Source organism: Lissotriton vulgaris, chromosome 2_1, assembly GCF_964263255.1.
Source record: "Lissotriton vulgaris chromosome 2_1, aLisVul1.2, whole genome shotgun sequence".
Taxonomy (NCBI): Eukaryota; Metazoa; Chordata; class Amphibia; order Caudata; family Salamandridae; genus Lissotriton; species Lissotriton vulgaris.
This window is the reverse complement of record NC_141687.1, coordinates 1,105,683,731-1,105,827,909: the sequence shown is the minus strand read 5'-3', so window position 1 is coordinate 1,105,827,909 and position 144,179 is coordinate 1,105,683,731.

Genomic DNA, 144,179 nt, shown 5'->3' with positions numbered 1-144,179 from the left:
GGCCCCATTCCCGAAAGCGTCCTCTCTTTTGACTGATTGTTCTTGTTGCCTATCTCTTCTGTTGTCATTTAACTGAACCTTTTTGGACTGCCGAAAGGGGTTCTGGTCCCACCGCTGGTTGGTGGAGACATTTTGACTATATCCTGGACCTGCCCAGCCTCATCCAAAATGGCGCCGGTATAAATGGGACTCGTAACTCCTTGTTGTGTACTGGTTGCCCAACGTTGATATCACAAGATACGTATGCAGTTTTGAAGCACATGGCGGGTGGGGACGAGTACTGATTGAACATTTGGACATCCCTATTGCTATTAGTTCTGATGTGTTATTGATTACTGTACTATTGAAAGTTCGAATTAACGTCACCCATGGTACTTGCCAGCAAATGTATATCTAGATAATTTTATTGTAACTGGCCCTGTCGTACTTTAATTATAAAATGTACGTCCATCGATTCCGCAACTGTTAGACACCTTAGTTCTTGCAACCTAATGGCCCGCCCGTTACCTTCTTCTACAGTGTAAATGTCCCCTCATCATATACGATTACAGTTTGCTCCGTGGCCGGCCCACGTGGTTATAGGCCCGTATTTGTATACTGACATTTTCACAATAAAGGTTTTTAAAACAAAACATGGTAGTAGTACTTAGATTGGTAAAGTTTTGAAAAATAGCCACTGTTTTTGAATCAGTAAAAGGCAAGTGAAATAAAGCAGCCCGATTACATGACGGTTAAAAGGTATAATACGCAGGAAAGCAGTAAAGATAAATGGTCAAGGGCTGTTGTATTTTCCACTCCTGCAACATAAAGTGATCGATAAGAATCCCATATTCATGCCTATCAGCGACTAAGACAGCAGGTCGAGCCTCTTTTGTTCAACGGCTCCCTCATGGGACAAAGAAACGCCCTTTTTCTCGAAATAGGAATATTTTACTTGCAGGACAGTTGTAAATTTCCCGGGAAAATACATTAGCCTGGAACATTGTTAGTGATAAACTGTAAATGCATCTGGGTCCTTTGCTTTACAAGTCAGAGTGAGAAAAAAAAAAGGTGGTGCTTTCATCATTTGGGGAAAAAAAAATGCTCGAAACCAATGAAAAGTGTTATTTTTAGGTCATATGACCAAGCCTTCCATCATTAGAAAAACAAAAGTAAAATGAACCAATGAAAAGTTTTATTAACAAGTCACATGACCTGTTATGCTTACGTTACGCGCAGCACGCCGTGCCCTGGATCGCTTCCGGGAAGCTGCACCTCGCGCATCGGAGCACTTCCGGGTGCGTTAACGCGGCACGTCATATGACGCATTACGAGACAACGCAGGTCCACAATATAGTCAAAATGTCTCCACCAACCAGCGGTCGGAACACAACCCCTTTCAGCAGTCCAAAAAGTTCTGTTAAATGACAACAGAAGGGACAGGCAACAAGAACCATCAGTCAAAGAGGGGAGGGCAAGTTCTTCTCTACCGGGTCACGTTGGGGCTCCACCGGAACTGATCGAATTGGTAGTCTACAGTGTTTCTGGATGTTTCAGACTGAAGCTGGCGTCAGCATGAGAGCACCACCATCTCGTGGCTACGTCGTGGCCATTCCGCGAGCAATCATGGCAGTCGCTCCCCACCGGAAGTTTACGGGAGTCGGGGGTCCCGGTGACTGTTGTAGAATCTTCAAGGCTGAGGGGACTCTTTTGGGAATGGGGCCCATGCCCTAGCAGTCAAGCGTCCGAGTTCCACGGTTGCCCAGTGCCATCCTTGTAGGCCAGGCCCAAGTCTGTGGAGCCGACCGCCATTTCGTGAGCTCCGTAGCAGCCGCCTGTCGCTGTACCGCAAGATTGGGTGCAATTCCGTTGGATGGCGGGTGAGACGTTGTAATAGCAAGAGCAGGCGCAATTCAGCTGGCCGAGCGAGGCACTGTGTCGCAAGAGCGGGCGCAAGTCAGCTGGTCGAGTGAAGCGCTGGGGTGTAGCTGAGAAACCTCCACCTGGGGAGGTGGGGGAGGCTCGATCATGCCGCCTCTCCCTTCTAGTGCACCCCACGCCGTCTCCTGGCGCAGGAATATGTGATGGTTGGACCAGGGCACCGCAGGACGTGTCTTCAGGTCAAACGGATTGTGGGACAAGGTGTGGAGCAGGCGCAATTATCTCGGGGGCCTCCGTCAAGCGGTTCAGGGAGGCACCGCATCACATTGTTTTCCAATGCAGTCAGGTCCACAAATAGCCCCCACTTACTTTGAGAATAGTGAAGCTGCAGCAGGTGCAAATAAGCTTCAGACAGTGTTACAAGCGCTGCTCGAAACCCTCAACTATGGCACCCAACATCCAGGACTTATGCCATTTGTGCAAGGCAGTGACATCGAAGCATCTCAGGGACCAAGCAACATACCATATCCAGAGTCCTTCCCACAACCTCTGCCTTCCTTCTTACCTAGTTATTGTTCTTTCACTCCCACTCCAGGCTTTTAGTCTGTGGATGGAAAACCATGAACCTACACTCACCTATGAAAATCTTACTATTGATGGTTGATTTTGAGCCACAAACACAAAGGCTTGTTTGGATCGATGTTGCAGCAGGCTGCCATGTAAATAGATATTTAATAAAACGTTTTACCCTGTTACTTGTTGATTTTGAGCCCCAAATACAAAGGCTTGTTTGGATCGATGTTGCAGCAGGCTGCCATGTAAATAGTTATTTAATAAAACATTTTACCCTGTTACTTTGCTGGTGTGTTGTATATATTTATAATTTTTGCATAGGGTTTGTCGTTATTTTGGGTGGGGTGGGCGGCGGAGCCGAGCTGTCTTGAGGCCATCATGGTGTCGAGCTCAGTTCCTCTCACTAGTTTCGTATTTCTCATGAGGGGTTGTTCATAAAGTTTCTATTTTAGCGAGGTCAAAAAGAGATCCCATTAGTGGCCTACTGATTTTGCTTGATTCCTTTTGTTTTTTTAACGATTTTTCACTATCTGCAAAGACTAAACAGAGTATTGCGACTCTGTGCTTGTTTGTAAATAGAGAATGAACTAAAGAGAACCAATTCCAAAACAATAAATGCTAGGATAACAATCAATCAAATGGAGAGGGAAGCAGGCACGACGGATTACAACGGGGGCAAAGGCCTGCGTTACCTACCCTTCACTATCTGCAAAGAGAGAATACTCCTAAAAGAAAAGAGGAGGGGGGGGCAGCGTTCAAAGCACATCAGCGTGCATAAACACGAAAATGTTTTTACCTACTATGTACTTGACATTTTAAAGCTTTTGATATTTGCTATTAAAAAACCATTGAAATTCACTGAAAAAACCATAGGTTATAGACCATATATAGTTAGGAATTAGCATTTACAAAACCTTGAAAATTCACTGAAAAAACCATGGGTTATAGACCATATATAGTTAGGAATTAGCATTTACAAAACCTTATTTTACTCACACAAAACCATTGAAATTTCATATATAGTTAGTTGCACTAACTATATATATCGCGCACCCGCAATCCACTGCTGATCATGTCACATATTACATCATTCATGACATGATCAGTGACATCACTGATGACATCACTGAAGACATCACTGATGACATCTCAAATGACATCACTGATGACAACATCCAGTGTATGTATATATATATAACCTACTGGCGATTGCCAGTAGGTAGTTATAGTTAGGACCTATTTTCCATAGCAAATCTGCAACATTCTATTTGGAATAACTTTGGCGCTGGTTGACGAATGTTCGCGAAATTTTCAAAACCTGTGGGACGCGCTTGTCCGCCCCTATCCTGAGAGTCTTGGGGTGATTTGTGAAGTGGGGACTGAGAAAAAAGGGGGGTCCCAAAACGTGTTTTCCCTATGCAATTTTCCATAGGCACCATTCATTGAGGCTACAGCCCGAACGGCTGAACAGAATTACACCAAATTTGGCAAAGTTGTAGTCCTTGGTTCAGACTCGTTCCTTTTGCTTATATGGTGTAAATCTGTTAAGTAGTTCCTGAGAAAATTACAATTAAAAGTACATATATATCTATGACCTCGGTGGATACGCGCATCCTATGCAGATTATAAGCGCACCGTCCCGATGAAGCGCAGAATGCTGATTGATTGTCCAGTGACTGTCAACATCCGAAACCAGGAAGTGTTGGCAGCCATTTTGTGCCTCGGTATAAGCGAGGATCTAGAAATTAGAGGAACAAGTGTTCAAAACGTAGAAAGGGGGCAGGTAAGAAATATTTTGACCCTCTAGACCTGCTTAGGGGGTCCCACAAGGACCCATGGGGCCCAACATTATTTTATTTTTTTTGTTGAAAACATGGAGAAATGTGCGGCGGGTGCATGGATCCTCTGTAAAAAAAAATTAAAACGAAGCGCGTGCTCCTGTGCTTCTTTAAAAATTAACTACGTGAGAAGGAGAAATCCCGGGGTTTTAAATATTGCATTTGAAGCAGGGGCGGAGAAAAAAGGGGGGTCCCAAAACGTATTTTCCATAGGAAACATTTATCGTGGCTACAGCCCGAATGGCTGAACGGAATTACACCAAATTTGGCAAAGTGGTAGTCTTTAGTTCAGACTTGTGCCTTTTGCTTAAATGGTATAAATCCGTTCAGTAGTTCCAGAGAAAACTACAATTAAAAGTTCATATATATCTTTGGCCTCGGTGGATCTGCGCCTCTTGCTCGCACTCTAAGCGCACCGTCCCGATCACACGCTAATAGTCTGTCAAGTGGTTGTCAACATTCGAAAACAAGAAGTGTTGGCAGCCATTTTGTGCCTTGGTAGAAGCGAGGATCTAGAAAATAGTGGGTTAAGTGTTCAACACGTATAAAGCGGCATGTAAGAAATATTTTGATTATCTGGACCTGCTTAGGGGGTCCCACAAGGACCCTTAGGGTCCAATTTTTTTAATTTTTTGGGGGGAAAAACAGAGAAATGTGCGTTGGGTGCATGAATCTGCTGTAATAAAAATAAAAACGAAGCAGGGCTCCTGTGCTTGTTTAAAAATTAGCTACCTGGGAGGGCCAAATCCCGGGGTAAAAAATATTACATTTGATGGGGGTACATAGGGGCCATGTAGTTCGGGGACCGCCATTCTTCGGTGCTACAAAATAAATGGGTGAGGGTGCTCAACGGTCCGTCTAAGCCCGAGGATTGCCACCCTTTGGGGCTTTTTATATTTTGAGGGGGCCACGTGGTCTCCATTCTGAAGCAGTTGAAAGCCTTGGGGAACACCACCCCCCAGGAGTGGCTCCTGCTGTGTCTCGGGGTGTCTACCCCTGGGACACTGCTGTATGCTATGGCAGGGCGGGAGTCGAGGTTCCCACTGTGTCATAGCAAACTTGAGGGCATATTAACAATTGCCATTTCGCTACAATTATTTTCCTTGCTAAGGGCTCGCCTCGTATCTCTAATGAGTTGCAATGTAGGTGTTCTCAGTGGCAAGGTAGGTGTTTCTATGAGAATATAAAAAGGAAGAGGGAGGTATGACAATAGCGTTGTATTTACAAGGCGGCCCTGGATTTGAGGACCGATAGGAAAAGTCTCGTTAATTGTGGTTTATTTCGGATCCTAACATCTGTTCTGAAGTAGAGTTAAGCATGTTTAATAAGCAAGGTGGATTGATATGTTAAGTCCACAACCTTATATTAATAAGCTTTTCACTTGCGAACATAATTGTCGCTGTATTTCTCGTGATATTGGGGGCATATTTACAAGGACAGCGTTAAAATTATCATCGCTTTAGCGTTAGGAAAGTGTTATTAAAGCGCCCATAATGACTTAATAATAGGCTTTTGCGAATTCGTCAGAATTCCAATAGAAGCCGAGGTTTATACCAGAACATTTTAACCCTGTCCTTGAGATTATTCCCCCCATGTTTGCTATGGCAGGGCAAGAGCCTCAGCTCCCACTCTTGCATAGCAAACAGCAATGTTAAAAAAATCTTCCGGTAAGATAACACGGATTTTGAAGTCCATTATCGCCGTTTTAGTTGTAGTTTGCTGCTGTTAAAGCAGCGATAATTTTAACGCCGTCCTTGTAAATATGCTCCTAAGTTTTGTAATGTCGACAATCCCGTCTCACATTTAAGTAGGCACGAAGTATTTAGTGAAGTGCATTGTGAATCGTGAACCAACACTGTCTAATTGTGATCGATAAAGAATTCGAAGAGTTGTGTACTTCTTTTGCTCGTAATGTACATAGGGGCAGATTTACAAGTCCCTGGCGCCAATATTGCATCACTTTTAACATTGGAAAAGTGACGTGAAAGTGGTGCAAATGGGGCTTGTAAATCTGCGACACAGTGTTCTGTCTTAGTTTGCTTTCCTCTCTGTCATGTTGAGGATCCTGGGTAAATATAATGTTTTCTGTACAGCCAGTACCTTTCAACCCTATCCCCAAACTGCTTACTGCCTGTTACCATAGTAACAGTTCATGGAACACTTAAGTGAGCACACAGGTTACAAGTTCACCACATAATGTTGCTAATCTAAACAGTTACTGTGCTGGAGTATTTAAAATTTTCCATAGGAACCGTTAATCGAAGCTACAGACTCTGGTAAAGAGTTAGCCTCAGTGTTATACTTCTAGTTATAAACATCATTTCTATTTTTAATTGCTTAATTTTTTCTAAGCATATGATTATCACACTTAATAATAGTGAAATGTTGTCAGAAAAAGAAGACGTATATACTTTTTTAAAATTAACTTTAATTAAAACACCAATAAATAACTAGAAATGTAACTTTAAGATAACAATATATTAAAATACTAGAAACGTAACTTTAACATACCAATATAATTAAAAAAATGTGAGATGGACTCCAATGGAAGGACTGTAGGTAACCTGCAAAACAAAATGAAAATAAGTGTTTAAAATTAGATCAATGTGTCTGAATGAGGTCAAAGATCACAAATTAAGGTAACAATTGGCAATATTTGGTTATTTGCACGTCTGCAGTGTGCCTGATACATTCCACCTCTCTTATAGGTCCGCGTTGAAGAGGTGTCTGTAGGGAAGTGCCTACTGCGTCAGATTTACAGTATGGACCAACAGGTCTTTAAAATGATTCACAGATGAGACAGAATTAGGTGAGAGATCATGTCATTATGCAGGACAATATAGTTTATTTCGAATGCATTTAATTGGAGGCATTGTGTATCTAGGCGGTTCTGCTTACCTTGTGTAAACACTGTGGCGAACAGAGTTCACAACTTGAATTTTGCTTTGGTTCTACACTGCAGACTGCATTAAATGCAGCCTTGATTGTTATATCGGCAGAGTGGACAGCAGCGTCCATAACTTTAAAAGAGAAAGAGAAACAATGTGAGAGAGAGAAAGAGAGGCAAAACAACATTAAACGTGTGAGAGAGAGAAAGTAATAGATGGAGAAGGAGAGGTAGTGTTAATACTGGAGAAAATCTTCATAGCTCACCTTTTTGCCTCCGTTGTGTGTCCAAGCACATGCAGGTTCATAGTGCACCCTCAAGTATAGTGATCTGAAAGATAGTATAGAGTTAGTAAAAGTAGAGTACATACAACTGCACAAGTATATTTCTCCTTTACGTCTTTGGACATTCAGGATACTGTATTACATCAACTTTCACTGCAAGGTGGTGTCTGTGCGCTCTTTTTCTCCAAGAGTACTATACCCCATGCACTCCCACTGCATAGTGGTGAGTTCTCATTACTGCATCCCCAGACTTTTGCACCCCATTGACTCCCAGAGTACGGAGGTGAGTGCTTTTCTTGGATACTCAGACTGTTGCAACCTATCCATTCTCACTGCCCGGAGGTAATAGTACATCCTACGAAGTCAATTAGCTGCACAGTACCCACTCTCTCCGCACACAGGTGACTTCTGGTTGCTTCGGAAACAAGCTTCTTTGCTCACCTTGTGCCATTGGGGTGATTCAAAGAGGGTGCTCCACGTGTGGAAGCAGCCTTCTCAGACGATGTTACGATGGCCACGCATCATGGCAGAATCCTCGAATGTTTAGTTTGGATGTGTTGGGGGGTGAAACACAACCTGTTAGATAAAAGGAAGATAACATAGTGCGTCATTTCTTTATCAAAGGAGAGAGGAAGTGAGAGAGTAACTGAAAAGAATATTTGCAGCTCACCTTTCTGTGCCGGGACATAATGCACCCTGAAGCTCTACATCTAAAAGATAATAAAAGACAAAGGTTATCATTGTTAATTGTTACTTTCATAATGTGGAGTAGAATTACATCACCCTTTCACACACCTTCCCTCCCGTCTTAGAAATACAACTATTTGTACGGTTCCAACTTGTTTAATAGGTTTCGATTTATGAACAATTAGTATAGTAGTAATATTTTCAATCTGGTTGTGAAAGCAAGTGGTGCGCAGTGATACACGTGGTTTCAATCATCACATTCACAAGCGACAGACATTTAACCGATTATAAAAACTTTCCTGCTATTGGAAAAAATATATAAATGCAATAAGATATGGTATATAGGACTGCGTACGCCTAAATCACTGCATCGCCTTTTTGTATGCAGTCTGCTGCACCCCACCTACTCCCTCCCCTGCACACCCAGGCCTCACTGCTCACCTTTTTGTGGACAGAGGCACCTTTTACATCATGCAGTCCCACTCTGCCACCAAGAAGTCTCACATATGGTGCTTAGTTTTGCTATCACTATGGCTAAGGACATACTTGTGCTCCCATCATCATTGCAGGCTGCTCACCCTCTCAGTCCTTGTGGTACCACTAACTCAGTGACCAAAGAGGCCATGCAGGTAGTGGTGGGCCCCCCTGCTCGGTGGTTTGGTCCAAACCACTAGGATGGGCCATCACAGCGCTTGAGATGGGAGCAACTCTAAAATGGCGTAGAGTACCTGCGCCCCGTCTTTTTCATCAGTGATGTCATTTGAGATGTCATCAGTGATGTCACTGACCATGTCATGAATGATGTAATATGTGACATCATCACCAGTGGATTGCGGGCGCGAGAGTTACAGTTAGTACAACTAACTATAACGGAGGAATTTCAATGGTTTTGTATGAGTTAAATGTCCAGCTACCTATAACACCCCTGAAACCTATGGTTTTTTCAATGAATTTTTAAGGTTTTTAAATGATAATTCCTAACTATAAGCAGCCTGAAACCTACTTTTTTTCAGTGAATTTATATATGTCTATATATATATATATATATCTCTGTCCATATCACATCTTCCGAACATGGAGCCCCCGACCCTTCAGGGCGGCCTCTCAACAACGGGCACGTAGAAGCCCGTCACTTCACCTCTTGTGAGTACAAACCACAGAGGCCCGTTTCGGGTGACAGCTGCTTTAATCAAGGAGTATGCAGCACCAATACTTCCATTCTCCTACTTGTTTTGGCGCTCTGCCTTGATAACGGACAGGAAGCAGTAAGCAAAGTGCATATGTGCATGCGTTTTTAAAAGCATCATAAGTCACATGTCTGATGGGGCATACATCTCCCTGAATGCATCAGGGAATACAGGTAAGTTCTGGTGTTTCATGAAAAGTTCTTAATTTGCTGGCACAGATCTCACAATTCCCTTTTCTGTTTCCCGATGCACTGGATAGTTAAATGACATCCATATATACGGTAAACATCACTTACAACGCAAGCATTACAGCGCACTACCATTACATCGCAACCATTACAACGCAAACCATTACAACGCATTGCGCTGTGGGGTGCTCTAGGATAGGGAATATATTTAATTTACTATCCAACACCTTCCCTACTATCCACGGGGACTGGAGTTGGAATAGCAAATTAAATAATTCACTATCCAGCGCCTAAAAGCATTATGCGTTGTGATGGTATGCGATGTAAAAACCGTGTTGTAACAGCAGGCGTTGTAATAGCCTGCGTTGTAACGTCATAGATCCATATATACACACATATCTATATAACCACACACACACACACACACACACACATATACACACAGACACACACACACTCTGAACTAAACAGTAAGGCTCAGCATGCATTGCTTTTAAAAGACTGAGGATGGTGAGGTGTGTGTACATTTAATTTTTAAGACTTGGGCGACTGGCTCAACTTCTAACACTGGAAATACAGTGTCAACCTGGTGATACCGATAATATTGAATAGTAAAAACAAGTGCAAAATACTAACAAAACATGTCTTCTGAAACTAAGCACAAACAAGCATTGTCAACCCTACGTAAGGAGGTTGATTGTTTCAAGCCAAATAATATGTCTACTTAGGCTTTTGTTTGGGGTCTTCAAGATGTAGCTTTACAATGGAATTTGTCTTTATTGAGAATTTACATTTCATATTGATATCTTGATTGCTGTGAATATGAACCTCTACTGAAACATAGAAAAGCGTATTTACCCTTTAGAAATAAGGAAATATTTACCATCAACACACATTAAGCCTTTGGTTGTTGGAAAGGTCAGTTGCCATGATACATTTCAGGAAATGAGCTAAACAATATTTCTAAACTTTCAAAACCTGTGGCCTTTAATGAAAGTGTGTATGTTTTACTGGTATTTACCATTTTGTTTTAAATAATAACCGTGTTGACACAGCTTGGAAGAAGGTATGCAGATCAGGAGTTTCTGTTCCAAAGCTGTAGTCCAGTCCTGCTCATGGACTCATACATCTTGTCCTGTAATAAATGACACAGCCATTTGTTCCTTAAATTGGAAAGTATAGACAGAAATGCCACTGCAGAAAATACAATGCTCCCTAATACACAGGAAGCTACACTCTGCTGTTGATGAGTGGCTTTTAGGATTGTCGTTTTAATTATATGTCCCCGTTGGTAAGAAGTTGATGTGGGCACAGTGTCTCTTTATTATGATGAGGGCCCCGTTCTTGAGAGATATATTCAGGCCTTCAGTTGGAAACTGTGGGGCTTCCTGTTATTTGCATTGTTAATAGGGTAAAAGTGAATTTATTTGGAGGTTAGCTGGGGAGAATACATCTTGTAAAAAGTTCTCCTCTGCTTTATCAGTTTCAAAGTCCCCCATGATCAACATGTTTAGAAGGTTTTAGCTCTGTTCAGCGGTACGCCTGGGTGTGCATCTCAGTATACAGTCTACTAAGACACCAGGCCGGAAACAAAACTGCCACAGCATGTCCCCAATCAAATGGGTACTTTAAAGACAAGTAAAGTGAACGAAATTGCTGGAGCTGCCATGGCATGGGTGGATGTCATGCTGTACTTCTTGTGAACTCTTGTTTCTAGCTTTCCACTTCCTATAAATCTCCCCTTATGCTAAATTTAATTCTCCCTGCTTGCAGGATGGAGCACTGAATAGGCCACAAGAATAGACCTTGTTCAATAACAGTTATTGGGCTGCACTCAGCAGCTATTAAAGCTCTCTTGCTGGAGCTACTTTTGAACTCAGTTTATTCAATTTAAAACTAAGCACTCCACACCAGTCAAACTCTACCATTTGCAGTGCGATAGAAGAAGGGCTCTCTTTTTAGCAGTTGAACCCCACTGCAGCAAACAATCACTCATATAGCGTGAATCCTATGACTATTTAATATCATCTATCTAAGGAGAAGCAAATCTATGCCACCTCTTGCTCCCATTCCTATTTTTAGTAACAATTTTACATGGTGTATACTTATAAGTCCATTATAAAGTGGTATACCTATGCCCAGGGCCTGTAAATTAAATGCTACTAGTGGGCTGTGTTGGACCCGGGATACCTGGTTGGCTGAGGTAGGCACCTTATGCCAAGTAGGGACCTGGCTATATGCAAATCAGTCTGACCCTGTGCCTCATGGGAACAGTCCAGTCCGAACTGCCAAGCCATGTCTTCCCTGGACCGGAAACAAGCTTCAGAGGACCGGTTTCTGGCATTCCAGCCATCTTCAGCCCGGCTTGCTTGAATCCAGTGGCAAAGTGAGCAAGGGACTCACGTCTGAGCATACCCTGCCACACTTATGGCGGCCAAAAGCGGTACAAAAGGGGGTGGTGATGGACGGAAGCTTGTTTCCGGTCCAGGGAAGACATGCCTTGGCAGTTCGGGCTGAAGTGTTCCCATGAGGCACAGGGTCAGACTGATTTGCATATAGCCATGTCTGAACTGGGGTGGCAGAGTGGGCTAAAGAACGGTGATGGATTAAACCCAGATCTTTTGACTAGGTGTAAGTGTTTGATTGATTCAGATGCTCCATCCATCACCACCCCCTTTTGTGCCGCTTTTGGCCGCCATAAGTGTGGCAGGGTATGCTCAGACGTGAGTCCCTTGCTCACTTTGCCACTGGATTCAAGCAAGCCGGGCTGAAGACGGCTGGAATGCCAGAAACCGGTCCTCGGAAGCTTGTTTCCGGTCCAGGGAAGACATGCCTTGGCAGTTCGGGCTGGACTGTTCCCATGAGGCACAGGGTCAGACTGATTTGCATATAGCCATGTCTGAACTGGGGTGGCAGAGTGGGCTGAAGAACGGTGATTAATTAAACCCAGATCTTTTGACTGGGTGTGAGTGTTTGATTGATTCAGATGCTCCGTCCATCACCACCCCCTTTTGTACCGCTTTTGGCTGCCATAAGTGTGGCAGGGTATGCTCAGACGTGAGTCCCCTTGCTCACTTTGCCACTGGATTCAAGCAAGCCCGGCTGAAGACGGCTGGAATGCCAGAAACTGGTCCTCTGAAGCTTGTTTCCGGTCCATGGAGGACATGCCTTGGCAGTTTGGGCTGGACTGTTCCCATGAGGCACAGGGTCAGACGGATTTGCATATAGCCATGTCTGAACTGGGGTGGCAGAGTGGGCTAAAGAACGGTGATGGATTAAAACCAGATCTTTTGACTAGGAGTTAGTGTTTGATTGATTCAGATGCTCGGTCCATCACCACCCCCTTTTGTAACGTAGCAATCAAACACTCTGCAATGAAGAAAATGAAATGCGTAATGCAACAATCGGGCACTTTGCAGGATAAAGTTATGCAATACACAATACAACCACCAGATATGTCATTCCACAAAAATAAAGCAATGCGTATCCACTAATCAGGTAGTTCGTTTTGCAGGAATAATGCTACGCACAATACGCTAATCAGCTACTTTGTTATGCAGAAACAAGCCAATGCATCATACGGCAATCAGGTAGTTCGTTATACAAAAATTATGCAGTGTGTAATATGTCAGTTGGGTACTCCGTTCTGCAGAAATGGAAAACTTCACAGTACACTCAGGCCCCGATCACCGGGTCTTAGGTTGTCTCTCCGCAACTCCTTCTGACCTTCCGTCAGCCTCTCACAGTTGCCCCCAACACAGTACGATGTAATCCCAAAGTGCAGCTTTGCACTCCGGCTCCTGTACCACCACTCCCTTGGTAATACGGGCCGTAATACGAGTGAAGCTCCTCTAGGACTGCTGGTCTGGGCCACTTCACTTACGAAGATCTCAGGCTGCCACAAAGCACAAGCACACAGCGTTGATGAGTCTTCCTACACTCCTGGTGCACGATCACTGGGCACTCCACAGTCAGGTCTCAGGCTGCATGAAGATCACACGCACAGCGTTGCTGAGACTCACTTTACTCCGTTGCACACAATAACAAGGCAAATCCTCACAAAAGTCTCCTGGTGCACAATGCACTCGCACACAGTGGCAATGAGACTCACTTGGGTTCCAGTTCACACAATAACAAGGCAAATTCTCATGAAGGTCTCACAGTGCTCAAGGCACACACTCACAGCGTCGATGAGACTCACTTGGATTCTGGTGCACACGATAACAAGGCAAATCTTCACAAAGGTCTCCCGTGCAGAATGCACCCTACACAGCAGCAATGGGACTCACTCGGATTCCGGTGCACATGATCACTGGACAATTCTCACAATGGGGTTCAGGTTGCACAAAGCACATCCACACAGCGTCGCTGATCCTTGCTTGGATTCCAGGTGCCCCTGATCACAGGTCGCTCCTCCTGAAGGTCTCAGGCTGCACAAAGCACACAGACACAGCATCACTAAGACTCACTTAGACATCAGGCGCCCACCATCATAGGGCAGTTCTTATGAGAGTCTAAGACTGCAAGAGGCATGCTCAAGCTGTGCTGCTGAGACTCTCCTGGAAACGTTTGTGTTCCTGTGTTTCTAAACAGGGAGCCAGCTCACCTCAGGCCCTTGGGGATAAGTTACTTCAGGACACAGCACATAGCAAAGTCCTTCAAGCAGGGGAACACAGCACACAGCAAAGTCATTTTAGCCTTTCCTTGGTTAAAACAGCAAACTGCAGGCCAGCCCCAGAACACACAGCAAGGGTCAGTCCTATCGTTTATTTTCTTCAGTTGTTTCTTCCTTGGCAAAGGTCCTCTTGACCACGAAGAAGATCCAGTCTTGTTCACACTTGATCAAACCATTCTCCAAAGTTCAGGGGCTTTAGCTCTCATAGTTATACCCCTCAATGGCTTTAAAGTCTTTGTGTTTCAGGGGGCACTGACCCCTGTTCAAACAGTTCTGGGTGCCTCCCTGACAGTGACACCTTTCTTCCTTTGATTAGTTGGGGTCTGGATTCTCAATCACTCGGCAGGAGATGAGCCAATTGTGTTATAGCAGCAACCCAGGTCTCTTCACCTCTAAGGGTTTCTGCTCCCCCTACACTACAGATGCAGGTCAGCCTGTTGCTGTCTCACCTCCTCCCCTGGGTCAAGACATTCCCCAGATCCTATCGCTTTCAAATCCAGACAGTCAATCCACAGCCAGGCAGAGACACACAGAAATGTAAGAGCACAAAAACTCAGCCTCTTCTAAAAGAGTGGCTTCTGGACACACAATGCAAAAACCACCTTCATAAAAAGATGTGGTATTACATTGTGAGTTCAGGCATACTAAACTTCACCTTTCCATCCTAAGCCTTTGGGAAGATAGGCTGGAAACATATTACACAGTCTTCCCACTCTATCCTATGGGCAAAATGGCCTTTCAACAGTGAAAAACAAAATGGAGATTATTTCACTGTCAGGACATGACACACACCTTAGTAAGTGTCCTACCTTTCACATGCACTGCACCCTGTTCAGAGGGTACCCTAGACCTACCATAGGGGTGTCTAATGTGCATAGAAAGGGAAGGATAAGGTTTGGCAAGTGAGTGCACTTGACAGAACAACATGGCAGTTTAACAAACTGTGTACAGGCCCTACAATGGCTGGCCTGAGTTCCCTTTTTAAGGCTACTTGTGTGGGTGGCACAAATAGTGCTGCAGGCCCAGGAGTAGCAGTCGCATTACCGGCCTTGGCACACATAGTGCACTTTACTACGGACTTTACTTGGTAAGGCAAACACACAAATCATGGACAACCAATTACCATTACTTTATACAAGGAACACTTACACTTTGATACTGTTTAGCAGTGGCAAAGTGTCCCAAGCATCTAGGTTGGCAACACCATGTCAGAAAAAACGTCTAGGTGACAGCAAAAATTTAAGGGACTTAAGCCAAAAAGGGCCAAGTCCTTCAGGCTGCTGTTTGTGCAGTTTACAGGGCACAGTGCTAAATAAACAAAAGATGGGGCATGTACTTTTAAGTTTTACATGTCCTGGTAGTGTCAAAAACATAAATTAGTTTTTCACTACTGTGAGGCCTTCTTCTCTCATATTGAGTGGCTCTTTACAGGTAAAGTTAATTTTAACATTACTATTTTATAAACGTCACTTCTATACCTACTCTGACAGTTCTGTGTTAACACAGCTTGTCTCCAATACACATCTAGGCTAGATGTCAATTGCACCTAGTGCCTTCCCTCTCCCTGTCCACACTAGATTGCTAACTATTTTACATATTTTAAACAATTTGTTTCTTCCATACCTTAAGCTGCAGGTCTATCTGGTGATAATTTTCAAACCTTTCTCTCCACGTAGCTGTGTAAACAACTTTCTATCGGGCTTTCCCCCTTTCTGATTCCTCAAAGATCCAGTCCTGTGAAATGTGCTTTTTACTCACAATATACACTTACACAATGAAAGATAAACACAACAAAAAGTTTCCTGCAAGGAAAAAATGTTATGCAGTGTAAGAAGAGAAAGAAATCACCAGCTGTTGACACTTTTACATATTACTCAAAGAAACAGCGATCTATGCAAGAATGTACCAAAACAGATCTGCACATCACCATCTTTCAACATATAATTCAAAACACATATATTGATCAATTACTTGCTACATTTGTGTACATTTCAAAATCATTTCCCTTTGTTCTGGTACAACCTGCCAACCAGATGTTCCCCTCACTACACTCAGGGAGGATTTTCTCCTGGAGTTCTTTAAGAAAATAAATCCTCTCTGGCACAGGTTCTTCTGCCTGGGTTATGACCCTTCATAAGGATCAGCCACAATGATCTAAATTAATGATACAGAGAACTCACAGTTAGCTCCTCAGTCCCTGGTTCAATTGGCAGCTATATTATAAGGATTGAAGGGCCATGGCGGCAAAGTATTTAATTTTTACTTACCGGTGTGACATTTCATGCTATCCGAGTCACACTCACCATTTTGTCAGGGAAACACTTTTGCAACCTCCCAGGGGCAATGAATGAAACACACAATACGCATCAGTTGCTCAGGAGCAAAATAAAAGGCATTTGTTGATACTAATGCTTGTTGGCCAGCAAGGAAGGACTCAGTGCACACAATGGTGCTCTCAGTCTGCTTCTTCCCTCAGTGACTAGTCTTTGGGCATATATACAATATAGCAACGAAACCTCAGCAGAACCAGAAAATGACACAATGCCAAACATGGGCAGCAGGGAAATGTAAGACAGGCACTAAGGCAAATACAATACAGACATATAGAGTAGAAGCGGAAATGAAAAACCAGATGAGGAAACTAACGTGGAAGTCAGGTAAAGCAAAGTGAACTCTGATTGGGCTCTGAACAGCTGTAGAAGCATGTCCAGGCACGGTCAGATTGGAACCCTAAGCAGCTCTAAGCAGCTTGTTACAGTGCGAAGTGAGACAGTTCAGTAGGTTTGAGATAGTGTGGGTGAAAACTAGAACTAAGTATGATATCTTTGTAGTGCATACATATGGTTATATATATTTTATCGCACAGTCTGGGGCACCACAACAGGGGCATGTTGTGAACCTGATGGCACATGTGAGAGGGGTTCGCCTATCTTCATCTTTAGCAGCCCAATCTGCTAATGCATTACCCTGTGATACAAAATCCTGTCCATCAGTATGTGCTGCACATTTCACAAATGCCACTGCCTGTGGCAATGTGAGTGCCTCTCTTAGAACTTCCAAGAGATTCCAGTGCAGAACAGAACTCCCATTTGACTTGAGGAAACCTCTCTTCCTCCGTCCCACAATGCTGAAATGTAAAGAGACAGTCACATAAGCTGAATCTGAATAAATAACTATGACTTTTCCTGCTCTGTGCTTAAGAGTAGCTATCTAGGCTATCAATCAACAAAATAGCCAAAGGTGCCTGGTAAAGGGTCCTCTGTTGATTGACTAGATTAATTAAGAATGTAAGTTGCACAGTCATGTGCATCATCCTCTGAATCCAATATAGAATGAGCAAGGAATGTCACAGGATTCAAAGTACCCTTCACAACCCTCAAAGATGGTAGTGACAGTATCACCTCATATCCTGGCACTGTATAGTTAGAGTAGTCTTAGCCTTCAGAATGATAGCAAACACTGCATGCTCTGCATAGAGCATTAAAGACACCCCATAACTAAGCCTGGGCGGAGTTAGTGGAGTTTTGCTCAGCGGAATTCCGTGGAGTTACTGGCAAAGTCTGCCAAATTCCACGGAGTTCCATGAGCGGGTGGAGTTAGCAAAGCAATTATTATTCCATGCTGGGACTGGTGTGTGAGAGGGAGGCCACATAGAGTGCAAAGGGACATGCACAGATAGATGTGCATGCTCTTCAGTGGCAGAACATGGCATATGGAGGTAATGAAAGGGACTAGGATAGGTACCCAGGGGTCACCCATACGGATGCCGAAATCTAGAATAGTGCCTCCCTAGTCAGCCCCAGCATGTGAACCTGACACCATGAACACACCCACACTGCAGTGGAGGAGATCATTCACCACAGTTAATTTTCTGAGGCATAGTAGTGGAACAAACCAGCCTAATTCAAGTTACTTTGGTCAGGTCTCAACAACACCAGACAACAGGACCCATTGAGTACCCATAAAAGGCCTGCTAGCAAGTGTGGCAGGCAGCCCTGCAATATACTGACATAAAACACAACACAGAATACAGAAAGCCACTGACCAACTGCAGACGGTCAACAGGAAGCACCACAATCCCTGACCAACCCTGCAATTACTAATAAGCAGAGGGGAGCACAATTAAAGCCAAAAGTCAGCTGGGAGCCCACACAGTTTATGTTTTAAGAAAGAGCAAGAGACACAGGCAGGGAACCCCATCTGCAACCCACATGCTACCTCCCAGAGGTCCTGTGCTCTGTGCACTCACCTGTCCCCAAGCACGCATTCTGGCCCTACCTGCACACGGCAGCTGGAGCAGAAGGCTCAACGTGGGCAGCATGTGCAACCCCAACATGATGGGGGAATTGTGGTGTGGCAGACTTATCCTGCAGGAAGCAGTCACTACTTTCTGCTGCGTGCCAGAGAGGCACTCCCAGTCTGCTTGCCATTCCTGGATCCAGACTCTTCCATCGTTGGGGATATCAGCAATGGAAGCACAGCTCCGTCCCTTTGCTGCAACCAGACCCACAAAAGAGAATCCCAGCTATTTGCTATTGGCATGCCCATAACTGGAATAGAGGTCCCTTGTGTACGCCCAGAAAGGGACTCTTGGATGCCAATGCACCAGCACAGGCACCCTTGCGTCATGTTGCATGAGGGTGTCTGCGTTGCGAGGATGATTGTTTTTGTGCAGGAAGGGACACCTTTGATGGCAATTGATGGCATTTTCCTGTTTCTATGTGTGCTTCAGAATGCAGCACACTTTGAAAGGACGAAAAAAAAGAGTATTTCTCCTTGTTGCAGCAATCTTACGTCTCCCCTGGGAAGGTGTTGGATTCTGACACATTCCCAGGTTTACAACACTTTGTAAATCTGGGAATGTGTCAGGTTCCATGGATGTTGCGTGGGAACACCCAGAGCAACACCCATGGAACGCCCCTTTCAAGCAGAGTAATGCATTAAACGGGCACATATTTACAAGGTCATGAAAAGTTACTTAGGGTGACTTTACGTGGTCTTGTAAATATGTGGAAGTGCACTTCGTCAAAAAAAAGTAATGCACTGGCGGTGCAATGGCCTTGTACATGAGGCCCCTTGCCTTAAAGGGTCAAGTGGGGAGCTGGAGAAAAAATTGGCCCAGGTTTCAATGCTGCTTTTTCCCAGTGTGATTTTACTGCCTCTTTCTTCTGCCTGCTGCTCTAAAGAAATCCTGGATTAGGACCACCCACCAAATGATAACTGTACAGAGCGAAATTTCACGAAGGAATTCCATTTCACACAACTTGTAATCAGGACCCAAATAGTATTTCATAAATGATAATCAACAGGTTTCACCTTCCCTGCTTATTTTAAAATCAGTTTTAAAAAAATGGAGAAGGTAATTCACTTTATCCCCTGCGATTTTTTTTCATCTCATTTTCACCGCCCTCATATTAAAATTTTACTGGTTGTTTAAGTCGTTTTTGGCTTCGTTATTTCAACTTTCACCTCTTTTTCGCTTTACTATTCACATTTGCCGATGCATCTGACAGGTGTACATTTTATCATCGGCCTCTGGAGCTTTCTGCAGTCCTGTGCACATGTTTCACTTTACTCTTTAAAAGTGGAAACTAGAAAGCCGCCAGCTAAATCCATTGACTCACAGAGCTCATTAAATGAAGACGCACATTGAGATAATCAGAGAACGTGTGGGTGTTTTTAAACCACATCTGTGGCGTTCTTCAATTATAAGAAGGCTGAACAAAAGGGGGAAAACGACCAAAGCCGTTCTCTGATGCCCACATGACAGTGATAAAGTAAGTTCTCAAACTGAAATACATAACAACATGGCGAGGTGGGGGAGGACAAGAATGAACCCTCCTCATGCACCTTTGTTGCGAGCTGGCACTAGCATAAAAAAACACACACAGCAATTGAGAAAGATTTAAGTAAAAAAAAAAAAACGTCTCTTCATGGCCATGCATTGTATATAGCTAAAATTCAAGAAAGATTTAATATCCTCAAAACTGCATGCTAAAATATAAAGAAAAGTGTATCCTGACATTAATAGACAAAACCTGGAGGAAGCAGTAGAATTAAGGGATAATAGAAAATTCATCTAAAAACGTAAGATTTACCATGCCAGGATATTGTGACCAGGATAATGAAGAAAACAATTTCATAGGCAAAAGTGTAAATTTGATGGTAGGTGTGAGATGCTGGCCTGGTATATTCTGTCAACTAGTTATAGTGGCCACCTTGTACCAGTCCAAACAACCCTTATGGATTATTTTTTTTTAAACATATTTTATTGGGTTTTACAACTTCACATCAAATGTTCCACATATATTAACTTATTTGAAATGTATCAGCACATCCTATGTTCTAGGCACATTTATTCTTATGACAAAATCGCAATATATGATCATGTCCCGTATCTTTGCTTTACTTAGAAACCAACACCCAACCCCCCCGCCCCCCCCCCTCCTCCCCGCTATTTCCCGGTCTCAAACTGTTCGCAACTAATTTGCTTGAATCCATTTCTGGTAACTCTTATTCGTGAATATGGCATACATATTTACACAGCTTCTCCTGATATGCAATTCCCTAGGGGGGAGGGGGGGGGGGGGGGGGGGGGTTTGGGCACTTCACATTTCAGTATCGTACCTTAACTTAACTTTCACAATCTGGATCTAGCAATTTCATCTCTTCTAACATAACCTCTCAATCCATGGCTATTGGCGTTTTTCGCAGCCCTCTTACTTCTTCCCTTCGCAATGCAGCACCTTCTGCACAACTCCATCGCAGCATTTTTGTGTACCAGCTGTGTATATCTGGGGATTTATGTGACTTCCATCTCATGGTGATGGTTCTAATAGCTAGTATTAATTTAAGATCTATGAACATGCATTGTACTTTGTGTTTGGAAAATTGAGCATGGAGGCCCAAAATACATTCCTCTACTGTGTTGTTAATGACACGGTGTGCGGACGTCCCAGTTATACGCCTAACGGCGTCCCAGTATCCACTCACCTTTGGGCACTCCCACATCATATCGATTAACTTCGCCCCTTCTGACATACATCTCGGACATGAGTGTTGTGTCTGGGGGAACATTTTGTTTTAGCCTGCTCGGCGTCAGGTAAGCTCGATGTAGGACCATTGTCTGTATAAACTTGAATTCGGCATTCCTCGAGGCTTTCCTAGGGTGCTCGAGCGCTGCCGACCATTCCTTGTCAGTCAAGTCTTTACCTATGTCCTCCGTCCACACTGCCCTCAGTGCGTCCAAGGAGATTCGCGTATGGGAGCAAATGCCGGCATATAACCATCTAATTAAGTGGCTTCCCCGCCCCATGTAGTGCACCATTTTTTACCAATTCATTATCGGAGGGTACTCTCCGCTGTGGAGTCCAATGTGTTTTTATGTATGTATCGGATCAGTGCAGCATGTGTTGAATATAGTTGTGCTGGGGCTCTCGTTGCATTCATGAAGGTATCATGATCAAGTAGAGTCGCGTTGCCAAATAGATCCGCCACTGTACAAATGCATACTTCCGTCCAAGGGGCTAGTATGCGTTTAGTGAACCTGCCACTCGCCAATGGGATACCTAGTAAAGGGACATTGCTCGCGTATGCACTAGGTGTATTTGTGTACTGTATCGGCGCTTTCCAACATCTGAGCGCTGTGTTTAATAAAGGGGGGAGATCGTTGGGGGTTCTATTCCCAGGTAACAACAGGGTGTGTAGCCTCCCATAGTCTATATCCGTGTCTGTGTAGTCTAATTCCTGCAAGTTACGTCCCGCCGTCCAAAATAACCACCATTGCAGTTGACAGGCGTAATAGTAGGCTCGGAAGTCCGGAACACCCAGGCCCCCCGCACGAGTACCAACTTGTAGTTTTTTCAAACTAATACGTCTCCTACCCTTCCCCCATATAAGGTCTGTGACCAAAGTATTTAGCAATTTAAAAGTGGCCTGCGGCACTATCAGTGGTCGGTTAGTAAAATAATATAACAATCTGGGCAATACAACCTTTTTTATTATTGCTGCCCGTTCCATAATCGAAAGCAGTAGCGCCGTCCAAAAAATGACGCTAGAACGTAGAGCCCTAACGGCTCTATTTAAATTGCCTTCTAGCATATCCTCGTGTGTCCTATATATTTGAATATCCATATATTTGAACTTGGATGGCGTTACTTGGATCCTAGTATCCCCAAATTCTGTGTCGGTGACATCTGCATGGGCCACAAAAAAGAATACGTGTGTTTTTGTGGTGTTCAAAGCCAGGCCAGATAACAGTTCAGAGTGGCAAAATGTCTCATATATCGGGGTCATGGGACAACGGAGGTCATGTATATACAGAAGAATATCATCAGCATAGGCCGAGAATAAGTGAGTCATGTTCCCTATCGGTATCCCCCACCCCAGGAAATCTTGCCTTAGTTGTATGTTCTAACGGTTCTAATGCTAAGATAAAGATGGGAGGTGATAGTGGGCATCCCTGTCTGGTCCCCTTGTGTATGGTGTATTCGCTTGAAATGTGGACCCTCATTCTAGTACGCGCTGTTGGGGCGTTATATAATAAGCGCAGCCAGGTTATGTATCTGTTCGGTATTCCAAATTTTCTTAGTGCCTGAAACATGTGCTCCCATTTAATAGAGTCGAATGATTGCCGTAAGTCGGACGAAACGCAGCCCGCATGAGGGTATTGTTTCGGGGCCTCTGTCATCAAGTAATGTAGTTTCCTAATGTTTAACGAGGTGCTGTGTGCTGGCAGAAAACCGGTTTGGTCTATATATACCAGTTTCAATAGATGTGGCTGAAATCTATTAGCCAGTACTTTGCTCAGTTTTTTATATTATGTGGGTAACAGTGAGAGCGGGGGTAATTAGCCATGTCGGTGTGGTCCCTGCCTGGCTTGGGCAATGATATAACAAGTGCCGTGGTGAGGGGTAGGGCGCCCTTGTCCCATATCGCTTTAAACAGCTCCGCTAGTTGGGGCACCAGGGCTTCCGCATATGTGGCGTAGAACTCAACGGGAAGCCCGTCTATTCTGGGAGTTTTGTTACGCAGCAGCCCCTTTATATCGACCTTAATCTCGTGTTGTGTGACATGGCCTGTGAGTTCCTTCTGTGCAGATGTCGGCAGTTCTGGGAATGTTAAGGTGGATAGGAAAGCTTCAGTTTGTTCCTTCGTGGCGTATTCTGTTGCCCGGTATAGTGTGGCATAGTAGTCTCTAAATGCTGCATTAATGGCACCCTGGCTGGTCACCGCAGTCCTGTTCCCGGTGTTAATTTCATGTATGACCACTGTTGGGGGAGCGTCTCGAATTATCCTAGCAAGTAGCGCCCCTGCCTTGTCCGTTTCAGTATGTGCGCGTTGTGTATATGCCTTGTAATCTATAACCCTTAGTGACTCCAAAAGCTCAGCGTGTCTGATCCGCATCTCCTTGAAAGGGCCTTTTCACTCTATATTTGTCGCTGCTTCTTGCTCTAATTTACCCATTCCCTCTTCCACCTCTATGAGAGTTTTAAGCAGTTCCTGTCGCGCACCCACTGTTGCACTGATTGCTTTCCCCCTTATTACTGCCTTAAAGGCTTCCCATTCCATGAGTCAGCTTGTGGCCATATCATTGTTTTCTGCAAAATAACAATTGATGGTGTCAGAGAGATCCGTGCAAAACACTAGGTCCTCAAGCAACTACGGCCAGAGCCGCCATGTAGGTACCAGGGTGGGCATTCTGCCCGATGTGAGTACTATCTCTAGTGGGTTATGATCTGAGAAAGTTTTGGACAGATATGTGGACTGTAGCACTTGCATAGTTATGCTGTTTGAACTGAATATCCTGTCCAGTCTAGTGTGCAGATCGTGTACTGAGGAATAGTAGGAGTATTCCCTGTATGTGGGGTGTCTCATTCGCCAAACATCACAGAGTCCCCATCCGTCCGCCCATCTTCTCAATGCCTCAGCCTGATTAACCACCCCACTGCCTCGCAAGGGTGGGTGCGATCTATCCAGAGTTACATCCATTATTGTGTTACAGTCTCCTCCCACTATCCACGGTATGCTACCCAGCCCGCCAGTGCCTCGCTCACTACATCCCAGTATTTGTCTTGATCAAAGTTGGGTGCATACATTGTACCCAGTACTACTAACTGTCCATTCAGTGTCCCTTTTACAAATACATATCTGCCTAGTTTGACAATCCTCTCTTCTTCCGCCACAAAAGGCACTCCATGCCGTATCCAAATTGTGGCTCCCCTTGCATAGTTAGAGTAAAGGGTCAAAAATATATGACCCCTCGATTTCTTTTGAAGTTTCACAACCTCGCTTTCAACCATATGCGACTCTTGAAGGTACGCAATCTGTGCCTTACGGCGTTGCATGTGAGCATGTATCCTGTGACGCTTTTGTATTGTGCCCATCCCCCGTATGTTCCATTTTATGACAATGTATTTACCCACTGTATGCATCGCCACGTGGTCTGTATCAGATAATTGACCAGAGTGGTACCCAGGTAGGTTTTCGAATCTCTAATACTGTGCGAGTTGAGACCATTCTTCCCTCCAACGTCCCCAATACGCGGTCTGGTTGTCAAACTGTACCAGACCATAATACATAACTGAACCAATAAAAACATAACAGTTACTAAAGGAGTCTTCGCCATGTGGGGGACCATGCTTGCGCTACTTGTGAGGTGGATTCGTTCTCCTAGCAGTACTCTTGAAGCATCTGCGGCACCCTGGGCCACAGTATTATTGCGCCTTTTGCTATGGGTCTGCTAGCACCACCTATAGATCGATCAGTAAGACATATTACAGTTACAACGGGGGAAAAAAGTATACTTGCACGGGTCCAGTTAACCAAACATATTGTTTATCAACTGTGGGGTGGCCGAAGGGAACAGGGCCACACTGCCCTCTGAATCTGAGTCATGAGGCGTATCTTCTCCAGTGGAGGATTTAGTGTCTAGCCGTGGGGTGTTCGTGAATGTGGCTGTAGCAATATTCGCTTGGGATTTGTTTTGCTGCATCTGCTGCAAGGTAACATATTTGCGTGCCGATGTGCGGCACGGTCGTCCGCCCCTGCGTCCCACTGCTTTGCCGACAGGAGACCGGCTCCTGTTCTTGTTTTGTGTGGAAGTCTCTGCCGCATTTGACAGCTCCGTTACCTCCAACCAGTCTTCTACGTCCCCAGGACTTTCAAAGAAGTATGACTTCTGTTCGTGCATTATTTTCAGTTGTGCCGGAAAGAGTAGAGCATACTTCAGGCCCAGATCTCTAAGTCTCCGTTTGACTGCCATAAAGGAGGATCGCTGCCACTGCACCAGCATTGTGTAATCAGGGAACAGTCAGATTTGCGCATTCTCAAAGGTATTGGGGCTGACTCCCTTGCTTTTTGTAAAAGGGTATCTCTGTACCGGAAATTCAGCAGCTTGATGATAAGTGGTTGTGGCAGAGCCCCCGGTTTCGGCCTCCCCACCGGTATTCTGTGTGCGCGTTTGACACAGTATTGCTCCGAGAGGCCCTCCATCGCAACGTGTTCCTGAAGCCATTGCTCCATGTATCATGGTGCGTCGCTTCCTTCGTTTTTCTCGGGCATTCCTATCATGCGGCTGTTGCTTCTTATTGCCCTGCCTTCGCTTCCTCCACATGGTCAAGTAAGGTGGCCACTTGCGTCTGCAGTTGTTTCACATCTGTTTCGGTCTGTTTCGGCACCACTTCAGCCAATGTTGTTGCATGTTCCTTTACCTTTTCGAACGTCTTGGCATGATCCGCCCGGAGTAGAGGGAGGCCAGTTGTCAGGGTCCCAATCTGTAGCTCGTGCGCTTTCCTGGTATTACGCACTTCCTGCAAGATAAGGTCCAACTTATCCACCGGTGCAATTATGGCCATTGGCGGAACACAACCGGAGGCAAGCGTGCTGTCCACACTGTCTGTTCCATCCGGCACAGGGTCTGTGCGGTCCTGCTCTTGCTGCCTCGCCCTGTTGTGCCCCATTGATTCTGATGAATGATCCGCTAGGCAGTGGGGTCAGTGTACCCCAAGGAGGTCAATCCCCAGTGTGCCCGTCCGTATCCCTGCAAAAGTCTCAGGCTCTTCCACAATGCGGCCACCCTACAGTACGCTCTGCCTGCGCTGTGCCTATCTCATGTGGATCGTCCCAGGTGGGTCACTGCTACCCCAACAGCACTGCGTCCCAGCCCACCAGGCACACCAGACGTCCCACCTTTACCAGTGCCTCAGTGGTAAGGCCGCAAGGCGTCTAGTGCTGTGACAGGTTAACCAGCATAAGTTCCAGGCGGGCAACACCACACCGTATCCAGTCTGCGCAGGTCCACCAGCCACCGGCAGGAACAGTCGGGCAGGCCTCACTTTCCACCACAGCCCAGTTTACTTGGAGTCTACGTTTCTCGACAAATCCCAAGAGTCGCCTGCTTCCTGTAGTACACACAGTCTCCAGAGGTAGGCCTTAGCTCCGCAAGCAGCGAGCTCACCGCAGGCGTCACAACGGATCTACCCATAGCACCAGAGTTCAACACAGTCACACCCGCCGGCATTCTGATCCAGGGGTACAGCCACGGGCACAGGACGGCGCTCCTTCAGCGCAGTGGGGGGGCACAGCTCCAGCGATGCGATGCGGGCTCGCCGTGGCCGCAGCACAGGATGGCTCCCCCATTACAGGCACTACAAATGCACCAGCATCAACGCCGTCTCCCTCCACCGGGGGCGGGCACGGCAGACAAAGGCACTCCGCAGCTGCAACCACATGCCCACCAAGGAAAGGATAAGAGGTATGCAGTTTACTTGTCCGCACCTCTGCGCTGCAGCCCAATGTACCGCCACAGAAGTGAGTGGAGACGGAAGGTGAAGAAGGCCGCACCGCAGCCCGGGTCCAGCGTGGCTCTGCCAGCCATCTCCTGAGTCTGCTCGTTCTTGCATGCATCAGCCCTCGGCCTCTTCTCGGCCAAGCCCGCCTCTCTGCACCGATCTTTCATCTGCATACAAGTAGCGGTAGCAAGCACGGTCCTGCAGCGGTCAGCAGCGCTCTCACAGGGCCCTGGCCATGGGCTCAAAATGGCGCCTTCCTCGGTGACTCCAGGTCTGCACCTCCGAGATCCAGATCACAGAGATTTTACTGGTCTTTGACAGTGGAAACCGGCCCGTTGTTCCCGTGATGACTAGAAAGTCCAGTGCGGAATTTTGGCACGGTTTAGGCGGATCTTGTCAGGATGTTGGAGGCCCGGGTCCGGAGCTCCTGTAAAAGATGACCGCCATGTTCAGTGCATAGCCACGCCCCCCAAAAACCCTAATGGATGATTAGGTTTAAGACAACCTTTATTGAAAGCTATCCCAGTGGTAGCTATGGAGAGCAGCCGTCGGGCTAAGTCTTGAAGGAGTGTAAAGCAGCTTGGTTTACCTGATTATAACCTCTTGAATAACCAAATGAAAGGAGAACCAAAAAAGGAATATATAAAATATATGTATTTATTACTAAACACTTCCTACTAACCTCTTTATGAGATTAGAGAAGCAAGGTACACAATATTAAAACACTAGAACGCAAGTAAATAGCACAATATACAATGGGCCCCAGGGGGAGACCAAACCATATATTAAGAAAGTGGTATAACAACCCAGACTTGACTAGACACAGTGCCTAGAGCACGTAGAAGCGCTGGGACCCCAAGGAACCACCCAAGGTAGGGACCCACGGGGACACGTGCAGTGTGAGAACACAGCCCCGAGCTCCGTACAATCCTATGGGAAAGTCACAGTTGGAATTTCAAGAGTTTAAGGACACTTCGACGAGAACTTAGAGCAAACCCTTTTAGACTTAGAAGTTTCTAAGGCCAGCACCCATGTGAGCACCAGAGTACTCGTATTACCTCAGCCAGGGAAGCCGGATGGTGTCAGGAATCTTTGCTGTTTTCAATGGCAAGTTGCTGCAAAGTGCTGCTGCCGCGGAAAGGAAAAGTGTTCGGTGTGATCCAAGCCTGGATCGGAGATGTGAAGAACCTGAAAGCTGAGGGGACAGAGTCTGGGTCACTTGCCAGTGACCAGGGGCTCGGTAGACGAATACCCACCGATGTTGGGTGCCTTAAGTGCAAAGAGGTGAAGTTTGACTCCGCTGCCACGGGGACCAGGAGACGTTGACGATGACAAGAGTCTGCAGGCAAGCAATCCCACAAAGGATGTCAAGTGTTGGGGGGGCAGTGTCTGGATTAGATACCAACAAGCCTTGGTAACGGCAACGCACGCGGTGGAAGTAAAAAGGCTTCGGTGTGGACCAGCAAAGTCCTGGTAACTCCCCAAGTGATGGAGAGTCAGGGCATGTCTGGAGCAACCAGGTAAGTCCATTGAAAGTTACAGTACCCTTGTTAGGGACCCACAAGTCGACATACATGGGATTAAGAAGGGACCTCAAGAGGAAACACTAAATACCAGCCCACAGGTCACTGTTGGAGTGTAGGCCAGTAATCTTCAGTGGAATCACTACTTGGGGTCTGGACTATAAGTAGCCCAAAGCACAGCCTCAGGGATTGCCAAAAAGCATATGCTGCTGCAAATGTGCATGGTGTCCAGGGTTACGCTGAGATTGCTGAGAGCACAGATCGGCCTCGGGGAAGCTTGAAACCTACCTCCTGTGTTGCAAAGTATTCTGAGTCCTTCAGAAGCTGCGTATTTGCAAACCAGACAGATGTGTCTCTGGTGCCTGCCTTGCAGGGGAGTAACTCCTTTACTCCAAAGGAGATTCTTTGGTCATCCAACTAAGTGCAGATAGTTGAAGTTCTCAGATTCTGTAGCAGAGCTTCATGCAGTAAAAGCTAAAGTCCTGTAGTCAGGGGTTCCTACTTTATACCCAAGGAAGGGGTGGGAAAAACAAAGGGGCCCCACCTATGGGAGAGTCAGAACAGAGGGGTGGCTACACCCATGTCCTTTGTCCAGTTTCGTGCCAGAGCAGGGCCTACGTGCCCCTGCAACTAGTTTGAGCTGGACTACGCACAGGGACACCAAATGTGCCCCCAGTGCAGACATCAAAGCACTCTTGGAGTGCACCCACCCAGCCCCAATACTCTAAAGCCTGTCTGGGAGGTGGTCACACCTCCCTGTCACAGGAAACCTATTGTCCAGCATCTCCTGCCGGAGTTTCGTCCAGTAGCAGGAGGGCAGACGTGTGTCTGTGGCTGGCAGCATCCATCTTGTGATGCCGGGGTCGAAAAAGCTCGTAACTAGTGTACTGGTTATGTCATATTTCTCCCTCTAGGAGGGTGGAATCATACATCCCCCTCCAGTACTGGCGGGGAGGTATGATTCCAAGGGGTTTGACACCAAACACAATATGTTTCCTTGCAGCAATTTCAAAGTTAGCATTTACCGAGAGGTTATAATGCAATTAAGAGTGTATGGGTGGCTGCATCACAGAACAACCCTGGAGAATAGATTCCGAAGGCTGCAGAGGGGCCCTGCTCATGCATGGGCACCTTCTCACACAAAACCCTGCACCCTGCCTTCAGGATTGATAAGGCCTGCCATAGGGGTGACTGATAGGTTTGTATGTGCAGTGATATAAGGTGGATATAGGGAACCTATGACTAAGTAAGGGGTGTATACACCACCTTACACAAGCTGCTGCAGCAGACCTGTGGTGTCATTTTGAATGGTCTCCCAGGGGTGGCATAATACATGCTAAAGCGCCTGAGAGGCCTCTAGGGTACCTATGCCCTGGGTATATAGTATACCATATACTAGGGACTTATAGGGGTACCCCAGAATCCAATCTGGAGTGTACCTAAAGTACATCCAATCAATTTAGAGTAGAAAGCAGCTAGACTGCGTTCTTGGATAGCAGGATCCCAGCCAGACTAAGTCGAAAAACAGTGAAACAACAGCAAAAAGTGGGGGTGACTATAAGAACCAGATCCTACTCTTACAGTAAGGATTTTTTATTCTTAACTCCACATCTACATACCTCGAAGATATATATATATATGAATATGATCAAGGTCTTTCTAGGGCCGAAACACGTCATGGCGGTGCGTGGTGCTACTCTGGGATATAATTATTTTTGCACAAAGCTTACTGGGGCCGTGTTCGTCCTTCCTGGAGTCTGGATACTAAAAGGCGGAGTTTTCTGCATCAATGGGGGGGTCCCAATTTCCCTCACACTGCCCCAGGGACCGCCACCCCCTGGGGCTCTAATTTATTATATGCAGGGCAGCCCGGGGACCGCCACCCCCCGGGGCTTTAAAATGTTAACTGGGGGGCTCTGAGGCCCCCCTAGCCCCAGGGACCGCCACCGCCTGGGGCTCGATTGTAATGTATATGGGGAAGCTCTTAGGCCCCCCCAGCCCCGGGGACCACCACCCCCAGGGCAGGAATTAAATGTATGCAGGGAGGCTCACAGGCCCCCACAGCAGCCCCGGGGACTGACACTTCTGGGGCTTTAAACAAATGGGTGGGAGGCTCTCTGGCCCCCCCAGCCGCGGGGACCACCAACCCCGGGGCAAGAATTAAATGTATGCGGGAGCTCACCGGGCCCCACGCAGCCCCGGGGACCGACACCCCCGGGGCTTTAAACTAATGGGTGGGGGGCTATCAGACCCCCCCAGCCCCGGACACCACCATCGCTCGGGGCTTAAGAAAATTGGGTGGGGGGCTCTGAGGCCCCCAGCCCCGGGGACAGCCACCCTCCGGGGCTTCTGAAAAATGTGGGAGGGGAGCCACGCGTCCCCCGTCCTGGAGCCTTGTGCAAGCCCTGGGGACCGCCACCCCCCAGGGCTGGCTCCTGCAGTGTCCAGGGGTGCCCACCCCCGGGACACTGCTGTTTGCAATGGCAGGGCGGGAGCCATGTGGTTCCCACCGTGTCATTGCAAACTGCTTTGCTTCATTGAAGTGAGAGCAGGGAAACCTGCTCTTGCTTCAATGAAGCAAGGGGCTTGGCCTCCGAACACCTCTCAGCAACGTAGCTCTGTGGCACTTACTGGAGGTAGCTGGTGGGCTAGTTGCACCCCAGGGACCCTCAGTATTCAAGGGGAGTTAATCCCCCAAATAAAAACGTGCCACGGGCACATTTGCACAGTGAAGAAGGGAGGGGGCGAGGCCTGAGTTCACATGTGTGCAAACACGCCCTTTGGTTTGGGGAATTAATTCCTTGTCAATACTGAGGGTCCCTGGGGGCCAACTATCCCACCAGCTACCTCCAGTAAGCGCCACGGAGCTGCGTTGCAGAGTAATGTAAAAAGGAGCTTGGCCTCCGAACACCTCTCTGCAATGCAGCCTCCTGGTGCATACTGGTGGTACCTGGTGGGCCAGTTGGCCCCCAGGAGACCTCAGGATTCAAGGGCACTTAATCACCCAACTTAAAACGTGCCACAGGGCGTGTTTGCATACATGTCACCTCAGGCCCCGACCCTTCCTTCGCCATTGTAGAAATATTCCTCTAAAATCAGCTGAACTACGAATTCCGATTTACTCACCTGTTATCAGGAGTGACCTCAGTGCTGCATCTTTTAGCCAGGCATACTTACAAGTAACTTGTATTTCCTTCCATAGGAATCCATTGTCTGGTTTTCACCAGAAAAGTTTTTAAGTGTCTATTTTTACAAACTAAAAATATTCCTTAAAAATCGCCTGTATGACTTAAACGCATTCTGTCAACTGTTTACAGGAGATGTACAAGTGCTGGATCCAGGATCCACCACTGAGTAAGAAAAAGTGACAACAGCACTACTTACCTGCTAAAGGAATTTCCTGCTATAGGATAACATTGGTAATTCTATGTGAAAAAAATTCTAAGTGTCAACTTTTTAAATACAATAATATTCCTTAAAAATCACTACTGTAACTAAAACACTTTTACTCAACCGTTTACAGGAGATGTCCAAGGACTAAATCTAGGATGCAGTCCTGTGGTTAGATAAGTAATCCATAAAGTAACTAATTGCATTTAACAAGAAATTCATATTGAGGTCAATGTTGCATTGTGTTTGAAATTGTGATGCCCATTGCAACAACTGTAACTACTGTACTTAAAATTCTATTGCCTATTTGCAAAATATTTAAACTAAAGTAATTCATTCTAAGAAAGTATATTTTGTAATGTAATTTAAAAAAACATTAAAAAATAAATAGTTTAAAAAATGTAGTAAATCAGAATCAAAAAAAAATATATAACAATTATTACATTTAAAAATTGTCATTTACAATACCTTCGAAATTCCATGAAAAAACCATAGGTTTCAGGCCTGATATAGTTTGGAATTAGCATTTAAAAAACCTTTGAAATTCATTGAAAAAACCATAGGTTACAGGCCTGATATAGTTAGGAATTAGCATTTAAAAAACCTTAGAAATTCCCTGAAAAACTATGAGTTTTAGGGGTGTTATAGTTAGCTGGACATTTCACTCGTACAAAACCATTGAAATTTCTCTGATATAGTTAGTTGTACTCACTATATCTTGATGACATCTCAAATGACATCACTGATGACATCATCCAGTAATTGTGGTTTGCTTAGTTATTTAAATATGTATTATATATATATATATATATATATATATAGCAATCTGCATTGAAGAATGAGTGGATATATAAATATAAATATCTGGATGGAGGATTTAGTAGCAGTGTGAATGACTGTTTACTTGACTAATTTAAAGTGTCTCACTAATTATATTAGATAGTGACTAAACCACACACGAGTTTACAGTCCTACTCACACAGTCACTCATAGCAACACACACGCACAGCACTCACCATCTGTACTGTCAGTCCCTAAAAGCAACCGATGGAACGCGTGCGCACTTTGCACAGCCTACTAGCAATCAAATTGCCGGGCTGACGATCTCAGAGCACTATCGCCCGTGTGGTCATCAGCCTGGCAAAACTTTATCCATTTGTGTTGGACTCCTCCTCTTGATGACATTCTGTAAAAGTTTACCCTGGGCGCTTCAGGTTAAAGCCCTGAAGCACCAGAGCTTCGCGTCAATCAAGGACTGAATCCTCGCTACTCCACCCTTCCCTAATTTGACATAGAGTTGGGTGGAGTCCGGGATCCTCACTGACCCCACCCCACTCTCTGCGTAGTTGGGCATGGGTGGGGTTAGAGGCTGGAAGCAAGAAGCTGATCACTGGATTCTGCGCAGTGTGTCCACCTTAGTTTCATGAAATCCACCGCGCAGATTCAAGTTCACGGATTGTTTCGTGATTATCAACCAGCCTCAATAGATCGCGCTGCACAATTTAACTTTCACTCCAGAGTCCGTCATATCGTATGACTCTTCCTTCCAGAAACTGGGAATGAAGTGCAGGCAATTGCCACTGAAATAAGCATAAGAGACAGGCATCTCAGGCAAGGCTATTTTTATGGTTGGCACTTCCTTGCACGAGGGCAAGGACATGCCAAATACTACAACATTCCGAGCAAAAGGACTGGTTCTAGGGGAGGGACACATAGGATACTGCAAGACTGCACCTCTTGCTCAGCCCGAGCGCGCAGTGTTATGCTTAGCAGGTTTGGGTTGCTGCACATATATACATAACATTTGTATAAATTAAGCACCGCAATCCCCTACAAGTCAGTGCGATCTGGTAAAATTATTAAAAAAACATCTTCTGCCACTTGGCCTCAGGACTAAAGTGCACTTCTTTCCCGAACCAGTAGTGCAACAAGAGGCATGTTTGCAGAGTGGTGGAGTAAGGGGACGTGGCCTCCAACAACCTCTTAGCAATCCAGCTGTGTGAGACTTACTTGAGGTAACAGGAAGGCTAGTTTGCCCCCATGGACCCTCAAGAGCCAAGGGGACTTTTCCCCCAGCTATAAGTACACCAGTAGGTGTGTTTGCAGAGTGGTGGAGAAAGGGGGCATGACCACCAAAAACCTCTCAGCAGTCCCACTGTGTGGGACTTAGTGGAGGTAACAGGAGGGGTAGTTGGCCGCCAAGAACCCTCAAAAGCCAATGGGACTTCATCCCTCGATTAATAGTACTCTAGGAGGCACATTTGCAGAGTGGTTGACAAAGTGGGCATGGCCTCCGCACAACCTCTCAGAAATCCTGCGGGTTGGGACTTACTGGAGGAAACAGGAGGGGTAATTTGGGAGACAACTACCCCTCCTGTTACCTCCAATAAGTCCCACACAGCTGTATTGCCATGAGTTCTTCGGAGACCTCGCTCCCTTTCTCTCTGCAAACGTGGCCCCTGGCACAATACTGATTGGAGGATGAAATCCACTTTATTCTTAAGGGACCCTGGGGGCCAAGAAGCCCTCCTGGGACCTCCTGTAAGTCCTACACAGCGGGATTCCTGAGAGCAGTTCAGACGCCCCGCCCCCTTTCTCCACCATTCTGCATACTCAACTACAACTTAAAAATAACATAGAAATTACCTGAAAAAAAACACATTTTACAGAGATGGTATAGTTAGGAATAAGCATACAAAAAACCATGGAAATTCACTGAAAAAAACAAAGGTTACAGGAACATAATAGGCGGGAAATGGAATTTTTTTTAACCATCGAAATTCACTGCACTTTAATTTTACCTCCTGGGATAATACGTGGCCTAATACTTGATAGCGTTTGGTGTATTTGTAGGAACTTAAAACCTTGATTAACTTGGATTTCAAATTTCCGATAAATCTTGTCACAATTTATCAGAATATTTCCATCAAATAAATCCTCCACTCTTCTAATTCCTTGACGCTCCCACGATCTCCACAACCTATCGGTGCTGAGATGTGGATGTCTACCATCCCTACCATACCATACCATATCTACCATCCCGTTTTATAATATTATTTGAGCAAATTATCTGGGTCTTTGTTTTATTAAGATGATACCCTGAATACTGAGCAAATTCTGTGGTTATCCTTAAAAGAGCAGCTATGACCGACTCTGGCTCTGTTGTAGTTAGGGCCAAATTGTCCGCCCAAGCCAGCAATTCAGTCTCAAACCTGTTACCGACCACTGGCTTAATGCCCTCACACCCTAACATCCTTCGTACTAATGGATTGTTGTACAAGGCAAATAAGATTGGCGAGCAGGGGCACCCCTGCCGAGTCCCCCGAGAGATGACAATTTCCTCTGAACTACCGCTCATTAATTGAATTCTAGGTACTGGCTCAACATACAAGGCTTTTATAGCCCTCATTATATTAGGGCCAAAGCCCCTCCGTTCCAATTTCCCCCACAAATATTTCCACGTAAAGCGGTCAAAGGCCTTTTCTGCGTCTAAAAGGATCATGGCGATCCATCCCCCGCAACAGCCTGCACATCAAATAGCATGATGGCCAGCCTGATGTCATCTGTTGTGCCTCGACCCGGGATAAACCTGTGCTGCCACGGGGAGACTAGACCGCCGATGATCCTTCCTAAACTTTTGGCCAAGACCTTCGCATAGATGTTATTGTTCGTTTTTATGAGGTATATTGGACGATATGAGCCCAGGTCTTCCTTAGTCTTAACTTTTTTATGGAAAGCAATATTATTTTGTTTGGTTCCAGGAGTTTGGAATTTTTCCAGAACAAATTACGCCACTAAATAAATCCAGCAGCAAAGGAGCTAGCACACCCTGTAGGCATTTATATACCTCAATTGGAATCCTGTCAGACCCTGTAACCTTCCCTGCTGTTAATTCCTGTAAAGCTTCTACCAATTCACTTAGAGTCAGATCATTATCGAGTGCCACTCGGATATATGACGTTACAACGCGTACTATTACAACGCATACCATTACAACGCATTTTTTACAACGCAAAAGCTATTACAACACATGTTTTTACAACGAGTACTATAACAACGCAATATAGTAAAGTAAATGTAAAAATAGCATTACAACGCAACAAATAACATCGCATACCATTACAACGCAAAATATATAATTATATTTTTTTATTTTGTATAATAAAACCTGGCACGGGATGCAGGGAAAATAGGGGTTTTGGGTGGGGAAGTGTATTAAAAAATGTGAAAAAAACTACAACATTATAAACAAATCAGCGCGGAAAAAACATTAATACTCGAGTATGAAAATTAATACTCTGGTACTTAAATTAATACTCTTACTGCTAAAAATTCTCTTATTTCACTAGACAACATTCCGAAATCGAAAAAAATGAAACATATACTTATATATTTAAATAATTTACATCATATTTAACACATAACAAATTCATACATATATGGAATTAAAACTAGCCGCCATTTTGAAACAGTATCTCATAGAATAGTCCTACTACTATTTTTATCAATTAATACCACAACACAACATTCAAAATGGATGCCAAAACGGCAGAATAAACGCAAAGAACATATCTTTTACCTAAGTTTTAAAATAAACGTTTACAGAGAAATAAAAAAAAAAAAGCAATTCTAACACATATTTTAAAAATAAAAACGGAGTCAATAACCCAAACTTATAAATACGAGGCAGACACCATTTTAGAACCAGTTGATCCTCAACTACCAGAGTGACCAGAAGCCAAACCTGACTCTCTGACCTTTTCACCTTTTGTAATTCGTTATCACAACTGAGAAGAAGTATTAATCGATTTATAAGTGAGTAACGTTATTAGTTGACGACATATTGAAAATAATATTTTATTTTAAACGAATTTACGAAAATGTTAAACATTATTAATATTATTATTTATAAATGTAATTACTTTAAAACATATATTTTAGAATAATGTAAACAGATAAACGAACTGAAAAGCCAATATTTATTAAAACGAAAAATATATTTTTTCAAAATGCGATTATTTAACTAAACAAGAAATTAATAAAGCAAAAATATATTTTTCTATAACATGTGGTAAAAATGTATTTAATTTATTAGTCGAGGGACTCACGACTTGGAGGAAAAAGACGTGTAACCACAGACAATATACTTCAAAACACTACCAACAGTACTGTGCTTAAAAAAATAGAAGGTACATTTTCACATTTATTTTGAGTACTCTAAAATAAACAAGCCGAAATAAATCACTTAATACATCCCTGTTTTTTTTACTTTGACAGAAAACATCACTTCATAAATAAATACAATTATATTTCTGACTGAATAAAGTGAACCGACATCTTAAGCAAAAGGTAAATAAATTTATTTTTAATAAGAACTAGTGCGGAAATTAGATCGAACATTCCTAGTGTAATTACTGACCCATATTTTGAAATGTGGCAACCATTTCCAAAGTGTTGTAAATAATAACAGTAAAATATTTATATATATTTTTTTCACAAATAACGTTTTTTTATATTAATAAAAAAAACCTGAACATTTCCAAAAGGAAAAAATCATATAAACTAAAAACATTAAAACTAATGTTATTTTTTCCATGTTTTAGATACGTAAACAGAGCTTTGGACACAATAAAGCAAAAACCAGCCATTTAAACGAAAATCTGAAAGCCAAGCTTCGTTTCAAAGGTAAATAAATTGAAAAGCAGATTAATGAAATTTTTTAACAATGTATATCAATTTGTGTAGAGTATAGTAATTACGAGTGTTTTTAAGGATATTTCTAGGACATATAACAAACATAAGTAGAATAGTGAAAAAATAAATTACTAATAAAAATCAATATAAATGCATCTGTAGGAAATATGCATGATAATAATGAAGTATAAATTAATAGTATATGAAACTCAAATTAAGTGGTGCCAATGATAAAATGCTGAAGTGTGTAGTGGTATTAATTAGTATTTTAACTCGAGGTAAATGCTGCAGGACAAAAAGTGCTTGATAATATAGAAAAATGATTTACTATTTAAAGTGCAACAACATTTCGGAATAGATAAAACATTTATTAATAAAGAGGTATTAATATTTATTCAAAATAAAGGTAAGTGTTGCAGTAGGGAAAGTGCTTAATAGTACAGAGTTATAAAATTCTATCCCAACTTTAAGTAACTACTGCAGTAGAGAAAGTGCAGGATAGTATAGATATATAAATTACTATTCTAACTTCAGGTAAGTGATGAAATAGGGAAAGTGCTGGATACTGTAGGGGTATTACTTCCAATTCTAACTTCTACAAAGTGCTGCAGTAGAAAAGTGTTGGATAGTATAGAGGTATAAATTACTATTCCAACTCCAGGTAAGTGCTGCAGTAGGGAAAGTGCTGGATAATATAGAGATATAAAACAGTATTCAAACTCCAGGAAAGTGCTGCAATAATGAAAGTGCTGGATAGTATCAGGGTATTACTTTCAATTCTTACTCTGGGTAAGTGCTGGAATAGGGAAAGTGCTGGATAGTGTGAGGGTATTATTTGCTATTCTAACTCCTGTTAAGTGATACAGTAGGGAAAGTGTTTATTAGTATAGAGGTATTAATTTCTATTCCAACTCCATAGAAGAGCTACAATAGTGAACTTGTGGTGAAATGTAAGAGTGTCAACAATTTTTTATAACTCTATTACTGTACAAGAATGAATACAATAAAAAATAGGTATACATAATAATATTATCATTTAAAATGCTCTCACATTTATCGAAAATCATAATAAACATTTTAATATGTATATTTTTTTTCCAGAATCTTATCAAAAACTTCCCACATCTTGTCAATCAACAGCCAAAGAAACCATTTATCCTAAAACAACCTTTCCACTAATAAAATCTGCAATCTTTGAGGTAAATAAATTCCAAGAAACTTGACACACATTATAAAACTGGATTAAAAAAAAATTATTTGCTAAAGTACCTGTAAATATGTGCTGCTGTGCAGAAAGTGTTCAATAATGTATAGATTTTTCCAAATATTATAAGTCGAGTTAAGTGCTGTAGTAGAGAAAGTGTTGGATAGTATAGAGGTAAAAATTACTATTCCATCTCCAAGTAAGTGCTGAAGTAGGAAAGGGCTGGATAGTACATAGATATAAATTACTATTCCAACTCCAGTTAAGTGGTGCAGTAGTCAAAGTGCTGGATAATACAGAGCTATAAATTACTATTCCAACTCCAGGTAAGTGCTGCAGTAGGGAAAGTGCTGGATAGTACAGTGGTATAAATTACTATTCCAACTCGAGGTAAGTGCTGCAGTGGGGGAAGTGCTGGATAGTATAGAGGTATAAATTACTATTCCAACTCGAGGTAAGTGCTGCAGTAGGGAAAGTGCTGGATAGTACAGAGGTATAAATTACTATTCCCACTCCAGTTAAGTGCTGCAGTAGGGTAAGTGCAGGATAGTACAGAGGTATAAATTACTATTCCAACTCCAGGTAAGTGCTGCAGTAGGGAAAGTGTTAGATAGTATAGAGGTATAAATTACTATTCCAAATCCAGGTAAGTGCAGCAGTAGAGAAAGTGCTGGATAGTACAAAGGTATAAATTACTATTCCCACTCCAGTTAAGTGCTGCAGTAGGGTAAGTGCAGTATAGTACAGAGGTATAAATTACTATTCCAACTCCAGGTGAGTACTGCAGTAGGGAAAGTGCTGGATAGTACAGAGGAATAAATTACTATTCCAACTCCGGGTAAGTGCAACAGTAGGGAAAGTGCTGGATAGTATAGAGGTATAAATTACTATTCCAACTCAGGGTAAGTGCTGCAGTAGGGAAAGTGCTGGAAAGTATGGAGATATAAAACACTATTCAAACTCCCAGAAAGTGCTGCAATAATGAAAGTGCTGGATAGTATATGGGTATGACTTACTATTCTAACTCTGGGTAAGTGCTCGAATATGTAAAGTACTGGATAGTGTGAGGGTATTACTTGCTATTCTAACTCCAGGTAAGTGATACAGCAGAGAAAGTGCAGGATTGAATAGAGGTATAAAATACTATTCCAAAACAAAGGAAGTGCTACAATAGTGAACTATTGATAACATTTAAAAGTGTCTACCATTTTTAAAAACTATATTACTATACAACAATGAAAGCAATATTCAATAGGTATACATAAAAACATTTTCAATTAAAAAGCTCTCAGATTGTTCGATAATCATTTTAAACATTTTTATTTGCATTATTTTTTTCCAGATTCCTAACAAAAACGTACCACATCTTGACAATCAACAACCAAAGAATCATCTATCCCAATACAACCTTTCCACTAATATAATCTGCAATCTTTGAGGTAAATAAATTCCATTAAACTTGATACACATTATAAAAGTGGATCAAAAACAAAAATTATTTTCTAAAGTAACTGTAAATAAGTGCGGCTGTGCGGAAAGTGCTCAATTACATAGAGATTATACCAAATATTATAAGTTGAGTTAAGTGCTGAAGAAGAGAAAGTGTTGGATAGTGTAGAGGTAAAAATTACTATTCCAAATCCAGAAAAGTGCTGCAGTAGTGAAAGTGCTGGATATAAAGAGGTATAAATAACTATTCCAACTCCAGATAAGTGGTGCAGTAAGGAAAATGCTGGATTCTACAGAAGAATAAATTACTATTCTAACTCCAAGTAAGTGCTGCAGTAGGGAAAGTGCTGGATACTACAGAGGTATAAAACAGTATTCCAACTCAGGGTAAGTGCTACAGTAGGGAAAGTGCTGGATAGTATAGAGGTATAAATTTCTATTTCAACTCCAAGTAAGTGCTGCAGTAGGGAAAGTGCTGGATAGTACAGAAGTATAAATTAGTATTCCAACTCCAAGTTAGTGCTGCAGTAGGGAAAGTGCTGGTTAGTACAGAGGTATAAGTTACTATTCCAACTCAGGGTAAGTGCTACAGTAGGGAAAGTGCTGGTTAGTATAGAAGTATAAAGTACTATTCCAACTCCAAGTAAGTGCTGCAGTAGGGAAAGTGCTGGATAGTATAGAGGTATAAAACACTATTCCAACTCCAAGTAAGTGCCGCATTCAGAAAAGTGCTGGATAGTACAGAAGCATAAATTACTATTCCAACTCCAAGTTAGTGCTGCAGTAGGAAAAGTGCTGGATAGTATAGAGGTATAAATTACTATTCCAAATCCAGGTAAGTGCAGCAGTATGGAAAGTGCTGGATAGTACAGAAGTATAAATTACTATTCCAACTCCAAGTTAGTGCTGCAGTAGGGAAAGTGCTGGATAGTATAGAGGTATAAATTACTATTCCAACTTCAAGTAAGTTCTACAGTATGGAAAGTGCTGGTTAGTATAGAGGTATAAATTACTATTCAAAATCAGGGTAAGTGCTACTGGTTGGAAAGTGCTCGATAGTACAGAATTATAAATTACTATTCCAACTCAGGGTAAGTGCTGCAGTAGGGAAAGTGCTGGATAGTATAGAGGTATAAATTACTATTCCAACTTAAGGTAAGTGCTACAGTATGGAAAGTGCTGGTTAGTATAGAGGTATAAATTACTATTCCATCTCTGGGTAAATGCTGCAGTAGGGAAAGTGCTGGATAGTATAGAGGTATAAATTAGTATTCCAACTCCAAGTTAGTGCTGCAATAGGGAAAGTGCTGGATAGTATAGAGGTATAAATTACTATTCCAACTCCAGTTAAGTGCTACAGTATGGAAAGTGTTGGTTAGTATAGAGGAATACATTCCTATTCCAAATCAGGGTCAGTTCCTCTCTATGGAAAGTGCTTGATAGTACAGTAGTATAAATTACTATTCCGAATCCAAGTTAGTGCTGCAGTAGGGAAAGTGCTGGATAGTATAGAGGTATAAATTACTATTCCAACTTCAGGTAAGTGCTACAGTATGGAAAGTGCTGGTTAGTATAGAGGTATAAATTACTATTCCAAATCAGGGTAAGTGCTACTGTATGGAAAGTGCTCGATAGTACAGAATTATAAATTACTATTCCAACTCAGGATAATTGCTGCAGTAGGGAAAGTGCTGGAAAATATACTATTTAAAATCCTTGATAGTGGTGCAGTACAGAAAACACAAGAAAGTGTAGGGGTATATTTCAAAATTCTAAAACCAATAAACTTATGCTGTACACAAAATGTTAGTTTTTTTACAAAAAAGAAAATAAAGAAATGTACAAGAAACTAAAAGACCAACTTTTTATCTTTGCAGGAAATGTCTACACATCCTACTGCCAAATATATCAACTCCAGGAAAGGAAACCGACTACTTAATCATGCTGGTTACATTTATTGTAAGGAAAGGATAAGTTTTCCAAGGAATCATTAGAGATGCGTGCAATACTTTACAACCCGTTGCAGCGGCAGAACGGTTACGGTCGATGACATTATTGTAAGAACAACAGACCATAACCACTCTGCCTCTGCAATGGAAGTTGATGTAAGAGAAACAGTCAATGAAATGAAAGTAATTGCAAGCACCTCCAATGATTCCACAGGATCCATTTTGAGAGAGGTTGCTCAGCATGTCCCTACACATGTAGCTAGTAATATGCCTTAATAAATGGAAGGGAATTAAGCTACAAAATGTTTGTGAAGAAAACAATTTATTAAGAGTTTCTGCTTGTGCACGCTTGCACAAACCTCGAGTCCTGCCGCCGGAAGCAGAGAGCCCTGTTGAATCATTTTGGACAGGGAGTTATTTTAACCTTTAACTAATCATCTCAATTGGAAGAATAACCACCTTGTTAGAGGGGTTTTGCTCTACCAAATATCTCCACATCAGGAGGATCTCGCTATTTTAAATTACCAAGTATATCCATCACTTGAATGAATAAGAGGTTCCGGTCGGCGGGATCAGTTATTAACCTTTTTTTCATACAGGGTGATATTTTCTTGTTTGGAATCCGTCCATCTAGGAAATAAAATACTAATGTCCTATCTTGACTAGACGTCGCCATTGAGCTTTACACGCTATATCTACATATCATACTCTTGTTACCAGACAGCTAGAACCGCTCTCTAAAGAAACTAAGAAAGAAAAGTATTTTCCTTACATCATTACAACAACTTTTTAAACTTTTTGTGGCTACTCCAGAAGAAGGCGCTGGCCACCGAAACGCGCGTAGAGTACCAATCTGCCACTTCCAGTGTTTTTTAACTTTATATATGTTCTCATTTGCATTGTGATTCATGCCATGTGATTTATAGATTGTTGTTTTAAGTCTAGTTTGTTTAAACTACACTCTTTTAACGTACATATTAAATCTGTGAATGTGATATTGTTCTTTTTAACTCTTAATAAATTGTTTTCTTTACAAACATTTTGTAGCTTAATTCCCTTCCATTTATTAAAACTTTTAGAATTATTCAACGTCAAAAGCAGGCAAGTAATACTCAAACTAATACACCGCATACCTTTTCTGACATAATTATACCACACGAACTTACTATTTCTTTTGCTAATGAACCTTTCCTTCTGCATGATAATGAAAACCCTCAAAAGCGTATATTAATTTTTAGTATACCCCGCAACCTTTTAAAACTTGAAAGTAGTGAAATTTGGATGATGGATGGGACATTTAAAAGCACGCCCCATCCATTCAGCCAAATTTATACTATACACGCTAAAATTAACAATAGTGTAATTCCCCTAGTATATAGTTTGCTGCCTGATAAGACTTCTGCAACATACACAGAATTTTTAACTGTGATTAAATCAAAAACTAACCAAAGCCCTAGGAAAATAATAATGGATTTTGAATTGAGCATGATCAATGTGATCAACAAAATGTACACGGATACCCAAATTCAGGGGTGTTTTTTCCATTTTTCCCAGGCATTCTGGCGTAAGTTACAAAAAACACCCCTAGTTACAGAATACTCAACAGACAGCAAACTTCAAGTCGAATTAAAAAAACTAACTGCTCTTTGTTTTGTCCCTCCCGAAAGTGTAGACGAGTACTACACTGCCATTACAGAATCAGATTATTTTTTAACAAATGAGGATAAATTGGCACCAATTCTAAATTATATGGAAGACACATGGATTGGACACCTAGGCAGATCGGGTCGCAGGAGGAAGCCACGTTTCCATGTGGAGTGGAGGAACGGTTATTCGAGTTGCCTACAGGGAGAGGCTAAAACAAATAATGCCATTGAGGGATGGCATAACTCCTTCAACCATGTAATTGGAAAACCCCACCCGAATTTCTACTCATTTTTGGAAACTTTGAAGAAGGAGCAAAGTTTCCAAGAAATGAGAATATCTCAAACTCTAACAAGTAGTCTAAACTCACGGATTACTCAAAAAACTAAAGAAATGTCTGAACGACTATTGGCACTAATACAACAGTTTTCGTTGTGTGTGGCTCTAGATTACCTTGAAAATCTAGCTAACATCCTGTCTTTTTTAAATTCTTTTTCACATTACTTTCCTGCTTTGCTCTAAATTTACATCCTCTCTAAATTTAATTGGCAAAATATATTTTTTATTTTGTTCTAAATTTACTAAAAATTATGTTGGGTCACCTTTCCTATTTTTTTATTATATTTTTTTTTTAAAAACTAGTTTGTATTAATTTTTTTACAAACCCCTTACTTACAAAATACTTAATTAAAACCTAATTAATAAAGATAATTTTTTTTCGATCATGATTGATCAAAAATATTTTTGTTCTGCAAAACATTTGCACAATATGTTTCAAAATTCTGAAAATGCATTTTTGATAAAAACAACTCTTCTTCTTTTCACTCATCCCCTTAAAATTGTTGTGAAAAGTTTTTTTCAAATAAGTAAGCTTATTTTTTATTAATATTTCCAAAACTGTCATCTATTTATCTATTATTTTGCAGAACATAGTAACAAAAAATCTACAATCTGCATTAACATATACTCTAATTTTTCTTAAAAATTGATAAGTTATTACTTTTGTAACTATTGCAAATTTTTTGGGAAATTTTAATTTTTTTAAAAAAGTGATCTTCATTTTCTTAATAGTGAAAAAAACACATCCAATGTTTTGTGTAAACATAAATAAATACAATTTTTTGAATTTACCAAATAATTACATTTTGATTTTCCTTAAAAAACAAGTACATTTTTACAAGATCAGTTCTGGTGTCTAATATAAAATGTTCTTGATTTATATAGTATAATATATTTCAAGTACAACGTATTTAGAACTTAATTTACTGCACAACGTATTCCTCTGAACAATCAAATTGCAAAATTGGTAATTTTTTTTCCAAATTTAAGAACACAATAATAAACCATAAATGTAACCTACACCCTAATATCCAGAAATCGGTAAAATACATTTCAACCTTCATAATCTATTTTTACCATATTATACAAGACACCCAAACTAAAAAAACAATACCTTTGACAACAGCAAAGACAACAACAATGGAAATATCAAAGTTTACTATTGTTTAATCTTTTTTCAACAATTATGTAACCACCTTTTTCAATTTCTATTTTTCTCAAAACTTTCAATACTATCAAAAATGCATTTTTAAACATTGCTTTCAAAACGATTACATATTTATGAAACATTAACTGAAAATCACTTCTTCTCCATGAAAAACAACTATTTCCCCAAACATTTAAGTTTTCGATCTTCCCCCACCCACAGACCCAACATAGGCATATTCTAGTTATACGAGTAGCGACATGTGTTCGTATTTAACATTATTTACTATTTGAGCAACCTCAACTTATCCTTTCCTTACAATAAATGTTAATCTTTTTAACAATATTTGGTTTAAAAAAGGCTTAAAGTGTTTCCTACCTGGACGCAGATCAGCTTCCAGCTGCTTCCTGCTACGATGCTTCTCAAAATGGCCACTTACGCTCACGTTAATGTCATGACGTCAAAGAATGCTGCAACGATAAAGAAAGGACTATTGTATATTTGTATATATATATTATATTATTATAAACTTATTTTTTTTTAAATATTATGTTATATTGAAAATTTTGCAAAAATATGCATTTAAACATTAAAAATTCCACCTTTATTTCTATGTTTTTTTTAAAAATAAAATATGAACTATTTTTATTTTATCATATGTATAATGTTTTCATTTTCATAAGCATTAAATCTATAAATTTACATTTCACTTCTAAATTATCTACTTTCACAACTTACCTGTTTTCTACTTTCATCTCCCTTATTTTCCTTTTCTTTCTTATTCTTTACTTCATTCTATTTCCGAACCGCGGAACACATATCCATAATCCTGAAAATAAAAGAAGGACAAAATTACCCATAGCAAACAATGTTAAACCGTGGGAACCAAAAATGAAATTAAAATTATAAATTCCCTTAAATTTATTCATAACTATATTTAATACCAAACTATTTTACTACACATATATGTAATATTTAAAATAATATTTTTATAAACTATTTTATGAATTAATAATTTTTTTTAAATACTAAATTTAATACTTACTTTACACAATTTATAAATTCCTTTAAAAGTAATTTTTAAATATATAAAATAATAATACTTTTAAAATTTTTAAAAAGTCATTTTATTATTTAGGTAAATAACTATATATTTAAATTTATAAATAGAAACAATTTTAAAATGTAAATTAAAGTAATAATGTATTAAATATTTTAATAATACTATGTATCAGTTATTATTAAGTTATAAATGTCAATAATTTTTAAGATACTAATTTTTTAAATACTATTTTTTAAAAAAAAATAAATATGTACAATCCAATAATATATTGATAAAATATTTTAAAAATATAAAATACTCAAGTACTCTAAATTGCTCATCCCCAAAAATTACAATAGAATCCAAAATAAAAATAAAATTATCACCAAAAAAATATTCAAATATATAATAATAATATATATATATATATTTTTTTGTTAAATTTGTACTTTATTACACCTTCAAGTCGTAAACACAGCCATCATCGCCTACAACCCGGAGGCCGGCGGCAGCAGAAGGTCATTCTCAAATCCCTGGGTAAAGGTAAAGCACACAGCCATGATACCAACAGCCCGGAGGCCTGGCGGCGTAACTGCAGGTGTAAAGGAAGCGTGCAGTAGTACCAGTCCATGAAAGCAGCGGATGATTGGCTTCAATATGTCTAAGGAAAGCCCACCCGGTGGCGCCGGCGGCGTCAATCCCAAGCGCAGTACGGTGTGCCAGGATGGTATGCCCAGTGTAGACATATAATAGCAACTGCATGAAGACCCAGGGATGGAGTCTCTCAAGAAGGAAACCTGGAAAAGGTGTAGAAAGGAACCAAACCCCCATTCAAACATAAGCCCACCCACCCCAGAAACTAGCCAGACTACCTAAGACCGTGTCCACTCGCCCACTCCCACCATCCACCACTTCCACAACCCCCATTATAGGGCCATGGGTGTCGACTCACGGGCCCACGAGGGCGAAGTAAAGTGCAGTGGGGGTAACGTCTATCTCCGTCCAGGACAGCCGTCCCAATCACCCCTACAATACAGAGCACAGTTAAGACCAGACACGATCCATCACTCACTCACAAGACTTAAGCCTTCAACCACCAATCTCCTCAGCCTCCGCTACCGCAACCCCATTCTCCTGCAACACATCCAACTCCCCCCCTTCAGGATCTGACTCACCATCCCCTTGCGCGTTCTGAAACGCCCTAAACAACCCCCAGAAGTTTTTGGGGCGACTCTTCGGAGGAAGTAGTTCACTGTACACCTCTGATTGCGTGCAACAGTAAAGTAAGTCCGCCTCCCAGCGCTTCTTCGTGGGAACTGGCCCCCGCATCCAGCACAAGGCAACCAGACGCTTAGCCATCAGCAACGCCATGTCCGCCAGCCTCCGCACTGACACCTGCAGCGGTTTGGAGAAACCGAGCAATGCGAGCGCCAGGCAGGGTAAAATCTCTTCACCTAAAATTGAGCTGAGATCCGCAAAGACCTCTACCCAATACTTATGGATATTAGGACAAGTCCAGGCCATATGGAGAAAATCTGCCGCATGAAAGTGGCAACGCTCACACTTCGCTGACTCCCTCAGCCCATACCTATGCAGTCTTTCGGGCGTGTAATAGACACGCTGTAGAAATTTAAAGTGTATCAGGCGGTGTCGACTGTTGAGCGAGATCTTTCTAGTGTTGGCAGAGCAATAACGCCACATCTCGTCTGAGATAGGAGTTTGGAGGTCAGCTTGCCAGGCCAATCGGGCCTTGGAGGGGGGGGACTGCCGATGTCTATCACCCAGTGCCCTGAGAGCCGTGATCAGTTTACGAGAAGAGGGGGTCTTGATCACATAAGTGAGCTCCGGCACTTCCTGCGGTTCCGCCAGTTCCGGACCCAACATGGCCAGCGCTGCTCTACGAACCCTATGATACTGAAAGCTATGTAACAGTGTTGCCCCAGGGCAGGACTGAAGGACCTGTTGCAACGTCTTCAGGGTGCCATTTAAAAAGAGATCCCCCACCGTGACAATACCCAATTCACGTAACGCCTTCAGGACGCCTTTCTCCGTCAGCGGGGCCAACCAGACTGCCCACTCCACGCGGAGCAAGGGTGAGTACAGCAGCACACTCTCTCTGGAGCTTACCGGTGCATGCCAAGCATGGTTCGTGGCTGCGATAGAGTCCAGATTGCCGACCCTCCGATCGGCTGGATAGCAGACAGTGGCCGGGAGGGGGATGGGGTCCGCAAAGAGTCGTTCCAGTTTCACATGAGGGATGTCAGGGTACCCATGAATCCATGAGTGAAGATGTACTCCCTGAGCGATCCTATAGTACCGCTCCAGGTCCGGAGCCCCAAGGCCTCCTTGCTCATACGGAAGCATGAGCGTTTGCCACTGCACCCTCGGCTGCTTTCCCCCCCCACGCAAGGCGGATTAGCGTCTGAGTAAGTTGCCGGAAAAAAGCTTTGGAGAGGACCACCGGTATATTCGTAAATAGAAAAAGAAATCTGGGGAGCACTACCATCTTCATGAGCGCTATCCTGCCCATAAGAGAAAGCGGGAGTCTGCACCACACTTCGACATCATCCACCAGTTTGGAATAGGCGACCCCATAGTTCTCTCGTATCAGGACCTCCGGGTCAGTATGAATGCGAATCCCCAGATAATGGATTGTGTCCGTGGTCCACTGCAATGGGTACTCCGAGTCGAATGGGAGTGTCACCGGAGTCAGGGGCAACGCCACCGATTTGTCCCAGTTGACCCGAAGGCCCGATAAAGCCCCGAATCTCACCACTTCCCGCAGCACCGCCGAGAGGTTTGTCTCCGGGTCACGGACATATAGCAGAGTGTCATCCGCGTATGTTGAGATACCAATCTGGTACGTCGGAAAGTTTATCCCTTCGAACCTATGATACTCTTGTATGGCACAAGCGAGGGGTTCCGCCACCATGGCGTACAACAGCGGAGAAAGGGGACAGCCCTGACGGGTGCCCCTTCCAATCTCGATTGGAGCAGTGACTAAGTTCCCTATCTTTAAACGCGCAGTGGGCTTGTAATATAGAGCTCCCAAGATTTGTAGAAACGGTTCGCCGAGCCCATACTTACGAAGGACTCTGAGCATGAACGACCACTCAACAGAGTCGAAGGCCTTTTCCATGTCTAAGAAGATGGCTACAGCCTTATTCTCCTGTTTGACATGTTGGATCGTGCCCAATACCGTGCGGAGATTATAAGTGAGGTTGCGTGAAGGGACGAACCCAGCCTGCTCTGGGGCCACCAGCTCCGGGACCAGAAGCGCCAAACGAGTCGCGAGCACCTTTGCATACAGTTTCGCGTCCACATTTATCAGCGACAGTGGTCGGTAAGAGCTATATTGATTAGGGGGTTTACCTGGCTTCGGGATGGTAATAAGTAGCGCCTCTCTCATAGATTTTACATGCTTCCCTGTTGACAAATATCATCAAACAGGAGCATCACGTACGGGACAAGTTTTTCTTGAAAGGCCTTGTAAAACGCCACCGTGAGGCCATCCGCACCAGGAGCGCTACCAGACTTCATGCCCTCCAGTGCCTCCGTTATCTCCTCCTTTTGGATTGGGGCCATAAGAAACTCTCTCTGCCAGTCGGCCAAGAAGGGCATTTGGATGTAACTTAAATAGTCGTCGATTTCCTCCTCAAGCTGGCTAGACCTCGAAGAGTAGAGTGCCGTATAATAAGAGTGAAATTCCGCTAGGATATCCTGCTCCTCTGCCACCATTTCCCCAGCAGCAGTCACTAATTCCTCAATAACTAATGGGGGCCTGTTGTTGCGCATCAGTTTGGCTAGGAGAGCACCTGGTCGCTCCCGTTCCCCGTACGCGCGCGCCGTGGCATATTTACCCATATGTTTAATTTCCCTATCCGCCTCCTCTTGAAATTCCGCTAGCAAAGACTTAAGTTTGTCTGCGTCTGTGGCAGTACCCGAGTCTCCCGCCTGCCGCTCCAGCTCAGTGAGTTGAGTTTCAAGCAGTTGCAGCCGGCGCCTAATAGCCTTGAGCACCCCAGAGTGTTTTGCCATTGTCATCCCTCTAATGTACACCTTAAACGCATCCCAAAGCACCTGAATACTATCCACCGATCCCACATTAGTCGAGAAGTAGGTCTCTATATCCTCGGCCAATTCCCCTCTGAAAACTTCATCCAGGAGGGAATACGGGGGGAACCTCCAGGTGAACGGGGGAATCCTCCTAGCAGGAGCAACCAGCAGCAAGAGTAGCGGCGAGTGGTCAGACAGTGTGCGAGGCAGCACCGTACACCCCTTCACCGCATCAAGTAGTGTGCGTGAAACAAACCAGTAATCTATACGTGTATGTAGGTTATGGTAGGCCGAGTAATGGGTGAACCCACCCCGCCCCGAGTGCCTATGGCGCCACACATCCAGCAAGTCAAGCTTCACACATTCCGACAATAGAAGCAGTGCCGAAGCAGCCGGGGATCTAGGGGGGCCCGCCGATCTGTCCAATTCTGGGTTCAACACTAAATTGAAGTCCCCCCCCCACAGCATTCTAGAGCCCACAAACTGCCTACAGCTGTCTGCCAGCAAAGTATAGAAATCTGGGGAATCGTAGTTGGGGCCATACACATTCACCAACAACAAATCATGACCCTTCCCAACACACCGTGCAATCACATACCGCCCCTCTGGGTCTACCGCCACCCTCCTTAGCGACAATTGGGATTTGGGATTAGCCCAGGTGATCACCCCCCTAGCATGCGTGGTGAACCCAGCAGCAACACAAGCGGTACCAAGAGCCCTCGACTGCAACATAGGACTGGACAGTGGAAGGTGTGTTTCCTGCAGCAAAGCGAGGTCAATCTGATGGCGCTGCAAATACGCCAGGACCTTCCTGAGTTTACGGAAATCGTTGAGCCCTCTCACGTTCCATGACAGCAATCGTAGAGAGCCCAGGGCGCTCTCCGGTCCTAGAGACTCAGCGGTCGACATAGCAGGTTAGAGAAAACAGTAGGGCAGAGCAGACGACAAAGCAGACACATTTCAGTAGTTGGCTTAAATAGACCCCCCTCCCAACAGTCCCCAACCCCTACACAACAGACTAGCAGCAGCATACAAAACATGACAAACAGCTACCCACCCACAGCCGACCAACCCCAACCCGGTCAGACAGAGCATGGCACTACCCACCCCGAACCGGCCCCGAATCTACCCACCACAAACCCAAGACCCTCTAGAGAGTCAAAAGCCGAAAGCGCAGGGGCAGAGGTTCCCAGCCAGACAGTAATACGCTCAGACAAGGACCAAGTACAACCGTAGCTCCCCGCCCCACCCCCATTGCCGTCGGCACCCCACCTCAACCCCAGCAAGAAAGCAAACAAAGTGGTGGATACCAAGTCCCATTTTTCTACGGGCTGCACCCCCCCAAAACCAGAAATACAGCAGTAAATCTCAGCAAGTACACAACTCAGCAGCTCTACACAGGTCCCATGAACCGAGTTCAAGAGAGCAAAAAAAAGGGTTAATCGGGCTTTTTAGTGCAACACAACCACTCACGACGACTCAGCCAAACCTGACACTGGTGCAAAGGACAGATCACCCCTGACCATCCAAAGACGCAGCCTCCTCCTCGTCTGTGCGTCGACCCCTCGGGCTATTGCGCTGTTCCTTGGCCCATTCCTTAAGTGATTTTTTCAGGTCCGCTGGGTCGGTGAAAAAATGCGAGTGCCCCTGTTTGTTGATCCGGAGTCTCGCTGGGTACAACATGGCGTAGTCCAGCCCCATGTCTCTCATCTGCTTCTTATAAGGGGCGAAGCGCTTCCGTTCCTCCTGTCCTCTCGCCGTGAAGTCAGGATAGAGGGAGATGTTCATGCCCTCAAACTGTAGTTCCCCTTTCTCCCTCGCCAGCCGCAGTGCCACATCGCGGTCCCTGTAATTCAAAAGTTTGGCAATGATTGGCCGCGGTGGGAGGCCAGGCTGAGGTTTCGGACCCAGAGTGCGGTGGGCCCTTTCGACGATAAACATGGGGGAGAAGACGTCCTCCCCCAGCAGCGTGCGAAGCAACTTTTCAACAAACAGTTCCATCTTGCCAGTATTGGTTGATTCCGCCACACCTGTGATGCGGACGTTGGAACGCCTCGAGCGTGCCTCCAAGTCCTCCGTTTTGTCCTGTATGACCAGGAGCAGGCGACCGAACTGCTTACAGTCCTTATCCCACTCCGTCTGGGCCTCCTCCGCCTCCGTCAGCCTACGCTCCGCCATATCCAACCTCTCAGCATGTTTGTCCACTCTCTCAGACATCCGGTCCATCCTGAAGGATAGAGCGTCAATTTTTGTGCCAATCGCAGACATACTCTCCTGCAAGCCCTTTTCCATGGTACAGAGCATTTCACGAATGTCCGCGCAAAGCGAGCTATCAGCCGCCTGCGACGAGGTTTCCGGAGGAGCCCCCTCCGCGCCCCTCGGTTTCCGCTGTTCGAATGTGAGCTTCGGTTGGTTTCTGTCGCCCTTTCCCATAGCGTTGCACACAGGACGTTGATGCGACAGAGCTCAAGAGCCGGCACAGTGCAGGGGGGGCGCCGGAGAAGCGAACTCCGTTAAGCAGTCTGTTGCGTAGCAAAGAATGGAGGTTAAAATGGCGGTCGCGGGCCGCGAGGTCCGAGCGAGACCAGGGGAACGATCTCAGCCCCCAGGCACACACCACAGTGCAGGTATCACCACAGACTGTTGAAAAGTGCCAGCACACTCCAAAGTGCGTCCCGGCACCAGTGGCCTGCCAGTCCCCAAGTAGGCCGAGGTAGAAATGACACCCGCCAACTGGCGTCCGTAGGATGCAGTTTCCCGCCGCCGGGCTCCCGGGCCTCTCCGGAGTGCCCCAGGCCACCGCAGTTAAGACACAGTTGACACACCAGTAGGAGCTGTGCGACAGAGTCCAATGACCAAAGCACCGGTGCCAACCAGTCCGGGAGAATCACAGGATAGAAGGCAGTCCGGAAGCCCGGGACCTCACAGGCACTCCACGCCGCACGTAGCGTTACGTAGGTCGGGCTGCCCCAAGGATAGTCCGTGGATTGCGGCCTGGTCCGCTACGCCAGACTCCGCCGGTCCGCTGATCGATGCCACCACCGATTTCGATCCGGGAAGGTGCCCCCGCCAGCACTGGGGATCGTAGAAGCGAAATCTGCCCCCGCTAGGGTCGGCAAGGCGCCAAAAAGGATGTCGTTGTCGAATATTAAAGGGGCTCAGGCGAGGAGCTCAGCTCTCACACGTCTTTCATGGACGCCAGCAAGCTCCGCCCCCCAATAATATATATTTTTTATAATGAATAATAAAAATAAATAAAATTAATTCTAATTATTTCTAAAATATTCTACCATACATTAATACTCTAGTAGACTTAAAAAAATGTGTAAATAAAAAAAATTTAATTACATTAGTTTTAATTAATACTCAAGTATTAAAAACAAGTATTAAATTAATAAATTACATTAATACTCTAATAGTCGAAAATGAATTCGTTAATAAATACAAATACATTTTCATTACTTTTAACTAATACTCAAGTATTAAAAACAAGTATTAAATTACATTTTTAAATTAAAATTTTAATATATATATTTAAAAAAATAAATTAATACTCTAGTACCCTTTAAAATAATAATATATATTTAAAAAATAAATTAATACTCTAGTACCCTTAAAAAAAAAAACAAGAAAGAAAACTAATTCAAATAAACCCATATCATTAAAAAATGCGTTGTAAAAGTACCTGCGTTGTAAAAGTACATGCGTTGTAACAGTATACGTTATAAATGTATGCGTAGTAAAAGTATTTGCGTTGTAAAAGATGCGTGGTTATGGTATTGCGTTGTAAAAAATGCGTTGTAACAGTTGTATACCGTGCCACTCTATCCTGCTCAGGCAGATTATGGCCAAGATAATCGAGCACCGCACTGGCAGTCCCTGCCCTGTCCTCTTCCTTATAAAGTTGTTGATAAAAATTCTTAAAAACCTTGGAAATATCCTCTGGATCCACAAACTCCTGATTTCCTTCATGAATTTTCGAAATTATATTCCTACTATATCCCTGCCTGATCTTTAATGCCAAAAGTTTCCCAGACTGCTCCCCCGTCTCGTACATCCTACCCCTGTGCATCTGATACTCATCAGCATTTTTCTGTGCAATCCATTTATTTAATTCCGCCTTGATAGTCAGTATCTTCCAGTGATTATCATCGCCTCATTTCCACCTACAACATCCCTCAAATGCTGTTCTTCTGCCTCCGCTAGCTGCCCCACCAATTTCTCATGCTCTTCCCGAGCCTCTTTCCTCGGCTTAGCAGAGAAGCTGATTGGCTCCCCCCTCAATGCCGACTTGAAAGAGTCCCATACACAATTGCGGGATGCACTAAACCTATTTATATCAAAAAAGTTTTTAGCCCATTTCATTAAATGTTCAACGAACTTGGGGTTCACCAGCAATCTCCTCTCAAATGTCCATCTGGAGCTAAACTTAGTAGCTTTATCCAATTCATAGAATAGAATTAACGGGTTATGATCAGAGATCAATTTTGGTAACTTTTTAATGCCAACCCTCAGCGACTCCATCTGAAATGACATCAGTGATCATTACCTGAAAAAAACAAAATTTACAAGGACATTATATTAGGTTCACATTTCTAAAGTAATTTTTAGGCCATGAGTTATTGTTTTCTAACATCACTATAAGTGCCGAATTTCGATGGTTTTGTGTGGGTAAAACACAAACCTAACGTCACTGTAACCTTTTGCTTCTCCAGTGAATATATATATATATATATATATATATTCACTGAAAAAACCATAGGTTTCACACCAGTTATAGTTAGGAATTAGCATTTAAAAAACCTATTAAATTCACTGAAAAAACCATAGGTTTCACACCAGTGATAGTTAGCTGGAAATTTTACTGATATAAAACCATTGAAATTCCCACGTTATAGTTAGATGGACTCACTATAACTTGCGCGTGCAATGCACTGCTGATGACATCACATATTACATCACTCATGACATGGTCAGTGACATCACTCATGACATCACTGATGACACCATCCAGTGAATGTGTGTCTTTCTGAAAAATAAATATATTTTATATATGTATATGTAAAAGTTGATGGAAGAATAAATGTTTAAATAAGTGTCTAAATGGATGGTTTTTAAAAATTGATTGGTTAACTGGCTTAATAAGACATCATCAGCAGTGCATTGCACGCGCAAGTTATAGTGAGTCCATCTAACTATAACGTGGGAATTTCAATGGTTTTATATCAGTAAAATTTCCAGCTAACTATAACTGGTGTGAAACCTATGGTTTTTTCAGTGAATTTAATAGGTTTTTTAAATGCTAATTCCTAACTATAACTGGTGTGAAACCTATGGTTTTTTCAGTGAATTTCATAGGTTTTTTAAATGCTAATTCCTTTGTATATCGAGTTTCTAACCTTTTTTTTTTTTACAATTTGCTGTTTTTTTTAAAGTATTCATGTTTTTTTTATATACTTTTTTTCTTTTGCGCTCTGGGTGCGCGCTCCGGGAAGCTTTCAGCTAAGCTCTCCTGTAAGCTTTTCCGTGAGCTCATCTGAAAGCGCACCCAGAGCGCAACTGTCGTTCGTGAAAAAAAATATGAATGAAAAGTTAATAATAATGCAAAACATTTCGTACCATACAAATAAAATTAGTTTTTTTTAATAAGGAAAATGATTATGCATTTCTGTAAAAGTTTGATGACGTCACTTCGGCGCGCAACGTAAGTGCCCTCGGAAGCGCCTACGTTCGCGGCGCATAAACGCACGCAAAAGCGCCTACGATCGCGCCACGTTTGCGCCCCGGAAGCGCCTACGATCGCGCTGCGTAAACGCACCGGAAGTGCTCCGGAGCGCGCAGCGTAAACGCGTCGGGTCATGTGACCCTAAAATAACACTTTTCATTGGTTGCTAACAGTTTTTTTTTACAATGAATGAAATCCCCACCCATTTCCTTCACTTCTTCTTTCACTTTTGTGACTGAAAGACCTGCCTTTTTTGCTGTTGCATATTTCTTGATTAATCATGGCTGCCAGACCATCCAGCAGTGAAGATGACTCCAATAATTTCATTGATGAAGAGCCTCCTCAGCCGAAGGTCAAAGAACATTTCATCTGGAAATTTTTTAAGTTTCCAGCAGACCAGAAAAAGGTGAATGCACCAAAAGTAGAGTGCAGGATCTGCAAACAGGTCCTGTCACGGGGTAACCCCCAAAAAAAGTATTCTTTTGGCAACTTCACCATGATTCGCCATGTGGAGAGGAGGCACCCCCAGAATTTTGCCCGGGAAAGTGTCAGGGCTCTGGCACAAGAGGTTCCCAGAGATGGGGCCTCTACATCAACAGGAGGAGCAACTTCTTCTGGGAGAGAGCAATCGCAGGAGCAGGTGGCAAACATACAACCTGCATTTAACCATGGGGTCGTCAAATGCAGATACTGCAATCAACTCCTCACCTATGGGGAGCAAAGTGTCCTGCTCATGGTTCGAGCATTGGAGAACCATCGCTGCCCTTCCCACCCCTAATTTTTTTCTTTTCTTTTTGCTCCTGTTGAGCAGTTTCCATTCCCTGTTTTTGTTCCTGTTCAGTTAAAAGAAGAAAACCAAAAGTTCTTTTCAGAACTACCTCCAATTCTCATCAAAGAGCTATATTCTTAAAAAAATGAAGAGTAAGTGAAATATAGTGCATTGATAATTGAAAGGAGAATGAGTAAGAAAGAACAGAAAGGTATGAGAGGTGAAAGGAAGTGAAGTAGGAGGAATGAAAGAAGGTGAGTGTTAGAAAAGAAAGTTATGACACAGTGAATAAACTGGAGGCCTCATTTCTGAAAAGTGACGCATCGCTACGTGAAAACAGCGATGCGTCACTTTTCTGGACGCACTCCTTATGACATTCCAGATATGTCATATTTAATATATGACTAATCAATTCGCAAGGAGTTACAGATATGTCAGTATTTCTGACGTATCTGTAAACACAAAAGTAACGCATTGCTGGAGTGCGTCACAAAAGTGACGCAACTCCAGTAATGTGTCCTTTCACATGGAAAAAGCACCATGTGAAAGGTTTGCTGTGAAGCAGGCGCAAGATTTTGGCGCAACAGCATCCTAAAAGTGACGCACTGCGTCATTATTACCAAGCTTTTTGCAGGGGAACACCCCCTCTGCATGCATTATACCTGACACTATTTTTAAAAAGTGACGCATCTAGGTACATGGGTCACTTTTTAAAACTCTGCGCCACATTATATCTGCATCAGGTATAATGTATGCAGAGGGGGCAATCCCTCGCAAAAAGCTTGGTAATAACGACGTACTGAAATCTATGAGATTTCTCTGCGTCACTTTTAGGATGCTGTTGCATCAAAATCTTGCGCCTGCCTCGCGTCACTTTCATGTTTACAGATATGTGAGAAATACTGATGTATCTGTAACTCCTTGCAACATGATTCGTCATACATTAAATATGACACATCTGGAATGTCATAAGGAGTGCGCACAGAAAAGTGACGCATCACACCAGCAGTGTAATAAAATGTGCCTCGTTGCACTATATTTAAAGGATGCAACAGCATCCTAAAAGTGACGCAGTGAAATCTCAAACATTTCACTGCGTCGCTATTACAAAGCTTTTTGCGGGGGAACACCCCCTCTGCATGCATTATACCTCACGCAGATATAATGTGGCGCTTGATTTTAAAAAGTGACCCATCTACCTAGATACGTCACTTTTTAAATATAACGCAACGAGGCACATTTTTTTACACCACTGGTGCGATGCGTCACTTTTCTGTGCGCACTCCTTATGACATTCCAAGTAACGCATTGCTGGAGTGCGTCACAAAAGTGACGCAACTCCAGTAATGTGTCCTTTCACATGGAAAAAGCACCATGTGAAAGGGCTTGCGTCAGTCTAACACCTGCTGTAAAGCAGGCACAAGATTTTGACGCAACAGCATCCTAAAAGTGACGCAGTGAAATCTCAAAGATTTCACTGCGTCGCTATTACAAAGCTTTTTGCGGGAGAACACCCCCTCTGCATGCATTATACCTGACGCTATTTTTAAAAAGTGACGCATCTAGGTACATGGGTCACTTTTTAAAACTCTGCGCCACATTATATCTGCGTCAGGTATAATGTATGCAAAGGGGGCATTCCCCCGCAAAAAGCTTGGTAATAACGACGTACTGAAATCTATAAGATTTCTCTGCGTCACTTTTAGGATGCTGTTGCGTCAAAATCTTGCACCTGCCTCGCATCACTTTTATGTTTACAGATATGTCAGAAATACTGATGTATCTGTAACTCCTTGCAACATGATTCGTCATACGTTAAATATGACACATCTGGAATGTCATAAGGAGTGCGCACAGAAAAGTGACGCATCACAACAGCAGTGTAAAAAAATGTGCCTCGTTGCACTATATTTAAAAAGTGACACATCTAGATAGATGCGTCACTTTTTAAATATTGCATAACAATGCGCATTTTTTTACACCGCTGGTGCGTCACAAAAATTGACGCACAGGAGGCGCAAAACTAGCAGCGCAAGGCCTTCATAAATATGGTCCTGGATTTTCCCCGTGCTTCGCCGGTGCGCGTACCATGCGCTTCCCCCGCGCAAAACGAAAAAAAAAAAAAAAAATGTAATGCCCTGCAGGACCCTATTTTAGCCCCTACATCAAACCTAGGGGGTCAGAGGGGGTCTACTCTTCCCCCTTATGGTCATTTGCCCCTTTTTTTTTCAAACCCCTTGTGTCTCGATTTTACCGAGACACAAGATGGCGGCCGCTCCAGACTGTTTCGAATGTTTACAGACACCCAAGAGCCAATCAGCTTCCTGCGCGCAAGTCGCGTGTCGCGCCTGGAGCGCACTCCGGTGCGCGCACCGGAGAGCGCCTATAGATATATATATTTTTTTGAACCTAAATTACTCAAAATCCACTGCAGCACATATCTTGAGACATAGCAAAGGCACATCGGGCTACCAGTCCCTTCAATTTTGCCAAGTTTGCTGGAAATCCATTCAGCCGTTCGGGCTAAAAGTGAAATCGACCGCCCTATGGAAATTTACATGGGGAAAACGTGTTTTGGGACCCCCCTTTCATCTCGGCCCCCGCTTGACGTATCCCCCCCAAACTTTCAAGGAAGGACCCGAGCTCGTCGAGGCCATTTTCAGGAAATTTTCAGGCAGATTCGTCAACTGGTGCCAAAGTTATTCCAAATAGAATTTTGAGATTTAACATTGAAAAAAATCCTAACTATAACTACCTACTGGCGACCGCCAGTAGGTAATATATATATATATATATATATATATATATATATATATATATATATATATATATATATATATATATATATTGGACAGTGTTGGCATGATTTGAGAGCCATGATACAGGCTAGCACAGTCTGTATTTGTTCATTGAATGTTGCTGAGAGTGTTGTATATTTAGCATAAATATGCTGTCCTGAAATCAGATTTCAACCGTATAATGAGTTTTTCTTTGTATGCAAAACTGCTCCATCTTCTTATCATACTTCTTCAGCTATAAAGGGGATTTTCCATTGCTGTATCAAAATAATGGCTGTGGCTGCAATGGTTTCTGCATGTTGACCATGTACACTTAGTGGAGCTCAAAATTGACAATGGGCAGAAGCTTGTGCTCTTCTTAATGTTTGCAATGGAAGCATTGTTTTCTGATCAGTGCTTTAAAGGTGGGCTTCAAGTAAGTTCCAAGTGAAGAGACTCCCATCTACTCCATAAAAATACTATGGAAGAAAAAGTATGAACTTCACCCATATTTGGGAGGGGCATGGAGAAAGACTGGTTGCAGGGATAGATGTTGTCAGAAGGTACACTGATTTGAAGACCTTCCGGTTAACAGATATGTTTGGGTAAAATCTGACTTGGCAGTAAGATAAATGCTAATTATGAAATGGTACAAGGCCACTAGAGAGTATTTAAACTTACTGTTTAGGGAAGTGTAGTGTACAATATTTTTTTGGTGTGTATCACATTTACCCTTAATTTACATTTTGCACACAATCAATATTAATCATTATAAATTCCAACGCTGGCTTGTGAACTTATTTTGTGGGTGTGGTCCCTTTATCTATCACCTGCATGTGTACGGTATTCTGTAACAGATATGCCACATTTCAAACATGGTTTCATTCCTGTAAGCACAACTCAGAGAAAGGCGCAAGAAATCTTTCTCCATTTCCTTTTCTTCACAAAGGTCACAGTTTTCTTGGGGCGGTAGGACAGTATACTTGGGTGTAACCCTCAGTGAATTAGGGTTCTCATAACAAAGGGGAGAAAGTGTTGAAATATGTGATGGTAAATGAGTTAAAAGATTATCCTCTGATAACTCTTTTACTGTATCCCACACCCCATGCAACCACCCAGTATTGCCTATCTAGTCATATGTTATGTTTACATCCTTAAGAATTTAGCACCACATTTTAGGAGGATAGTTAGACTTGCAATCCTGCTAAAGGGAATGTAGCAAATCCTGTCAAATCTAGGAATGGTGAAGTGCCATGCAAAGACCCACTGGCTCTCTTTTTCATCCCTGTAATGCAAACATTGCTTGATGCTCATCGAACGATTTAAAGCAATGTTGCAAACAGAAAATGTTAAAGGCACCATGTTTGTGATCAGAAACTTCAGACTTCAAATGCACAGGAAAAGGCAGTCTATTGAATAATGGAGGAAAGCTTGTGAGCCTGGAGATCTGTCAGGGATTACGTTGGATTCAAGGCTTTTTAAACATGATTTCCCCTCAGCATATAACCATATCATGCAAGTAGCATGCAAAGTGTGATCACTAACAAGCAGACTGTGAGATTAGAACTCTTTGCCCAGGAGCATGTGCCTACTCATTCCAAGAGCTTAGCTTCCTTTTATAGGAAATGCACATTATTATATCCCGACTTAAAGAAACAACACGGCAGATGCCTGAGGAAGGCAAGTGGATTAAAATTACAATAGAAACATAGCTCCTCTTTTGGAGCGATGTGAGATAAACTGACAGAGATGAAGGAAAATCAAAGCGACATAATGCAAAGCATCTATATGAAAAAGAAAAAATATCAGAAGTCACTTTTTGCAAGAAGCAAGTAAAGAATTTTCACATAGCATTGGAAGGACAGTTTATGTTCTACTGAGTTAAATGTACAATTTTAGTTTCAGAAGAAAAGGAAAAAGACTACTCCTAAAAACAAGCATTTGCAATGCAATAGGTCGCGCATTAGGAAAGTTTGAGCTATTGGTATTGTAAATGACAGCTTTGTCATTTACAGTGCCAATAGTTATAACTTTCGTAAATGTGACACGTATAGCATTTGTAATGCAACATGTGTTGTATTTACGTGACTTACATGTATTGATATTACAAATAACAATGGCTTTTAAATTTTTTCAATAATTAATACTTAAATAAAAGTTATTGTCATTTATAATGGCAATAGTTTAACGTTTTGTAAATAACTTTTGTGAAGATTATGTTCAGTGTAATTTATTGTGCCGAAAATCCAAGAACAGAAGTGAAATATTAACATCTTTTTGTTACATTTTTGATAAAGCTTGAAACATTGAGAAAATATATTTGAACCAGGTGTTGTTGAATGGTTGCACAGATTGATGCTGTGGTAGCGCTGAGTGATGTTGTGATGGCGAACAAGTGATGCCGTGGCGTTCAGTGATGCTGTGGTAGTGCATAGTGATGTTGTGGTGCTCCTGAGTGATGATGTGGTGGTGTGGAGTGATGCTGTATGCTATGCTATGTTTATTTTTGCTATCCTATGTTTTGTTTTGTTATGCTATGCTATGTTTTGCTATCCTATGCTTTGATTTGTTATGCTATGCTATGCTGTGTTTTGTTATGCTATGCTATGTTTTGTTATGCTATGCTATGTTTTGCTATGCTATCCTTTATTGTGTTATGCTATGTTTGTTATGCTATGCTATGTTTTGTTGTGTTTTATTATGCTATGCTTTGTTTTGCTATGCTATGTTTTGTTATGCTATGCTATGCTATGGTTTGTTGTGTTTGGTATGCTATGTTTTGCTTTTTTTTTTTTTTAATTCTTTTTATTAACAGCTTTTTACACATTATTTTCCCCCCTGCACCGGGGGTGAGGAACAGTTTACTATATCAGCTCAATCATATTTCCATAAAGAGAAAGAAAAAACAATAAAAGAAAGAACACCTTATGCTATACTGCACATAAAGAAAAAACATATACATCATGAGGGGCTTAGATTTAAAAATTATTCAATCCAACCGTATGGGGTATTCGAGAATTGCCAAAAAAATCATATAACACATTATTTCTTAAAAAAAAACACTGTGACTCCTCCCGCCTGCCCTTAATATACTTTTACGAACCTATACATCATATACAATATATACATTACACTTCTTCTTTCAAAAAAAAAAAGAAAAAAAAAATCATTCATCGCATTGCTGCTTGCTAATCACTTATGGACCCTCCCTCCTGCCCTAATATTCATTACATCCTTATATACATTATATACATTATACTTCTTCCTTCCATTTTATTATCGGCTCCCATATTTTTAATCCTAACTTCCTCCCATTCTTTCCTTTTCTAGAGTATATTGCTTTTTCCAAACTGTATATACTTAAAACCTTAGCTAACCAGCGCTGGAATACTGGTGCTGACTGCTCAAGCCAGGCTGAAGCAATACATAACCTAAAAACAGCCATAGCGACAAAAATAAAATGACTACCCTCTCCATGCACATTGCCCGATTCTACTCCTAATAACACAATCGTGGGGGTTAAGTTGACGGATAATTTCAATGCCCTTTGCAAAAACATTTGTATTTCATTCAGTAATATTGATAAACATGGACATGTTGCAAAAATATGTATTATATCCGCCTGTAGACTTCCACACCTAGGACAGTTTATCCCAGTAATCGCCCCCCATTGTGCGAGTTTTGCTGGTATATAATATAACCAGTATATAGTTTTGTAGTGCTGAGCCTGTAATGATGCAGAGCACAAAATATTGTGTCCTAGTTCTACTGACATGTTAAAACATTCCACTTCTATATCCATTTTAACCGACCAGCTTTCCCCCCACTTAACCATATCGTCTGGCTTTGATTCGATTAATTCTGCATAGAACCTTTTAATAGTGCAGTCTACTCCACTATGTATCGCCTCAAGTATCGGATTTTTCTCAAAGCTTCTCGGGTCCCCCTTTTGCTTTCCAGAAAGCTTCTTACTTGGAGATATTTAAAAAAATGCCTTGTTGCTAAATCATATTTCTCCTGTAATTGCACAAATTGTTTCATCCCCTGTGCGCCCATCAAGTCCCCCACTTTTATTATCCCCTTCCGGTACCTCTCCATATATACTAAATCAGAAAATATATCCTCAGGGAATACTGTATTGTCTCTTACTCTCGTGTATCTATTAATCATCCCCAGACCATATTTCTTAGTAAAGGCCTTCCAAATATTATAAGCTCCCCAGATGGTCTTGAATCGTGTCCTTTTAAAGTAAGCTGTGTCAAAATGTTTCAAAAATATATTTTTAACCTCTTCCCCCATCAATAAACCATATATTGCTAATGATCCTAAATCCTCTTCCCCTTCTACTTCTGCTCCTCCTATCAATCCAATCATATATTGTAGAGCTGCAGCCCAGTAGTAAGATTTCAGATCCGGTAGAGCCCATCCTCCTCTCTCTCTTGGGAGTACCATATATCTTGCTGCTCTCCTAGTTTTGCCTTTAGACCAGATAAATCTGTTAATCATTCCTTCGATCTTTTTAAACCAAAGGTTATCAAACCATAGCGGAATTGTCCTGAAGATGTATAAGAATTTTGGTAAAATTAACATCGTTATGATATTTACTCTACCAACTATTGTGAGGTGTAAGTTGTTGAGTCTATTTAGGTCTTTCCCCACCTTTCTTATAATAGGATCTATGTTTAATTCTACTAACTCTCCTAACTCTGTAGTGATCGTCACACCCAAATAAGTTCCTGTCTGTACCACTCGTGGATCTTGACACCCTACCTTATTATTCTTTATAATCTGTGTTTTCCCAGTATTTAAAGAGTATCCTGACACTTCCCCGAATTTTTTAGCCTCCATTTCCAAATATCTAACAGCCTCTGTGGGTACTGGTGTTACAACAGCCACGTCATCGGCATAAGCAAGTATCTTACAATCCCCCCTGGGTGTGGCAACTGGAGCTATATTTCCATTCGCTTCCATTCTGCGTATTAAGGGATCCAGATATATAGCAAAAAGTAGTGGGGAGCACGGACACCCCTGCCTAGTACCCCTATTGATTTTTACTTGCTCTGTTGTTCCCGAATTTATTCTTATTGTGGCCACTGGATCTCTATACAGGGTCTTTATTGCCGTAAGAAAGCCATTTCCAAAACCCACCCTTTCTAAAACACTCCACAAATACACCCAGGATACACGGTCAAATGCTTTCTTGGCATCTAACAATAAGACCAAAAATGGTTCCCCACTAACTTCCATTTTATCAATAAGGGTTATTAATTTCCGTATATGATGCGTAGTTCATCGTCCAGGTATGCATCCATGCTGAGTAGTAGTAACTAGTGGTGTTATTACGCTAGCGAATCTTATTGCCAATGCTTTGGAGTAGATCTTTGTATCAGTGTTCATTAGCGTAATTGGTCTGTATGATCCTGGATCTGTAGGTGGCTTTCCTTTCTTTAAGATGACAACTATTTCTGCCCCGGACCAAGAGTTTGGTACTGATAATCCCCTCTGTGCCTGTTGCATAATGCATACCATATCCTTCCCTAACTCTTCCCAGAACACCTTATAAAATTCAAGCGGGATCTTATCCGGCCCAGCTGCTTTGCCAGATGGAAGATTTTTCAGAGCACTTCCTATCTCCTGTTGATCTAACAGATTATCTAGCCTTTTTCTCTCTGTTTCATCCATCTCAGACCCTTCATAGTCATTCAAATAGGCAACTATCTTTTCAGGATCTTTTACATCATTTTCTTGGTATAAGTTCATATAAAATTTTCTGAAAACTTCTCTGATTTGTTGAACACTTGTTACCACATTTCCTGCACTGTCTTTTATTGCCTTTATCTCCCCAAGCGATACCTTTTGTCTTGCTCTGATTGCTAACATTTTACCTACTCGGTCATTCAGCTCATAACATTTTTCCCTTTTAGTCACATATTGTTTTGCTGCCTTTGCTGTTATATATTCTTCTGCTTCCATTTGTAATTTTGCCAGTTTCATTATAGCGGGATTTGTTACACATACATTACTATCAAGTGGGTCTACACTTGTATTCACTTCTTCCTCTGCTGTAAGTATCTCCCTTTTTAAGACATTACTTCTCTCTTGCTCCTGTTTCCTTCTCCTAGCTCCAAAGCTTAGAGTCTCTCCCCTCACCCCAGCCTTAAAACTATCCCATACCATCCCTGCAGTTGCTGTGTCTCTATTTATTGTCAGGAATTCTGTTATCCATCTTTTCATATGCTGAATATATGCCTCATCTTCCAGCAGTGCTCTCTCGAAAGTCCACACCGATCCCCCCCTTTGCCACTACCAATCCTTTTAAAGTAACAATCAGAGGGTTATGATCCGCCAATACTCTTGGCAGTCTCTCAATACCTGCACTATCAAGACCTTGACTACTGACCAAAAAATAGTCTAATCTTGCGCTTACTTTATGCGGTGCTGAATAATACGTATATCCATCCTCTCCTGCCTTAAGAGTATCCCAGACATCCAATAGCCCATTATTCCTGGCTAGAGAACAAACTGCTTGAAACACTCTTCTTTTTCTTCCTTTGTATTTGACTGGGGGTCCTAACCCCAATCCCAGACCAACTGCACCATTGATGTTAAAATCCCCTCCTATTACTACATATGGGGCCCATGTTGCCAACTCTATATCGACCTGCTCAAAGATTTCCCCATCGTCTCCTGTAGAACCATATATAGAGCCAAGAGTTACCCATTGTTCTCCTACCAGGCATTCTATTAAAGCCCATCTCCCCCAAGCATCCTCCCACTTTTTCCTAGTAGTAATATCTCTCTGTTTTGCCATTACTGCCACTCCCCTATTCCTAGACCCCTGCCTCGAATACGCTAATACAGTAAGTCCTAATTGTTCAAGTAGATGGATTTCAGACGCCTGGATGTGTGTTTCTTGCAATATTAAAAAGTCTAATCTAAGACTCTTAATCAAAATAGCCACCTTCTGTCTTTTTAGTCTGTCATTTAGCCCACAGACATTCCATGTCATTATTCGAGTATTCATCCTGGGTTCTTAAGTGGGTCACCATTTCTTATACCAAACTGCATCTCATTCCTTATACTTGTTGGACTAATAGACATATATAGCTCATACATTTTCCTTATTTTACTGGTCATTGTCTTCTGGATTACTTCCTTTATTCCTCTACCGTGATACCAAATTTTTTGTTGTTCCCCACCCCCCCTGAGTCCCCACCCTGACTGTCCCCCCCCTACAGGCAAATAGGTCCATAGGACCTATATGTGACAGCTGTGACTGTGTGGGACCACCGTGCCCCCCCACTCCCCCTTTCTTAATACCAACCTATACAAACAAGATAATAACATCCTATATACATACATTTTCTGAGATTACTTCACTCTGATCATTTGTACTCTTGTCCATTTTATATACTTTTATGGCTTCTTACTTCCTTTAGTAACCAAGGCTACTGCTCGTTCTCTATCAGCCTGTGTCTGAGACTGTGGACTATTCTCTTTCAGCCATGTCTAAAACTCATGTGCTTTAATTTCGGAATAGAAAATTTTAACCTGACCAACCCTTACCACTTTCAGCCTGCTAGGAAACATCAGATAAGCCTCGCATCCCATTTTTTGAAAGGGTACAATCAACTCCTGCAGCCTCCACCTCCTTTCTACAGTTGTATGGCAGAAGTCAGGCCTAGCAAAAAACTCAACATCCTTATATCTACACTTAGTCTGCGGTTTTGCCTTCGCCATTATCTCCTCTCTCAACAGATAATTTCCAACATATATAAGTATTGCTCTAGGTTTATTTGAAACATCACCCTTTCTTTGTGTGAATGGAAACCTATGTGCACGCTGTATCTCTGATTCCCAATCCCAGCCTTTTATATCGGGAAGTGCACCCTTAAGTAGCTCTATAACATAAGATCTCACATCCTGCCCCTCCCTGCCCTCTGCAATACCCAAAAGTTTATATTGTTTCTGCGCTGCCTGTTCTCAAATTCTTCCAGTTTCCATAGCACATCTGTTGTAGTCTTCTCTTGCTCCTGCCTAAATTCCTGCCATCTCTTCATTTCGTCTTCCAACACACCGGTTCTTTCTTCTACCTCTGTAACTCTCCCTGACAAATCTGCGTATAATCTATTTACTTTACGAAGAGATCCTTGTATCTTTTTGCTCTGCGGCTTTCCACTCTCGCCTCAGTTTGTATCTGCTTCAGCATTGAAAACATCAGATCAAACCCCTTTGGTGATGACTGCCCTTGTGGCTGCCTCTGACTCTGGTTCTGACTCTGACTCTGCCTCTGTCTTTGTTCCATACTATGCTCTGGTATTTCTAGAGTACCCATACTTTTATCTCCTGTCCCTCCAGCAGTCTCTTGGTACATCTGCGACGTAGCAGAGTAGTCCCAGTCAAGTCTCTTAGCGATATCCGCATTTATAGGACTCACAATGTTTTTTGATTTCCTTCTTTTTTTGGTCAAAATTTTGGACTTATGTTTCACAGATCTCCCGTGAGCCGAGCCCTATCCAGTTTCAGATGTGACTGCTGTCTCCGTTACTAATCCTGACATTGTTTGTTCACTCTCTGTCCCCACAGAGCCCGAGGAGGTTTCAGAATCCTCCCCCCCCAACTCCTCTTCCCCATCCTCCTCCTCCTCATTCTCGTCCTCCTCACCCTCATTTACAGAGAAAAAACATTCATCAGAGGGAGAGCCTGGATTTAACAGAGAGTGTGCTCCTTTCGTTAGATAAGAACCATCAGTACCTAAAATAGCCGTTTCGTTCACTACTACTATCGTAGAACCAAGTTTGTTGAGCTCTTGATTAACCTCTTCCCTCAGAATATCTTCTGGTGTTTGGACTACAGCTTCCGTCTGGATATCAACACTATCGTTCTCTGTTAATGCCTCTGTTACCACTGGCAATGTCTCTTTTAAAGTGATATCCTTATTCATGCATGCAGACGCTGCGCCCACCTCGACCCAGCAGTTGCCATTACCACCATTACCTCCATTGCCATTATTATCACCATTGACACCATTGGCACCGTTATCTGCTGCCCTTTGTACAGTCAGTGCTACTTCAGTTTGAGCTATACTGCCCATATGCGCTTGATTCATAGCCTGCTTCTCCCCCTCTCGCAGGTTGCTTACTTGCCCAATCTCTTTGCCGGTCTTTCCTTGCACTGCGCCGTCTGCCTGTAGCGTTACTCCTCCTGGCGGCTCCGAATCCGCTTGCCCCGCCCCTCGCTCATTCACTGCTCCGGTCGCCTCGCAGTTTACCATGTTACTTGCTAATACCTGATTTGTGTCCTCATCCTGAACCAAGTATTGAGCAGCGCGGACAGCGGCTGACTCGGCAATCGGCCCACACACTGCAGAGTCCGCGGAGGGCGCCGTGATAGTTGACACCCCGCGTTTGCTGTTAACAGGTAGGAACGCCTCGAAGACTGTGGGCTGCCTCATGGTTGCCTGCTCCGGCGCTTTGCTGCCTGCGTGGATTTTCCTGCTGGATGCCGCCTTACTTTTTTCCTTTTTCTTCTTCTTCTCCGTCATATTACTAGTTGCATCATCGTTTCCGCCGCCACTCCTTTCTTGTTCTCCGCGGAGCATTTTCTTCGCTCTGAGATTAGCTGCTGGGGCATCCGAGTCGCTCCAGGCAGCTCTCTCTTTCTCCTCTCTCAGATTCTTTGCAGTCTTCGGGGCCATCATATCCCAAAAACTGTGCGATATAGTAACTGCCCTTTGATAGTGCTGTTGAGTCCAGCCGGCAATCTTAGAAAACAGCGCCCTTACCAGCGCCGATCTCCCAGTCTGGAAAATTAAATCTTTTCCGCGTAGCTTATATTCAGCTAAGACTGAAGCTGTGGATACCTAAGTGGAGTCCTGTCCAAGTGAGTACACCATATCCTCATATCCCCATTTCTCTCGTGGATATCAGAGTAAATTGCATCGTCTTTCTCACAAAAGCAAAATCAGGGGGAGAGGAAGAACACGTCTTCTCCCTACAGCCTGTCAGCGGCCATCTTGCCCCTCCCGACATCATGCTATGTTTTGCTATGCTATTATATGTTTTGTTTTGCTATACTATGTTTTGTTGTGTTTCGTTAAGCTATGCTATGTTTTGTTGTGTTTTGCTATGTCTTGTTATGCTATGTGTTGTTGTGTTATGTTATGCTATGTTTTGTTATGTCATGCTATGTTTTGTTTTGCTATCCTATTCTTTGTTTTGTTATGCTATGCTATGTTTAGTTTTGCTATCCTATGCTTTGTTTTGTTATGCTATGCTTTGTTTTGTTATGCTATGCTATGTTTTGTTATGCTATGCTATGTTTTGTTATGATATGCTAAGCTTTGTTTTGTTATGCTATGCTAAGCTTTGTTTTGTTATGCTATGCTATGTTGTGTTTTGTTATGCTACGCTGTTTTTGCTATGCTTTGCAATGCTATGTTTTGTTATGTATGCTATGTTTTGTTGTGTTTTGTTATGCTATTCTATGTTTTACTTTGTTTTGTTATGCTATGTTTTGTTATGCTATGCTTTGTTTTTATGTTATGTTATGCTATGTTTTGTTATGTTATGCTATGTTTTTTTCTGCTATGTTTTGTTGTGTTTTGTTATGCTATGCTATGTTTTGTTATACTATGCTATGTTTTGTTTTGCTATGCTTTGATATGTTATGCTACGCTTTGTTTTGTTATGCTATGTTTTGTTATGCTATGCTATGTTTTGTTGTGTTTTGTTATGCTATGCTATACTTTGTTGTGTTTTGCTATGCTATGTTTTGTTTTGTTATGCTAGGTTTTGTTTTACTATCCTATGCTTTGTTTTGTTATGATATGCTATGTTTTGCTATCCAATGCTTTTTTATGCTATGCTGTGTTTTGTTATGCTATGTTTTGTTATGCTATGCTGGGGAGGGTGTGTGAGTGTGTGTGAGGGTGAGTGAGGGTGAGGGGGTGTGAGGGTGTGTGAGGGTGAGGGGGTGTGAGGGTGAGCAGGTGTGAGGGTGTGTGAGGGTGAGGGTGTGAGGGTGAGGGGATGAGGGGGTGTGAGGGGGTGAGGGAAGTGAGGGGGTGTGAGGTGAGGGGTGTGAGAGTGAGGGGGTGTAAGGGTGAGGGGGTGTGAGGGTGAGGGTGTGTGAGGGTGAGGGTGAGGTGGTGTGAGGGTGTGTGAGGGTGTAAGGGTGAGGGGATGAGGGGGTGTGAGGGGGTGTGAGGGTGAGGGTATGAGGGTGAGTGAGGGAGTGTGAGGGGTGAGGGTGTGGGGGGAGTGAGGGTGTCAGAGGGTGGGTGAGGGTGTGTGAGGGTGAAAGGGTGTGTGGGGGGAAACCTGCATGTGGTCACACTACAGAAGGAAAAACAATATTCTAAGAGGAAATGAAGCCACTGGGATCAATATTGTATCTGTGGCAAAAACGAAGTTAAAAGGCCTCGGGCAGTGAGCCTGGCTCCTAACACTGAGGAAAATCGAGGAACACCTGGGGTCGTGGTTTTTAGGAAAGCTACCCTGCTGGAAGAGAGGGGGTTTTATTTGTAGGGATAATTGATTCCCTGTGTGTTCACAACGTAAAGGAACATATTGCTGATTCCTAACATGTTACAGTTAAAATTGATATTATGTCGTGCTGAGAAGTGAAAAAAATAAGAAATGTGAACCAAACAGCAATCCGAAGCTCCAGATGCAAAGGTTGCTCTGCTGGTTAAGCGTCGTGATTCAAGAGCCTGGTGGGTGGGGGGGCGGTATGCGAGCGCGTGGAAGTGTGAAGCTCTCGGCATTGTAGGGACAATTCCATTTAATTTAAACAAACACTTCAACTGCATAATCCTAAATGTACGTTATTTCTCTGCCCCACACACAACCATGCTTAAAGATATACTATTATGTTGCTCTTAATATAACGCATATTGATTTTAGGGAAGTACCGACAATAACCCCATTACTGCATCAGTGACGGCAGAAGAAAGTGAAAAACAAGTTGGTGAGGGGCGGGGGAGTGAGAGAGTGGGAGGGAATCGCTGGCGAAGCGTCGCGCTGCAAGAGCCTGGTGGGGGGGCGGGATGCGAGTGAGTGGGAAGTGTGAAGCTCTCGGCATTGTAGTTACAATTCCATTTAATTTAAACAAACACTTCAACTGCATAATCCTAAATTTACGTTATTTCTCTTCCCCACACACAACCATGCTTAAAGATATACTATTATGTTGCTCTTAATATAATGCATATTGATTGTAGGGAAGTACCGACAATAACCCCATTACTGCGTCAGTGACGGCAGAAGAAAGTGAAAAACAAGTCGGGTGGGGGGTGGGGGAGTGAGCGAGTGGGATGGAAGCGCTGGCGAAGCGTGACGCTTCAAGAGCCTGGTGGGGGGCGGGATGCGAGCGAGTGGGAAGTGTGAAGCTCTCGGCATTGCTGTGGCGGGTCTGATGCGATAATGGAGGCGGCTCAGGGAGCAAGCGGCAAGCGCGTGCATGGGTACATGCACTCGGCATAATCTGCCTGGTTCAGCTTTCCTGTTTCCACCTCTATATGTCTCGACATCTGCAATGCGCAAGCGCATTGGCAGAGGTCGAGAACTAATAATTGTCTTTTTAACATATGAAAGAAGGTGCTTATAGAAGGCCTTCCTTTTATCCAGTTCTGGCGTACTCATGTTATCAATCATATGAAAGTATCAAAGGTTGAAATATACTCCATAAATTGAACCCTTTACCAGCAGGTTACAGAAAGAGGGGCATATTGACTAAGAAGTGGCAGAGCGAGTGATTAGCCACCTTGGCTTAAAGTCGAGCTCGGCCACTTCCAAAGCACAGGGCTGCACCGTATTTACATGGATATGGTGCAGCCCTGCGTTTGCCCCTGCGCTGGCGCTAATCTTAGCTTCCTAGAGCCAACGCAAACACTCTTGCACCATAGTGCAAGGGTGCCTGCGTTGTAGGAGAAGATTGTTTATGTGCAGGAAGGTTTCCCTTCCAGCATATAAACAATCTGAAATGGCATTTTTAACCTTCTATGTGTGCTGCGTAATGCAGTACACATAGAAGTTGCAAAACACGATTTCTTAAAATGTATTGTATATGTGCAGGAAGGGTCACCTTCCTGCACATGAACAATTAATGACCTTTTGCTGTTTCCTTGTGTGCTGCACAATGCAGCACACATAGAAACAACAAAAATGCTAGATTGCACCTGTTTAAGACCAGGTTTTCCCTGGTCTAAATTGTGGCACTGTCCCATATTTAGGCTGCCCTTGTAATTATGGTGCAGCGTCAAAGACAATGGGTGTTGCAGTGGAACGTCCACCACAACACACATTGCCCGCCCCTTCAACACAAAGTATAGCATGAAAGGGGGCCTTGTTTACAAGGCAGCATTAAGCCATGTGACATTCCTATAGTGATAAGGCTTGTAAATATGCCCCAGAGTTTCCAAGAAATTTCTTTATACCAACCCTAGATTCCAAGAGCTATTTGCAGGGTTACCGTAATGCAGCTGGGAGCAGCGAGTGCATCTTTTTTGGCATAGAGCAGGGCATGGAGCCATATGGGTTTGCATTTTAAAACCAAACTCAGTCTGGGAGAGTATCAAAATCTATGCCTACCTTCCACCTAAAACTAATGACCAACACAATAGCCAAAACTGGGGTTTCAATAATTGAATGGACTGGTTTCACAGAAGGTTGTTTTGAGTAAATCAAACGACAACCGGTAAACTTGTTACACCGAGCAAATTTATTTAATTTTTGCAGACGGTCTTTTTTTCTGTTTTCAACACATTATTCGTTGTGCGTGGAAAATACAAAATGAACAATGAAATACGTTTTATGTACAATATATACAAACATCTAAATACAACATTTCATACACACTTGGCCAAACATTCATACACAGACCATACAAAGCAAATAATAATACAAGAAAAAACTTTGTCCAGGCATCTGTAAAACAATCAGTGGAAAATGATTCTTTTCATATTTTAAACTGTCGTTGTCAATATCATGAGATCCCTCATGAACCAAAATTAATGGAATCACTATTCCGACATATTAATGGTAGACAGATGCGGGACTGAAAAGCTGGTCGACGCGTTTCAAACCCCTAGGAATTGGTGGGGTTCTCCTCAGGACCGGGTTTGGTTCTGAAATAATAAAGATAACTAGCTTGAGCAAGATGTCATAGAGCGACTATCAAGTGAATTCAACAAGGGATCGACTACCAGAGTCCAACTGACGCTCCCTACCTCAATCCAAAAGTTCAAACGACACTTTGGAGGTTTCCGTTCAAAAACGTATTTCCCAACAGGTTTAGTGACAGCAGCTGTGCAAGAAAACAAAATACACGCGACAACATTTCAGAGTGGTGCAATTCTATCGGACACCATTCATACCGCTTGCAGGGGGGCGCGTAGACTTACCTGCGGGCTGGCGGTTTAAGTCTCGCTGCTCTGATATTCTCTTTGGCGGCTGCTCCTTTTCTATGGAAAGGGGGTGAAAGCGTTTGTCAGTGATGTGGCGGTGACCCACTAGCGAGTTGGTACCGTATAGATCGAGTTCACATACCGGGGCGGGAGCAAGGCGATGGTCCTTCTCCTTAGCTGGTGTACATGGTTCAACCGGCTGGAGTCCTCGAATGGGGGTGTGGCCTCAGTACTTCCTGGTTGGTGTTGAGATGGAAGAAGGGCCCAGGAATTCTGGGACTTGTAGTCTAGAGACGATGCGCTGAAGTTAGGCAGTAAAAAGGGTCTAGGCGTTCGGCTTGTAGATTTCTGATATTTCATTAAGTCCTCGTGTGGCAGTATTGAACTTCATGATAAGCATTGCTTCACGTTGTGATAATTTAGCATCAATGTCCCCTCCTCTGGGGTCATTTTCAATTTTAGACAAGACAGTCCAACGTAAATCCGTGATCACATGCTTACACCTAGTCCAATGATTCACTAAAGGGGCATTCTCTACCCCTCTGCGGATGCGTGATTTGTGTTGCGTGATCCTGGTCCTGATTTCCTGTGTTGTTTTGCCAATGTAGACTAAAGGGCAGGGGCAAATAATTGCATATACCATGTTTTTTGATTTACAATTCGTAAATGTCTCATGTTTCCAATGGGTATTCTCGAATGTAAAAACTATGTCTTCAATGGTCTCAATGCAACAGGTACAAGTCCCGCACTTATGATGTCCTTTTGGCGGAGGTAATCCAAAGATACTCTGTACTGTGGGGGCCCTTTTCATTGGTAACGCTGCTCTAACCACGTAGTTGGCAACACTTTTGTCTTTTTTATACGCAAACAGTGGTGGAGCTGAGAAATCCTCATGCAGATTTTTTAGTAAATGCCAGTTAGACATGATCAGCTTTTTGTGTGCGTTGGCTGCCGAACAGAAGGTGGTAACGCACACCATCCTTTTCACTTCAGGTCTCATTCTTTTTTCTAGCAATGTCTCTCGTGGGGTCCACCACGCTCGTTTGAGTGAATTTTTTAGAAGTTTTTTGGGGTAACCTCTCTGAATCAAGCGATTCTTTAAACATTCTGCATGAATAAAGTACTCTTCCTTGCTCGAACAATTTCGATGTATTCTCAAAAACTGCCCATAAGGCAGATTTTGTTTCAAGCTGCGAGGGTGGTTGCTATTAAAATGCAACGCTTTGTTCCTGTCCGAAGGTTTCCGGAAAAGTGTTGTGCTTAGGCCTCCCTCAAAAGGTGTCACTTTAACATCCAAAAAGTTGATGGATTCATTGGATGCTGTGACAGAGAACTGAATGTCTAATGTTCTCGAATTAAGCCAGCTTACGAATTGACCAAGGTCTTCATGTCCACCAGTCCAGACCATGAATATATCGTCAATATATCGCATATAATGCGAAATACTGTTGTCAAAAGGGTTGGTTTGGTAGATGAATTTCTCCTCAAATAGCCCCATAAACATTATGGCTAGCTCTGGGACAAAGGGGCAGACCATCGCCACCCCTTTGATTTGGTAAAAAAATTCAGAATCAAATGTAAAAAAGTTCTTCTGTAGCGCAAAGCGTGCCAGGTCAAGAATAAATTTGGTAGGGACTCTTACTGGTCTTTCCCTTTTGTCCAAGAACACAGTAAGAGTTTCCAGTGCCTGTTCTTGAGGGATCTGGGTGTAAAGGGACACCACATCGAGTGTCACTAGGAGTTGGCTGCTTTGGTCGAATTTAATAGTGGAAATGCGATTAAGGAACGCAGTGGTGTCTTGGAGATGGGCAGGGATAGTTTCGATAAAGGGTTTCAAAAAATGATCAATATATTTCGCCACGGGTTCAAAAAGCGATTCGCATCCAGAAATGATGGGTCGCCCTGGGGGATTTTTCTCGTCCTTATGTAATTTAGGGAGTACATAAAATACAGGCGTCCTTGGGTTTTTGTTTTGTAGGAATGCGAACTCCTTGGGTCCTATAATCCCTTCTGCAAAGCCTCTTTGGATAATGTCAAATAATTGATTCTGTACCAACTCGCTAGTGGGTCACCGCCACATCACTGACAAACGCTTTCACCCCTTTCCATAGAAAAGGAGCAGCCGCCAAAGAGAATATCAGAGCAGCGAGACTTAAACCGCCAGCCCGCAGGTAAGTCTACGCGCCCCCCTGCAAGCGGTATGAATGGTGTCCGATAGAATTGCACCACTCTGAAATGTTGTCGCGTGTATTTTGTTTTCTTGCACAGCTGCTGTCACTAAACCTGTTGGGAAATACGTTTTTGAACGGAAACCTCCAAAGTGTCGTTTGAACTTTTGGATTGAGGTAGGGAGCGTCAGTTGGACTCTGGTAGTCGATCCCTTGTTGAATTCACTTGATAGTCGCTCTATGACATCTTGCTCAAGCTAGTTATCTTTATTATTTCAGAACCAAACCCGGTCCTGAGGAGAACCCCACCAATTCCTAGGGGTTTGAAACGCGTCGACCAGCTTTTCAGTCCCGCATCTGTCTACCATTAATATGTCGGAATAGTGATTCCATTAATTTTGGTTCATGAGGGATCTCATGATATTGACAACGACAGTTTAAAATATGAAAAGAAGACATTCAGTTCTCTGTCACAGCATCCAATGAATCCATCAACTTTTTGGATGTTAAAGTGACACCTTTTGAGGGAGGCCTAAGCACAACACTTTTCCGGAAACCTTCGGACAGGAACAAAGCGTTGCATTTTAATAGCAACCACCCTCGCAGCTTGAAACAAAATCTGCCTTATGGGCAGTTTTTGAGAATACATCGAAATTGTTCGAGCAAGGAAGAGTACTTTATTCATGCAGAATGTTTAAAGAATCGCTTGATTCAGAGAGGTTACCCCAAAAAACTTCTAAAAAATTCACTCAAACGAGCGTGGTGGACCCCACGAGAGACATTGCTAGAAAAAAGAATGAGACCTGAAGTGAAAAGGATGGTGTGCGTTACCACCTTCTGTTCGGCAGCCAACGCACACAAAAAGCTGATCATGTCTAACTGGCATTTACTAAAAAATCTGCATGAGGATTTCTCAGCTCCACCACTGTTTGCGTATAAAAAAGACAAAAGTGTTGCCAACTACGTGGTTAGAGCAGCGTTACCAATGAAAAGGGCCCCCACAGTACAGAGTATCTTTGGATTACCTCCGCCAAAAGGACATCATAAGTGCGGGACTTGTACCTGTTGCATTGAGACCATTGAAGACATAGTTTTTACATTCGAGAATACCCATTGGAAACATGAGACATTTACGAATTGTAAATCAAAAAACGTGGTATATGCAATTATTTGCCCCTGCCCTTTAGTCTACATTGGCAAAACAACACAGGAAATCAGGACCAGGATCACGCAACACAAATCACGCATCCGCAGAGGGGTAGAGAATGCCCCTTTAGTGAATCATTGGACTAGGTGTAAGCATGTGATCACGGATTTACGTTGGACTGTCTTGTCTAAAATTGAAAATGACCCCAGAGGAGGGGACATTGATGCTAAATTATCACAACGTGAAGCAATGCTTATCATGAAGTTCAATACTGCCACACGAGGACTTAATGAAATATCAGAAATCTACAAGCCGAATGCCTAGACCCTTTTTACTGCCTAACTTCAGCGCATCGTCTCTAGACTACAAGTCCCAGAATTCCTGGGCCCTTCTTCCATCTCAACACCAACCAGGAAGTACTGAGGCCACACCCCCATTCGAGGACTCCAGCCGGTTGAACCATGTACACCAGCTAAGGAGAAGGACCATCGCCTTGCTCCCGCCCCGGTATGTGAACTCGATCTATACGGTACCAACTCGCTAGTGGGTCACCGCCACATCACTGACAAACGCTTTCACCCCCTTTCCATAGAAAAGGAGCAGCCGCCAAAGAGAATATCAGAGCAGCGAGACTTAAACCGCCAGCCCGCAGGTAAGTCTACGCGCCCCCCTGCAAGCGGTATGAATGGTGTCCGATAGAATTGCACCACTCTGAAATGTTGTCGCGTGTATTTTGTTTTCTTGCACAGCTGCTGTCACTAAACCTGTTGGGAAATACGTTTTTGAACGGAAACCTCCAAAGTGTCGTTTGAACTTTTGGATTGAGGTAGGGAGCGTCAGTTGGACTCTGGTAGTCGATCCCTTGTTGAATTCACTTGATAGTCGCTCTATGACATCTTGCTCAAGCTAGTTATCTTTATTATTTCAGAACCAAACCCGGTCCTGAGGAGAACCCCACCAATTCCTAGGGGTTTGAAACGCGTCGACCAGCTTTTCAGTCCCGCATCTGTCTACCATTAATATGTCGGAATAGTGATTCCATTAATTTTGGTTCATGAGGGATCTCATGATATTGACAACGACAGTTTAAAATATGAAAAGAATCATTTTCCACTGATTGTTTTACAGATGCCTGGACAAAGTTTTTTCTTGTATTATTATTTGCTTTGTATGGTCTGTGTATGAATGTTTGGCCAAGTGTGTATGAAATGTTGTATTTAGATGTTTGTATGTATTGTACATAAAACGTATTTCATTGTTCATTTTGTATTTTCCACGCACAACGAATAATGTGTTGAAAACAGAAAAAAAGACCGTCTGCAAAAATTAAATAAATTTGCTCGGTGTAACAAGTTTACCGGTTGTCGTTTGATTCACTCAAAACAACCTTCTGTGAAACCAGTCCATTCAATTATTGAAACCCCAGTTTTGGCTATTGAGTTGGTCATTAGTATTAGTTGGACTCAGCCTCACTGAGTAACGAGTCAAGGCCCTCTTTTGATTCTTTACCTTCCACCTAAAGACACACTAGAGGTCAACTACAGTTGAATAAAAGTTCTTAGACTGATCTAGAAGTAAAAGTACACACTGGTACAATACATCACCTAAAGAAATGTACAGAGACTGCTAATACTACGCCTTAGACCTGACAACAAATATCAAATTTATATTGCGCTCCAATACAAGTAAAGTAATAATGCACATGGGCAATTCCACAAATACAGAGAGGAAGTGGGGCTTTGCTACAAGTAAAGTCATGCATTGAGGCAATACTACAAGTAAAGAAAGCAAGGTAAAGTAAAGTAAAGAAATGTGCTGGTGACGAGTTACAAATAATTCCTCACACTGTGACAGGACTGCAAAAAGCAGTGCACTGAGGTAGGAGTGTACAAAGAGGTTGGCGCCTACAGAATGCGTCAGCAGCAACTTCTTCATATATCTCTGCAGAGAGAAGATCGCACTAGAATTATTTGAATAGTATTTCCATCTATGAATACCATTTGCCGCGGGGACCGAAGAGCAGAATCTCTTTTCCATGTGACTTACTGCATTACTAACCATAAGGGGTTTGATTACATAACGAGACACAAGACCCGATGTGTGCCCTCATTTATTGCGCCCCACACACACCAGGATATTGAGCAATAAAAAAAAATGCTCTCTCCAGTTCGTGCACTAACTTTGAAAGATAGTGAATGGGATGGAGAGAGCACAGCAGTGAAACACACAATGAAGAGTAAAATGGCCGCTGTGTGGCTCACAGAAGGAACAGCCCCGGCTGCCTTTTAGGTTTTGAAAGAAACATAGTCAAAAGAAACTGCATCATGTTACTGTATTCTACGCCGAGGGGGGTTCCTGGAATTCTGTTCCTTTATCTCTGAAGTAAACTTCCTTGCTCGGTGTATTTCCGAAAAAAATAATACTCCCCTTCTGTTGATTTTTATTGTTTTTTTGACCAATTACTGGTTTAGAACCAAGATATCTTTCTGCTGTGCTTTCTGCTGTGCTTTAAAATTATTCTATACCATAACATAACATAACTTGCCTACAAAAGGGAGAAAAGCAAGACCATGGGAATACATGAAGTGATCAAAGAGCATGCTGCTAGACCAAGAAAAGCCATATCTAGGCTGAAGCAGAATTTTAGAAGGGATTTGAAGTTATCATGTGTGTATAAAAATGTACATCCACAAATGTAGCTCTCATGAATACTACCTAGTATGTCTACATCGTATGTTTTATCTATTTCAATTATTATTTTCTTAATACACTACTTAGGGATAGATTATGAGTTAGGTGGTGGTACTACTGGTGGGGGTGATACATTTCTAATTACTATTGCCCCAGACCTGATTTTAATAGCTGGCAAAGGTTATGAGGCGTTGGCTGCAATAACAACCTCAGTCCCCATCCCTGACCGAGAATTTATTTTCCTCAGAATAAAATGCAAGACATTGGGGATTCCTTTAGGCAATTTTATTGATTAGCCTCATAGATCTCCTGACAAGACCAATTCCTAAAGAGCTCCCCCTAACAAAGAGTTTGAGCCCGTCCGGATGAATTTACAGTCCGGGATCAGTGATGAAGTTTGCCACGAATTGGTTGGGGAAGAGAGGCATTTTTGAAAAACTAATGTATTTTCTGAGCCATACAAACATCAGTAATCCGGGACCATGATGATCATATATTGTCACAGCCACGCAAACTATCATGCCATTTGAGTCAGTTCGGGAGTGGGCTGCCTATTGATTTGACAGTTTTAAAGTTAGTCTAAACCAGTGCTTAAGCTGTAAAAGAAAGAGTGCTGGCGCCTAGGGCTCTGCTAAGAAGCCCGCTGCTGGTGCAATTGCATGTGGTCATGTCACGCGACACAACATGGATGTGCGGGGAATGAGATTTTGATATCTTTTCTGATTACCTAGATACCTATCTCATTCATCCAATTTTGGATCAATTATTGACTGTCATTGAGTAAAAGGCAAACCCATCTAAGTTAAATCAACCCCATAGACTGACGCAACTCTGAAAAACCACTTACGACTGGTAAAGTTTAAAAAGTTTAATATGAAACTTAAGTCAAGTGTAAATACAATCCTCTCAAGATAAGATTCAACAAGTATACAGGAACTAAAAGGAACATAAATTCTCTAAAGAATCTCAGTCTACAAAAGAAAACGATTAACCAATTCTAGAATCAACAAATTGAATAGCATAGACACAAAATGGATCTGATGCGTCATTTACATAAAAGAATAAACAAGTTAAATCTGTCCCTACTCTATGCTAGATGACATCCCTACTAGCAAGTCCCTTTACCTAAAAAGGTGTCAGCAGTTTGACTTCCAAAGAAGTTCAAACTCTCTTAATCTCTGATGGAAACCTATGTCGAGAAGCAGTACCCTTTCTGCCTACCCATCCGCTCTCTAAGGGTCCTCGGCCTACTGCTCTCCTTCTGTTCTGTTGCTCAGGCCATCTGCTCTGCCTTCTCTTCTCTGAACTCTTCTCCCCGGGGTGCTGTCCCTAAATACAAAATCACAGTATGGGTGGAACGCCCCTTTGAGACGCCCACCACGTACACATTTCACGTAGTCCCGCTTCTGGGTTTTTCCATAGCTTCATCTCTTCGCGTCGTCTGTTAAGTTGACCTTGCTTCTTAGGCGCCATCTTCGTCATCGTGCTGGTAACCTCATGACATTCCAGTTGACACTTTCAGAGCAAAGTCTATCACCTCAACAGAGCTCTATTCATTACAGATGTGATTGTAACCTCTTTTGGTCCTGTGAACAGTCACTTCTAAACAAGACCCCAAATTCCAAGCGTCCCTTATCTCACTTAAGCCATAAACTTCGTCCAGCATTGTCACTTTAATTTAACAAGACCTTTGACTCTTGGCTCGCACGTACAGATCAAAGCTATCCCCCTCTTCCTGAGAGACAACTAAATTATATGCAGTGGACTACCCTCTTGCGAACCCTTGGTCCGTTAGGTTAAAATCACATATGATCACACCATTCTAAAATTCCTACAAACTCTTCTACACAGTATGACTTTTAACACACATATATATAATCGAATTAGTAACTTATTCGTTATAATCGAATCCTTGTTACATAAAATACAATGTTATACTCTCGTTCCTACACAGTGCTATATAGTCTGCACATTTCTTCACTTTACATTGCACCGCTTTCTCCATTTAATAATTACATACATATATGAATTTTGTTTAGCATGTTCTACTGTTCTTAAGCATTTTCACATTTCTATATTAGCCCAACCTATGTATACGGGCCTTTCTAATTCTAATGCACATTCTAGAATAAATACAGATACATTTCTTATTACTAAGTTACATGTGCTAACTTCATGCTATAAGCTTCTAATTTCACGTTACAAGTTCTAAATATGCTACAGTCTTGTAAATATGGTACGGACATATGTTTCATTCAAATTGTGCTCTCTCAGTTCCCCCCTTTGATGACCTCTAGGGGTCATCACAAACACCTCAATTTGAATGTCACTTTACACAGAACTAGTTACAAGGCTCCCTCTTTTTATCGTCTCGAGAGCTCTTAAACTTTTATACTGCTGATCTTGTAAAGCAGCTAATCTCCTTTCTTGTTCTCTCATGGACCTTTGTAACCGGTTTGACCTATACCATTTGTACAGTCTCACTAAACCCAACAATGTGATTATGCAAATTAATATTATTAAGACAGGTTTCAATATGTACCAAATAACGCTTTTACCAAGATTGGCAAACCAACTTCCAACCTTTCCCATTCCATGACCTACTTTCTCCCAAACATTTACTTTTGTCAAATCTTCGATTTCTTGATGTATCTCTGTAATGTTCCGTATAACCTTCTCAAGTGGTTTTGAATTGTCTAGAATATAAGTACAACATTCCTGGACCTTCAAAGCCTTACAAACTCCGCCCTCTTTTGCTAGCAGAACATCTAAAGCAAGACGGTTTTGAAGAACCATTGCCCTAATCGACTGCATCTCTCCTTCTACTAGCATCAATGACCTTGCAGTACTAGCAGACAATCTATCCACAACTGTAGCTAGTCTCCTGATCTTAACATCATTAAGCATTAAACCTAAAAGAGGAAACATTGCTCCAAATATGTCTCCAACTACTTCAGCATCTCCTACTTCCCTTTTCGCTCTTGTCGAAGCCTTTCCTTCTATGATCTCTAAATCCTTTGCATGATATATTTTGGGGAAGACAATTGCCAAATAACACGAACCATACCAATTGTCAGGCAATTTTACATAGGCATTTCTTCCACATACAAAATATACATTAGGAATCGCTTGCATCCCTTTCATGAAATCTTTCGTATAATACTCTAACCGAAAAGCATGTTCGCAATTAACTTCACCTACAAATACACTCTCATAATATGTCTTGCTTCGAGTTAAACATAACTTTCCTTTCTGCGTTCTATCCAAAGCTATTGGACCATTGCTACCCTTCCTTTTGTGTGCTTTTTCCTCTTCGGTCCAATCAGTTTTCCACTGTCCTGACATTTTTAGAATCTTCTGCCTCCTGTACCGGTCATCTACCTGTCCAATAAACTTCTTCTCAATTTCTGACACTTTGCAAGTTAAATTATTTCTGCGTGCATATGAAGTATCTAATGTATCCCAAGGAAGAAAGAATTTTGCTAATCTATCTTCCTTTTTGTGATAGTCCCACTTATTCATTTGCTTATAATTCGGGACTTCAGGCAGTACCGAATCATAATTTGAAAAGTAGTACTCAAACCCTTCTCTACCATAAAATATACTAAGCAATAAACTACATGTTATCCCATATGTCAGTGGGAGATGATGATATCTGATGCCTTCATCTACGGAAGCCGGCAATTGCATGCAAACATAACAATCTTTGGCCTCCATGGCATCAATATACTCGTATAATAACTTGGCATATGCATTTGATCTAAAATTTCCCTGTGACTCGTCTACGTGTAACCTACGAGCTTCATCTGCCAGTAACGCCTTTTCACGAATTACATTGCTCTCCTCCTTCTTCCCAACAAGAGCAGGTTTCAAAGTCGTTACAGGCTTTACATCTGTTGTCTCCTTTACGCTTGTATGTCCTACTATGTATGATATGGTAACTACTGTAATAATGAGAAAAATTACTACTGCTATTAGTGTACCTATTATGCATCTGGCCTTTCGGTTTGGGTTGCCATTCTCCATGTTATCAAACAATGTAGCTCTTTCTTTTTCGAGGAAAAGTTTTCCTTTTCAGGTCTTTGTTTGCTTTATTTGCTTTCTCAGTCTGTGAAGCGCTCTTAACCAAAAAAAAGTCTCTTTTTCACAGCAATGTCCTTTATCTTTAGCAACAGACAACCCTAACCCTTCTCCGTCCTCTAAATGTAATCCCTAATTTGATTCTTCTTTCCACTCGGGGCTAGGTTATCTTCTTCTTTATATCTTAATTATAAAAAGTCTTTATGCATCTACAACAATTCTTGTAAAGATCAGTAACTCCTCAGACTCGATTCCAGGAGTCAACATCCATATCTCCACTGTCACAATTTGATCGAGATTGGTCACCTGTACGTCTCTCACTCTCCCAGATCTCTGTCTCCAGGATATCTGCTAGATAAGTCCATTCTGGGGTGGCGTATCTTCTGCAGGGCACACGTACCCTTCTTGATCTTCTCGGACTCTCAGAGCCTGAGTCCGTAGCTCCTTCTTCTAGATCTGAATCTTCAGAGATCGGGACAAGGGTTCTCTCTGAATTTGCTCTCAAGGTTGACCTTCTCCTTCTTTCCGGCCAACTAGCTTCTCCATTCCTTGTCCTCCTGCTCCTTGTTCTTGGGCTCGTCTCTTGATCACTTACAGCTTGTTCGGTGTCTGACTCGAACTCCCAGCTGTTTTCTTCTTCTGAGGCAACTTCGGTCTCACTGGTGTCCTGACCGTCATCAGCCTGTTCCGATACAGGCTCATCCTCTTCGACCACCTCTACAGCTTGACTTTCCCTCTCTGTGGCTTCTCCGCTTTCTGCTGGATTTTCATCCGAGAGAGGAGCTGTTTCTTCTAGAGGTGCTGGAACTCTTCGGGTGTGTGAGGCGTGTATCCAATTGGGCAAGCCTCCACACTTTACTGCAGTGTTCGTGACTAGTATGACTTGGAATGGTCCACACAAACGCACATCTAGACAGTTCTTCCTGACATGCTTCTTCACCAGGACCCAGTCCCCCGGACACAGGTCATGGCACAAGTCTTGTGCTGATGGAACCTCTGCAGCCTGGACCTGGAGGGACACAGAATGAATGGCATCAGATAGTCCCTTGCAGTAGTCCAAGATCAAATCGTCTGTGATGTTCAACAATGCTGCAGTCGGAACCGATGGCAGTCTCATAGCTCTCCCCATTAGCACCTCGTGTGGAGAGAGACCTGTCCTTCTAACGGGTGTGCTACGTATGCTCATAAGGACCAATGGAAGTGCATCAGGCCAACTCAGGGATGTCGATGAACAAACTTTGGCGAGTCTGGATTTTATTGTGCTGTTGATTTGTTCTACGATCCCCGAAGCTTCTGGTCGATAACTACAGTGGAGCTTCTGGTCGATACTTAAGGCTGAACATAGCATCTTCACTATTTCACTGTTGAAATGAGTTCCTCTGTCCGATTCCAAAGAGGCTGGCACCCCAAACCTCGGTATCAACTCTCTAAGCAACAATTTTGCTACTGTAAGTGTATCGCACCTACGTGTAGGGTAAGCTTCAACCCATCTGGAAAATATACAGACAATCACTAAGACGTATCTGAGTCGATTGCACTTGGGCATTTCAATAAAATCCAGCTGCATTCTATTGAAAGGCCCCCCAGACCTCCCTATGTGACTCAATGTGACTGGTGTTCTTTTTCCTACGTTTAGTTGCTGACAGATAGCACAACGCTGACATACTGCTTCTGCCGCTACTCTAAACTTCGGATTGTACCACGTTTGTCTGAATACTCTCACCATGGCATCTCTACCTATGTGTGCTGGTCCATGCAATCTCCTTGCCATTGGACTAACAAGTTCGTTTGGTAAAACTGCTCTCCCATCTGCAGAAATCCAAAAATTCATCTCACTTTTGGTACACCCAGCTGTTTTCCATGCCTTTTTCTCAAAATCTGGTGCATTTTCCTGGACACACTTCAATTCATCCCACGTATCTACAGTGTCTAACAGCATAGTCAAATCAGTTCTTTCTTGTATTCCTCCCACTTCTACCTTGGTGTGAGAATACCCCTGTTCCGCACAGTAACGTGCGACCTCATCTGCGTACCGATTCCCTTGCGACACAAAATCTGTATTCTTTGTGTGCGCGGCACATTTGACAACCGCTATAGCTTCTGGACCTTGTAATGCTTCTAACAATAATCTCACGAATTCTCCATTCCTAATAGGAGAACCCGAGGAGGTCATGTAACCTCTTTGAGACCACAACTGCCCGTAGTCGTGAACTACCCCGAAACCATACTGGCTATCGGTGTATATTGTGACTCGAATTTTGTTGCCTGCCAAACAGGCACGGGTCAAAGCAATGATTTCAGCTACCTGAGCAGAGTGTACTCCTTCCAGGCAGGCGGCTTCCACCACTCCGGTGATAGTACAAACTGCATATGCTGCTCTCAGCTGACCGATATCGTCTCTTACGCATGAACCATCAACAAAGAATATTTCATCAGGGTCAGTCAATGGCTCATCTACGATATCTGGTCTTGGTTTGGTGCATAGTTCAGTCACATCAAGGCAGTCATGATCTGTACAGATTTCATCATCAATATCATTAGGAAGTGGCATCAAAGTAGCAGGATTCAAGACAGAGCATCTCTTTAGGGTCACATTCTCAGCAGCCAATATGACTTGCTCATAGCGTGTGAGCCTGCTATTCGTCAAATGCTGAGTTTTGGTCCTGGTCATTAACAATTCCACAGAATGCGGTACGTACACCACTAACTGGTGTCCCATCACCACATTTTCACATCTTTCAATGCTGACACCCGTTGCAGCAACGGATTTGAGACATCCGGGCAACGCTGCGGCTACTGGATCTAAGGTAGCCGAAAAATATGCAACTGGTCTACGGGCATTTCCGTGTATCTGGGCCAAAACTGCTAAAGCACAACCTTCCCTTTCACAGCAGTAAAGCAAGAATGGTTTTTCGTAATCAGGCATTCCCAAAGCCGGGGCACGACACAAGTCCTCCCTCAGCTGCAAAAATGCCATCAAACAATCTTTGTCCCATGGTACCGGATCACTCACCCCCTTGTGCGTCAGTTTTTGTAAAGGTTTTGCCTTCAGTGAAAAATTGGCTATCCACTGCCGACAATAACCAACCATGCCTAGAAACATCCTGACTTCTCTTTGTGTTTTAGGCGCGTTCATTTTCATGATCGCCTCTATTCTGTCTGGAGACACCTTCCGTTTTCCCTTTTCAATCCTATGGCCCAAGTATTGCACTTCGGTCAGACAATACTGCAATTTACTTGGAGACACCTTGTGTCCGTTCTCGGCCAAGTGATTTAGTAAGGTGATGGTGTCTACTTTGCAAGCTTCCTCAGTTTCTGACGCCACAAGTAGGTCGTCTATGTACTGGACCAGAACCGAATTCATGGGCAGTACTAGACTTTCAAGATTTTTCTTCAGCAGCTGGTTAAAAATCGATGGGCTTTCTGTATACCCCTGGGGAATACGACACCATGTTAAAACGCGATTTTCCAGCTTAAAAGCGAACAGATACTGGCTTTCCTCATCTAAAGGGATCGAAAAGAAAGCCTGGCACAAGTCTATCACTGTGAACCATTCAGCTTGGAACGGTATCTGAAACAATATCACTGATGGATTCGGTACCACTGGACAACATGAAACAACGATATTATTAATCTTTCGAAGGTCCTGCACTATTCTGTATTTCCCACTAGGCTTCTGCAAACCCATAATCGGGGAGTTACATGGACTTCCCACGATCTCCTTCAGTATTCCCTGTTTAATCATGAATTCGATCACAGGCTTTATTCCTGCAATTGTCTCCGGTGTCAACTTATATTGTGGTGTTCTTGGATACTCGGCATTGGGTTTTACCATGATCTTTACCTGTTCTACCCCTTTAATCAGTCCTATTTTTTCTCCAGTAAAATCCCACACCTCAGCTGACACTGTCTCCTTCAAGTCCTGTGGAAGCTCCTCCACCAGGGTAGGATATAGTTCCACGCATTTCTGCGAGTTTACAACCTTAAAATCGGCATCATCATCGTTAGTCTGCACTTCTACTCCTTCAGGTGTGCAATATATGGTGCAATTTAATTTACACAACATATCTCTTCCTAGCAGACACACAGGGCTTGAATCACAAATCACAAACTGGTGTTCATCACTGTATTTCCCTATTTTCACTGACACTGGTTCTGTCAGAGGATTTGTCATTCTCCTATTTGCGACTCCTACCACCTGAATCGTCTCTCCCGACATTTACAGACCTGGGACTACCGCCGATCTCAAAGTGGATCGAGTGGCCCCCGTATCCACCAAAAAGGTCGTAGGACATCCAGCCACCTCAGCCTCTACGTATGGTCCTCTCTGGTCTACCTCCAGGGCTGCTCCTAGAGTACAGTCTTCTTCCCTATTCACTCGTTGTCCCGTAAGGGGATCAACGTAGTAGCATTCTTCTCCTCCTACGAACAGTGGCAGTTGTCTATAGGTTTTTCCTCCATTTGCAATCCGAGGCGGTTGAGGGAACTGAGCTCGAGGAGTCTGAGTCCCCCCTTTGATAAACTTTCCCTTCGGGACCGCTGTTCCCTTTACCAGGTTGTTCTGAACCTCATCCTCCTCCTGTTCTATTTCCCCCGTCTCGACATTATAGGGACACTCGCGTCTCCAATGTCCCACCTCGTTACACTGATGGCACCTCGTTGTCTTTTTCAGTGTCGCGATATCTACCCTAGGTCTCGGTTTTTCTTCCTCATCTCTGCTTTGATTATTCTGTTTCTTCCCTAGGGTTCCTGTTCCCTGTTGCCGCTGTCCACCCTTTCCAGCTGACTGCATCTGCACCAAGATCAGCTTCTCCTTAAGTTTCTTTGCTTTCGAATCTATTTCATCGCTACAGTACCTCGCATACCTCAGGATCTCATCTAAAGGTTTGTTTTGCCAACAAATCAAATGCTGTTGAATCATTAGGCTTATGTCTGATCTCAATCCCAGGACGAACTTTGACACAAACTGTCCTATGTCTTTAGGATCCATTACGTCCAATCCACTGTACTGTTTGAATGCTTTCAGCAATCTCTCATAGAACTCGTGAACGGTCTCTTTAGGTTCCTGAGTTGTTCGATCTATCTTAACCCAGTCTATGTCCTGCAACGGCACCTTCTCTTTTAACCACGCAATTACCCTCTCGTACTTTTCCATGACTCTCTCTGATGGACCATTCGTCCGGGCATCCCTATCTGGTTCACAAATGGGCCATTCGACACTAAGCTTACATGCCGTCCACAAATCTCCGGGTACTACGATATCAAACAGGGTGTTCAAGTCGACCCACAGCACCTTAGAGATCTTCACGAACCTCTCTACCTGTTTGTACCACTCGACGGGGTTCTCCCTTAACTTTGGGAAAGAATTGGTAAATGCCGCTAGATCCCCCCTACTCCAGGGCACATGCACGTAGTTTCCGTTCGCGATCTCTCGCAAAGGGAAAGCTTCCATTCGCATTAGCCCTCCCTCCGGGGACCCCGTAAGTGTACTCCTTCTGACGGATCCCCTCTTGGACCATCTTTCTTCCCATTTATCCAAATTCCTCCATAATCTGATACTCAAGATCAGTTCCTTTATGTGTACTTTCAGCCCAATCGTCCTACGCTCATCTAGATCCTGATCCGTGCAGTTTAACCTATGGTTACCCTGTAAAGCTTTAGTTCATGATAAGTCTATCATATACCTGTCTGCCAACTCAGATAATTTTTCATGAACTGACCTCGCTTTCCGAGTAACATCCTTAGATATAAACAGTATTTCATCCTGTTCATACAGATCGATCCTTTCCATTGGCAATGTACCGTCTATTATTTCATCCAAATCTGACTTCAAACTGGTTACATCGAGCCGTTTTGCTTTTATCTCAGCTCTCAGTACCTCACTCCTAGGTGGTTCGTTTACATCCCTCTCACCCCCACTACGAGTCCTACGTCTGGGCACAGGTGAGTTATGAGGAGTCTTCCTTGCTTCTCTTTGTTCCCACCTCTCTAGGTCCCAAGCTTTTCCATCTTCCCTAGGGGTATGGTGGAACAATGTTCTATTCCCCATCACTGCATTCTGTCTTTTTAGCTCGGCATCTCTAGATGCGAGATAGGATCCTCCGTTCTGTTCTAAATCGCTGCTATTCCCTTGCTGTCTGGTGTCACTCAATAAACGGAAAGGTCCTTCACGGCCCTCCATGTTCCCGCGATCCCGTCCGTGATCACCGGATGGATGGCGAGACCCTTCGCGACTCTCCATACCCTCGTGACTCCAATGTCGCACATTTTCGTCCGGGGCATGGTGAGTGCACCTGAAACTATTTTGGTACTCCTGTGTCTTTCGTTCTCCCTCACTAAGGATGGGGCGAGGCACTCCCCCACATCCTGTACTCTTGTCTTCACACATTTGTCTATTGCCACTGATGGTATGGCAAGTATCTCCTTTGCTTCCTTGACTCCCTCCCTCCCACTCCGGGCTGCTTTCGTCAGCTCCGCAGTGAGAGAGGATCCTGTTATCTTGATCTCTCCATTCTGTTTCTGTTTCTATTCTTTTATTCTGAGTTTCTACGGCAGCATCCCATTCTTTCAAATACTCCCTTAATTCCTTAAAGGTTTTCGGTTTCGGTCCCCTCAGATCCATCTGTCCTCTCTGACCCCCCTGTTCTATCCAGGGATCCGTTACTGGACCCAATGGGGTACTCCGATTCCTTGGTCCTAGCAACTGCCTTTGGGAATTGATCGTATTATTCCTACTTTCCATCTCTGCCCTTTCCCTGTCCCACCGTGCCTGTTCCTCCTGCTGGGCTCCCTCCGGGTTGTAGATTGACACTATAGGACCTATGGTAACAGGTACTTGTAGAGCATCTGGCAGTTGATACGACCTTGCGCACTCCGTTTCTGGCACCTTCTGGACCACGAATCTTCCTACTACTCTCTGTACGGGACTAGATTGAGGTACTTCCTCACCTTTCTTGGGATCCCACTCTGTTACTGGGAGCGGTTTATATTCCCCCCACCTAGCCCCGTCCCCTTGCTGTAGTTCGGGACTTTCGGCTTCTCTATTGTACGGAGGTGGTCTGTCCATTAACAGCCTCTCTATCAGACCATCATCCGATTCGCTGTCCTCATCTTCTTCTAGAGGCTTTTTTCCTCCTGTAGCCTCTAGCATTGGGTACAATTTGTCTGCTTCTATTTTTTGCACCCTCCACTTTTTAGCTTCATCATCCCATTTAGCATCCTGCACTGCTTTTACCGATCGTCTCACTCTTTCCTGGCGTCTATTCAAGCTCTTGTCGTGTGCCGCCCTGAACCATGCACTAAGGGCTTCGAACTGTGTTGGCCTCGGTAGAGGTCTCGTTGCTAGCATTACCGCTTTCAGTTGATTCAATACTTCTAACCTAAACGTCCCGTATCTCGGGAACGTCAGTTCCTCATTTCCTTCTGTTAGCTTACTCCACTCGGAGATCCATAGTATGGAGTGTAACCCTACATTCACAGCCATATAATAAGCTGGTGTGCCTTCTGGTGGGGCTTCTTCCCCTGCATACGAGCTTCCTCTATCTCTCTTAAAGATCGCCCTTAAACGCTTAAAACACTTCATTTTCAAGAATCTACGATTTTCCTTATTTCTCTTCCTTATTTACTTCTCGATGACAAACAACCAATCCCTGCGCGGCTCTCGCTGACCAGCCTATCCCAGCGCGACTCTACGCTGACCGGCCAATCCCAGCGCGGCTCTACGCTAACCAGCCAATCCCAGCGCGGCTCTACGCTGACGTCACTCTTCCCCTCTGCAGCAGTTCCCCTCCTTTCTCAGCTCGTCTCACGGTCTTGCATGCATTTTCATTCATACGCCGAAAAATGACTACTTCCGACCAAGCGATCACTTTTCTTGACTGTACGTCCACAGTCTAACTGTAATTGTCACCTCAACTGACGAGACGTCTTTCCTCTCACGTTCAGACGCTCGCCTTATCTGATAGGTTACTTACACACAGTAAACGTCCGACCAGCGTCCGTTACTCATACACTCACTCAGACATTCCCCCTATCACGGTCCTGCGGGCGATCAATGGTACCTCATGACCCCCTTTACAATGGTAGACAATTACTCTGGGTGTTCGATACACCCGAACCACTTAAGCCCTTCTCTGGACTTAAGATTTTATCCGGTTGCGCGCGCTCACAACCTTCCCACAATCACACTACAGGCATTCAACTCCGCTTGACATTACAACACAGGTACAACACAAAACACCGCAATCTGGCAACGCATGACCCTTATACTCACTCTCGACCGACTCTGCTGCTTTTCTCTCTCGCACCGTCAGCACCTTCTTCAGCAGGGATTCTTCTTCTGGTCGTCGATGACTAGGGACCTTGGGGTAATCTAGACCTAACCTAGGTTGCCTTCCTCAAGAAGCCAACCATCTTTCTCTGCTACCAACTGCGGGGAATGAGATTTTGATATCTTTTCTGATTACCTAGATACCTATCTCATTCATCCAATTTTGGATCGATTATTGACTGTCATTGAGTAAAAGGCAAACCCATCTAAGTTAAATCAACCCCATAGACTGACGCAACTCTGAAAAACCACTTACGACTGGTAAAGTTTAAAAAGTTTAATATAAAACTTAAGTCAAGTGTAAATACAATCCTCTCAAGATAAGATTCAACAAGTATACAGGAACTAAAAGGAACATAAATTCTCTAAAGAATCTCAGTCTACAAAAGAAAACGATTAACCAATTCTAGAATCAACAAATTGAATAGCATAGACACAAAATGGATCTGATGCGTCATTTACATAAAAGAATAAACAAGTTAAATCTGTCCCTACTCTATGCTAGATGACATCCCTACTAGCAAGTCCCTTTACCTAAAAAGGTGTCAGCAGTTTGACTTCCAAAGAAGTTCAAACTCTCTTAATCTCTGATGGAAACCTATGTCGAGAAGCAGTACCCTTTCTGCCTACCCATCCGCTCTCTAAGGGTCCTCGGCCTACTGCTCTCCTTCTGTTCTGTTGCTCAGGCCATCTGCTCTGCCTTCTCTTCTCTGAACTCTTCTCCCCGGGGTGCTGTCCCTAAATAGAAAATCACAGTATGGGTGGAACGCCCCTTTGAGACGCCCACCACGTACACGTTTCACGTAGTCCCGCTTCTGGGTTTTTCCATAGCTTCATCTCTTCGCGTCGTCTGTTAAGTTGACCTTGCTTCTTAGGCGCCATCTTCGTCATCGTGCTGGTAACCTCATGACATTCCAGTTGACACTTTCAGAGCAAAGTCTATCACCTCAACAGAGCTCTATTCATTACAGATGTGATTGTAACCTCTTTTGGTCCTGTGAACAGTCACTTCTAAACAAGACCCCAAATTCCAAGCGTCCCTTATCTCACTTAAGCCATAAACTTCGTCCAGCATTGTCACTTTAATTTAACAAGACCTTTGACTCTTGGCTCGCACGTACAGATCAAAGCGATCCCCCTCTTCCTGAGAGACCACTAAATTATATGCAGTGGACTACCCTCTTGCGAACCCTTGGTCCGTTAGGTTAAAATCACATATGATCACACCATTCTAAAATTCCTACAAACTCTTCTACACAGTATGACTTTTAACACACATATATATAATCGAATTAGTAACTTATTCGTTATAATCGAATCCTTGTTACATAAAATACAATGTTATACTCTCGTTCCTACACAGTGCTATATAGTCTGCACATTTCTTCACTTTACATTGCACCGCTTTCTCCATTTAATAATTACATACATATATGAATTCTGTTTAGCACGTTCTACTGTTCTTAAGCATTTTCACATTTCTATATTAGCCCAACCTATGTATACGGGCCTTTCTAATTCTAATGCACATTCTAGAATAAATACAGATACATTTCTTATTACTAAGTTACATGTGCTAACTTCATGCTATAAGCTTCTAATTTCACGTTACAAGTTCTAAATATGCTACAGTCCTGTAAATATGGTACGGACATATGTTTCATTCAAATTGCGCTCTCTCAGATGCATAGTCCTAAATACACCCCAGGCCTCTTCAATGCACTTCCAAACACTCCTGGCCGTTTATGTAACTCTTGCTCGTTCTCTTTTTCCGTGCTTCCACTTGGAATGTTTTTCCGTCTCTTACTCATGATAAATGTCCAAAGAGGAAAAATAAGTGGCAGTCCCCAAAAATGAGTGCCAGTGGCCTCCAGCGGTAACCACCGGCTCAAATTAAGCACTGGCAAGCAAAGTTTTTTATACTGAAAGGGTTGCCTTCCAATATAAAGTCTGTGCCAGTATCATGACATATCTTTTGCACAAAGATGTAAAGGTGAATATGAAGTGATAGGCAGTCTGATTGTACAACAGTGCGTGGGAACAGAGCAGCAGAGCACATCTTTGTCGATATGACACTGTTTTACTCTATCCCTTTGACAAAACGCGGAGCAGAAACTTTGGTGGCCGCACTGTTCTGTGAAATAATTGTAAATTTGCACCAAAAGTAACAGAAATCACTAGGCACCTTTTGAGGCGATAATTGAAGCCCAGCCGACCATAGTGGAATGCCAAGTACGGCTCAGAAATTAGAACTGTCTTACAAGATGCTATAGCCATTCTGTGAACACAGTAAATATTTAAGGAGTATTCATTTCGTCCCACGCATGCAATAATTTCCTGAAATCAGCGTGATTTCTGTAATGCAATGACAATCGCGTCAGACTGACTTTTTTCACGCCAGAGGTATAATTTATCCAGCTAAATTACAGGCAGTAAAAATAAAAATACAGAACATTAGAATCAAATTAATGGTAGTGTATCTGAGTTTGTGCCACTCTGGCCTTGGATATTATTTAATGTGAAATAAAATTTCCAGTGTACAGCAGAGAAAGCCTAAGCAATCACCCCCAAAAAATAATCAATGCAGGATTTGCTGCTAACTTGTGAGAAATGGCAGCTTCTATTTCCACGCGCATAGGGGAAGTACCAGTTAGCCAAAGGTGTTTGTGGATACGAGTTTCTGCTTTCTTTGATAGACCCGTTTGCTCTTTCTCTGTTTGTTGTGGATTATTTTCCTGTCTTTTGCTGACCTGCTCGGCCCTTGCTGGGCTTGGGGACTACTTTCTGCTACAATCATTTTCACTCAGGATTCTGTGATAGGTTTTTTAGGGGCCTTAGAGCTGTTTGAAATATTTTGTCTGCCCCGCCCTAGCTTCCTTGTAGACTTGTGGCTGTTGTGGTTGCATTTCTGGATATTGCAGCAGCCTCCATCAACGTATGTGGAGGCCACACATGCCCCAGCATATCCTTTCTAGGTGTGTGCCTTTCTCTGTATGTGCTCCCAGCTGGGCTCGGTGCTGATGCCCAGTTCCTAGAAGGCATGCAAGTGCCTCATTCTCTGCCTTGGGTATGAGCTGAACATGGGTTTCCAACTTACCTCCTCACGAGCCTGGAGGCTTGTGAGGTGGTGCTTTGTTTTCCTGTCTCTTATTACCTCCCCTAGACCGGAAAGATGAACATGGGCCCTCCCATAAGCGTATGCTGAGTTTATTATGTAGTGATCAGGGCAGCTCTAGGTCGGTGTCACCAGTGCCACTGCACCGGGTGCTGACTTCAGGGAGTGCAAGTGTATTTTGGTTTTAAAAGCACCTGCTGCCTTCCTTGCCTTGTGCAATCTCCAGGCCACAATAAAAATGTCAGGATAACTCGAGATCAGAGTTCCATCTAATTGAGGTTTTAACTTATCATAAAGTAGCACATATGGCAAATTTACCCCTGCAATAAGCGTGTTCCATGCAGATCACTAAGTGAATATATTCTAAATAGGTCAGTGTGTTACTATGTGTCTAAGAGACATCCTTTTGTTACTTGCAGCTGATTTACTCATATGTCATTGTCTCTGTTTAATGTGTGTGTGATGCAAAGTGCTCTGACACCCTAAACTGGTATTAGTGGCACTATATTGTCTTGTAGTTCCTATAAACCGATATAGGATCTGCACGTTTAGACAAAATAGAGTGTGGGATTGGTTTCCAGACTGATTCCGGACACCCCCACCAGGTAAGTTCACCTGTATACCTAGCGAGCTCACAGTGCCACTGGAAACTCCTCTTACCAAGGAGAGAATAGTTCTTGGCAACTATCGAACATGACAACCCTGTCCCATCAGGAATCATGGAAAGAGCATAGTACTTTTCTCTCAGTCACTCGTGCTCACTTTGTCTCAGAGAGATATATAGAATAAACAGTGGGGGCATTTTCAATAACCATTTATTGAACCAGCGTCATTCTAGTGTCAAATCTGTGTGCTGAAACAACCGTAAGTGAAAAATACAAAATGTGTCCACGCCAAACTTATTTCCAAATAATCCACTTAAGGATCAAACCAAAACCTTTTTCAGTTTGTCCGGGTACTTTTATTTATACCTTTTGATTTTGATTCTTTTTACCACATTATTGTATGAAAAAGGAACAATTATACATTCAACAATATTTACACTTATATACAACAAACTTTACAAACACAAAGAAATAATACACATCATTACTATTAGCAAAATAAATCAAAAGCATACATCCCAAATACAATACTTGATACAAACAAACAGTATATATTTGTACTTTTGCAAACTTATGAATTAATCTATATCCAAAGATAATCTAGAGCAGAGTTAAATGAGGAGACAACTTGATATGATGCACGGCTGTGGCGGAAAGATTTCAAGATGTATGGTTAAAAGGTATTAAGTAATGGTTTCTCTCTAACGGGTTAATTGTAAACAACTAGGTACATTGGGGCATGCAAGAATTGAAATGAAGCGCACAAGATGAGTTGTCACTATGCCCAAATGGGAGGTATGAGGAGATTGGGAACTACAAACACCACAATCCCCTAGGGAGGAAGGAAGATACGTATTAATGATTCCAATATGGCCGCCGCTGCCGTGCAACCATAGGCGAGGATGGTTGTGACTGGAAGAGAGAGGTAATGTGTTTCCTCTTCATTCCCAGCTTGGCTACAAATTTTGAAAGTTTCTAGAGACTTGATACAAAGCATTCACTCTGGGTCGTTGTATACTAGGAATAGGCAACAAGTGGCAGGAAGTGAGCGTCTCGACGGAGAACCGGTCGAGCAGCGCAAGCAGGTAGGCACATAAGAAAGTGTGCGCCTCCGGCTTTTTCTCAGCCCGCATTCGTTCGGTGCTGGTTTTTAAATGAAAGCCTTTCCTCTCTTCTTTGTTTCTGTCTGCCAGCTCGATAAACAAGAAGCTGTGCAGGGACCACAAGAGTGTTTGGCAAAAGTATAAGGCGGCACCGTTTAAAACGAGCGAGGTATGTGGCATCATTTGTGTAAGAGTTCCCCATGTAACAAGTGGACTTAAAATCTGACAAGTGGAGTTAATGTAGTGGTTGTCCATTTTCTGGCAGATCATGAGTTAAAAAAGATTGGGCCACCCTGTTCTCCTTAAGTTGAGGGACCGATTCTACAAAGAAGAGGTATGAGGTGTGAGCGCCATGTGGCCAGTTCATATATAAAAAAGTGTGCAAGAGACACAGCTTGATTAGAATATGGATTTCTTTTCTAGGAATTAATAATTCAGTCGAGCATTAAGAAAAATCAAGACAGCCTTACCTGACCATCAAGAAGGCATAGTTGACCTAATTCACGCAGGTACAGATTTATTTAGTGCTCACTGTGCGATTCGAGGAAGTGAGGCATTAGTGAATCAACAAATAAAACGTTATTGTTTTTTCACACCAACTATGGATAAAGAGACAGAGCCCTGATGAGAATCCAGGAACTAGTTTCCCTGGATTTGAAACACGTCGGCACACTTGAAGGAGTGAGTAAAAACATTCATTGTGTGGACTAGCGGCTGCTACTTCTACAATTCACCGTTTGGTGAAGTTGTCTCCTCATTTAACTCTGCTCTAGATTATTTTTGGATATAGATTAATTCAACAGATTGCAAATGTGCAAATATATACTGTTTGTTTGTATCAAGTATTGTATTTGGGATGTATGCTTTTGATTTATTTTGCTATTATTAATGATGTGTATTATTTCTTTGTGTTTGTAAAGTTTGTTGTATATAAGTGTAAATATTGTTGAATGTAAAATTGTTCCTTTTTCATACATAAATGTGGTCGAAAGAATATATAAAAAGAATCAAAATCAAAGGGTATAAATAAAAGTACCCGGACAAACTGAAAAAGGTTTTGGTTTGATCCTTAAGTTGATTATTTGTAAATAAGTTTGGCATGGGCACATTTTGTATTTTTCACTTAAATAAGGTCCAGCCCGCCCAATGTCCCAGGGCCTAACTCCTTAGTGTTGCAAAGAACCAACCGTAAGGCAGAAACAGATATACATGATTATAAGCACCAATAAAGTAAATTGATGGTAGATTCCTACAAGAGTGCTAAAACAACGAATACAGGCAGGTATAAAAATACATGAAAGTAATAATAGGTATTCCTACGATGCAACCCTAACTAGATGTACCTAAGTATATATAACATGTATGTAGGTGTAGAGCCAAGAATACCCCTAAGATGAAGCCAACCCCATTACCTGAAGTGAGGGACTGTGGGACCCCGTCTTGGTCTCGAGATGAACATCTCTTTAGGGATGTGAGACCACTGCGAGCTGCAGTTTCTGCATGCCTGAACCTCAGTGTCAGCATGTCAGCATGAAAGTCTTTCTCCTCTGCTTGCCTCAGCAAAGATATGGTGTATGTATATCCAAGAGGTACCCTCAGGGACTCTACCGTGCTGTGTCATGTCGGCCGAGAATGGCGAAAGGGATGACCATATACATAGTTATTATGGAGAAGATGGTAATCATGCTGTGATTCTGAGAATCCTTATGCATAATTAATGAGGCTTCTTTTTGTGGAAAACCACACAACATTTATGCAGCTCTTACTAGGTAAAAGTTCAATATCAAAACCTGTTATGTAGTACAATGGTACAGTAAATATATGTGAAGGGTCAGGTGACTACTCAAGCCTATATTCGGGTACCCTACTAAACATAACACCCAATCCTCATCCAACCGGACAACATATTAAAAAGGAAATGTCCTTCTAATCAAGCATTAAACATTGTTAAAAAAGCGTTTAAAATGTGTCTAAAAGTTCCTAAAATCTCTAAAAATAAACAAAAAAATCCCTTAAAATATTTTCATATATATATATATTTATATATATATATATATATACATAGTAACTAATTAAATGTATCTCAAAGAGAATGGCTATGGAGACTTGAGGGGCACAGTTAAAAGGTGGTGGTGAGGGAATCCGTGGTGGAGGTGGTCACCACCTCCACCTTGGATAGGGAGGCGCTAAAGCCAGCCCTGGGGGGTGACCTTTCCCTGTGCCTTGGGTCTCAATACTGATAGACATGCGAGTGCCTCCTTTTGTGCTGGTTTGTGACCGGTTACAGCTCCACATTGATCTCAGAGCCTGTGAGACATCTGCCCTTGCTACAGTATCAGGATCTTTTCCTGATCATAATCCAGTATATTCTCCTTGGATCTATGACAGAATTTCGACTACAAAAATATCGACCTACAAGAATATCGAGTCAACAATATCGAGGGCAAAAATATCGACATCCTATCTACAACATGGTAAGTACAAAAATATCGAAAAAATAATATCGTTGTAAAAAATATCGATGTTAAAAATATCGATTTTTTTTAATATATATAAATGTAAAAGTAAGTATATAACACTAATAAATAAAATATACATATTTAAAAGTATCTAATAATGTTTAAAATTAATAAATAAAACATATATATTAATAATACATTAATTAAATATATACAGTAAAGATATAATATATATGTACTGAACAATAATTATTAATAATTAATTTACTAATTTCTAAATTAATGAAATATATTCTAATTTACTAATACATGTACAAACATAAAACAATAACATACATAAAATGTAAGTAATATAAAAAATAAAATAAACATGTGATATTTTAACAATTAATTATATAAAGCGTTTGATAGCATAGGGATAAAATTACTATTCCCACTCCAGAGAGTGCAACAGTCGAGAAAACTGACCCTGAACCCAAAAACAACCCCTTTACCCACGAACTGAAAACTGACCCTGAACCCTAAAAATACCCCTTTACCCAAAAACTGAAAACTGACCCTGAACCCTAAAAATACCCCTTTACCCAAAAACTGAAAACTGACCCTGAACCCTAAAAATACCCCTTTACCCAAGAACTGAAAACTGACCCTGAACCCCAGAAATACCCCTTTACCCAAAAACTGAAAACTGACCCTGAACCCTAAAAATACCCCTTTACCCAAAAACTGAAAACTGACCCTGAACCCTAAAAATACCCCTTTACCCAAGAACTGAAAACTGACCCTGAACCCTAAAAATACCCCTTTCCCCATGAACTGAAAACTGACCCTGAACCCTAAAAATACCCCTTTACCCATGAACTGAAAACTGACCCTGAACCCTAAAAATACCCCTTTACCCATGAACTGAAAACTGACCCTGAACCCTAAAAATACCCCTTTACCCAAAAACTGAAAACTGACCCTGAACCCTAAAAATACCCCTTTACCCATGAACTGAAAACTGACCCTGAACACTAAAAATACCCCTTTACCCATGAACTGAAAACTGACCCAGAACCCTAAAAATACCCCTTTACCCAAAAACAGAAAACTGACCCTGAACCCTAAAAATACCCCTTTACCCATGAACTGAAAACTGACCCTGAACACTAAAAATACCCCTTTACCCATGAACTGAAAACTGACCCTGAACCCTAAAAATACCCCTTTACCCAAAAACTGAAAACTGACCCTGAACCCTAAAAATACCCCTTTACCCAAAAACTGAAAACTGCCCCTAAACACTCAAAATACCCCTTTACCCAAAAACCCAAAAATGACCCTGAACTCTAAAAATACTCCTTAACCCAAAGTTAAATAATATTATTTAATTAGCAATTAATAATTAATTAACAATAACAATAAAGTAAATATATTAGCACATAAGCTGTAATTAATATAATTTAATAATTAATATCATTTTTCCCCAATTAATTAATTAACAGTAACTAAAAATTATATATATAAATAAATTACTCTAATAATGTAATTAACTAACTAATATTATTTAATTACCAATTAATTACTAATGTAAAATATGTACCAAATTATATTAATTAATTAACTAATTAATATTAATTATTTGCCAATTAATTAGTTATAAATATCTAAAAACATATATTAATTAATTAATTATTATTAAATTACTCCCCACCCTATTCCCCTATAAACCCACATCCCGCTACAGAAAATATATATCAATTAATCAATTAATTATTTCCCAATTAATCAATATTAATTAGCAAATAATTATAATTAATTAATTAATCCTACTAATTATCAATCAACTTACCATAATTAAATTACTTCCCACCCTATTCCCCTATAAACCCACAACCCGCTCCGGTACTAAAACATCAAATTTCCTTATAAATTTCTATATTATTATAGAAAATGTATACACATATAATAGTAATTATTTTAAATACTTAAATTAAACATATAACACATACATAATAAAAACTATAAAATAATACAAATATCGATATTAGTGTCATCGAAATTATTAACATCGATATATATGCTATCGATATTACTAACTTCGATATTACTTACATCGATATTAAGTATTTCGATATTACTTACCTTGGGTCGATATTCTGTCCTACGATATTCTTGACTTCGATATTATGCTCCTTCGATATTTCAGACTCGATATTATGGTAGGTCGATATTTCCAACTCGATATTTTGACTGTCTACCATTCTCCTTGGCCCTAAGCCAGCACAGATATACCAGCTTACCAGCATGAGCAGCGAGACAGGAACATTTATGGCCCACACATCTCTCCCAACTTACCTGGAAAGCATGCACGTAACAAAACATGGAAGAGACTGTCAGGCATTTTGAGCAAGTTAGGAGCTGTTTTTTTGGCTATTGAAATGCCTGCACTCCTTGAAATGCGGGCCGGTGCTCAGACACTGGTTAGTCAGTTATGATCCTTTCTGACGCTTCCCACTACAGACCGAACCCGACGCATCGCTCCCCTGTGACCAGCGGAATTGTCGCATGCATCCACATAGGTCTCAGGAATCAACACATCTCTTTGTTTTTCATTGCTTCCCATCGCTGCAGCTGTTTGGCTTGGTGAATTTTGTCGCAACAACAGGTACTTTGCAAGACATCACACATCCATAGTTTTCTATGAACTCAGTTGCTAAAACCTTTTGAAAGTAATTTTTCTTTATACTTGTATGTTGGATTTTTGTCATTTTGGTCCTGTTAAAGTTTAGATAAAGGTAATTTATTTTTCTAAACTGGTATGGTGTCCATTTGTGGTTTTACCCCTGTTTTACTGTGAATGTTGGTACAAATACTTTACACATTGCCTTTGGGATAAGCCTGTCTGCTCGTGCCAAGCTACCAAGGGGGTGAGAAAGAGTTATCAAAAGTGTGTATCCCCCTTACCCTGACTAGAAGCAAGGACCCTCATTTGTACAAAGGTACCTACCTCTGCCAACTAGAAACCCCCATTTCTAACAGTTTGAATTTGCTAAACATTTGCTGATTTTGCACAATAATCGTTTGCCTAAAATTTAAAAAGTCAATATTTTCTGCGGGGGCTGTAACAAGAGTGCTATTGCTCACCTTGGCAGATTTGCACAGTTGCTTTTAAACTTTAAAAAGATTACACAACACCAGTAATCCTATATGTTGATGAAGGGTATTTACTTCAGATATCCATATGATTTGGATAAGTAGCCTCACCTCTACCTGGCAACAGCTCAGGGAAGGGGGCCCGCTCTATCCCTCGGTACCCTGTCGCAGTACAGAAGCTGTGGCCCAGTAAATACCCTTGATCAACATATAGGATTACTGGTGCTGTATAATCTTTTCTTACTTTTTCACATTTGTATTAGCAGCAGCAAATGTTTGATTCTTGGTCCTGAAGAAAGCTTGGATACATGTCATTGATCATTATAGGGCAGAAACATGTCAACCTTTTTTTGAGTAGTTTTAAATCAATACTACTCTTTGCACTACTTGTTTTAAGCCTACCAATGAGAGCAAGTCAATAAAGAGTAATTTTTTTGCATCCACTAGGTAGTTTTAACTTCACCACTGCACATTATTCGGTTTACTTGATAAGAAACCTTAAAAGTTACAAATTACAAAATACATTATAATCACAGGTTAAAATTCAAGGCTCTGTGTATTATATACAGAGCACTGAACAGCCAAGGACCTGACTTCTTTAGGGAATCACTGCAGCTGTACGTTCCCAAAAGAGCGCTAAGATCAGCCTCATCCGCATCACTATGCATTCAACGAGTGAGAACAGTCACCTGGGGAGACAGGCGCTTCATGGTGGCCGCCTCGAGGCTCTGGAACTCCTTGCCCTAACACATAAAAACTAGCCCCTCACTGTTGCTCTTCAGAAAGAAAGTGAAGACATGGCTATTCACTCAATAATGCACAGGATGTGCCTCTCAGTCTGCCTAGCGCCGAGACACCATTTATGGTATTTGTTTGCGCTTTAGAAATTTAAAAATAAATAAATAAAAATACACAATAGACAAACACATTAAATGTACTCATTCCCGGTTTATAAAACAGTAGTAGTGATATAACTTCAATGTCAGCGAAATGGGGAGGGCATCATATAAGATCCAATAAACAGTATGGGTTAATAAAATCATAAAATACTTTAACCAATTCATTTAGAGTTCCAGACATTTTCTATACTTCAAAGAACATTTCAGAAAACCGGCCACAAAAGGAATACATTCAGGTTTTAACAATTGCAGATAATAGAGAGTGGGATGTACTTGCACAAAATGTAACTTTTTTAAAAGAGTTTTTAATAAAAGATCCTGGGCATTTCATAACATTTACAGAAAAACATGAAGTGCAGCAGGTCCTGCGGAGACAGATTGTCGCAGCCACAGGGTGCTAGCACTTTCCCTTTATGACATCCCCTAGGGACAGCTAATAAAAGATGGAAGAGGTCCATTCTAAACCTAGTTAGTAAAAATCTCTCGTAGGCTGGTAACGTCCAAGATAAATATGGTTCCAAGCTTACTGATGTTTTAAACATCGTGTATTTACGAACACTTGGCTTCAACAGTTCTTTCTCCTCTCTTTCCATTATTTTACACAGAGTAAAAGAGTGTTTTACAAGTGCTACATCTTCTTTGGTAATACTATCAGGTGTTAAAAACAGGTCCAAGCGTCCCAGCTCACTAAAACACGTCTTTATATATTTCATCCATGGAATGTTAATCATGTGGTCTAGGCCCATGATCTCCTTAAGAAGTTTGTGTGTGAGATCAAGGTGTTTATTAAGCCAACATTGTAGTCCGAAGGTTAGTTTAGTTTAGTTTAGTTTAGTTTATGGCATTTATTAAGCGCTTGGTTGCACAGAGAACAGTGCGTCCCCGCGCTGACAACCCTACCTACAACTCTTCGGCTGGGCTCAAGAGGCTGGACACAGGGGCAAGAGTACGCTATGCTGAGTTTAACCTGGGAAGAGATGGGTTTTCAACCTCTGTCTGAACCTGGTTTCAGAGGGCTCCATCCTCAGTTTGATAGGAAGGTTGTTCCAGTTGTTGCTGGCGTGGAGTCTGAAAGAGCGTCCTCCCATCCTTGCTCTGTGTATCCGAGGTACCACTAATTGCATGCTACCCATCGACCTCAGGGGGCGTGTAGGGCGATATACTGGAAGCAAGTCCTGGAGATATGGAGGTGCTTTTTTGTGGGCTATACGGTGGGTGATGCACATTGTTTTGAAAATGATTCTTTCCTTTATTGGGAGCCAATGAAGGGTGCGTAATGCATGTTTCCCCGAGGCTCTCCTAGGGAGGTTGAGGACCAGCCTCGCTGCAGCGTTCTGGACGCGTTGAAGCTGTGTTAAGCCCTTTTTACTAAGTCCACATAGTAGGGAGTTCCCATAATCTAACTGGGAAGTGACCAAGGCGTGTACCATGGTTTTTCTGGAGCTAGGGGGCAATAGGTCCAGGATTTTCCTTAGGACCTTCAAAAGTCCGTAGCATTTTCCCGCAACCTTACCCACATGATTGGTGTAGGCCAGGTTAGAGTCCAGATGAAAGCCAAGGTTCTTAACTGTGTCCACTGGGACCGGGACAGAGCCCAGTTCGATGGGCCACCAGGCAGAGGTCCAGATGGAAGGACGTGGACCTACAATAAGAACTTCCGTCTTGTTACCATTAAGGCGGAGACAGTTTTGTTTCATCCAGCCGTCTAGAGCCACAAGGCAAGCCGAGAAATTCTCAGCATCCACAACTGGATCACGGGACAAATTGATCACCAGTTGTGTGTCATCTGCATAGGAGACTATTGCCACACCATAAGACTCTACCAGTTTGGCAAGGGGTTCCATGTACAGGTTGAATAATGTAGGGCTCAAAATAGAGCCCTGAGGAACCCCTTGCCTGAGACATCTTACACTGGATTTGCATGGTGGGCAATGCACTTGAAATCTTCTGTTTTTCAGAAAGGATACCAGCCACTCATGAGCGGGACCGGTTATTCCCTTTTCCCTCAGTCGGTTCAGTAGTACGGGATGTGATACGGTGTCAAACGCCGCACTTAAGTCTAATAAGACTAGTGCGACCGTGTGACCTTCGTCCGCCTTGCTCCGCAGCAGCTCTGTTGATAGGAGGAGGGCAGTCTCAGTCGAGTGTTTCGCTCTGAAACCCGATTGAGACGTGTGTAGGAGCAAGTTTTCCTCCATAAAACTTACCAGCTGTCGATTGGCCAGTTTTTCTACTACCTTCGCGCAGAAGGGGAGAAGGGAGATAGGCCTTAGATTGTCGAGTTGTGCTATGCTTAAGTGGGCTTTCTTTTTTATTGGGACGACTTGGGCCAGTTTCCAGCTGTCCAGCACTCGACATTCATCGAAGGAAAGCGTGGCCATATTACCTATCTGCTTCGCCACCTGGGGAAGGTGATTACGGAGAATTCTCGCTGGTACCGCGTCAAGGGGAGAGCCCGAGTGGATGTCCGATAGGATGTTGATAAACTCCTCAGTTTGGGGAACCGCAAATTTCCTGAGTTCTTTTTTGACCATATTACCGCGGTTATGGTCAGGCAAGTTAGTAGCCTCTAAATTAGTCTGGAAAGAAGCATAGATCTTGTCTACCTTCCCTATAAAAAAGTCTGCAATCTCGTTGCATGACTCGGTCGTGGGTGGACCTTCCCCTGAGCTCGCGGGAGTAGTGGAGAGTTCCTTTAGAATCATAAAGAGTTCTTTCGAAGTATTCTCTGCACCACCTATCCTGTTGTTATAGTACACTCTTTTAGAGTTCCTGATCTGGCTGTGGTAGACTCTGAGCTCGCTCTTATAGGCTTCGCGTAGTGAGGGGGCGTAATCCACTCTCCATCTACGCTCCAAGGTTTTGCATTTGGTTTTAGCAGAGCGTAGCTCAGCGGTGAACCACGGAGCGGATTTGGTGCTCCTTGCCATGGGTTTATGAGTCCAAGGGGCTACATTGTCCAGCGCACCTTGAACCCATTCTTCATACATCTTGTATGCCTCCTCCAAATTATCACTATGTTTTGGGGGGTCCTGTTGTAGGGCTTGACGGAAGGCCTCGTGACTGAATTTCCTCCAGTCCCTGCGTCTAATAGCGGGAGGTTTCCGTAAGGGCCCCCTGTTGGGCATTTTTCTGAGTTGGAATGGTATCAGATAATGGTCTGACCATAGGATCTTAATCGGAGCAGAGACCCTTATATCGTCCCAGTTAGTAAAGATAGGGTCTAATAGATGTCCTGCTTGATGGGTGGCACTATTGTCAGCTAACTCAAACATAAGAGCCCTGAGTTCATTAATTAAGGAAACGGCCTCTCTGCAGTAGACATCCTCTAAGTGCACGTTGAGGTCTCCTACAATCATGAATTTATTATGGCGTAAGGCTGATTGCGTTAAAACATCCAGGAGGCTTTCAATGAACGCAGTTGCCACACCCGGAGGGCGGTATATAAGGAAGCCCTTAATGGTACAGTTAGGGCTGACCGTGATAGAGAAGAGTCCTGATTCACATTTACTAATGGGAGTTGGTTCAAGAGAGACTGATAGGTCGCTTTTGTGAATAATAGCTATCCCCCCCCCTCTTTGGTCCCCTCTATTGATGTGAAGAATATCGAAGCCGGGAGGAAGGGCCTCTACTATATCAGGGATGGATTGTTCATCCAGCCATGTCTCGGTCAAGAAGACCAAGTCGGGTCTGTCGTCAGTCAGTAGGTCATAAATAATCAAGCTATGTTTTTTCATTGAGCGGCAGTTCAGTAATAGGGCAGAAAGTTCCTTACCCTCATTACTCGTTGCTTGGTCTCTGTGTATAGTATGGCCACAGCCCGCACATTTCAGGGGCCATTGTTCCACCTGCAGCTTGTGATAGCATTCCGTCGACAGCCTCCTGCGCAGCTGAAGTAGTGCCTGCCTCGTATATGTTATATTCCCATATTGGTCTGATATGGTTTGGACATGGGGACAGGGCCTGGGCCGCGGATGGACGCGGACGGGCGCAGACGGGCTTGCCTTAGGCGCGCCTTCGGCGCGCAAACGGCGCTCCCGCTGCGCTCGTCCGCTGCGCTTGCGATGCTGGCACATTTGAGGAGGGAGTGGGCGTGGCCAGAGAGATGGGGGTGGCCTCGCGAAGCAGCGATGGCGTCCCTTTCCCTGTCAAACCCGCGATGCAGCGCTGGCTCCGCTGCTCGTGGGGTGCCCTGAATTATGTTAAAAGGTGCTATTAGCCTCAAGAGAGGACAAGTAAGTTTTAAAACATGACAAACACAAAATGCAAATTTATAAAAAAACACGAGTGCAGCTAGCCTCCGGCTTCCGCCTCAGAGGTGTAGGGAGAAGTCACTAGCGCTTTCAATCGGCGCTTAATTATAGGCGGGGGAGTGGGCGTGGCCAGAGAGATGGGCGTGGCCTCGCGAAGCAGCGATGGCGTCCCTTTCCCTGTCAAACCCGCGATGCAGCGCTGGCTCCGCTGCTCGTGGGGTGCCCTGAATTATGTTAAAAGGTGCTATTAGCCTCAAGAGAGGACAAGTAAGTTTTAAAACATGACAAACACAAAATGCAAATTTATAAAAAAACACGAGTGCAGCTAGCCTCCGGCTTCCGCCTCAGAGGTGTAGGGAGAAATCACTAGCGCTTTCAATCGGCGCTTAATTATAGGCGGGGGAGTGGGCGTGGCCAGAGAGATGGGCGTGGCCTCGCGAAGCAGCGATGGCGTCCCTTTCCCTGTCAAACCCGCGATGCAGCGCTGGCTCCGCTGCTCGTGGGGTGCCCTGAATTATGTTAAAAGGTGCTATTAGCCTCAAGAGAGGACAAGTAAGTTTTAAAACATGACAAACACAAAATGCAAATTTATAAAAAAACACGAGTGCAGCTAGCCTCCGGCTTCCGCCTCAGAGGTGTAGGGAGAAGGTTACGGGACGCAAAGCCAAGATATCACTTAAATAAGGCGTACCGGTTTCTTTGTGTTCTATTATGTTCGCAGTCCCCTTTGGAACGCTCATTAACTGTTTTAAAAAATTGTTTTCCGTCACTTGTAGACCCTCAAGTCCGGAATATCCCCATAGGTCACTCCCGTAGCTGGCTATAGATATATTCCTGGCTTGATAAATTTTTAACATCGCAGCCACTGGGTGGTTGCCTATTTTAGCTGCAGAGCCAAATAGCTCAGCGTTAGCCCTGGTGATCTCTCCCCTTTTCTTGTTATGGAGAGCGACCCAGTTAAGCCGGTCGTCTAAAAGGACGCCCAAGTACGAAAAGGTTGTGCATATTGGCACTCTATCACCGTTCACCATGAAAGGATACTGTCATTTTGGGCGCAACCCTAACTGCATCACATAGGATTTGGAATTGTTTATGAACAGATCACCATTTGCCATAAACCCTTGGAAAGCGTCAAGCAGGGTTTGTAACCCTCTCGGGGTTCGTGCCAGGAGGACTGCGTTGTCTACGTATAGCAAGACGGGCAGGCCCGCCTGCCCACATACGAATAGTCGGGCCCAGTTTTTAACAGTGATCCCTCCAGGTCATTGATATAAAGATTGAAAAGGAAGGGTGCCAATAAACACCCCTGAAGATGTTGGGCATCCTTCTTTGGCCGTGGCGTTACCCACCGCGGCCAAGATCGGGGCCCAAAAGGAGGGATTTGATTTAAAAAGGTCCGGAGGGATACCATCCGGGCCTGGGGCTTTCTTGTTAGTAAGTTTGTTGATACCCTCCTCCATTTCGTTAACAGAGAACACAACTACATCCTTGCCCGATGCCATGTCGGGCAAGTACAGCCGGATTAATGTACTTTTGAAGATCTTGACAAAGTGGGACACCCACTCGTCCTCCGTAATGTTGGTACCCACTTCTTTAACCCCTTCCACTAAAAAAGCGATCGATTGATAATGCTCCAGAATCTGGAGCTGCTAGATGGTGTCAAGGGGTCTAGGAGCTACCTCCAGATTGCTTCTTTCATTTACATTTTTTGGGTGGCCATCACTTTTTTATAGTTTTTTCAGAGTCTACCTTTCTGGCTTCTGTCCCTAGGTGTTTCTTTCAGTCCCGCCTTGAGATCTCTTGCCACTTTGGAACATAGAGGACAGAACCATTTAGGATCACTAAACACCTTGGGTTTCCCTGGTGCTGATAACATACCCCCACTTTGGAAGCAATCCCTTCAAAAACTTTGAGAATTACAGTGGCCGATGATTCGTCGTGGCGGCAACAAGAGATTTCTGTTGCACAAGCTTCTTTGAGTTTTTCGTGAAAAAGGGACGGAATTACTTGGTTCCATTTTAACCGCCGCCCACCATCGATTGGTTGCAGTGCGTTAGTACCTCTTACTAAACCCTTTATTTTCATAATGCTCCCACCTATAGTGACACAGACCGGGTTATGGTCACTGAATGCACTTGGTACTATTGAGAAACCCTGAAGAAGAGATAAAATAGTTCCGGAGAGCATTATGTGATCTATAAAGGATCCACCTCCTCTGCCTTTATAGGTCGGTTCCCCTTGTTTGCTAAGAGGAGAGGTATAACTCATTGCGGAAGACAAATCAAACTTATTAAGCATATCATTAAGAACATTACCCTGTTTGGAGCGCTCAAAATGAAGTCCCGAAATCAACGGGCAACCCAATGTCCCTAAGTCGTTAAATTTAGGATCTCCACATGGGTGCACATTAAAATCTCCTACAATGATCAAATTATTTCTAAAAAGGCCACAGTGCTGTTCTACAACGTTGTTCAGCTCGGTAATTCCACATCCCTCTTCTTTATGGGTAGCTTTGTAAAAGTCAATCACATAGAAACTATCGTTTTTTTGCCCCAGGGAGATGACCTGTATGTTTTTATTTACAATAGGGATGACCCTGATGTTACATGTAAATGTAAATGTATGTGTCTTGTAAAGTGCACTGCTGCCCTGAGGCGTCGTGGTGCTATAGACCGCTGTAGACCGTCCTGGCTATCCCTGTGAGATGGTCCCTACTGGGTATCTCCAAGGTGAAACCAGGCAATCCCGGCCAATGTGGGGGGCCGTTGTAGAGATGAGGCAAGCTAATGCCCAGAGTTGCCGAGTGTGATCCCTGGTTAGAGTAGGCACCGAGGCGAGAATTATCGAGTCCGCTGACCCTGGTCCACGACCCTGCCGCGTCGGGAATTGAACCCTGGTCCCGGGCAGTTCTCTGCTTCCGGGTCAGCCACCTCTAACCAGTGAGCCACACCACTCCACATCTCAAGGCCAAGGATGTACAGATTGCCAAACCTCCCTTTGCTCTACCACTATTAGATGGGGTTGCTGGAACAAAAAAAGCTCTATACCCCACCAGCGAGAGGTTACAGTTAACAAGCCACGTCTCTTGAAGACATATTATCAAGAAGCGGCTGATTAATTGTACCCAAAGGGGGTCAGCAACTTTCCCTGCCAACCCCGCAATGTTCCATGTGAGTACGTTGTGATCCAAGGTGTACTCATTTGGACCTAAAGTAACATCCAGTTGCTCCCGAGGGGAAATAGCCATGGTTTCTACGGGGGGGGGTTCTTCCCAAGTCCCTGCTCCCGGGGAAGGAACAGGAGTTTCCGGGAATAGCTCCACAGACAGAGACTCCGATGCTGGGCAATCGTCTCGAAGCTGCCAATCAGGGGGTATGCTACTGTTAACTTCGGTGGCTGATATGCTATATTTCCCACGCAGTCAGTCACAGTCATTAAGACCAGAGAGAACTGCGTATTTGTGTGCACAAACTGGAAACGGGGAATAGCCATTTCCACCCCAAGTATGTACCCCGTTTGATCTCAAAGGTATAGGGCCCAGCCTCGGTTGGTTTCTGGGGTAGGGTTGCCTATCTTGTTGACCCATGTTCCGGTTATCGGGCCGACCTGGGATCTCCATCCTATAAAAGAAGCCCAGTGGCAATATCTCTATCCCTTGGCCCCTGGAAACTCTTCCCAGCTCCACTTCCCTGAAAATCCTTTCTACTGGAGCGGTGCTGTTAAAGTTTATCACATGCAGTCTCCCCTTCTAACTTTTCTAGAACTACCCACCCAAGATACTCGGCGAACCATGATAATATCATACACAGCCATGTATCCTTCTACTGTATTACATGACAGCCAATGAGTTACCTTATTTTTTAGCTGGCTGTAATCCTCTTTGACTCCCTCAGGGAGAGGTGGTACATTACCCAGTACCACCAATGGGGTAGATTGTGGAGGTAGGTTAATAACGGGAAGGTTTCCCCGTCTTCTAATTGTCTTTTATGGACTCAGACTTCCCTCTACCTGTGTTAATGGTACATTGCTATTTTTTCTGTTTACCCCCTCTGCGCATTCTTTTCCCGTAATTCCCGAAGATTTAATTCTTTCATTCTCTGTGTTGTACTCCCTATTGGATGGATCGTGGTGCTCCTCAAATATGATGGTGGGTATTGAACATGACACCAATGGAGGACTTTTATTAGGCTCTGCTGGTTTTTTGGGTCGTGGGCCAGGGCCGCTAGTTTGCATGCAGGCTGACAGACTTTCTAGTGTATGTGTGTTTTCCAAGGTCGCCTTTTGCAGTTTTCCCAAGTTCTCATTTATTACCTTCAATCTCTCAATTAGTGGAAGCATGAATGACTTAAGTATCTGTTCCACTTGTGCAACAAGACCGTCAGGAATGTGTAGTGCTGGTACTGGACATTTAGATGGCTGAGAGGTTGCATTGGAAATGGTAATTTTGGGTACGCTCTGCATGGTGATAGGGGCAACAGAAGAAGAGAGATTAACTAGGGGAGTTAAATTTGCCACGGTGTTTGATGTTTTAGTAACCTTTGGGCATCGACCCTTTTGTCTTCCCCCACCCCTCTTTCTTTTCCCAGGTTGTTTCAGGTGTATTATTTGAATTTGTGATGTGGGCTCAACTAGGTCCTTGATTGAACTTGTTTCAAGAAGCCCACTCTCTGCAGATGATAAAATACTACCTAAAGTGGTGACCACAGAGGAGATGGTGTTACACCCAACTAATCGTGTACATACTTCTGGCAAACTGGCCCGCTATGTCTCTGACTACCATGTTGTTCTGGGGTTATAGCGTTCTTGATGTTACCCAAAGATGACCGCTTTAAACCAAGGGATTCCAAAGATAGCCGCTTCTCCATGAGGGCTATCTCGCGTTCTAAGACAACCGCTGCTCTGGTGATAAAGTTGTCTAGTGTCCCAGTAATACTGCCCCCTATAGTATTCAGCACTATCTTCCTCCCCTTCCCTGATCGTTGTGCAATAGTCACTGATTGTGAGTTGACTTTGTGAAAGCAAGTAAATACCTGCACTTGAGACAGTATGCGGAGTTCACAGGCAAGGTCTCTCGTTAGAATATGGGGCACGTTAGGGGGTGGCCCAGCCCTGCCTCCTCCTGCCCCGGACGGCCACAGACGGCCCTCCCTTTGCCCACCACTACACATACACTTTATCAGACCCCATTGTGCTGCTCTCTCACCACACCATTTATCATGTATGGGACTTTAGCATCCTACTTGTTACCATCTTATCAAAACATCCCAGAGCTCCTACATCATAGTGAGGTAGCTGTAGCCCCCAGTAGGACTAGGTTTCATACTGGAAGGAGAAACCCATATGATGAAACATGCCACCTATGGTGGGTGAGTGGTTTTGTCCTAAAAGGGATCATCCCCCTGTTTATATGGGTGATTTTGTGACACTCCAGTCCTTCCAGCTTTTCATGCATGCCTGTTGATGCATATTTGTGTGCTAATATAGACCCAAGGTTGTTTTGTGTTAATATTGATTAGAATTAGGGGATATGCACCTTGTTGGTCTTTAAAATTACTCCCTTGGACCCCCCCAACCTATTTGTGTTCTAGTAATCAGGGAATAGTAGCCAACGTGAACAAACAGAATAGTGCATAATTCATTGTAACGATCCTCAAATGGATGTACCATGTTACTCCGCATACTTTTACTCCGCATACCGTTACAACGCGACTTTTACAACGCATACCATTACAACGCATAGCGCTTTGGGGTGCTGGATAGTGGTAAGTATAATTTACTATTCTAACTCCAGTCCCCGTGGACCCTAGGGAAGGTGTTGGATAGTAAATTATACTTATTCCCTATCCTAGAGCGCCCCCCAGCGCAATGCGTTGTAATGGTATGCGGAGTAAAAGTCGCGTTGTAATGGTAGTGCGGAGTAAAAGATGCGTTGTAACGGGTGTATACCCCTCAAATGAGTGAACCTAACTAATAAACATCCTACCATTCTATGAGGGTTCCATGTGAAGATGTTGAATTGCTCTGCTCGCCCTGGAGTCCGAACCACCCTCAGTCTCTTTTTAGGAGGGCGTTGGACATTCCGATTATACCAGCCATAATTTTATTTTGGGAAAAATCAAGCTTGTGATTCATAATGGAAGGTGGTAAGTAAATCGTGAGAATTTACCTACATATTCACATTAAAATCCCTAAGTTTGTTTTTTCTTACTGCATCGAACATTAATATAGCAATATATGAACTAGAAGCACACTATGAGATTGTACACTAAAATACATCAAAATATATGTGAGTTATTCAATGACTGAAAATGAATAATGTCATATTGGGCCTGCCTCTCCACTAGGCTTGCTGCGGCATGGTTATACTGGTCCTTGACCTCCACCTCACTGGCTCCCCACTGTGTTTGAGGCTAGAGTATGCCTGCTCAGGGTGCAGCACTGGAGTCTTTTTCACCAGTCGGCAGGTATCTGGCACCAATTTTGGTTGCTGGTTTGTGGGCAGGTTTCCATCCTGCTTTACATTTGGCCTTTGACCTTTCTGACTGTATTCCTTGGTGGGCTATCAATGCCGAACCTGCCTGCTTTGGTCTATCTTCATGAGGAAAGGAAAGGAAAGAGAAAGTGATGAGGTAACTCTTCAAATATTAAATGTAATCCTATTACTCCGATTCTACTTCCTTATCCCTGGCCTAACAAAGGCTGGGGCTTATTTGCAAGCCCCTTGTGCCACCAGAGCATCACTTTTAATATGGGAAAAAGTGACGTACAGGTGACGCAAGGGGCTTGTAAAGAAGTCCCTCTGTGTACCTGACTTTGGAAGTCCTCTCAGTAAGTTTCTTGTTATAAGTGGCCCTTTATATGCACACCTGAAGCCAAAGAAGTTTGCCTTTTTTTCTTGTAGGCAGGCAGTGGGGTCCCTGTCTCTTGGGTTAGTCACTCCTACTGATGTAAAATATCATATAAAAAAAAGCAGAATCAAAGTTTTCAGATAACTGGAAAGCAGAGGCGGCCACCACTAACAAAGGGTCGTGGGTGGGGCGAGCATGAGGGAGACTAGAGAGCGAGTATGTGCGCAGAAGGGGCGGGTAATAATGATAGTAAGACACCTATCCAATCCCCTTGCTGCAGTGCAGCGTGCTGATTGGACTTAGCGGGCAGGAAAAATGCTCCGCTCAGGTCATGGAGCCTGTGGGGTTTCTAAATACAGCCGGGCTGGAGAAACCTAAGTGCACATGTTTGTTTTCATCGGCCTGAGACGGCCGGCCAAACACATATGCAAACTTAAGGAGTGCACAAGCACACCACCCCCCTCCCATGCCCTGCCCCTAATGCACAAAGTGGCTCAAAGCCGACAAACGAAAAATGAAACGATGCTAGAGCATCGTTTTATTTTTCGTTTGATGGTTCTGCGCCAGGCGGTGAGGCGACGCTCCTTCACGATTTTAGAAGAGCCGCCACTGCTGGAAAGTAAACAAATTATTAATAATTCAGAGGTGTGACTGGTTACGTTTCTGGCAGGAAGAATTGATGTAGGGCTTCACTGGTGCAAAGCATAAATAATCTATTTCTGAAAAGGTCTGCATGGTGGCTTAGGGTTGTGGATCACAACAATAGAGATGTAATTATTAGCAAAAAGTAAAAATGATAGCAATACATAAATATAAAAGGAAGCACTGTCAGATCAACAATGTATCTAGAAAAGCAAGTTAGGTAGAACAAAAAGAGAGCTTTAAGTTAAGAAGAAATGCATGATCTGACTTGTTGATTGTAGGATCCAAAAGTACATATCTGCCAAGTTTCCAAGCTCCATGAATAAATAGCTGCTCGAATCAAGCTTTGGTGACTGTAGTCCTGATTTTCCAAATGAGGCAAAAAGATAGGGCTGCAAAAAATGATTACTTACTAATTATTCATAATTTGCTATAGTATAGAGGGCCTCCCACCTTGACCTACATGACTTCTGACTTGAAGGACAATAAGTTAATTATAATCATAGGTGAGTAAAATACTTCTTACAAAAACTCTTCATTTATTCACTCACACCGTCAGAGACCTGAAAGTCAAAGAACAGTCTAAGGGGATATTTTCAAGCGGAGATAGCTACCAGAACATCGTTCTTAGCAACCCTTCTCCATATTTAATAAGCAGCGTTAAGCCACTTTTTATGGCTTTAACACTACCTGGTCAATAAGGTCCCTTTACACACATCACGTAGCTTGAAAGCGGCATGCAATACGTGTTGCTGTGGGAGTTCTGCATCACCCCCCATTGCTTTTCATGCTACCCCAGATTTACAAAGAGGTGTAAATTTAAGGCAGCGCCAAAAACTATCACCAGAGCTGGCATTAAAATGGCGAAACGAGGAGAAATACGTTTATTTCTCCTCATTTTTGCTTTTTCTATGAGGCATATTCATAGAAAATGTTGGAGAGCGGAGCTGCGCAAAATTAAACAGCACCGTTCTCTGACATTTTCAATACGCTGGATGCGTCGAAATCACAAGAATACAGTGCAATCCTGTGTTACCCCTGGCACTGATACAAAGAAAGTTGCCTATCCCCAGCGTGGGCACCCTACCACCATGTTGCAAGGGTTCCTACACTGCAGGGGCGATTGTTTATGTGCAGGAAGGGACGCCTTCCTGCACATAAACAATCATTAATGATGATTTGCTCCTTCTATGAGTGCTGAAGAATGTAGCGCACATGGAAACAGCAGAAAATGAGGTTGTGCCATTCTTACACCTGGTATTCCATGGCATTCGTTTTTGACGCTGCCTCAGCCTTGTAAATCTGGAGCAGCATAAAAAAGCAATGGATGTTTTGGTGTAACACCCCCAGTAACACCCATTGCATGCCCCTTTACCTCAGAGGACTGCGACGTAAAGGTGCATATTTACATAATGGCGTAAAGCCCTGAAAAGTGGCTTAGCACCACCTTGTAAATATGGAAAATGGCGCTGCACCACCAGAGCGTCAAAAATAGTGATGCTACGGTGTCGCTGAGAGCTTGTACATATACCTCTTTCTGCAGCACACATAGAAAAGTAAAATGCCAATAATGATTGTTTATGTGCGGGAAGGTGTCCCTTCTTGCACATAACAATCATTAAATAATGACGATTTGCTATCCTGCATCACACATAATAGTAACACATCGCCAATAGTGATTGTTTATGTGCAGGACCTTCTTCCACATGAATTATCATTCCCTGCACCACAGGCACCTTTGCCATGTGGTGCAAGTGTGCGGGAATTGGCGCTAGGCAGCTAAATTTAGCACCAGCGCTAAGGAAAACACAGGGGGTGCCATATCCTTGTGAATATGGCGCATCCCTGCATTTTGAAAATATTGAAGCACAGCTCTGTCAAATTTGGCGTAGCTCCTTGCTCTGACATGTTTTTGTGAATATGCCCCTTGTGTTCCTTTGCCACAGGTATTGAGGGGGAATTGTTGCAACCAGCCAAATAGAGAATTCAATCTAAAGAAGGAGTATATATTTGATGCTGCCCGGTGAAGCTTCTTTTGGTAGCTCAAGAGGAGAAAGATCACAGCTATCTGTGAATTTTTCATCATAGGGACTCATTTCAAGCATTTGTGCATTATGAAGACATCACAGATGCTATGTGTTTTTTGAATCTTTTAATTCATTCATATTTTCACCTGATAACACTCTGGATTTCTTTCTTTGGGGCACTGACGTCTCATAAGAGTAACCCTCTTTTTACCATTACAACAGCTGTTGAGGAGTCCCTTGTGGAGGCTCATGTTTCCACTGTATTCAAGAATATGTTCACCAGTGAAATGTTATGTTATGTTATGTTGTTATGCCATGTCATGTCATTCTTGGACTTGGCCCTTTTTGCAGGATCTTCTCAGAACATTTTGCCTTCCTCTTGTATTTTTATTCTGCTCTGTTGGTGGTGGGTTTATGACTCTGGGCACTTTATCACTGCTGATCAGTGCTAAAAAGCATGTGCTCTCTCTTGCAAACCTGGTAAGATTAGTCTACACCTATTTGGCGTATTTAATTTACCTGTAAGTCTCTTGTACAGTGGTATCCCATATACCCAGAGCCTGTAAATTAAAAGCTACTGGTGGGTTTTCAGCGCTGCTTGTACCACCCACCAAAGTAGCCTTTCAAGCCTGTCTTGGGCCTCTGCCACTGCAGGGCCTACGTACGCAGTCTACTGGCGCAGCGATGTGGCATGTAAAGTGGTTGCCACGTCAGCAGCTCCCCTTTTACTAGATATAAGTCACCACTAAGGTAGGCCTTACCTAGCCCTATGGGCAGGGTGCTGTGTAGGTAAAAGGTGGGGCATGTACCTTAAATGTGTGGCATGTCCTGGTAGTGTCAACACCTATTTGGTTTCTCACTGCTGCAAGCTGCCCGCTCATAGGTTTGCATTGGGGATTCCCTGATATGTGCTTCAGTGGTAATTTCTGATCTGAGAGGGGTAGTGTGACAATGTTTGGTATGTTTGGAATAGTAGAGATAAGTCCTTCTTATTGGTGAAAGCAGAATTATTATTACTATTTTAGAAATGCCATTTTTAGAAGGGGGCATTTCCGTGTGCTTATGAGGCGTTGTGCCCTGCCTGGATGTGTACTGACCGCCTGGTTTTGACTGACAGGAGAGAGGGGATGTGCACTCACTCTAGACAAGTCACAAGGGAGGTTGAGGTGTGTCCTTCCTTTCCTGGGTGGCCCAGCACTAGGCTGAATAGACCTTGGCTGAATTTAGAGTAGTGGGAGGAGTTTCCCTTGCACCTGAATTGGCCTGGTCTGCAATTGGAGTGGTGGGAGGAGTTGTTCCTGCACCTGAATATGGATGTGCCTGCCTTCTACAATGCTGTCTCAGCCCCCCTGTGGTATGTCTGGGGCCAGGGCATATAATGTGAATGGGGGGGGGGGGGGGGTAGTGCACTTCTACAATGTGTCTGAAGTGCCCCCAGAACAATGGCTTTGGCATTATAATTACATGGGCTGTGACCCCATAAAGATGAGAAGACACTGGATGGGACTTGTAGTCAGATACTGCTGGCTCCCTTACACTACCAGAGGACTGCTGAATTGCCAGGAGGGACCGCCTTGGGACTTGATCCTTCTGAGGAGGGGGCTGACCTGATGCCTTTTGGGCTGAAAGAATGACCACCCTTCTGCCCTTAGGGCCCTCATGCTGGCCTGCTTGCTTGCATTCTGCTGGTGTGCCCCAGTGCTCCCCCAGGGGTGCTGTTTTGCCCCTTGTCTTGATAAACTAGAACGCATGGTGAGCACTGTATCTCCTATTCACTGTGGTGCCAACAAGCCCGTGTTGAGTGATATGACTGGTTCTCCGACAGTAGAGTGCATGAAGGGCTGCTCAATGCCTTTTCTTAGACTCAGGGCTAAAAGGAGGGGCGCTTCTTGCCCACCATACCAGCTTTGCAATGTCACATGAGGTGCAGATTGATCTCACTGGGCTGTAGATGCCATCCAAGACATCCTCGCCCATTCCTCGGTTACTCTACAGTGCCCCCAGGGTACCAGCAGGGAAATACTGGAGTGCTTCCATCCTAGCGTGCACTCAGTAGTCTCCCGGGGCACGAGTCAGCATCTGCTCTGGGACTCTCCTGTGTGCCTTGGATGCCAGCGAACCTTGTCCTACAGACCTGTGGGATTCCTAACAGTGGGCAGAGTGAGGACACTGCAGTTGGCAGTGATGCTCCAGTGCAGAGGAGTTGTCCTCTGGAGCTCACGTGCCCTGAACAGTGTGTGTGCTTTGGTTGGGGACATCTCCCCTCCCGAGTGCTTACCGGTCCTGAGACGGAACACCAGGGTTAGAGGGGAGTGCTGAGATTTACCTGCTAGGCTGTGGTTGTTGGGTTGCCGGGGGACCGTATTGCGTTCCATGCACTCGTGGGCTGGGTTTCCACCCTCATTGTGCTTTGTTCAGCTGGCCTGAGCCTGCTATACCCCGGCTGCATTTGAGGTAGATTAGTAGGCCTCGTGCCCTGGTACAAGCAGATCACCACACTTCCTGCTGCGAGTGCAAATTACCTCCTACACCGGTACGAGAAGCGCAAGTGCGCCATACCCGGGAATATCTACACGACCAGGAGGGTCCCGGGGGATTTGTGATTACTGCATTGTTCTTAAGCCCTGAGGTGGTGCTGTGTGTCAATTCATCCCCTGAGCTATAAATGTATGTATCGGTAGGTCACGTGTAGAACTAACCTGTGTCAGTTTCAGGAACTGCACATTATGCACAGTAATGTTGTGGTTATGATGCTTTATTGTACGACATAGGTTGCTACATTTGCCTGGTGCAATGTAATTTCTGATACCTAGTCTTATGACAATTTCCCTATGGCCAAGTGATTTATCTGATTCTCTGTGATGGCATGACAAAAGCCTTGTGGCTCAGTGATATATGTGATTGTGATCTAATATATTTTTATGAAAAATACAAAGGATATTTGTATATAACCTTGTGTTGAGTGTCTTTTTGTGGTGTGCCTTGTGTGTCACTGGTGTGTGTGTGTTGCACAAACGCTGTACACATTGCCTCTGGGATAAGCCTGAGTGCTCTACCAAGCTACCAAAGGGGTGAGCAGGGGTTATCTTCAGTGTGTAACTCCCTTGCACTGACTAGCGTGGTGAGTTCTGCCTAGCCAACCAGAAACCCAATTTCTAACAGTCATTTTATGTTTTGTTATGTTATGTCATGTTATGTTATTTCTATGTGTGGTTTGTGTGTATCCCCCCCCCCGGAGTATATCTGACACCTGTAAGGGAGGGATGGGTACTGGCCTTTAGGAAGTGCCTGTTTTTTAGGGTATTTCAGGACAGACAGTTCTTTTGTGGGAGAGGCGTTCATTCCTTCCAGGCTTTAGGTGAAAGTTAGGAGAAAGCGCGACCTCCAGGTCTGGCCTGATGGATGTGTGGGACATAGGCGTAAGCTTACTAATTGTGCTTATTAGCATTAGTAATTGTGCTTAGTAGCGTCTCATTGTTTTCCATAAGTAAACAATGCCATAGATCTTATTTTGAAGGTGGCAAGATTAATCAGTCAAACCTAATAGAGCAATGATCTCCTATAGCAGCCTCTAAGTAATTATATGATTTCTAAGGTGATGCTTGGACCCTGCTAATGATCCATGGCAACATGCTAAGTGTTTATTCCTCATTGAATTGGCATTCAGAAATCGAAGCGTGCCATGAAGGAAAGAAACAAGGGCACTTGAGAGAAGGATGTCCCTGTGATAAGCTCTCAGTCTGCTCTATAATTATCTTTTATGCCTTTGGTTGTGTCTCACAGTAGCTCATTTGCATGTTGCACAAGGGATAGGCCTGGTTGTAACATGCCCAATGTGTGTTATATGCTTCCCCCCTGCAGAGGTTATATATTCTACAGGTTCCTCTAGAGCCTGTGGTATGGCAGAGGTGGGATCTTCTGTCATTAATGCCAACAGTAGAGAAAGTTGTGACAGGATAATGGCTCTCGCTGCGGTCTAAATACCGGTAAAGACCCGCAGAATGATTTCCCTGTCAAACATTATGAAGGATCCGCAGAACCATTACCATGTCACCCGACATCCTCGCAGCTTTGTCTTCCAATATCTGCCAAAGACATAGAATGGCAAAAAATGTGTTAGGTCTGAATGCGAAATCATGTGCAGGTACAAAACATCTGAAGCAAAAACTGTTCAATAAAATAAAATAACAAGCATATATTTGTAACTTTGAGATGCCTGCGAGTGCCCCAAGACTGTGGGGCCCATTACGATGTCGGGCAGATTGCCCCCGCCAGGCTGGTGGTAGCCACCGCCAGCCTGGCGGGGGCAATCCGCCCGACATCGTTGCACTAAAGACCCCCCACCATATTAGGATGGCAGGGGGGACCTAGGCGGATGGAAAGACCCTCCACCGCTTTTCCGCCCCGGTCGCCTTGCGGCCGGGGCTGAAAAGGAATAATATGGTGGCGCTGTCTATCAGACACTGCCAGCCATATTATGATGGGCTTCTCTGAATGCCTTTCCGTGGCGGCAATGCCGCCACGGAAAGGCATGCGGAGAATCCCTGCGGGAGCCTGTTGCGGGCCCCCAGGCTCTCCGGGAGGGGTGGGGGGTGCACATGGGGGGTACCTATGGTAGCCGCACTGTGCCTGCCATGCTGTGCATGGAAGTGCACAGCATGCTTTCCTGCCATTGTGGGGGCGGGGCTGAGTGCACCGCCCACCACAATGGTATGAATGCAGGAAGCGCCCGCCATCTAATACTGGCGACGGGACCCCCGCCCTTAAGGCGGGCAGTCCATATTACCACAGGGGTGGTGGGCGGGCAAAGTCCGATGCAACCTCCATACAGGTCTGCTTCATGGAGTATTCCAACACCCCATGCCTCTACTGCAGAAAATACTAAGCAACATACAAAATACACTTATACTAATTAGAGACTGCATCTCTTTTAGCTTTTTACACCAGAGGATAGAGAACAGTGTCTATAAAACAACTAGTATAGACCTCTCCTGTTATATGGAAATGTACTGTTGCATTTCTATGGCACTTCACATCTCGAATGGTGAGACCAATCGTGAGTCAGCTCAGAGGCTACCCCATTTGTTTTGCATGGTTGGTGGACATTTTTACAGTGTGACATATGTTGGAAGCCCTGTGTGTCTTGGGTGAAGTTGAAAGCCAGGTTAAAATGGCTAAATAATATGTAATAAGGGTATGTGAGAGTAATATCAAAATTGGATTTTACAAGACTTAGGACCCGATTTATCGTTTGTAGTAGAGGGTGCTCTATTGCAGCAGTGGTGGAGTTTACTCTCCGCCAAACAAGTCTGTCTGCCTCATTTACAGTAGGTGGACATTCAGTATGCTGACGATGGAAACCTCCGATGAACCAAGAGAGTAAGGGCCGTTGGAGGTTTGCCCATTGGTCCACCCACTCTAATCAAAGTGGGCAGACAAATGGTAATTTTTTACTGCCTGGGATAATGAAAACTATAAAATACCATGGGAAAATACTCCCATGGAAAGGGGGTCATTATTCATGTTATTTTAAAAAAGAAAATCCCGCTTTTGGACTTTATTTTTGAAAATATTTACAGGAACCGCCATGACGGTTGTTCCTGTAAATGCATGAGATGTCTGCTGGGCCGGCGGACATCTCATAATTTGGGGGGGCTGGTACTCTCTCAGGGCGACAACGTACTCTTCTCTGCTGTCCTGACTGTCTAAGAATGCTCGTCAGCCAAACTCTAAATTAGACCTTTAGTTTGTAGATAGTTCCCAGCCAGATGAAGCATCTTGGAATAAATTAGAAATCAGCCCTGTCATGTAAGTCTCTTCGTGGGTTAGGCCTATTTGCAGAGCAATTGGCATACGTAGGCATGCAGAGGCCTTAAGGATTTTATGTACTGACCCCAGCCCTTTAATTGCCATAGCTATGGCTAAATTTTTGAAATGGGCTTGGGCAATCCGTATGTGCCTTGTTGCGGCAGGGCTATGATTATTAATTAATTGTTACTGTTGATCAGGTGTAAATATTTTGGCTTATTCATTGTATATAACCTATGTGCAATACCCCCTGTTCTGTTAAAAAAAAATTATGGACTTTGTTTTAGGATTTTAGATTTTATGAAATTGAAATAATTGATATTCGGCAATAGTCTATAGTAGTTTAATCTATTCTTAGTTATTTATTGAACTGTTCTATTGGATTTTATATAGAAAAACTGTGGGTTTTTTAATGTGTGTTTTATGAATGCTTTTATGACTTAATTGTTGAATAAAGTTTATGAAATTGGTAAGTCTCTTTGTTTATTCATAATGTTTGGGCAAATTTCTATAACAGACTGTCTGTGGTACATGTGAATTCCTGCTGTAAGAAATGTTTCTTATCATCCTGAGGAAATTATTCTAAATATTGGGTTCTATGTGTGAAGTTTCTATGCGTCAGAAATGTCTTTTACATTAGCCTTTTTTTAATCTCTTGGTCAATCGTTCTCCATTTAATATGTAAAATTACAGAGTCTGGCTGTCTAATAAAACACTGTGCTATGATTTTCTCTCGTATAGGATCTGGATGGAATCTTTTGATAATGTCCTAAAAGAATGACATAAACGTCATTATGGAGTCCAGGGGCAGTATTACATGACGTGCCCCGGAGGCACAAGGGGCATTTGCTCACCACCAAGACATTTTGGCATTACAGAAGAGGCCGCAGACGCTTGTGCGGTCCCTCCAGTAAGACCAGTACACATAAAGTGCCAGTGCTATCTTCAAGGGGGCATTCCATCATTTGTATGGGGGTGTGCCCCATGCAAATGAGGGAATCTCTTTGCCTCTGCGCCCGCACAGTATTAACGACGTGGGCACAGAGGCAAAGAAGCCCTCAGGAAGTGCACTGACAGTGTGCCACCTGAAACCTATGGACCCCCAGAAATCACCTTGCTGGCTGGTGCAGTCACTAACTGCACCCGCCTGCAAGGGGATCTCTCCCTATTCCTGTTTAAAAGCGCAGGCGGCAGCCACCTGCACAGTGAAAAATGGAGCAGCTTTAGAGCAGCTGCTCCAAATTTCACGTGAATGCGCTGCCACAAGGGCAGCACGACTTTGTGGCTGCCATGGGGGCAGCACATTCCCCATAATGCAGTGCATTTTTCTTCATTGCGCCAGGTGCACCTTTTTAAAGATATGCCCTGCTCAATGAAGGAAAATGCACCGCATGTGTAATGCGGCTCCAGATGGGAATCTGAGTTGTATGAGCACTGGAGCCCACAAAGGAATTGGAACTGTTTGTGTTTTGGAACCCAGTAGAGAATATGAGCTGTATGTGCCTTGAGAAGGGAATGCGACCAGTATGTGTTTTTGGACCCCTCAGTTTTGCGGTATTGCTGTGCAGAATCAGATTTATCAACCAGTATTCAGCACAGAATTTGCAATTCCAAGTGGTTTCACGTTGGCACATACCATCGGTTCTGACCGAGAGGGAATTGTCTACTTGGGGTTTACAATGGCGGAAGGTGGTGAGGACGGCGGGGAAGGGGAGGGGACATTGTCACCAGGGAGGTGAAGCATTACATGCTTACCCCAGGCTTTATTTACAACCAAATGGCGTGGCATCGCTTGCCATTAAGCTGCTCCGAGCTGCGTCATTTAAAAAGCACAGGGATGCGTCACATTTACAATATGACGCATCCCTGTGCTTTCCCCAGTGCAGGTGCACAATTGGCTGCATGCACCAGCAAAGGCACCCCTGCACCATGATGCAAGGGTGCATGCGTTGCGGGGATGATTGTTTTTGTGCAAGAAAGGACACCTTCCTGCACAAAAAACAATCATTGATGGCATTTTACTCTTTCTGTGCGTAGAAAGAGGAAAAAACGAGGAGACATAAAAGTATTTTCCCCTGGGGAGGCGTAGGATTCTGGCACATTCCCAGGTTTATGAAATGTTGAAAATCAGTCAAAGTGGCAGAATCTATGGGTGTTGCAGGGAGCACCCACATCAACACCCATGTCTTTCGCCATTCATGCAAAGCGATGTGTGAAAAGGGGCCATATTTACAAGGCCATTAAAACTAAAAGCCATGCAGTGTGGTTTTGTGTGGCCTAGTAAATATGGGGCAGCACACTGCGCAGCCGGTGGCACAAGGGGCTTGTAAATAAGCCCCCTGGGTCTTGAAGTGGCAAGTGGGGAGCTGGTGAATCGGTCTAGACTGCAATGCACCACTTTCCCAACATGATTTTACTGGCCCTTTTTTCTGGCTGTTGCACAAAAGAAATCCTGGAGTTGGAACACCAAGCCACTGACAATTGTACAGAGCGGAATTCCACCAGGGATTTCCTTTTCACACAACTTGTAATCTGGGCCTTAATTGTATTTCAAACATGTTATATTAACGATTTTTCACCTATGCTACTTCCTTTAAAATCAGCCAAACAGTCGGAGAACATACTCACTTTCTCTGTAGTATTGTTTTCTCTCATTCTCACCTCTCGGATTACTATTTCAATTGTAGCTTAAATTGACCTGGACCCCATTGTTTCAACTTTCACCTTCTTTTCACTTTATCATTCACATTTCCCTAAATATCAGAGAGGTGTACATTTCATCGTAGGTCTCTGGAGTTTTCTGCAGTCCTGTGCACGTTTCATTTCACTTTTCAAACGTGGAAACTAGAAAGCTAAATTCGTTGACTCACAGTGCTCATTCATTAAAGACGCGCTTTATGATCAACTAGTAAGTTTTATTAAACCGGATCTGTCGGGTTCTTCATTTATAAGAAGGCTGAACGAAAGGGAAAAAAGACCAAAACGGATTTCCGTGCTCTAAAGCCCACAGGGGAATGGCTAAGTCAGTTCTCAAACTGGAATACATAAAACGATGGCGAGGCGGTGGCTGGGGAAAAATAAAGTATTCACTTTCTCCCTTGTAAAGATTTTTTACTCTCATTCTCACCACCCACATATTAATATTTCACTGGTTGATTAAATCGTTCTGAACTCCATTGTTTCAACTTTCACCTCTTTTTCGCTTTACTATTCACATTTGCCGATGCATCTGACAGGTGTACATTTCATCATCGGCCTCTGGAGCTTTCTGCAGTCCTGTGCACATGTTTCACTTCGCTCTTTAAAAGTGGAAACTAGAAAGCCGCCAGCTAAATTCATTGACTCATAGAGCTCATTAAATGAAGACAAGTACTTTGAGATCATCAGAGAACGTGTGGGTGTTTTTAAACACCTGTGGCGTTCTTCAATTTTAAGATGGCTGAACAAAAGGGGGGAAAAGACCAAAGCTGTTCTCTGATGCCCACATGACAGTGATAAAGTAACTTCTCAAACTGAAATACATAACAACATGGCGAGGTGGGGGCAGGGCAAGAATGACCCCGCCCCAAGCACCTTTGGTACAGTTGCCACGCACGCATGAGAGCAGCTGAAAAAAATGTGATTAAAAAAAATGTCTCCTATGACCATGAATTCTAAATTGCATAAATGAAAGAAGGATACAGTTGATGGAGCAAGGATTCGCATGTAAAGCGCCTTGCTCGTATGCAAACCCTTGTCTAAACTGCATAATAATATTAACACCATTGTTCGTCATTTATAAAGTGTTTTCCCAACACGCGGGTGTCCCCAGGATGCTTGCTTGTTTGTTTTTTCCGTACTAAAACGAAGCTTGCACTTAAAATGGCTGCTTCGCTGAGATTCAGTCTGCGCATGCGTCGGTCATACCCATGTGATGTGACGCACTCGCATTCTGGAGGGATTCTGTGCTCATGCGCACTGATGCAAAATATGGCCGCTTGTCTCTCACCACGCTCTCTGCTTGCTACTGCTGCTTTAGCCTATCTGTCTTTTCGCACTAATCCATAATGCTATAGTCATTATAAAGTAAGGGTTGGTTAGATTTTATCATGGTATACAGTGCGATCATTTTTATGTATGATTTTAATTTGTTTTCGCTTACTTTTCATGTACCGCGTCTTTGTGGGCTGGGGCATACATGAGCGACGCCATGCTGAGGCTCCTCTGAACCCTGTCAGCTGACCAGGGAGAGTCCTAACTGCGCAGAAGCTAAAACTAGCCAGCTGGCTCCTGGAGCCCGATGCGCCTGGGAACCCATCCCGAAGATGCAAGATTACACCTTGAATTGTCATACACTGTTGCTATATGCTGGACTCTTGCATTGTCTTCTGTATTCCTATGCCTGGGAACGTGAACCAGGGGGGCGGGTGTGCAAAATTGAATAATTATGATGGGAACGTTGAATTCTAGGAGGTGGTAATGACCGCACCACCTCTCCTGACCAATCACAATGTGGGAAACTGTCACTTGCAACATTAGTGGGTGGTCTGAGGGTCCCCAAAACAGTATAATTGCCCTAGTTTAGCTTAGAAAAATTGTCCGACTTGTCCGAGTAGCAGACCTGTCACTGACCCTACGATCTCAATAGGTGCTCATTCTGAAAGTGCTGCGGAGCACTTTGTCCATACTTTCCACAATCTCCTAAGGGGTGGAAAATCCTAAGTGCTGGCGAAGCACTTTGCTGGGGAATTCGAAAATCCAATCGGGGTTTCTGGCGGATTACTTGCAGGAGGGGGTAACGCAGGCGTTGCTGTCCGAAGCTGTGGGTGTTGGTCGTACCCTGGGAGGCCCAGTCCTTGACCTGAACCTGAGGGGTATCCTGTCCTTACTGTCCGTGAGCTGTACCTGCTCGCATTCTGGCATTCCTTTTCTGAGGGTCCCTGTCCCCGTCTTCCCAACTGACCCGTGGCCAGGGTTGGTCTTCAATCTGAACTAGGTAATTATTGATTGTGGGTTTGCGTATCTCTCTCTCTCTCTCTCTCTTTTGTCTGATCTGTTAAAGCCTTTTTACCTGTGATATTGCTCTAATGCCGTTGATATATCAAATATATGTGTCTGAATTTTTAGTTGGTTCCTTCTCTCCCCCTCTCCTTTAGGAGTTCATTGATTTTATAAAGCAATAGCATGTTCCCGTTTTTCCCTTTCCTTTAGTGGATTGCAGTGAACTTAGCAAGAATAGCTTAAAACACTTAGGTTTAGTACATGTTCTAGGTCTCATCCCCATTCCTATGTTCTAGTATAAAATTGCAGTGACTAGTTTTGTTCTAAAAACTTCTACCTTTAGTTTTCCCATATATCCTAATGGTCATATTTTTGATGCAAAGTTACCTATTGGTGTTGATTTTAATGTTTGATATATTATTCTGTGTATCGCTTATTATCTTGGCATCTTCTCTTTGAATTCTTATATAAAGTTTTAAACGTCATCAGGTGTCTGTGGTCATTTTACAGAATTGTGGAAAGTATTTTTCTGATTATAAAGAGTACTTGATGTTAGGCCTGTCTACTATTTTCCCTGATAGCTCTAGGTCCGTCGTAAGAGTTGTGCCTGTGGTAAGTCGGGTACATGGTAAGCAGAGGTAAATCCAAACTTGATTACTCTTAGCAGCGTGCAGGAGGAGAAATCCTCACCCGGTTCACCCAAACAAAATTAGTGTGATAATAAAAGGTTTTTTGCACGCCAAGGGCCCAGTGCGTGTAAAGGAATTGGTAACTCGGGTGACCTGGGGGAACTGCGCGCTCTAGCAGTAATTTTCTGGCAGCCAGAGGATGGTTTGGACTAGTTAGATTAGGTAGACAGGATAGGTCATAAACAAACCGTGAAGATTAAGTGTGCTGCTGATTTTCTACTGTATTGATTCAAAATTTTGAAATGTTTTAAGGATTTATATGTAAATGTGCATGATTTTGCATTGCTGCTATAAATATTGCATGTTGAATTAACCCAGAATTGTTTGTAAGTGTTCAGTGTAGTCTGAATCCCCGGGGAAGTATTTTAGCTAACGGTGAGTAGAATCCGGTTAGCTGTTGAAGTCACTAAGTTCGAGGCATTAGTGCAGGGTTAAAGGAGTAACTGGAAGCACTAATTAGGATCTTTTTTTTTCTGGAGTGAATGATAGCTACGAGTCCGTTATAAAACTTTCATTGCGATATCACCTAGTAAGGGTCGCATACGGAAGGAGTAGTAGGGTCTCTGAGGCTTGTCTGGTAAGTAAAATAGTTCGCTGGTGAAATCCTGGCTCAGTACATATCCCCGACTAAGGTGGATGAGTCAGAAGAATAACGGGTTCTATGTTACTAACGTGAAGGGACAGGCAAAGAAGTCTATCCAGAGTGCATGAAAAGTAGACAGAAGTGGTTTACTAGTAGCGAAAGAAAAGTCTTTTCTCTCTTTAGAACACTCAGACATAGTGGCAATCGTTGTGTGTTGTTAGCTAAAACTTGCACTCGCACTTTAGAGAAAGTAAAAAGTTTCCGTTACCTTGTAAAGGAGGGAGTCAGTCGGAGAGCTGCTCTGACGTCACTCCATGCCGCGCTGGTATTGGTCAAAACAGCGGGTGGGTAGTGGAACTGAATTTGTAAAGGAGGGGTGAGTGCCGAAGCGTGAGACTCTGTCTTGCGAAAAGGCCGCGCACCCATTGGTTAACCGTATTTGTATTCTCTGACCTGATTGGGTGGTGCGAAATAAAAGTCGCGCTAGCATTGGAAGCACAAAGGTAAACAAAATTAATCCAGCCGAGCTAGAAGCGAGTCTGGAGAGTTGTATGTGGTATCCAGACTTCATACCAAATCCCAAATACCTAGGATTTCATAAGGAGCAGATTGTACGAGGTAGACCGCACATGATGTATGGAATAAAGAGAAAATTGTCATTCTCTGATAAAGTAAAGAATTTTTTCAAAACTGACAAGCCCATTAGAACGAGGGAAGGCGTACTCATTCCCCCGCCAAATACCCCTGCTTCTTTCATGTTGTTTGATAAAGGGTATCACACTTGTGTCTGGCTAGAAAATTGGGCAAAGTATACTGTAGATGACGGAGTCCTAGCATTCCCTGTTGAAGGTACATTTAATGGTCGGATCCTGTTTAACTTAAGGACCCGCATGAATGAATTACACCCTAGACCTAGGTTGACCCAGTACGAAGCTTTGGAGGAATGGGAGATTGAGGCTGCAGAGCGAGATAAACCCCGAATGGATAAGGGAGTGAGTAAATGGTACCCCAGGCTTCCAACGCCAACCAAAGAGCAGAAAATGAAACAGTGGAGGCAATCTATGTTGACTGAAGGGCTGTTCCCTATGATGGGGGTATTAGAAGAGAAGAGAGGAAAATGTAAAGAAAAGACCCATCACCTAGCACCTATGGGGGACATAGAAGATGAACACCTGGAAGATTTGTTAATGAAGAATCCACCTCCCTATGTTGCAGAATTAGAACCGGTGCATTCTCAAAATCCCTTTACAAATTATCCCCGAAGTAGGAGGGAAAGTGATACGGACGGAACAGCTACAGGCAGTAAAACTAGTGAAAGGGATGGGTTTTGCAGACCTAAGTCCACAGTCCCAAATTATCAGCCATTCGGAGAAAGTCCCCCTCGATTGGTTGCTCCGACTGCCCCGAGTATTTATCCGTCCTTAGTACCTCAGGTATTGCATGGCAATTCTGCTGAAAGGGGGTTGCAGGAAAAAGAGAAAGAAGCCCTGACTAAACAGCGAGAGGAATTAGTTAGAACCATTGCCCAGATGCATCCCCATCCTGATTCCTTGACTATTCCGGTAACTATTGGTCCTGCTATTCCAATGTATAGAAATGACCTGACTAGTCCCCATCCTCCTGTTATCACCCCAATACTGCCTACTCCTAGCATCCAGACCCCGAGGAAGGAAGTATTCATAGATGAGGATCAGGAAAGTGAGTGTGAATCTGTGGTTCTGATGGATCTGCCCATAAGGGAGTCGAGGGCCAGTATAGCAGGGACAAGAAGTCAGCCCAGACAAAAGGAGGTGGTGATTGAAAGTGCAACTGGAGTTAGGAGTGCCACTTTAGTTTCCCCTGAAGAATTGGACAGATGGACAAAGGAGCTAGAGAAGGAGACCACTCCCCAACCTAAAGCATTGGAAATATATAAATTAAGAAAAGAAATAGAAGAAATGATGGCTGGGAACGTGGGAGTTGAGCGCCTAAGCTCGTATAATGAAGAAGAGTTACTATTCATCAGTAAAAGTCTTACCCGGAGTGCTAGGGTGCTCCATGAAAAGATAATGGATACCGCCACAGAAATGGGAGTTGATGTTAGTCGCTCCAAAATTCTTCAGAAACCCTACAGAGTGGACTTCTCAGACAAGGATTTAGAAAGCCTGAATGTGATGGGAAAACAGATCCAAGTAAGAGAATTGTTGAAAATCTTGCAGAAATGGGGCGAAGTGGGGAAATGGAGAACCAGGTGGGCAAAGAAAAAGGAAGGCAGCAGGGCTGGGTCAGTAACTTCAGAATTCGTATTAAAGGAAGTAACCCCAACAGAAAAATTGTGCCCCATGAGAGAGGTCCCGGGAGGAAAATATGTCCATGTCCCTTGGTCCAGACAAGACATTGTGTCATTTACAAACGACTTCCCGAAATTACGTGAGAAACCAGTTGACTGGTACAGACAGGTAGAACGTTTCATAAAAGTTCAGAAGTGTCTACTGAAAGACCTGGATGGTTTTTTCGACATTGTGGTCCCTGTAGATTTGTGGACCGACTGTAAAATTGAAATTGATTGGCCCAGTGAGGAATTTCCCAGAGATGAGAAAACAGGAGCTCCCGCACCTGAAGTAATGAGGAAATATGAGCAAGTCATAAAATACCTCAAGAAAAAGGTACCAGCAAAGGAGACAGATTGGACCCGTATAGATAGAACCACCCAAGAACGTGATGAAACGGTGCATTCATTTTATGAAAGGTTACTGCAGGTATTCAAAACTTACAGTGGTATCGATAATGTAGACATGAAAGACATGACCCATTTCAGTTATAGGTTTGTGCTAGGATTAAGGCCTGAAATCTCACAATGGATTCGAGATAACAAAATCAGTTGGCAGGGAAAACCCATAGATGATGTCCTGAAATATGCAAAATACTGCGAAGATGAAATCGAAAATAAAAAGAAGGCCCTCAAGGAAAAAGTCATGTGGGCACAGGTGAAATTAGCTGAACAGCAAGAAAAACAGTTAAGTAAAATGACTTCTGATAATAATGTTCAGAATACCAATACTGGGGGGGGAGGAAAGCCCAGACCTAAAATGAGTCGTGAAGAGGCCATGAAAAAGTTTCCGTGCCATGGGTGCGGCCAGATGGGGCATTGGAGAGACGAGTGTCCACACCTACAGGCCGGTAATGCCCCTGTAAATGGTTTAAATCCACAGGTACCGAAAGAGGGGACGAGAAAGAACCAGCAACAGGTAAAATTACCTCCAGTACCTCGCGCTCCTAGACAGAATTTTAAGAGTCAGGGTCAGCAGAATGAGAGGGCGGAAGTATGGGAGGTTGAGAGTGAAAGAAACGCAGTCATTCCACAGTACTTGCTAAATGATACCTTCCTTTGTGAGGATCAAGATTGACGGGGCCTGAGAGGGGAGGATGAGGAGTGCGTACTTGGCGCCTCCTTACCGGTAGACCAGACTGGACCATACATTGAAGGAAAGGTAGAGGGAAAAGACGTCACCTTTCTGTTGGACACTGGTGCTACCCGATCTACTGTAAGAACAGTGGATGTTCCTAACCTACCCCTCTCGGGAGAAGCAATCCAAGTAGTGGGCGTCTCAAATCAGATAATAAGTACCCCTGTAACTGAACCAATGGAAATTTCTATAGGAAATTTCAAGGAAATGCACAGATTTGTGGTCTGTGATTCCAGTCCTGTAAACCTGCTAGGACGTGATTTATTGTGCAAGATGCGTTGTACCATTTTCTGCACACCAAATGGCGTCGAAATCCAGACCCCCGATGAAGATGGCCTGTACAAACTGATGTTAGTCAGACAAGATGCTGATATCAAGCCTTTGACAATTGAGGATTTACCTGAAGAGCTCCAGTTAAGGGTAGTACCAGAAGTGTGGGATTTTACAGGAAAAGATGTAGGCCTAATGGCAAATGTGGACCCAGTTAAAATAGCAATAAAAACAAATGCTATCTACCTGAAAACCAGACAGTACAAAATGAGTGCAGAAGTAAAGGCAGGAGTAGCGACTGAAATTACGAGGCTGCTCGAAGCAGAAATAATAGAAGAAGTGTTGAGCAGCCCCTGTAATTCGCCTATCATTGGGATCAAAAAGCCTAGTGGGAAGTACCGGGTGGTGCAAGATTTGCGCAAGGTAAACCAAATTGTTGTGCCTTGCTGTCCTATTGTACCCAACCCTGCAGTGATACTATACCAGATTCCCTGGAATGCAGAATGGTTCACTGTCATCGATCTGTGCCACGCATTCTTTTCCATCCCCTTACATCCAGAAAGCAAATTCCTTTTCAGTTTTGAATTTGACAGCCATATCTATGTCTGGAATCGTGTCCCCCAGGGGTACACCGAAAGTCCATCGATTTTCAACCAGATACTGAAAAAGTGCCTTGAATCCCTAGTGCTGCCAAGAGAGTCTGTTTTGGTACAGTACATAGATGACCTGTTAGTGGCATCTAAAACCCAGACTGACTGTGTCACTGACACAATTGCCTTGCTGAATCACCTAGGAAAAGGAGGACATAAAGTGTCGCCTGACAAATTACAATTCTGTAAAAACTCAGTAAAGTATCTGGGGCACCAGATAGAAAAAGGAATCAGGAAAGTCACTACCGAAAGGATCAAAATAATCAAAGCAATGGAACTGCCCAGAACACAGAAAGAGGTGAGAATGTTCTTGGGAGTTGTGGGTTACTGCAGACAATGGATTGTAGGATTTGCGGCTCTAGCCCGACCCCTGATAAATATGACAAAGAAAGGAGTAGAAGACCCCGTCCATTGGGACAGTGAAAGCGAGAATGCTTGGGTAACTCTGAGAAACTGTCTATGTACCGCACCTGCATTGGGTATGCCTGAGTACACTAAGCCATTTGAGCTGTTCTGTGACACAAGAGAGAATTGTGCTCTTTCGGTCCTGACCCAGGAGCACGGATTAGTCAGAAGACCAGTAGCCTACTTTTCGGCCACCCTAGATCCAGTGGCTGCTGGACTGCCTGGATGCTTAAAAGCCGTTGCTGCTACTTGCGTCAGTCTGGAACAGAGTGAGAACATTGTCATGGGACATCCCGTCACTGTCTATGTTCCTCACTCTGTTGTCATCCTACTGACCAGAACTAAGACCCAGTACCTCACACCTAGTCGGCTGACTAAGTATGAGAGAATTTTGATTGGTGCTGAAAATGTAACTATTTCCAGGTGCAATGTCCTAAACCCCGCGACACTGTTACCTATCCCTCTGGATGTAGAATCTGATGAGGACGGGGAACATAATTGCATCGATCTAACTGAATATAGCACAAAACCCCGTCCCGACATCCGTGAAATAGCGCTACTTGACGGGGATAAAACAATGTTCGTGGATGGCTCGTGTTTGAGACATGAGAGTGGGAGTCTGAGTGCTGCCTATGCTGTGGTTACACTGACAGGAACCATCGAGGCATCTTACATGCGCGAGGTGAAATCTGCACAAGTGGCAGAGCTCATCGCGTTAACCAGAGCCTGTAAGAGGGGTAAGAACAAGAGAATAACTGTTTACACAGACAGCCAGTATTGTTTTGGGGTCGTTCATGACTTCGGCCAATTGTGGTTACAAAGAGAATTCATGACTTCCTCAGGCACACCTATCCGAAATGGGAAGGTGGTGCATGACTTACTGGAAGCTATCCAATTACCCAAAGAATTGGCTGTGGTCAAGTGTGCGGCTCACAGATCTGGAAATGATGATGTGACTGCCGGTAATAGGTACGCTGACCAAATTGCACAGTTTTGTGCCCGACACCATATGTCCCTACAAATTGCACTGTGGGATGGAACCAGCTGCCAACTTATGTTGTTTGAGAATGTGTCAACGTGGGAAGAATTAAAGGAGTTACAACAAGCCACAGACAGGCAAGAAAAGGGCAGGTGGGCCGCAAATGGATGCGAGTTGAGAGAAGATGGTGTGGTGGTAAATCCGACTGGGGTGCCTGTACTGCCTGATAGTTTGATCGACCCCATGATCAGAATGATACATGAGCCAACACATATGGGAAGAGACGCGATGTGTCGGGTGTTTGAACAGGTGTTCTGTAATTCAAAGTTCAGGAACCAGGCGGAAAGGCTTTGCCAGAGGTGCCTAGTGTGTCAGCAATTCAATGCAGGAAAGAAGACTGTAGTGGAACAGAGCACTATTGGAAAGGCGGTAGGGCCCTTCGTTAGAATGCAGGCAGACTTCATAACCATGCCCAGATGCAAAGGATATAGATATATCTTAGTCATAGTTTGTCTATTCTCCAGGTGGGTGGAAGCATATCCAGCTAAGAAAAATGACGCTATCACCACAGCCAAGTTATTGCTCAGGGAGTTGATACCTAGGTACGGAATCCCAGAGACAATCGAAACGGACCAAGGTGGGCATTTTGCCAACGATGTCCTAGAAGAACTCTGTAAAGCATTCAAAATGAAGCAAAGATTGCATTGCGCCTACCATCCAGAGGCTTCTGGGGTAGTGGAACAAATAAATGGCACCCTGAAGTCCAGATTGGGAAAAATGTGTGATTCCACAAAAATGAACTGGATAGAGGCTTTACCCCTGGTGCTGATGAGTTTGAGAAGTATCCCGAACCGAAAGACTGGCCTAAGTCCCCATGAAGTGTTGATGGGAAGAGTGATGCGCCAGGCATGGGTACCCGGAAACAAACTGCTAAGCATTTCTGATGATATGGTGCTAGAATACTGCAAGCAGCTGGGTGACCAAGTGCGTTCTCTCTCTCAGCAGATTGGAGAGACAGAAGACGAGTGGCCAAAGACTCCAGCACACAATCTGCAACCAGGAGACTGGGTGGTGTTAAAGAAACACACCCGGAGCAGTTGCCTGAAGCCAAGGTGGGGAAAGCCACGACAAGTGATCCTCGTCACTACCACTGCTGTGAAGTGTGCTGGTGTACCGAAGTGGATCCACGCCAGCCACACAAAGCGGGTATCTGGAGAAAACGCGACTGGAGCTGAAGGCAGCGCAGCTGAAGAGGCTTCCGAGGAAGAGAGTCCGGAGCTAGCTGACATCGAACTGCCGAGCACAAGTCGAGACGTTGAATGGTATCCCGCCGACGAACCAGTTCATGATCCAATACGAACCAGGAAATATTCCTACTTAGACAGTGAGTGGGATAGTCCAGGTGAGTCAGAAATAGAAGAAGAAGGTCAGGTCAACGAAAGCCACAACACACCTGATCAGGACATAGGCCAAGTAGGGTCAGATCAAGACCTCGAGACTCCTCCTGAAACTCCGGAGCCGAGAAAGGGACAGTTAGAAATTAGAGCTGACGTTCATGCAGAAGAAAGCGAAGAGATCGAAGAGCATGAACAGGAACAGATAGAACTAGATCAAAGTGCTCAGACAACGGAAACAACAGTAACCAGAAATAAGAAGAAAGTGCGTTTTGAATCTGAGCAGGGTCAGAATAGGGACCAGGCAGAAGAAATAGACGAAAGACCTGGAACTAGTCAGACAGGCAGGAAAACAGAGGTGCCACCACAAAAGGTGAAAAGAGTGCACGAAGAAGGCGAAGTCTCCTCAACCACTGGGAGGCACGGAGGAAGAAGTGCACCCCGATACGTCAAGAGACTAAGGCTCAGACTAAAGACAGTTGAAGAAAACGATAAAGACCGGAAAAGGGCTCAAAGTGAAAGAAATGCAGCCCAAGGCAAATCGCTGAGAAAGAGCGACAGAATAAAGAAACAGAACCGACTGTATCGGAGCCCTGAGTGGACGTACTTTGTGTTGGAGGAAATTGACGAGCCACACCCCAGTGGCAACAGTGACGACGAGTCCATTACTGATCGGAGTTCGGACGAAGACCCTCCTTGAGTGAAGCCCCGAAGTGAGCCTTTGGTGCAAAGAAACGAAGAGGGGTAGCAAAAGCCACCTGTAAGCTAAATATGTCTGATCCGAATGTCTCTGGGAGATCCCGGTGTGGGTGTCTCAAAACCTGTTGTAAGATATGCTTATGTAGTATAGCCATGCTAATAGTAATGTGGATAGGACTAACTGTTTTCCTACCTTTTATGATAAGTAAAGATCCAAACTTGTCCCCTACTGAACCCGAAGCAGTAGATGTAGGGGTTGTACAGACTGCAGAAACACCACGAAGCCTAGTAAGACACGACAAAAGAGTAGGACTGACACACACACGACCTAATTTAGAAGCACCAGATGAGGATGGACTACATTTTCACAAAATGAAAAACAGGACGCATCTAAACGTCTTTGCTAACTTATTAGTGCATTATGTAGAAGCTATGGAAATAGAGGACTGTTATGTCTGCATGAAGCTACCAACCTCAGTGGCTGAAGGCGTGACATACCACCATCTACCTTTGACCTATGGAATCTCCTGTAGTATATTAGCTAGCTTGTTCTATAGAAGCACCTTGCAGTACTATTATTCAAATGATGACGTAGTATTTTCTGAACTTCCTGTTAGAGGACACTTGAACCGTGTACATACTACAAGTGACGTGACACGCTATATGGGAGAATATTTCCTGACTATAGGTAACATAGATTTAGATCAAGCAAGAGAAGATAACCTGACCTGTTCACTGCAAGAGCAGGAAAAGATGTTTATAAAGATGGCAGACAGAAGGAGAGAAAAGTTTCAGAAGAAGGCAAATGACGAGAAGGATAGAGTCCCTAGGTGGGCTGAGCACATGGATAACACCTCGGAAGGCGAAGCTAGTCCTGCCTTGTTGCTGGATTTTGAACGAAAGGGGAAACTTTGTATCCATAGGGAAAAGACAGAGTACTATAACAATGTATTCATCGGTTCCAGCGAGTGTGAACATAATTACAAGGTAATTGGAGGTTGGGGATTCAAAAATGGGTCAGAACCTGTGTTTCCCGGAATATATTATATATGTGGGAACAAGGCTTATTTCAAATTGCCGGATCACTGGTATGGAAGCTGCTACTTTGGCATTGTTTTCCCGAAAATATACCATGTGAATAATGCAGCTGGAAGCGATGAAGAAACTAATGGTTTAGTGCGTAGTAGACGTGAAAGTGTAGGTGAAATTATAGGTGATATTTTTAGTGCACTGATACCTGGAATGGGGGTAGTTCTGAACACCCATAGAATCTGCAAATTGTCTACAGTAGTGGACCGGTTATCAACGGACACTGCTGCTGGTTTCCTGCTGGTCAATACGGAAATGGTTGCGATCAGATCAATGGTTTTACAAAACCGTCTTGCCCTTGACACCCTATTAGCAAAAGAGGGCGGAGTCTGTAGAATGCTGAAAGCGCAACATTGTTGCACTTACATTCCTGATAAAAGTATCGAATTAAAACAATATGTGAAGAACATAACTAATTTGGAAAGGGAACTCAAACCATTGGAGGTTGACAGTGCCTGGACGAGACTGACTGGAGGTCTCTCCTCTATAGGTAGTTGGTTTACTAACTTAGGTAAAAATCTTTTGTGGAAAATACTGATGCCAATAGTTATAATAGGTGTAATTGTGTTGATCATGTTTATCTGCTGCAAATGCCAAAAGTGCAAAAAGAAATATACAGTAAATCCGAGGGGGGTGAAAAGAAACATTGACGAACTAGAACTAGAAGAGCTAAAGAGTGCAATTTACAAAAAGGCGAAAAATCACCACTCTCATAGGGAAGCTGAAAGAAAACTAAACAATAAGTTTATTGAAATTGAAATGGACGATGTGGATGAATGAGAAAAGTTGGCATCTGTTTCCTTCATGTAGTGATGATAGTAAATATCATCAAAGAGGGGATTGATGGAGCAAGGATTCGCATGTAAAGCGCCTTGCTCGTATGCAAACCCTTGTCTAAACTGCATAATAATATTAACACCATTGTTCGTCATTTATAAAGTGTTTTCCCAACACGCGGGTGTCCCCAGGATGCTTGCTTGTTTGTTTTTTCCGTACTAAAACGAAGCTTGCACTTAAAATGGCTGCTTCGCTGAGATTCAGTCTGCGCATGCGTCGGTCATACCCATGTGATGTGACGCACTCGCATTCTGGAGGGATTCTGTGCTCATGCGCACTGATGCAAAATATGGCCGCTTGTCTCTCACCACGCTCTCTGCTTGCTACTGCTGCTTTAGCCTATCTGTCTTTTCGCACTAATCCATAATGCTATAGTCATTATAAAGTAAGGGTTGGTTAGATTTTATCATGGTATACAGTGCGATCATTTTTATGTATGATTTTAATTTGTTTTCGCTTACTTTTCATGTACCGCGTCTTTGTGGGCTGGGGCATACATGAGCGACGCCATGCTGAGGCTCCTCTGAACCCTGTCAGCTGACCAGGGAGAGTCCTAACTGCGCAGAAGCTAAAACTAGCCAGCTGGCTCCTGGAGCCCGATGCGCCTGGGAACCCATCCCGAAGATGCAAGATTACACCTTGAATTGTCATACACTGTTGCTATATGCTGGACTCTTGCATTGTCTTCTGTATTCCTATGCCTGGGAACGTGAACCAGGGGGGCGGGTGTGCAAAATTGAATAATTATGATGGGAACGTTGAATTCTAGGAGGTGGTAATGACCGCACCACCTCTCCTGACCAATCACAATGTGGGAAACTGTCACTTGCAACATTAGTGGGTGGTCTGAGGGTCCCCAAAACAGTATAATTGCCCTAGTTTAGCTTAGAAAAATTGTCCGACTTGTCCGAGTAGCAGACCTGTCACTGACCCTACGATCTCAATAGGTGCTCATTCTGAAAGTGCTGCGGAGCACTTTGTCCATACTTTCCACAATCTCCTAAGGGGTGGAAAATCCTAAGTGCTGGCGAAGCACTTTGCTGGGGAATTCGAAAATCCAATCGGGGTTTCTGGCGGATTACTTGCAGGAGGGGGTAACGCAGGCGTTGCTGTCCGAAGCTGTGGGTGTTGGTCGTACCCTGGGAGGCCCAGTCCTTGACCTGAACCTGAGGGGTATCCTGTCCTTACTGTCCGTGAGCTGTACCTGCTCGCATTCTGGCATTCCTTTTCTGAGGGTCCCTGTCCCCGTCTTCCCAACTGACCCGTGGCCAGGGTTGGTCTTCAATCTGAACTAGGTAATTATTGATTGTGGGTTTGCGTATCTCTCTCTCTCTCTCTCTCTTTTGTCTGATCTGTTAAAGCCTTTTTACCTGTGATATTGCTCTATTGCCGTTGATATATCAAATATATGTGTCTGAATTTTTAGTTGGTTCCTTCTCTCCCCCTCTCCTTTAGGAGTTCATTGATTTTATAAAGCAATAGCATGTTCCAGTTTTTCCCTTTCCTTTAGTGGATTGCAGTGAACTTAGCAAGAATAGCTTAAAACACTTAGGTTTAGTACATGTTCTAGGTCTCATCCCCATTCCTATGTTCTAGTATAAAATTGCAGTGACTAGTTTTGTTCTAAAAACTTCTACCTTTAGTTTTCCCATATATCATAATGGTCATATTTTTGATGCAAAGTTACCTATTGGTGTTGATTTTAATGTTTGATATATTATTCTGTGTATCGCTTACTATCTTGGCATCTTCTCTTTGAATTCTTATATAAAGTTTTAAACGTCATCAGGTGTCTGTGGTCATTTTACAGAATTGTGGAAAGTATTTTTCTGATTATAAAGAGTACTTGATGTTAGGCCTGTCTACTATTTTCCCTGATAGCTCTAGGTCCGTCGTAAGAGTTGTGCCTGTGGTAAGTCGGGTACATGGTAAGCAGAGGTAAATCCAAACTTGATTACTCTTAGCAGCGTGCAGGAGGAGAAATCCTCACCCGGTTCACCCAAACAAAATTAGTGTGATAATAAAAGGTTTTTTGCACGCCAAGGGCCCAGTGCGTGTAAAGGAATTGGTAACTCGGGTGACCTGGGGGAACTGCGCGCTCTAGCTCCTCAAAACTGCATGATACAATGCGAAGAAAAGTAACAACAGACAAAACCCGTAGGAAACAGGTGAATCGAGGGATAATATAAAATTCCCCTAAAAACAGCAGATTTACCGCACTCACCCTTGGTGTCACGACCATCTTATATCACTCTGATGGATGACAGGAACTCTGCCATACACTGCGTATATGTTCCGGGGTACCAGGTCAACTTTCCAAGAACAAACGACTGAATCAAAACTATTTCTGTGAGAGGTAGTTCCAGGGAGAATCACCTCTCAAGGACTGGTAGACGTTTACAAATGGTAAGGATACCACTCTACAATCTTTAACAGGCTGGGACACAGACCTAATAATAATGTAATGTTTTCAAATCCGTATAGAGCACTCAAACTGCAAAATGCCCACTCAGAGAGATTTGGTGTGGAGGAGGAGAAGAAACAAAGCAAGCAAAGCAATGAGATAATGTTGCAGGGGGTTGTAGTACAGAATATTGATAGCATAATATCAACGGAACAGAATATTGCGGGGCAAAAAACCAAAGAAGTAAGTGTACAGGAGAAGGTAAGGATTTATTATTCCTCATTAAACCACTACTGGTTGGTGAAAGATGTCCCCTTGGCTAGTCTGGGTCCTTGGTGATGAACAACCCCACTTGTTACCTCCAGTAAGTCCTATACAGCAGGATTGTTTAGAGGTTACCCAAGGCACCGCCCCCTTTCTCCAACACTCTGCAAATGCACCTCCTGGTGCGCTACTACTTGGGAGATGATTTTGTCTTGGATGATGGGGACCTTGGGATCCAAGAAGCTGTCATGTTACCTGCAGTAAGTCCCATACAGTGGGATTCCTGAGAGCTGGTCGGAGGCCCACCCTCTTTCTCCACCACTCTGCAAATGTAACTACTAGTTAAAAAAACATAGAAATTAACTTAAAAAACCAACGGTTACAGGGACGATATAGTTAGGAAATAGAATTTGAAAAACCTTAGAAATTCACTTAACAAACCAAAGGTTACAGGGACGTTATAGTTAGGAAATATAGTTTTTTTTAAAACCTTGGAAATTCACTGAAAAAAACATAGGTTACAGGGACATCATCAACGATTGGATTTTTGACTAGGCATGTAAGTGTGTGAGCTGTTCTGTCATTGGTTGTATGGGAGTGGGAGTGGGAGTGGGTACCTGAGTGGTTGTATTGATATGCGAGTGTGTGAGTGGGATTGTGGGTGTGGTGTGAGTGGCTGTATGAATGGGCCTGTGAGTGGATATATAGATGTGTGTGTAGATGTATGGGTGTATAAGGAGGTATGTCAGTAGCTGTATGGGTGAGTTAGTGTCTGTGTGAGTGACTTTATTGGTGAGTGATTGGGTGTCAGAATGTCTGTCTGAGTGAGTAACGGGGTGTGTAAGTGGCTGTATGGCTGAGTGAGTGGCTGTTTGAGTGAGTATTTGGTTAAGTGAGCTGGTGTGTGAGTGGTTGCATTGGAGAATGTGTGTTTGTGTGAATGGCTGTATGGGTGAGTGAGCAAATATTGGAGTGTTTGTATGGGTGTCTGAATAGATTTGTAAGTGGTTCTGTAGGTGTGTGAGTGCTTGTATGGGTGAGTGAGTGGCTCTGTTGAGAGGCTGTATAGTGTGAGAGTGGGTGTGTGAGTGGCTGTTGAGGTGATTAAGTCTGTGTGTGAGTAGCTGTAAGGGTGACTGTTTGTTTGTGTGAGTGGCTGTGTGGGTGAGTGGGTGTGTGAGTGGTTCTACAGAAGAGTGAGTGGGTGTGTAAGTTCTTGTATGGGTTTGTGAATGCGTATGTGAGTGGCTTTGTGGGTATGTGAATGGGCGTACAATGGATTGCATAGGGGTGTGAGTGGGTGTGTGAGTGGTTCTGTGGATGACGTCATCAGTGATGTCATTTGAGATGTCATCAGTGATGTTGTCAGTGATGTCACTGACCAGTTCATGACTGTTGTAATATGTGAGGTCATATGTAGTGCATTGAGGGGCATAAGTTATAGTTCGCTCAGGAAACTGTAACTGCTGAATTTCTATGGTTTTGTACAAGTGAAATCTGAGCCTAACTATAACATTCCTGTAACCTTTGTTTTTTTCAGTGAATTTTTAAGGTGTTTTAAATTTTATTTCCTAACTACAATGTCCCTGTAATCTTTATTTTTTTCTGGGAATTGCTAAGGTTTTTTAGATTCCATTTCCTAACTATAATGGTCCTGTAACCTTAGTTTTTTTAAATTTAATTTCTATGGTTTCTCAACTACTAGGTGCGTTTGACGGGTGGTGGAGGAAGGGGCATGGCCTCCCACCAGTCCACAGCAATCCCATTTTGTGAGAATTACTGGAGGGAACAGGTGGGGTTGTTGGCCCCTACAACCCCTCACTAGTCAAGGGGACTGCATCCCCCAACAAGTTGGGTGCCAGGAGGCCTGTTTGCAGAGTGGATGAAAAAGGGGTGGGGCCTCAGACATCTTCCCTCTGGGGCTGGCATTTAAAAAAAAACATTTTTTACATTATTTTTGTAATGAGGAGGGGAGCTGCGTGGGCCTCCTCCCTCGGCCAATTTCACTCTGGAGACCCCATCCCCTGGGGCCTGCCCTTAGTTTATAAAATATAGATTCATAAGGGGAGGGGGGCCATGCAGCGCCCCTCCCC